At 39.2% G+C, this 144179-nt stretch overlaps 8 protein-coding genes across 11 annotated transcripts in view; 4 read left to right on the forward strand and 4 right to left on the reverse strand.

Annotated features, from left to right (window-relative positions):
* Positions 1 to 2179: 2179 nt before the first annotated feature.
* Positions 2180 to 20100, reverse strand: LOC143280760 (putative flavin-containing monoamine oxidase A). The gene is made up of 11 exons (XM_076585437.1): positions 19930 to 20100; positions 18517 to 18604; positions 17507 to 17681; positions 16305 to 16419; positions 14787 to 14944; positions 13718 to 13807; positions 12473 to 12560; positions 10933 to 11033; positions 9095 to 9274; positions 7304 to 7491; positions 2180 to 3926 (listed from the first exon to the last, which is right to left on the reverse strand). Exons 1-11 carry the CDS (start codon positions 20042 to 20044, stop codon positions 3602 to 3604), a joined length of 1623 nt encoding a protein of 540 aa, XP_076441552.1. The 5' UTR covers positions 20045 to 20100; the 3' UTR covers positions 2180 to 3601.
* A 1576-nt stretch (positions 20101 to 21676) lies between these two features.
* LOC143280788 (something about silencing protein 10-like) lies at positions 21677 to 39511 on the forward strand. Its single transcript, XM_076585471.1, has 16 exons — positions 21677 to 21795; positions 23514 to 23607; positions 24501 to 24548; positions 25163 to 25298; positions 25765 to 25961; positions 26814 to 26873; positions 27368 to 27400; positions 27979 to 28041; positions 28739 to 28813; positions 29166 to 29222; positions 31766 to 31875; positions 32987 to 33086; positions 34390 to 34598; positions 36440 to 36563; positions 37819 to 37926; positions 39158 to 39511. The coding sequence occupies exons 1-16, from the start codon at positions 21788 to 21790 to the stop codon at positions 39245 to 39247; spliced, it is 1512 nt and encodes a 503-aa protein (XP_076441586.1). The 5' UTR covers positions 21677 to 21787; the 3' UTR covers positions 39248 to 39511.
* Positions 39512 to 42965: 3454 nt separating this feature from the next.
* LOC143280780 (putative flavin-containing monoamine oxidase A) lies at positions 42966 to 63149 on the forward strand. The gene is made up of 12 exons (XM_076585459.1): positions 42966 to 43163; positions 44939 to 45029; positions 46458 to 46602; positions 48641 to 48755; positions 49820 to 49977; positions 51877 to 51966; positions 52920 to 53007; positions 53906 to 54006; positions 56240 to 56401; positions 57360 to 57547; positions 59330 to 59417; positions 60360 to 63149. The coding sequence occupies exons 1-12, from the start codon at positions 43046 to 43048 to the stop codon at positions 60597 to 60599; spliced, it is 1584 nt and encodes a 527-aa protein (XP_076441574.1). The 5' UTR covers positions 42966 to 43045; the 3' UTR covers positions 60600 to 63149.
* A 196-nt stretch (positions 63150 to 63345) lies between these two features.
* On the reverse strand, positions 63346 to 89793 carry LOC143280812 (ADP-ribosylation factor-like protein 6-interacting protein 1). Of its 2 annotated transcripts, XM_076585509.1 has the most exons (7): positions 89654 to 89793; positions 84113 to 84258; positions 81037 to 81153; positions 80492 to 80609; positions 78546 to 78642; positions 70266 to 70350; positions 63346 to 69150 (listed from the first exon to the last, which is right to left on the reverse strand). In XM_076585509.1, the coding sequence occupies exons 1-7, from the start codon at positions 89696 to 89698 to the stop codon at positions 69069 to 69071; spliced, it is 690 nt and encodes a 229-aa protein (XP_076441624.1). In that variant the 5' UTR covers positions 89699 to 89793; the 3' UTR covers positions 63346 to 69068. The 2 variants fall into 2 exon arrangements, with proteins under 2 accessions (XP_076441624.1, XP_076441633.1); XM_076585518.1 differs by lacking the exon at positions 78546 to 78642 and having other exon boundaries at positions 89654 to 89783.
* Positions 89794 to 92745: 2952 nt separating this feature from the next.
* Positions 92746 to 104387, forward strand: LOC143280826 (ubiquitin-conjugating enzyme E2 S-like). Its single transcript, XM_076585531.1, has 5 exons — positions 92746 to 92879; positions 97429 to 97576; positions 99480 to 99670; positions 100903 to 101039; positions 102288 to 104387. Exons 1-5 carry the CDS (start codon positions 92871 to 92873, stop codon positions 102418 to 102420), a joined length of 618 nt encoding a protein of 205 aa, XP_076441646.1. The 5' UTR covers positions 92746 to 92870; the 3' UTR covers positions 102421 to 104387.
* Positions 104388 to 106097: 1710 nt separating this feature from the next.
* Positions 106098 to 115894, reverse strand: LOC143280804 (uncharacterized). Its single transcript, XM_076585496.1, has 6 exons — positions 115756 to 115894; positions 114930 to 115082; positions 111643 to 111798; positions 110800 to 111044; positions 109117 to 109255; positions 106098 to 106732 (listed from the first exon to the last, which is right to left on the reverse strand). The coding sequence occupies exons 1-6, from the start codon at positions 115764 to 115766 to the stop codon at positions 106627 to 106629; spliced, it is 810 nt and encodes a 269-aa protein (XP_076441611.1). The 5' UTR covers positions 115767 to 115894; the 3' UTR covers positions 106098 to 106626.
* A 54-nt stretch (positions 115895 to 115948) lies between these two features.
* LOC143280796 (protein-lysine N-methyltransferase EEF2KMT-like) lies at positions 115949 to 126404 on the forward strand. Its single transcript, XM_076585483.1, has 8 exons — positions 115949 to 116089; positions 116490 to 116630; positions 117482 to 117592; positions 118039 to 118116; positions 118474 to 118529; positions 119287 to 119888; positions 120266 to 120418; positions 121426 to 126404. Exons 1-8 carry the CDS (start codon positions 115967 to 115969, stop codon positions 121533 to 121535), a joined length of 1374 nt encoding a protein of 457 aa, XP_076441598.1. The 5' UTR covers positions 115949 to 115966; the 3' UTR covers positions 121536 to 126404.
* A 9456-nt stretch (positions 126405 to 135860) lies between these two features.
* LOC143280710 (regulator of G-protein signaling 7-like) overlaps positions 135861 to 144179 on the reverse strand; it is a 59676-nt gene continuing 51357 nt past the window's right edge. For 2 of the 3 annotated variants that reach the window (XM_076585429.1, XM_076585427.1), the window contains exon 15: positions 135861 to 143487. In XM_076585429.1, the coding sequence (XP_076441544.1) occupies positions 143280 to 143487 (208 nt within the window). In that variant the 3' untranslated portion in view covers positions 135861 to 143279. The remainder of the gene's footprint in view (positions 143488 to 144179) is intronic. The other variant, XM_076585430.1, reaches the window with a different exon arrangement.

Below are 144179 nucleotides of genomic sequence, written 5' to 3' on the forward strand. Positions count from 1 at the left end.
GGGAAGGCAGAAAAAGAACACAACAGTGAAGATAGAAAGAAGGCAGAAACAAAGAGAGTGACAGAAAAGAGGAAATTTCTTGCACAGAATTTCCAGAAGGCGGGGATGCTATTTATACTAAAGAGCCCCAGCATCCCCGGCATCCCCAAGGGGGGAAGGTCCCAAGCATGAACTTGACACACTGAAAAAGAACCCATGGCAGTGTTATTCACTGGCAAAATTCTGTAGAAGAAATCCACTGCGATAGGTACACAAATATACATCCATGCACTCAAGGCCTGACTAAGCGTGATGGGTTACACTGCTGGTCAGGCATCTACCCAGCAGAGTGTAATGCGGTGTGACATAAAGAGATAAGTCCAAACAGTACCACTTCCTTGAGAAACTGAAACTGAAACCCCTCCCTTGGGGGTTCCACGTCAGAGTCTGGCTGATGATGATTGACGCTGGTTTTCACAGCGTGTGCCAAATTCATCCCCACCTTCCAATTTCACTTTCAGCTAACGTTTGAACACAGAGCAAAGTTCCAGGAAAAGAGGTGGTGTAGTTGGTTGAGAGATGACATCACTATATACATGAGAAATTTCTTCAGCGTTCGATATTGTTGGGATGCATCAGACTTGAAGCTTTGTCGCCCTGACTCACTAGCTAGACTCACGTTGTTTACACGAAAGTCAACAAGTGTGGGAGAAGAGGCTGGAAGAATGCAGGGCAAGTTTTCAGGAAAAGACAAGAGTATTGTGACAGAGACAAGACAGAGTATTGTGACAGAGATAAGAGATAAGACAGAGTATTGTGACAGAGACAAGACAGAGTATTGTGACAGAGACAAGACAGAGTATTGTGACAGAGATAAGAGATAAGACAGAGTATTGTGACAGATAAGACAGAGTATTGTGAAAGAGATAAGACAGAATATTGTGACAGAGATAAGCTGTTGTTTCTCCTTCGCAAGCCAAGATAAGAATGACCTACACACTGGGTGGTTACGTGAAGTCAGCTGATCAACCCAGTCCAGGTACTGTGGACAGGGGTGTAGCTGGTGCTGCCCAGGTGTAGGTGGATTAAGTGCATTCTTGTGCCAGTGGTGTTTCAGAAAGGAAATTTTCTATCTAAAATTACGTTTAAATAACATACCATGAGAATATTGTCAATGGCACCACTGACCTGAGTATGGGGTAACAAACCCCTAGAAGGCGGCGGAGGAGACGTCGGAGGCAGTGGGGGCCTGGAGTCGACCGGAGGTAGAGGAGGAAGTGGAGGCTGCAGGCCGGTGTTGTTGTTTACCGGGCCCAAAGTAGAGGGCCCAGAGTGTCCGCGAATCGATTGCGATCGTGCCTTAATTTTAGCCCGATCGCCCAATCGAGCTACATAATCATGTGACCTGTTGGAAGGCATAATTAGACAAACAACAAGGACGCCAAGGAGTCGACAGACAGAAAGAAATACAAAAAAACTTAGCCGTATGCGAAGCACAGGAACAGGTGTCGAGATGGCTGCCAGAAAAAGAGGGTGCTAGCTAGCGGGACAAAGGGGAGGTTACCTACTTCCGGGAGGTTATCGGCTGTAGTTGCTCTCTTTTTCTCCGCATAGGCGGATAGTAGTTTGCACAGGACAGGAATGTCAGACCCCTGCCGGAGTCTGCACTAGTTGGGTCACGGTTAAGTATGTGTAATTAAACAGCATTTCCGATCCTCTCCTCCTCCTAAGCAGCGACACCAAACCGAACCCATCTGCGCCATGCCAAGCAATCAGACACTAGAACTTCTAATGTGTTTTGGTCAGTGCAGTGTTTGTCAGATAAAAGCACTATACAAATAAATATGCATAAAATGTTAGATGGTATATATATATTTTATACAAATATATGTACAATTTTTTTGCTTCTATAAAACAAAATCAACATACTTGATGCATTGGCGTCATCAGCATGATTTTAGCATGTACTGCACGTACTGAAAAAAACAGAAAAAAACAAAGAAAGAAACAACCATGCATGATAAATACAAAAATGTGTTACCATTCAACTCCAAGTTGTCTATGACATTTGCTCCACTTACAGAATACACTGTCTGCAGGTATCAGATGTGAATATACTATTTTTTCAAACTGCAAAAAGACAAAACAGTTATTTCTCAAAATACAACTGATCAGGATTTTCCTTAATTTGTTCATTAGGCAAGACAGGTATAGACAGTTATGGAAAAAAAATACTTTGAAATTAAAGTTTTGACAGTAACAGCAACTTTATCAGTTTATAAAGAATGGAAAAAACTCTCTTAAAATCAATTCTTTTCAAAAGAACATTAAGCATATCACTCTGTGCACAATGTCACCAAGATACATTTTCAAAGATTCCATTAGTTCACAATAGTATTTTCTTAAAGTTATAGACTCTGAACATTCCTAAATAAGTATCAAACATTGAATGGCTGAAATGTATCCCTTGCACACATCCACATGCGTATGCATGCACATACACCCCTCCCCTCCCAACAACCCCCTCTAGCTCTACACACACCCATCCACACACACACCCACACACACAGGCACACACACACACACACACGCACAAAGACTGAAAGACAGACAATGACAGACCACATCAAGTAATATGTTAGCTTCACTGTCTTTACGCATTCAAGACAAAATCAATAGTATCCATTGCATTTCAAAAACCACAATTCCAAAGATCTACATACACATCTTTCACAGATTCAATTGATAACTTCACACACACACAAATCACTGAAAACAATGATTAACATATGATGACATACACAATTTAGAATTCTTAAAATCTTTGTTATATCAAATAGTTGTTTTTTTATGAAGTATTTTGTCATAAATTCCGCATGGATAACCAAAATCACAATAAAAGTAAAGATCATTCTCACACAGGCTTTGTCATGTAATTCATAAGATCTTTACACATTCACAATCACATTTCAGAAAACAAATTTAACAACAATAGAAAACGATATCCAAGATGTCACGTTATTTTTGCTGTACGTAAAATAAAAGTTAACACTGTGTGCACACATTATTTGCAAATCCACCTAATTCATTTGCATCATTTTCTTTACATCATAATACTTCATAAACTTCTCCAGCCCTACTTTCCAGCACCTCTTGAAATGAAAATGTTCACTGTATTTCAAAATTTGGACAGATATTTGGATAATCTAGATACTTTTAAAGTAACAGAAAATACACATTTATTCTTGCATTTATAAAGAACTGAACCCATCAAATATTTGACAAACACTGAAATATAGTCTCACACTTTTAAAAGAAGATAGTACTCTACCCAATGCAATTTGGAATGAAAATTTTCGTGAAATATATATGAATATTTTGTGTATGTTTTTTTTTTTTCCTGAAAGAATATCACACAATGACTTCTCTATCCCCACCTGATATCAATTTGGAATAGAAAATGTTCCAATGTTTTCAAACTCTGACAGATACCCAGACATTCTGGACTCCTCTTTACAGATAACATTTTTTCTACCACACCTCAGTTCTCTCAGCAGCATACGAAACAAAAGTAAAACATTATGTAGAATCACTTTGTCAGCAGAAGAGAGTCAAAAATTGTTCAGAACTTTGGGAAGTGCCTGGACAGTCTGGACTTCTTGGCCAGAAAAGCGAGGGTGACCAGACAACAGAAGCCGACGGTCCACTTGAGGAAGCTGGCGCCAGGCCCCCCTTTACGTGGGTGCAGCATCCAGCGGGGTCGGCTCAGACCCTGGGAAGGCTGGGTGGCGGGGCGTGACCCCTCCAGGGCCCCGTAGTCCTCGCTGCTCAATGCCTGGGGTCGGATCTTCTCCAGGATTTCGGCGGCCGCTCGGAGACCGGCCTGCACAGCCCCGTTCATGTAACCACACCAGGATGTGGCTGTTTCCGTGCCAGCAAAGTGAAGCCTGCAACACACAGTGACTGGTTAGGTTAAAGGTTAAAGGTCCTGTAGCCTTTTACAGCCTTTAGGGCAGTGAATTCATATCTATGCTGTCTACATCTCGGTATAAGGCGGGGCCTAATCCTCTCCTGCCGTTTTAACCTTCTCCAACCACCTTCTTCTTCTTATTGTTCGCCTCTTCACAGTGTCAGTCCAGTCTGTCTGATGAACGATGCTGTCCTCTCCGAGTCCTGTCAGGAGCCATGGAGCTTGGTGTGCAGTGAGGTTGGTGTCATCCTCTCCAAGTCCTGTCTGTAGCCATGGAGCTTGGTGTGCAGTGAGGTTGGTGTCGTCCTCTCCAAGTCCTGTCTGGAGCCATGGAGCTTGGTGTGCAGTGAGGTTGGTGTCATCCTCTCCAAGTCCTGTCTGGAGCCATGGAGCTTGGTGTGCAGTGAGGTTGGTGTCATCCTCTCCAAGTCCTGTCTGTTGCCATGGAGCTTGGTGTGCAGTGAGGTTGGTGTCGTCCTCTCCAAGTCCTGTCTGTAGCCATGGAGCTTGGTGTGCAGTGAGGTTGGTGTCGTCCTCTCCAAGTCCTGTCTGGAGCCATGAAGCTTGGTGTGCAGTGAGGTTGGTGTCATCCTCTCCAAGTCCTGTCTGGAGCCATGGAGCTTGGTGTGCAGTGAGGTTGGTGTCGTCCTCTCCAAGTCCTGTCTGGAGCCATGAAGCTTGGTGTGCAGTGAGGTTGGTGTCATCCTCTCCAAGTCCTGTCTGGAGCCATGGAGCTTGGTGTGCAGTGAGGTTGGTGTCGTCCTCTCCAAGTCCTGTCTGGAGCCACGGAGCTTGGTGTGCAGTGAGGTTGGTGTCGGCTTCACAGTATCAGGAGGGGACAGGTCTGAAGTAACCTTCCCCAACCAAGATCAGATAGCTGTTCATGCCAGGGTGGGGTGAGGAAAACTGGAATGAAGTGCTATTCCCCAAGGACACCGCACCAGAGGCTTTGAACCCTGACCACTGGTAAACACTGAGTCACAAGTCCAACACCTAACCAATCTTACCACACTCCTCCTTACACAGCAAGCTGGGCTGTATGTAAAGGCTTCTGAAGTGTTTAGGAGGAGAAGGAGTTTCGTTTGATGTCCCGTCACACACACTGGTGACTGAAGATGTCTACTTAATGTACTGATTTTCACATTTGATAGTTATCATTTGAAAACAAATTAAGAAAACAAGTAGGAGAGAAGGCAGATGTGTGGTGAGTTGGGAGAAATTGGATAGTTTGAAAGTGCAATCAAAGATGGATATCTGAAGTAAACAGGAATATAATTAAAGGAAATTACTTAATGGACTTTGTAAAATGGAAGTTGTTAATATGGAAAAGAACTGACAGTGCAAGTAAAAATGCATGAAGTGTTTATGTTTGCAAAATGATGGTGAAATGCATATTCAATTGCTATATCTGCAACATAATGGTGAAATTCCTGATACTTAAATGCTGTGCATAAAGCCTGCTGACACAAGCAATAATAGAATACAGTTGTGTTTCACAAGAAATTTTCTTAGCATATACTGATATAGAAAATATTTTTCACCTGTTGCTATTGTTGTTGTAGAATCAAAAAATAAATAAATAAATAAATAAAAACCAGCTTATTTCAAGCAACATATACTCTAAAATGATGATATGTATGATAAAGGAAGGGGGGGGGGGGCGGGGGAAGGGGGGGTGGGGGGGGGCAGTAAACATCCTGGTCTGTGTAGGAATCAAACCTGTGGACACCTGCTTCCAAGTAGGGTGCTTAACCACTAGACCATTGTTCCACCAGATGGATTTGTTTACTCAAATGAACGCAAGCACGCTAGCTGGAGCATCCACTCATGAACACACACACACAAACACACCAAAGCATGCACACACAGAATGACAGACACACAAACATGTATCAGGACCCACTACACCAAAGACAAAACAATGCCACCTTATGTGACAACACAAAACCCAGACATGCATCATCGTACACTTTGTGGACTTTCCCCCAGTGCCTTCAGTACAATATAACCTCATTTTCTGTTCAACAAATTACAGAAATATCTTTGTTAATAAGGCTGTTTTACGAAGGATGAACACCTTAACATTTTTTTCTCCATTCCAGACTTTCTCTTGTAAAGAAAGTGTTTACATCAAACACAAGAGAATACACAGAGACTGTCAAACACACACACTCACGCACACACAAATTATTCTCCCATTCCTTCCTTGTTCATGAGCACTCACAAACATGAGCTCGCCATTTCCCCATTCCCCCTTCACCATACCTTTTTTTTCTTTTTTCTTTTTAACTTGAAAATGCATAGATCATCAAACGCATGGAGATTATCTTTTTTTTTCCCTGTTAGTGGGCTGCCACTCACAAGTTCACCCATATCTACGAGTGGGCTTCTACTTGTATGGCAGTTTTTACCCCACCATTTAGGCAGCCATACTGCATTTTCGGATGTGCACATCTTTATGATGACAACTATCTTTTACCTTTTAAAGGACTGCCTGATAGCACTTTTGTGATGACACCTCTGTTTACTTGTCAAAGGGCTGCCTGATGACAACTATGTTTACCTGTCAAAGGGCTGCCCGATGTCACTTTTGTGATGACACCTATGTTTACCTGTCAAAGGGCTGCCTGTTAGCAACTTTGTGATGACACCTATGTTTACCTGTCAAAGGGCTGCCTGATGTCACTTTTGTGATGACACCTATGTTTACCTGTCAAAGGGCTGCCTGATAGCACCTTTGTGATGACACCTATGTTTACCTATCAAAGGGCTGCCTGATGACACCTCTGTTTACCTGTCAAAGGGCTGCCTGATGACACCTCTGTTTACCTGTCAAAGGGCTGCCTGATGACACCTCTGTTTACCTGTCAAAGGGCTGCCTGATGTCACCTTTGTGATGACACCTCTATTTACCTGTCAAAGGGCTGCCTGATGTCACCTTTGTGATGACACCTCTATTTACCTGTCAAAGGGCTGCCTGATGTCACTTTTGTGATGACACCTCTGTTTACCTGTCAAAGGGCTGCCTGATGTCACTTTTGTGATGACACCAATGTTTACCTGTCAAAGGGCTGCCTGATAGCACCTTTGTGATGACACCTATGTTTACCTGTCAAAGGGCTGCCTGATGTCACCTTTGTGATGACACCTATGTTTACCTGTCAAAGGGCTGCCTGATGTCACTTTTGTGATGACACCTCTGTTTACCTGTCAAAGGGCTGCCTGTTAGCAACTTTGTGATGACACCTATGTTTACCTGTCAAAGGGCTGCCTGATAGCACCTTTGCGATGACACCTATGTTTACCTGTCAAAGGGCTGCCTGATGTCACCTTTGAGATGACACCTATGTTTACCTGTCAAAGGGCTGCCTGATGGCCTTGGCAAAGTAGGGCATGGTTCCAGCGGGCATGGAGCAGACAGGGCCCCCCAAGGAGTAGGGTTCCTCATTCCAGTCCTTCTCCCTGTAGTCCAGGTAAGAGTACACACCTTTGCCAAAGTAGTCGGCCAGCTGGTCCAGCACTGCCCTTCGCCGGGCTTCTGCCTGTTAAATAATCATTATCATTATTATCATTATTACTGGTACTAATAGGCCACCCATTTTTAGTCACAGACCAAACTTTAAGCGCTTAACAATCATTTGCATAGCAGGCTGCCTACCTGGACAGAGCCGGCAAACAGCTGTCTAAGGGTGCTCATCATTTGTTTCCTGTGTCATTCAGTCAAGATTCAGCCACACGCACGCACACTCATTTATATCAGAGTGGACTGATTTTCAGAATTTTTGCCAAAGGCACCTCTTTTGTTGCCGTTGCTTGACGGGTGCAACAGCCGAGTGGTTAAAGCATTGGACTGTCAATCTGAGGGTCCCTGGTTCGAATCATGGTGACGGCACCTGGTGGGTAAAGGGTGGAGATTTTTACAATCTCCCAGGTCAACATATGTGCAGACCTGCTAGTGCCTGAACCCCCTTCATGTGTATATGCAAGCAGAAGATCAAATACGCACGTTAAAGATCCTGTAATCCATGTCAGCGTTCGGTGGGTTATGGAAACAAGAACATACCCAGCATGCACACCCCAGAAAACAGAGTATGGCTGCCTACATGGCGGGGTAAAAACGGTCATACACGTAAAAGCCCACTCGTGTGCATACGAGTGAACGCAGAAGAAGAAGAAGAAGTTGCTGTTGCTTTATTTTAGTGCGCTTGGTGCAAACAGACAGCAGCTTTCAACAAAAAAGCAGGTGGGTGACCCAAGCTGAAAGTGAACTTGTCAGAACAGTGTTTCTGTCTGGTACCAAGGAAGGGAAGAATAGTTAAGATGCTTATCTGCCAATACAGTGTACATGAGGGTTTGGGTTCAATTCCCCGTTTCACACTTTCTCCCAAGTTTGACTTAAAAATCAGACTGAGTGTCCAGTCATTCAGAAGAGACGATAAACAGAGTGACAAGTTGCATATTACACAAGCATGGTAATAATTAGCAAGGGTATTTTCACACACACACACACACACACACACACACACACACACACACACACACACACACACACACAAGAAAAAGAAAAAGAAAAGAAAAAAATTTAATTTTTAATTTTTTTTTAAATAAAATAAATAAATACATAAAAAATCCACTCATAATGTGACACCCTGATTCCCAGTAGCTGCATACATATGACAGTAAAATAACATAGTTCACATGAGACATCATAGAGCTACAACTGCCAAATTGTTACCACATTAACATATGGTGAGTGTTTTCTAATATTAGTAGACAGAATTCTTAACTAATTAATTATGTCAAGTTATCATGAAACAATAGTGCAAATACATATCATTTGTTGGGCACTGCTTCTTTTTGCTAAATAAAATATCCAAAAATAAACAGAGGTCCTGTGTGCAGCATACAACTGAAGCACTGAAAAAGAACCTGTGTCAACAAAAGTGTCATACTCAGGCAAAATTCTGTAGAAGAAATCCACTGTGATAAGTACACAAATATATATACATGCACTCAAGGCCCAACTAAGTGCGTTGGGTAATGCTGCTGGTAGAACATCTGCATAGCAGATGTGGCGTAGCATGTATAAGTAAGTCTGAATGCAGTGACGCCTCCTTGAGAAACTGAAACCATGTGAACACTTACAGACTGCTGCGACCATTCCACTTTGATGTCGCCAGCAACGAAGCCGAGGAGGGCAGGACTCCCGTTGTGCAGACAGGCATCATACACAATGCTCATTGGCCCTGCTGAACAGTTTGGCACCGCTGTCATCCCTCCGTTCGTCACTACCTCCCCCGAGTAGCCTTCCTCTCGCCAAAACGCCTGCATATGTGAACACGTTACAGTACTCTGACAGAGATTAAGAAATATTGTTTGCCTATTTACTGCTCGTTGTGCCCTCCCGCGACAGTGCAGCAAAAGAAATATCATACAAAGTCTATAATCAAATCATTCAAAGAAGATATTTAAGAGTGTATATTTCAGATATGTTTTATATGTCTAAAATAAAATCATTCAAGCAAGACATTTAGTAGTACATATTTCAGAAATAATATACAAAATATAAAACCATTCAGACAAAGCATTTTGGGGCACACATTTAAGGTATGTTATACAAGGTCTAAAATCAAATCATTCAGACAAGATATTTGAGACTAAATATAATAAGATGATAAATTCATTCTGGCTTGATGATTTTACAAGCATGGACTCGCACACTGTGAGAGAAACACAAAGCCTCAAACACAATGTATGCAGTGAAACAAGTATCCACAGACGATCTCTCCACACAGGGAGGATGGAGTTATGTTTTTCAAGGTGTGTGGCCTGAATTGTGGATTGGATGGAGTTTTGTTTTTCAAGGTGTGTAGCCTGAATTGTGGATTGGATTGAGTTTTGTTTTTCAAGGTGTGTAGCCTGAATTGTGGATTGGATGGAGTTTTGTTTTTCAAGGTGTGTAGCCTGAATTGTGGATTGGATTGAGTTATGTTTTTCAAGGTGTGTGGCCTGAATTGTGGATTGGATGGAGTTTTGTTTTTCAAGGTGTGTAGCCTGAATTGTGGATTGGATGGAGTTATGTTTTTCAAGGTGTGTAGCCTGAATTGTGGATTGGATTGAGTTTTGTTTTTCAAGGTGTGTAGCCTGAATTGTGGATTGGATTGAGTTATGTTTTTCAAATGTGTAGCCTGACAGGTGCGGTGAATGGAGTTTTGTTTTTCAAGGTGTGTAGCCTGACAGGTGAGATGGATGGAGTTGTTTTTCAAGGTGTGTGGCCTGACAGGTGGGGTGAATGGAGTTTTGTTTTTCAAGGTGTGTAGCCTGACAGGTGAGATGGATGGAGTTGTTTTTCAAGGTGTGTGGCCTGACAGGTGGGGTGAATGGAGTTTTTGTTTTTCAAGGTGTGTGGCCTCTCAGGCAGACTACGGTCTGCTGGTCTCCAAAAACTGTGGAAGTGGAAAAAGAAAAAAATCCCTACTGAAGGTGCCTGCATTCACACAATATGTCAATGCAGGGTCTGACTCACTTCCAGACAGCAGGACCTACCAGAGGAGCTACACCCTGCTGAACCAGGAAGCAGTGATATCTATCTACGTGCTTGACATTGGGGACTGAACATCAGACTCTCTGTATCCTAAATTCTTTACACTTGACATTTCTCCCAAGGACTATCCCGAAGCAGCAAAACAAATGTACTCTGGCTAAAAAAAATATGTGAACAGGAATGCAAAAATGTGCTGAGGCCAAGACTCACTACACTAAGCTTCTAGATTGTTTTTTCTGCTTTGAAGACAGGGAGATTTGAGAGATAGAGGGGAGAAGTACCAAGAGAAAGAGAGAGTGTGGAAAAAAAGGAAGATACAAAGAGAGAGAGAGAGAGAGAAGACAGACAGACAGAATATCTTTACATGATAGTCTTCTTCGTTAATATTGACCAATTCAGAGACAACAGACAAAGAGAGAGGAAGGGAAATAAATCTTACCTCCTGATAAGTCAAGATGATTTTGACGTAATTTCCAATGGCCATCCGCTTACACATCTGCTTCTTGGTCTCAGGCAGAGGGGGGCTGAAGGTGATCTTTTCTGAACAGCAGCGTTTGGGGAGGAACACAAAAGAAGAGAAAAGTATGGCTCAAAACACAGTACATCTTTGTCCAACACACATGTACCAAACTGAGCAGGGAAAGACCCCTTCCTGAGCCATGCTGGAGACTTCCAAAGAAGTTATACTTTTTAAATGACAGATCAAATAAGCTGCCACAACAGTTATTACAGATACCAAGCCCCAGCTTGTCTCAGTTTTTGCATGGTTGCCTTACTTTGATTGAAAAATTCTGTAAATAATATAAATAATCTATTTTTACAGACAGCCATGATGGCATGATAGCTTATGGCTTGATCACTGGATCTGATGGTCCTGGGTTTGAATCCTGGAGGGGGGGATTCTAATCATCCAAGTCAATATATGTGCAGAAATGCTTATGCCTAAACCCTTTTGTGTGTACACACATGCAGAGCATAAAAAAACCCACATTAATGATCACATGATCCATTCAGAATTTGGAAGTTTATGGAAACATTAATGTACCCAGCATGCACACCACCACAGGAGAAGTATGGCGCCTAAATTGGGGGGGGGTGGGGGGGGGGGGTCACACACGTAAAACTGTACTTGCAGATATGAGTGAATATGGAAGCTGACACCCTCGAATGCAGATGAAGAAAGGAAAACATAAAAAGATGAACATCATTCACAGTAAAACCCACTGACAGAAACAAGTGAATGCTCGACCTTTCTATCGAAAATGATATATGCATACTTCTGTATCATCTGTCCTTAGTCAGACACCAATCTCTCAGCACTTTACATGGAGTCATTTACACAACAACTGTCTACTTGAGTACAGCCGACAGAGAGCTACCTTTGGGCGCTCATCATTTGTTGCTTGTGTCATTCAGTCAGATTTCAGTCATGCACACACACAAACCCACACACACATACAACTTTTACATGTAAGACCATTTGTTTACTACCCCATCTAGTAGGCAGCCATACTCCATGTTCAGAGGAATGCATGCTGGGTATGTTCTTCTTTCCATAACCCACTTAACACTGACATGGATTACAGAATCTTTAACGTGCTATTTGATCTTCTGCGTGCATATATACATCAAGGGGGTTCAGGTGCTAGCAGGTCTGCACATATGCTGACCTGGGAGATTGGAAAAATCCCCACCCTTAACCTACCAGATGCACCAGGGGTCAAACCGGGGGAAACAGGCACTCTAACCATTCGACCACCATACCCATCCAAAGTTGAAGAAGGGAGAAAAAAAGAACTGACACTGAAAAACGTTCAACTGTGACTGGCCAGTGAAAAAGACAGAGACAGTCAGAAAGAGAGAACTGACAGATAAACACCATGAGTGAACAGTCAATGCCACAGCAGAAGTGTTCAGGAACAAGGCAGAGATCTCCACCACCACCACCACACAAGGCAGTGACCCGGGCAGACACTCACCGTACAGAGGAGGCGGCAGTGCCAGAACTGCAAAACCAGCTGTGTAGCTGTGACCCTTGGCTGTGGTCACCTTCACCCCTTTCTCGTCCTGGAAACACACACACACACACGCACACACACACATCCATACACACACACATACACACATCCATACACACACATCCATACACACACATACACACAAACACACACACATATAAAGACTACAAAAGAAACTTTCAGGAAGATGAGATGTCAAACATCACATAGAGTTTTAGCCCTTCTCGAAAAAACAACAACATTTTTTATTGTTCATTTACAAAATCACTTTGAAACAGCCAACTTTTGTATCAGAATAACAGATATCCTGAAAACACACAAATATGCATTCAGTGGTGTTGTAGAAATGTACAGGGATGGGAGTGGGACATGGTACAAAATCTGCCTGTTCTAACAGCGAGGCTCTCATTCAGTTTTCAGTGAACATCGGACTGTGCACCTGTATGCTTGATCACATGGAACCTGTTCAGTGTCGATAATCACCAACCGGTTATCAATAATGTTTGTCATCTAAATTCCAAAGGCTGGACCACATGATTATCTTTATATTTTCTTATCTCAAATAGACCAGTAATCATGGTGTGGTCCGAATGACTTCATTTATCTCCCTTACTCTCTCACCTAATTTCAACAACTGGACCTCATTGAACAAAAGTCAGAATGTCAGAGGAAACCAATAATTAATTACATCTGTGGAAACCATACACAGAGTAAGAGGAAGAAAAAGAAGGAAAAGGAGGAAGAAGGAGAGGACAAAAAACAGAAACAAACAAACAAAACAAAAAAACAAAAAAAGAAGAAATTTCAAGACCAAGAAGTAGTAGTTCATCAAGAAAAAAAATGTGAAACTCTTCCACATTATCTTTTCTTTTTCTTTTCTTTTAAAAAAAAAACAAACAACAAAATGAGTCAGTGAGATCTTCAACTGAAAGCCTTCCTTGGGAACCTGTTATATTCCTCAAAAGAAGACGAACACAATGATATCATTCTCTCCTCAATAGAAATCCTTTCTTTTTTTTCCCATGCGAACAGCAGCACAAACATGAATAATTGAAGAGAGAAGGGAGAGGGCAGATTCCTTAAAAACAGACAATCCAGTGAAGCAGTTGTGACATCAATATAAATGCCTGCCTGTTTGTAGCTACTTTGTCTGAGTGTGGAGTGGTTCTCTGTGCCAGATATCAACAATCCAATAACTGCTCCTACCTGCTCAATGGCAGCCACCGGCTCTGCCAGATGTACGTTATCTTCCCCAATGCTTTTCGCCATAAGCTGTGACACCTGCTGGGCTCCTCCCTGTTTTAACACCAGAGAAACTGTCTGTAGCATTGCACACACACACATTACAAAGAAAACTTACTTTATAAATTATTCAATTAAAATGGTTAATCATGCTCTCTTTCCTTTCCACACACATAAGAACCTGACAAAAAAATATGTGTGCAACACACACGCGAACACACACACACACTCTCTCTCTCTCTCTCTCTCTCTCACACACACACACATACACACATACACACACACAAAGCTCACATACACACACAGTGTTGCAATTATTCATATATCTACAGTGCACAAGTACTTCGCCCTCTTACACATTATTATTTTTCATGAGCAATAACTTCATAACTGGTCTACTTAGACAGCATTACAGTGCACAGAAAAAACATCTTCAGCAATAAACCAGAAAGATGCCGCAGAGTGAGAGCAATATCACTGCAAATGAAGTGACAAACATGCATTTGAATGCAAGCTGTCAGAAGCAGACAATAGGGAGGGTTTGCAGGCCCGCTTTTGTACGGGTCCTTTCGTCATTTGCAGAGCAAGAAGTAGGTCACATGACCGTGTCATGGGCAGCCCACCACCGTCACTCTCTTTTCTGACTTTGCACTGCTTTTGTTTGGACAACTTTTCGGTAGAGCATAGAAATGGATCAGTTTGAATGCGTAATGGCAGAGATGTGACAAGAAACATGCCCAATGTAAACACTGAAGACTACAGCAAATAATGTGTGTAATTACAAGACCAAATATATCTTATAAATTTGCATAAACAGCCACCAAAATTGTTCAATATCCTTTCATTAGGACAGCAATTTCCATGACGAAATTTTAGCTTTTCTGTGATCAAGAATAAACAGGATATGGAGATGTGCATGTGCACGCAGCTCTCACTAAAAAATAACTGGGGAATATCCATGAAAATCAGATGAAAGTGGGTCTTCAAACCCTCCCTAATATATGCTGACATTAACTAATACAATCATCAATACCTTGATGGTGCCCTCTTGTGCAGTGAACTCTTTGGCTTCAACAATTTTCAGAATGCCGTCAGCAGCACTAGCATAAGTCAGCCAGAACAGGAGAGATATCTGAGACGTTTCCACTCCATAGATCGTTCTGTTTGAAACCAAGATGGAATCAATAGCTCCTGGGACAAAGAAAATGACAGCAAAACTTCAGGCAACTTTTAATGTTGAGCACTGAAAAGTATGTAATGTGTGAAAATGTAAACAGCGTCATGAAAAAAAAGCAAAGGCATTGGAACACTGGAGAAAAATGTGTAAAATGATAGTATAATACCATCTAACATGTACATAATCTCATGGTAAATCCTAGAGTCACCAAACATTTCACTGAAAACATGATTAATTGCTTGAATAAGTTTGTTGAAAAGCACACAAGCCCAGTCCATCAACTAAAAATAAAACAAAAAAAAAGGTAATAAAAAAAAATAGACAGTGACTGAATTTTACTGAAAACGTACTAACTGACGTGTAACTGCTAACTTATACTTGCAGATTTGGAAAGCATACAAGTTGTACACTACACAGCATCTGACAAGACAAGCAATGTATCTTGCGTGCTTGTCAAATGAATAAAAAAGATATATGGTTGGTGAAGAAATCTGAATGGATTACTTATCATCTTAGCAACAACAATAAAACAATGAGAATAAAACCTCCATCAGTGATACTAAAAATGCCATTAACTGAACTTTGTCATATTGAATGGACTTACCATACCTCTTAAATAAATCAGAACAAACAATTCTGATGTAAGATATAAACATAATAATAATAACAATGATAAAAAAAAAATTGCTCTTCCACTACTTCAGTCCCACTCTTATACACAGAACACTGACACACATCTGCTCAAGTCATTTGATATAAACATATACTGTACTTATTGTACTGAACATATACACAATCACACATATGAACACAAACACACACACACACATACACACACACTCACTCACACACACACACACACAAGTAAACACACTAACAAGCAAACATTCAACACACCCAAGCAAACACACAACACACACTAACACACAAGCAAGCAAACACACAACACATTAACACATGCGCCAGCAAACACACAACACACACACGTACACACACACACACACACACACACACACGCACACACACACACAAGCAAACACACAACACCCACAAACGCACACACAAGCAAACACATGAGTAAACACACAACACACACTAACAACTAAAACACTTAACAGACAGGAAAGGCAGAAACAGGAGAAGAGCCAGGAGTGATACAGCAGAACAAGCGGGTAAAGAACATGAATGACAGGCAAGGCAAGACAAGACAAGACAAGACAAGGCAAGATGAGCCAAGACAAATTCTTTATTACCAACGATAATAGATAAGCAAAAGAGCATGCTATTCACATCCAGCCCTCGCCTTGAAAGGGACTGAATCACAATAAAGCCAACTGGAAACAAAAGGGAAAATATATCAGATATGAAACGTGCCTTGTGTGCTGCATGATTCCTGAACATACTGCTCAAATGTGATGGAATCCCATTCCTCGGCCTTTGAGCAAGCATAGGGATCAGCAGGGTTGACCTGTTTCCTCAAGCTTTCAACCTGCCCGGAAAATGTAGCAGAATTAGAATACATGACATGCCTACAAAATACTTCACAGAGGTCTTGAAGACTTGAAGACAAATATTTCCTTTAGCAAATACATGTATCTTAGTATACATAACTGACAAGTGCTGAGAATATTTTCATAATCTGTATGCGCATGTGGTGTGAGTAAGTGAGTGAGTGAGTGAGTGTGTGTGTGTGTGTGTGTGTGTTTGTGTGTTTGTGTGTATGGGTGGGTGTGCATGCATGTGTGTGCATACATGTGTGTTTTTGTGTGTATGTCAGTATATTTGGGAAAGAGAGAATAGAAGAGGGATAATATATGACTGCTAGTGAGAGAGAGTGTGCACATGTAGCTGTATGTATGTGTGTGTGTGTGTGGGGGGGGGGGGGTGTGCATATTCTTGAAAAGAGACAGATCACCATTCAGGATGTACTACAGTCAAGCCCGACGCAAAAACTTAGTTTCATTTTTTTTTTTTTTACATCATCTTCACCCTTCTTTATCTAATAACTCAGTACATGAAACTGCAGAAAACCTCCCTGCATTTTTCTAACCCTCCTTCCATCACCAACATTGGAACTATATGTGAGTGCAACAGTCAAGGGGTTAAACTTAAAGTGCTGGAATTTCAATCATGAGGTTCCTATGTTTTAATCCCAGTCGCAGTACCTGAAGGGTTAAGGGTGAAGATTTTTCCAGTCTCCCTGGACAACAGATGTGCAGACCTGCCTTTTTCTTAACACCCTTTGTGTGTAAATGCATAGTATCAAATATGCAGATCCTGTAATCCATCTCAGCTTTTGGTGGCTTATGGGAACAAGAACAAATCCAGCATCCAGCACGTCCCCTAAAACGAAGTATGACTGCTTACATGGCAGGGTTAAATATTGTCATACATGTCAAAGCCCACTCGTACACATACAAGTGAACATGGGACTTGCATCCCCACAAATGCAGAAGAAGCAGCAGCTGCACAAAAAACCTTTTTACACTTTACTGACACACCCCACCCCCCCCACCCCCCGCCCACTCTTCATCATGAACACTAAACCGACATGCAGTGCAGACGTACTGACCAACCTTGGTCAAGAAGCGGTGCAGATCGACGAGAGCGAAGGGCGACAGAGACGGGAGGTCACCAGTGTAGTGAGAAATGGCTGGCCCTGCCACCTGCTGCACTTTCTTCCCACTGGTGTACTGGGGGTGGGTCTCCAGTCCCAGCTCCAGAAGGAGCGACATGATGTGAGGCTGACATCTGGACAACAAAATATATTTGTACATGTAACAGTAATAACAACAATAAAAATAACAATTTAACAATAATGATAATTATTATCATAATGATGATAATGATTTTCAAAATAATATAAAATAATCTAAGAAAGATAAATGAAAAATCATCATCATCATAACAATGATGATGATGATTATAATGATAATAAAAATAACAATAATAATAATAAGAATAACTTTATTATTATTATCATTATTATTATCATTGTTGTTGTTGTTGTCATGTTATCAACAGTAGTAGTATCGTATTATTATTGATAAAATCAATAAATGAATTTTGATGGTCTAACTTTGCCTACACAAGCGAGCCAAAATCTCTGTGGCAGACTTTTAAAATATTCAGATATTTTCTGCATATCATTATTAAAAGCCTGTTCAGGTCTGTACTCAAGCTCTATGTTGCAATAATAAAGAAATAAAAAACAAACAAACAGGCAAACAAGCTAAATCATTTCTTTTTTTAAACAAAACACAAAATGTTTTTTGTTGTTTTTTTAAAGAGAAGACAACCATTATTTTTTCTAACTTTCAAAATTTGTCAACAAAAACTTATTTGATGTAAACCTACACCTTCGTTCACTTCCACCTGCCCTTTATCTCCCCCCTCCCCCTCCCACCTCCTTCCCGATAAAAGACAAAAACACAAATACACACACATACCCACATGGACTTACACACACACACACACACACACACACACACACACACAACCATGTACAACTCCATTCTTCACAGAGGTAAAAAAACCGACAAAAAACACATTCCTGCACAAACATACAGATGACTAAGAGCATCACCTTCCAACCCACTGTCCACCAACATCCCACAGGTCAGTTCCATTACAGGATTTCAGAGGCACAGTTTGTGTCCGTCCCCCAACACGGTCTGGAAATAATTCATAATATATATATATATATATAATGTGTGTGTGTGTGTGTGTGTGTGTATACATACATACATATGTAGTACATAACAATTAACGTGTTCTTAATACATATACACCTACCATACACAGACACAAAGTTAACTGTACCTCTTAGATTTGTTACTGATGGGGGCGGGGGGGGGGGGGGGGTGAATCAATTAATTATAATCAGTTCCACTGAGTTAAGAACCTGTCAAACATGTACCTTAGTAGACTTGAATACAGAGATAACCATCTGACCTTGTTTGATATGCCCCTTGTCCTTCAGGGCAACTGCCTGTCTTGAATACAGAGATAACCATCTGACCTTGTTTGATATGCCCCTTGTCCTTCAGGGCAACTGCCTGTCAAAGTGTCACAATGACTGGTTTGGCAGGTTCTAAACGACTAAAGTGATGTATGCACTACATAATGCCCAACACTAAAATCACTTAACCAATAAAAGGAATTAACTTCTGACTATACTGTGAGGGAGAAAATGAAACTGGATTAACCTGATTACTAGCAGGTTTTCATCTTTTTACGGGTCTGTTTATATTATAATGTCATTAATTAGTACTCACAATATACACTGCACTGCAGCACACTGTACTAAGTTACACAATGACACACTCCTCAACTTAACACTACACTGGCACTCTGGTCATTTTGTTTGTCTGTCTGCAGGTATATGCACACACACAAAAAAGTGTCAATGCAGGCAGTGGGCCCATCCACTGGATTTGGGTGGTAATCTGGATTGGTATATATAAATATATATCAGTATCCAGCGAGTTTTCATAATGATACAACTGTTTATCACAGTGCAAATTAGGTCATGCCCAACAATGGTTGAGGTGTGTGTGCACTGTGGAATATACCCCCCAATCTATTCATGCAATCATTGCCTGGGGTTTCTGATCCACAATGCACAACTGTGTCCGAGGACGATTTTTTGATGACCAAAATTATATGAATCAGTTCAAATCAGCACTCATTTCAAGTTTTATTTTTCTCAAAAACATTAAATATATTTCACATGAGCATGCCTGACATTTCTATCACTGACTATAAGGCACTTTACTTGACTTGTGGCACTCGTAACTGAAATAGAGTGTAATTCATCGCAAATTCTAGTTACAATATGATATGTACCACACAGCAGATCTACTGTGCAAACCCCACAATGGGCAGAGGTGGAGAGTTGTCAAAAATCTGACACTTGATCGAAGTACGTGACACTGTATATGTACACGGTCTCAGAATGGGGTCAAAACAGGAAATGCCTGTGCACATGGAACCAAACCTTTTGCTTCAAGAACAAGAACTCGAAGATTCTTGTCTCTTTTTTTCATGTGATAAGCTGTGGTGAGGCCCGAGATTCCGCCCCCAACAACCACTACATCATATTCTTCTGTCATTCTAAATTGTCTGTCTTGATTCTTGTGCAGGGTCTCAGCAGAAGTCCACCAGGGGAAGCTACTGTCAATCGGTTCCAACTAGAACATTAATTATTTCGTCCCCTGTAAGTTTCAGTTTCTTGTCTTTCTTGTCGTGTCTTGTCGATGTTCATGTGGTAATCCATGTACAGGGCAACGATCCACAACGGGGGTCAGTTCTAGTAGACTAATGCTGATGTACGGTCGTTAAGCACCCTAGTTCAGTCAGGGGAACCCGGGCCCCACTCAGCGGCATCGGTCCAAAAAAAAATTATTTTTTTTTAAGTTCTCTTGCAGCTACAGTGAGTTTCTGTTACAAGGAGGATAAAGACAGCATTGAGAGACTGTCCTAGGTTAAAAAAACAACAACAAATAAATAGCTGTAGATAAAATATTCAAAACATTTGCAGCACGAGCAGCAAATCGACTGTACAGAATGGTTTGTGTCTTGCCACTTGTATGAGACCCCCAATAAACCATTGTGACCATTTCAAATTAAGGCTGTTTGCCCTCGGCAATACCTTATGAAATCTATCCTTGAGTGTATTCAGGATTTTTTTTCCCGTCTTTTGTATAGATAAATAAATAGAATGAGGGGAACAAAGGAGAAATACTAGAGAACTTGAAAAAAGTGGAGAGAAAAAAAGGACTCGGAAAGAAAAAAAGGAGAGAAAGAAGAAATAACGAAAAATATGTGGAACATGGAGTTTGTCGACGGCTGAACAGTTGCAGCTACTAAAATGAAACAGATTTTTTCAACTGCTTTATCTTATAAGTTGATTTACTGCTTCCCTGTTGGAGTTTCAAAGGATACTTTCGGCAACAAAACTGACTGAAGACCTCCTTTTTGATTTTATATATCAGTATTGCCTCTGCACCGAACATTCAGATGAAATACATGAAGCTATTATCTTAGGTGGTCTGTCTACCATACTTCATATTTTATACGTACACGCTTTCAAGTGTGTGTGTGTGTGTGTGTGTGTGTGTGTGTGTGTGTGTGTGTGTGTCTGTGTGTGTGTGTCTGTGTGTGTGTGTGTGTTGTTGTGTTGTTGTTGTTGTTGTTGTTGTTGCTGTTGCTGTTGTTGTTGTTGTTATCAAAACTCTATAAATCGTGGCAGAATGGTTAAAACGCTCAACTGCCTCATTTTCTTCTTCTTCTTCTTTTTTCCAGTAGAGTCCGTGAGTCAGTGTTCGAATGCCACTCTCCGCGGCCCCCAGTTTCTCCGAAGTTTGACTGGACAATCAAACTGAGTGTCTAGTCATTCGGAGGAGACGATAAACCGAGGTCCCGTGTGCAGCACGCACTTGGCACACTGATAAAGAACCCATGACAACGAGAGTGTTGTCCTGTGGCAAAATTAGAATTCCACCGACTCTGATAGGTACATGCATGCACTCAAGGCCTGACGAAGCGCTGGGTTATGCTGCTGGTCAGGCATCTGCCTAGCTGATGTAGTGTAGCGTATATGGATTAGTCCGAACGCAGTGACGGCTTCTTGAGAAACTGAAACTGAAAGTATAAACTGTGGAAGAAAAACGGAATATTTTTTGTTAACTCTTATTATTTCGCAAGAATTTAGTTTGAAGTCGTAACATTTTCGTTGTTGGCAATTTCCGCTTCCGGTCAGCTTCGTTTGGTTTTCCAACACGTGTGTGAAAGTGAGGACAGTAAAAGAAAGTTTACTGATTTGTTTACGTTGGAACTGTATTTAACGAAAGAAAATGCCAAAGTAAGTGTTTTATATAGCATCTCAATTGAGCAATTTTCATTATTACACCCCACCCCCCTATTTTAGCATAGAAGACAGTGGGTCGAATATACATGGTGGATAGAGAACACAAGTGGGAGGAATGGAAAAGACGTTTCTCTGCCAGCCCAGTGTCAGTCAGGGTCTGGGTTGATTCCCGGTCTCTCCCTTTCTCACAAGTTTGACTGGAAAATCAATCACAGACGATAAACCAAAGTCCCGTCTGCAGCACGCACTTGGCGCACTGAAAAAGAACCCATGGCATGGCAACTAAAGTGTTGTCATCTGGTAAAATTTTGTGGAAGAAATCCACTCTGATCTAGGCATTCAAATAATTATATTATGCATGCACTCAGGGCCTGACTAGCGCATTGGATTATGCTGTTGTCAGGCATCATCCTTGCAGATATATGTAGCATATGTATGTTTGTCAGACAGCAAGGATACCTCTTTGAGAAACTGAAACATGTGAAAAATGTGAAAATCTTAAAACGAAAGTGCTGCCAGTACAAGAAGTCATCTATATCTAATAGTACAAAAATCAGAGCAACCACCTTTAAATTTGTTTTTCTGTAGTCATGGACATTTTCTTTGTCAGCTTAGGGTGTTTTTTGTTGTTGTTGTTTTCCTTCCTTCATTCTCTGGTTTGATGTTGTAGCATGCTGTAGTATCCTTTGCGAATGCATTTGCTGCTCTGTTTCTCTCTGTGTGTGTGTGTGTGTGTGTGTGTGTGTGTGTGACAGCATGTCTGTGTGAACATGTGTACAGATTTATATGGGTTTTTGTTGGTGGGGGTGGGGGGTAGTATAAAACTTAAAAGCAGTGTAAGTGCGCACAAATTCACTGAATGTGGCCCATTTTTATTCTCATTTTATTTCAATCATTTGCCTTCTTTGTATCTTTCATCTTGTTATGTTTTCGTATATTGACCAATTTGTTTTTTTGTTTTTTACTGTTTAGTGTTTCATTTCTTTATTTTTAAATGTTTAATACAAACCTTGGGTAGTCTGTCAAGACTGGACCAGCATGTTGGGTTTATGCCCCTCTCTCTCTCCATCTATCTATCTATCTTAAGCAGATCTGTGTCAGGTATTTGGTGGTGTAGTTAAATGATCAGTCTCCACACTCTTTGAAACTCTTTGAAACTGAAACAAACTGAAATTGCATTTCATTTTCACTTTGAGTGTTCAGTCTACTTCTACAAGTTCTGCTTTTCTTCTAGGGTGATCACATGCGCCCTTAACTCTATCTCTCCATGTTCATTTCTGACCCCTTCACTCTAGTCCATAACCCCTGTGTGTGGTAATTAATACAACTACAAGACTCGGAGATCTTTCTTCTTCTTTTTTTTCCTTTCTTTTTAACAATATTTTGTCTTGTAGTTTTACTTTAGTTTGAGGTTGTTTCTTTGACGTTGATTTTTGGGGTGGTTTTTGTGTGCGTGTGTGTGTATGTGTGCATGTACTTTGTGTGTGTGTGTGTACTTGTGTGTGTGTGTGAAGGAGTAATGGGGGTACTGTCTATATATGTATAGTTTTGATGGCCTATGCAACACTTTTGACAATAACTCATGATGCAAACTGTCAGTTTGAAAAATTGTACAGCATAACCACAGTAATGTTAGTGGTAAAATGTAAGTAAAAAAAAAAAATAATAATCATAAAGTTTTATGTTGTTTTTTTAAATATTTTTTCTTCCAGAAAAAAGTCCAAGCCAGCAACAAAGGTTGCTTATTCTGAATCAGATTCAGAATACGATGATGAGATCCAGACACATCACAAACAACGGGACAAGGTATGGAATAGATAATCATGTATGTAATACAGTTACTAGATAAACCGTAAAATGTGCAAATGGAAATGAGTCATTCAGTTTGTTACTAATGTGACTTTGTATTTTTGAAAATTGTTATACATTTTCATGATAATATCAAATATCAGAATAATTAACTAGAATAAGTACCTGGTGAATGTAACTGGTGTATTAGTTACATATTCTTGTTTTTTTTAAAAGGTTTAAATTTAAAGTTAAGCTTTACAGAACTGTACAAATTGTGTTATAATTGCATGACTTGCAAGCCACACCTAAACCCACCAGAACTGATGATGAGAGTTCTTTACAACCAGCCTTCACATCCTCAACGGGCCTTTTCCAATGTTATTGCATTTGTAAACATTAAACTTAATTTATTTTAAAGTTTATTGTCCTTATGGCTAGGTAATTATATTTTTACTGCTACAGTATTTTATGTTGATTGGTGATTGTAAATCAGGATATGATATATCAGATATATATAATATATACATGCACTGATCAAATGATGTATACATGAATTCATTGCCTTATTTGCAGTATACCAGTTATGGCATGTTTGTCCAGTTGATTTGCCATGCATATGTTATTTTGTTTAAATGTTTATGTAATATATCAAATATTGTGATAACAGACGCTTGATTAGAGGCTTTCACTTTGCAATGAATTATGAATCTGAAGTCTGAATATATTCATATTGCAATTCACTATCTGTCTTCCTTTTTCCCTCTTTCTTTCTCTCACCCTCTCTCCTTTTTTTTTTTTTTTTTTTTTTTTCTTTTTCTTTCTTTCTCAGATATGTGTACGTTTTTTCAAGATATTAGCTCAGTTTCTCATTATCAGATTCAATGCACCTTTTCTTTTTATAATCCCAGATCCTGTTGGACAGTGATCAGGAAGATGTAGACGATACCGAGGAAGAGGTGAGGCCTACAGAACTGTTCACTGTGTATAAATCAACTTGAAAAAAAGTTTGTTGTATGAATATCAAAAACTGTACAATCAAGTTATCCAACTAAAAATTAAAGAAATGTTTGTTGGAATTCTTTTTTTTTTTTAAATTAACTATATTATATACTTAGTTTTAGCAGAGAAAGCATTATTTGCAATGGAACTCTGATGGTTAGAAAATAGAATGTGTATATATGATAATTGCATGTATGTATAACTTTTATGGGCCTGTGACTATGTCTTTTAAAAGTTCTTTTTTTTTCTTCTTTTCTTTTAAAGATAATTTATTGATTGAGAATGTTTGTGCACATGTATCAGTATATCTTATTGTCTGTCTTGGATTTTGATTCTCACAAAATGAATCACTTTGGACTAAGATCACTTAATGAGGGATTGACATTTTAAATTCATTTCTTTTTTTTCCTTTTTTTTTTCTTCTTCAAATTATTGGGAGGATACAAAAATGAAAGAAGTCTGTTTCAATTTGTAATCAACAGTTTGTGACCTTGAAGTGTGCACTGGCATGTGTGAGTGTGACATTGCATAGATATGAAAAAATAATGAATTTGTGTGTTACTGTATTCAGGAGGTATATGGCATTGATGAGTCAGACAGCGAAGATGAAGAGATTGCTCAGATGCAGCAGCAGCTGCGTCAAATAAAACGCAACAAGATCAAAAAGAAACTTGGGAGTGACTTGGAGGATGACACAGAGGATGAAGGTAAGTTCCGAGTTGCTGTGTGTGTTTGTTGTGTGTTTGGGGAGGAGAAGGGATCTGTCTCCCTACCTCCCTCTCTCCCTGTATAGTGTATCTCCCTCTCTTCCTTTTTCGTCTTCTTCCCTGTTCTCCCCTGACCTCACCCCTACCCCCACCCCACTCCATCCCAGCCCTCATACTGTTGTTGTTTTTTGTTTGTAGGTGGTATTTTTCTTTTTTGTTTTTAACTTTTATTTTGGGGGGGGGTGTTGGGGGGGGGGGGTGGTAATGGATTGTAAACATTGTAAGGTAATATACTCAGGGAAGGCTACTAGTCCCAGCTGCTTTCACTTTCTCTGCTTACTACTGTTAAGTTCACTCGTGCAGCCAAACACAGGCACTTGTTTGACCTCAGTTTCATTTTCACTGTGAACAAATAGAGAAAGAAAACTTTATCACAATGCCTCATCATTACCATTTGGTTCTGTAGCGGTGCCGGACTCCAGAGCGTGGGGCAGCAAGAAGTCATGGTTCATGGGGGGCGACGTTAGGGACAACAAAATCATCCTCTCCGGGGACGAGGACGAGGCAGGGGCCGCCGCCTTGGAGGAGAAAGAGATGAGGGAAATCGAGAAGCGTCAGCTGGAGAGGATGACGGAAGAGGATTACCTGCCTCCATCCCTCATGGTGCGTGGGTTTGTTTTGTGATTATGTGTTTTGTGATTCTGTGTGGTTGCATTTGTGATTCTGTCTGGTCATATTTCATTAGAGAGGAAGAAAGAAGGACAGAGAATAAAAGAAGAGAATCAAAATTCTTTGAGAGGGTCAAAGAAGGTCAAAAGAGGGCGCTAGCCAGGGGGACAAAGGGGAGGTTACCTACTTCCAGGAGGTTATCGGCCGTAGTACTTTCGTTTTCTCTGCATAGGCGGATAGTAGTTTGCACAGGACAGGAATGTCAAACCCCTGCCGGAGTCTGCACAAGTTGGGTCACAGTAAGTATGTTATTTAAACGTAATTTTAGATAGAAAATTTCCTTTTGAGAGGGTCAAAGAAGGATATGATTATGAAATAAAAGAAGGGAATTGGAATCCCTCTTTCTCCCAGGGTTTGGGTTGTTTGTTGATGTTGTAGAGTTGTTTGATGCATGAATGAATACAAGCATACTCACATAAACACACATGCATGCAAATGTGCTCGTGCACACATGCACACACACACGCACACACACACACATGCATACATGCCCACACATACATACGCTATGAGCATCCACACACATATTCACCACACATTTTGGAAGTTTTCAGGTACAATGTCAGATGCATTGTTTTCTTTCAAAGGTGATAAAAGTCTTAAAAAAGGAGGGATCTTTTGTATAAAATTTAGATATGTGTGTTGGTGGATGGGGAAGATGGATGTTAAGTTAAAGAATCTAATAGCATGTGTGTCAAACGCTTGGGCAAACAAATGGTTAGATCAAATCTTTTTCTTTTTGCTGTGAAGTGCTGGTGTCAGCTGTGATTGTTGTTTCTCCTGCAGATGATGTTGAAAGGACAGGAGAAGAAGGAAAAGAACCAGGAGAAAAAGCAGCTGTCAGAGGTGAGTGAGTGAAGTCTGTTCTGTTGGGTTTTTTGTTTGATTGTTTTCCATCTGTGAAAAGAGATCTGAGGGTGGAAAGAAATCTAAGAAAGAATAAAAAATATTTAGAATTATGTCTGTTGTAAAGCATTGCATATTTGTTGTATGCTCAACTTGTAACCACTTGATGAAATTCCTTTGCTGCACTTTTGACCTTGGACATATTTTTATTTAGCTAAAAGGGCTTTAATTACTATATAAGTCTCTGATGAATGATCATCTGCTGCATGTATGCTAAGCTGGATAGATAAATTCTTTTGTGTACTCTGAATGTGCAATGGGTTAGTGTATATTCATCAGTTTTCCACAATGGCTTTGTATAAAAACTAATTTACTATCAAGAACTGTGATTGATTAATAATGTAATTGTGCAGAATAATCTATGAGTGTGATACTTGTCAATTTTCTTGTTTTATGGAGAACAGTCCAGCTTCATTCTTTTTCTTTTATTTCAGGGTTCAGATGCTGTTGAAGAAGAGCCTGAGGAGGTAATATTTCTGTTCCCAAGTAGTCTTGTGTTTTGGTGCTTGCACTGTGTTTTCCAAAAATGTATGAAATGAGTTATAACAGGAGATATGGTACTGAACACTGCCTGTTATTGAATTGAAGATGTAGGTCAGGGCATCTGCTCCTTTTCCAGAGAGTGGTTTTTTTTTCTGTTTGTTTGTTTTTTGTTGTTGTTTGTTTGTCAAAAGCAGTTGTGGTGTAGTGTATGTCTATAGATCAGGCCACATGCTTTCACCATTGAAATGTCTTTGAAACTGAAACTGCAGGATATATAAGCTGTTAGCATTTCAGATATGCAGGAGTCTCTAAAACAGAAGAAATATGGTGACAAAGAGTTGGTTTTTGTGACCTAGTTTTTTTCGGTATGTTTGTGTTCTAAGGAATAAGAATCTGTGACCCAGAGTCAGATCATTTTTATTGTTGTACTTGTTGGGTTTGTTTTGTTGGGGTTTTTTTTGCTGTAATATTGATGATTGTTGAAAGAAAAAGTTGTTTTGCTATTGTTATAAGAAGTATATGCTTGCATGGTTATTTGTTTTCATTGTATCTTTAATTTCAGACAAAGGGGAAGAAGAAGAAAGACAAGAAGAAAGAAACAAAGAAGAAAAAATCATCAGCTGAGGTGAGAAGATGATTATTAGAGACACAAAATTATTCTAATGATAATGCCTAATGATAATATAATACAGTGTTTCTTTTTTCTCTCTCATATACATCCACATGCACACACACGCACGCACACACACAGTGTTGGTGGGTTATGGAAACAAACATCCCGAAAATGGATAATGGCTGCCTCCATGATGGGAAATGAAATGGTCATACACGTTAATCTACATGATGGGAAATGAAATGGTCATACACGTTAATGCCCATTTATACATATGAGTGAACATGGGAGTTGCAGCCCATGAACACAGAAGAAGAAGCCATCATTATTGTGGACCCCATTATGACTTATTAATGCCAGAGTCCTGGTTTGATTCTTCATGACAACAGCATTGTTAGAAACAAGTCAGCCATTGCTGTGCTGCAGTTGGTTGATTACTTTAATTTGATAATGATAATGATGCTAATGCAGACTGACACGCATACCTCCCAGACAGGATGCCCATGGCATTTACAATTAAAATTATGCAAATGTATATGTGCATGCATACAAAAACAAAGGTTGATTGATATCTTACTTCATTTGGTCACTCAGGTTATTTGTGTGGGCTTCGCTTTTATATATATGTTTGTTTTTTATTTTTCCCATAGTCTGGTGGGTGAGCGGTTGTTTTTATAAATATAACGTGTTGCCTTTCTTTTGTCAATAGAGTGGAACTGATGAGCTTGAAAAGATCCAGATCCAGACTGATTTCTCCAAGCTTCCGAAAGAGGCTGAATTTGAGGTGAGGAAACTGGTCATTGGGTATGGTCATTAGAACCAGTAAACAGGATTTTTGTTTTTGATTTTCATGCAGAATGATTTTAGAACTCGATAACATTCCTTTTCTTTTCATGCCAGATATGCTGTTTTCTGTAAGCTGAACAATAATGATAATGGTCATAGTGAATAGAGGCACTTGTTAAAGTCACAAATCATTGTTATGATGACAGAATCAGACCTTATACTGAGTAGCAATTCATGTTCAAGAGGAATAAATATTGATTTGAAATTGATGTCCGTAAAGCAGCATATTTCTTGAATTTATGATAAAAGATGAAAAACCTCCCTGACATGGTGTTATTTTCATGTTGCAGAAAATAAAAGAAATGCATCCAGAGTTCATGCCCTTGTACATTGATTTTGGACAAAAGGTATGTAAAGCAGTGAGAAATGTTTGAAGGAATACTGAGTAAGGTATGTTTTAAATATTAATAAAAACAATTGTTTTGCACTAGCATGTATTGCAACGACACAATGTTTTTGAATGAATAGACAGCAGTTTTTGTTTGAAACATCCGTTTTATTTTAGTAATTATATCAAATATCATATAAATCATATTTATTTGTGTGTAGTACCATGAGTTTTCATTGTTGTGTTTTTTTATCAGCACCCCACAAATGAGACCACTATCTGAATCAGTGTTCTTTGGTAGTACCATCCTCCTTACAAACGTTTAGTTTATCCTCATGACTCAAGGGTTTGTTTTTGTTTTATTTTAATTTATTCTATTTTTTGTGTTGTCTGTGCATAGCCAGTAGGTCACTGGTCAGGTATCAGCTGCTCAATACCCCTTTTGTTTTGTTTTTTTTAATGTGTATATATGTGTGTGTGTGTGTTTTGGGTTTTTTTTCCCCCTAATACTTTAGCAACAGGCTTTTAGTTTGTATCATGTTCTTTCATGTAATGCATAATTATAATTTTCAAGCACAATGGCTCCCCCTTTCATTGTTACTTTTAAGTGATGTATAGCGTGTATTGATCAGTCCGCTCACTATGATGCCTCCTTGAAACTGAAATTGTTGGCGTTTATACCCACGGCATACAGGGCACGGTTTATTGACTGTTCTGTGGTCCTGCTGTGAGATGTACTTAGACGGCAGTCTGCAGACTGGATTAAGCAGAGAAAATATCAACTCGTTTTTTTGCACAAACTGTTGTGAAGGTGTAGAAAAGAAGAAGTAACAGACTTCAGACAGACAGGAACTCAAAAGTGTGAGTGTCATACCTGGTGTCAAAAGTATCTCACAAATTGAAAAAAAAAAAAAAAAAAAAAAAGTTTCTGTTTGTCAGTTATTGTGCGGTCTTCTGGTGGAAATAATCAATGTCAGAGGCATGTCCAAGGTTTACATGCATGAATGTAACTGCTTGTGGATGATTTTCTTTTCCAGGTGTTTTTGTTTTTTTGTTGTTGTTTTTATTGTTGTTTTGCTGTTCTTTTTTCTTGCTTCAAGTTATACAGGACCAATAGTATTACTGACATTGTTGTCAGCCCTATTATAGCCCTGTGTTGTCTGGTGGGCGATCGGCAACAATGATGATGATGATATGGATAGACAACAATGATGATGATGATGGTGATGATATGGACAGGCAACATTGATGATGATGATGATATGGACAGGCAACATTGATGATGATGATGATATGGATAGGCAACAATGATGATGATGATGATGATATGGATAGGCAGCAATGATGATGATGATGATGATGATATGGATAGGCAGCAATGATGATGATGATGATGATATGGATTGGCAACCATGATTATGATAATATAGATAGGCAACAATGATGATGATGATGATATGGATAGGCAACAATGATGATGATGATGATATGGATAGGCAACAATGATGATGATGATGGTGATGATATGGATAGGCAGCAATGATGATGATGATGATGATATGGATAGGCAACAATGATGATGATATGGATAGGCAACAATGATGATGATTATGATATGGATAGGCAACAATGATGATGATGATGGTGATGATATGGATAGGCAACAATGATGATGATGATGATGATATGGACAGGGAACATTGATGATGATGATGATATGGATAGGCAACAATGATGATGATGATGGTGATGATATGGATAGGCAGCAATGATGATGATGATGATGATATGGATAGGCAACAATGATGATGATGATGATATGGATAGGCAACAATGATGATGATGATGGTGATGATATGGATAGGCAGCAATGATGATGATGATGATGATATGGATAGGCAACAATGATGATGATGATGATATGGATAGACAACAATGATGATGATGATGGTGATGATATGGATAGGCAACAATGATGATAAGTGATAATATAGATAGGCAACAATGATGATGATGATGACATGGTTACCTATATAGCACCTATCCTCGGTCAGAGACCAAGCTCTAAGCGCTTTACAAACACAGTCATTTGCACAACAGGCTGCCTACCTGGGTAAAGCCGACTGACAGCTGCCATTAGGCATTCATCATTCAGTTTCAGTCACACACACTTGCACACTCATAGAGACATATAACATTTTACGTGTATGACAGTTTTGCTTATTTACCCCACCATGTAGGCAGCCATACTTCATTTTTGGGGATGTGCATGTTGGGAATGTTCTTGTTTCCATTACCCACAGACCCTTACATGGATTACAGGATCTTTAACATGTGTATTTGATCTTCTGCATGCATATACACACGAAGGGGGTTTAGGCTCTAACAGGTCTGCACATCTGTTGACCTTGGAATTCAGAAAAATCTCCACCCTGTACTCACCATTTGCTGTGACAGAGATTCGAACCTGCGGTGCCTGAGATTGAAAGTCCAACGCTATATCCACTCAGCTGTTGCAACGATATATGAATAGTTTGTGATGTGTTTTTTTGTTTGTTCCAGATGCGTGAGCTGCAGGACAGAATCATTCCGTTGATGGGGCTGGTGAAGAAGGGCAAGGTAGAGGGTCTGGGGGCGACCTACCTGAGGATGAAGTTCCACATCATCTGCAAGTGAGTCCAGCACACCCTCCTCTTGCTGTGGCATCAGACAGCAGCATTACCACGGGGATTTCTGGGTTCAAAGAAAATTTACTAATGAGAATAATACAGGGATCATGCCAAGTCATGGAAGTCTGGAAAAGTCTCAGGGAATAGGAAACAAGAGAACCATTTCCAGGGCTGGAAGAGTCTTGGGGAAAATGTTTTGCCCTGCAGCGTCTGGAAAAGTCTTGGAATTTTATTGAAACCCTTGAGCAGTACTATTCAACTAAGAGCTTAATGCATTTAAAAAAGTAAACAAAAAAAAGTTATGGAAATTGAACATAGATACTGGGATATCCACCGATCTCTTTCATCAGTGGTGAAACCGAAATTTTTCATTCAGTTTTTTGTTTGTTTGTTTGTTTGTTTGATGATATGGGAACTTTTATGTCTGATCTTGAAAGGTCTGGAACAAATATGGACTTTGTTGGGTCACATCTGTAGGAACTCTAATTATGATATTATCACTGGATTTTCTATGTCTACAAAAACATTGCCTGTGGGAATTCTGTTATCACTGAATTTTCTGTGTTCAAAGAAAATTTTTATATTGTACAGGAATAACGTACCTGAATTTTCTGTGTTTGATAAAATTGCATTGGAAGGATTATCAAAATTCTTTATAGAAAAATGTATTAGTTCTAATAGTGAAATCTGAATGTTTATTTTAAGATCTCTGTCCCCCTATGACCAGTGGGTTCTCTGTTTACTCTCACAGGAAGAACAGCAGTAAAACAAGACACAGTAATGGTTCATTAGTACCAATGGCTTTGGTCCGCCAGGACGTTTTGCTGAAAAGACACAAGCAGTTGATAATGATTAGAATGTTTCTGTGCATAAACAATCTTGGTCAGTCTATTTTAAAAAAAAAAAGAAAAAGAAAAAAAAATGATGATGAGCAGAATATCTCATTTGTTAGATGTTATTCAGAGGTCTCTTTCTTTCTTTTCTGTTGTCTGCTACTCAGTTATATGCAATTTTATTTCTTTTTAGTTTCCATCTACTTGATAATGTGCTTTTTGTCTCTGCTTTGTTTTTGGCTGCTTGATAACATGCTGTTTTGTTTCCATTCTGTTTTCAGCTACCTGATATGTGGAGGGTTCTACATGTACTTCATGTCCAAGAGAACTCCCCGGCTTCATCATCACCCTGTCATGAAGCGACTGCTGGAGCTGCAGCAGGTATGTTTTAGGGTTTGTACAAAGTCATGGAAGTCTGGGAAAGTCTTTGGGAAATGAGAGAACCATTTTCAGGGCTTGGAAAGTCTTGGAAAAACATGTTTTGCCCTTAAGGGTGTGAAGAAATCTTGGAATATTGATAAAAAAAAACCCTTCATCAGTACCATTCAACAAAAAGCTGAATGCACTCAGCCCGTGGAAATCAGAATGTTGATAAAACCCTTGACCAGCACCATTCAAGAAAGAGCTTAATACTTTTAAGAAAATAAAGAAACAAAATTAGATCAAAATTGAACATTGATACCAGGAGATCTGCCAGTCTTTTTCTGCATTGGTGTAAGCAGACAGATTTTTAATTCAGTTCAGCTTAATGATTGGCATAAAAAATGTTCAGTCTGATGTTGAAAAGGTCTGGAAAAAGTGTAGACAATTCATTGGTCATATTTATAGGAACTCTGTGCACAGTGGATGGTGGATATTGTGTCACAATTAGCCATACATAGCAGTGTGGTGTTGTGTGGGAGGTATTCATGCACCCATCATTGCATGCATGCCTATGGGATTCAGTTATGATTGTGCATGTGAACATTTCCATGCATGCAGTCGTTCATCCACACACAATTGAATATGCACACACATGCATGGGGATGTGTGTGTACACAGGCACCATTGTGCATGCACACACGCACACACACACACACACACACACACACACACAAACGTATGTGATTTCTCTGCACCAAACGATAAGTTACAGGTTAACCCTCTACTTTAAAAAAAGAAAAAAAGAAAATGAGATCCTAATATCTTTGAATCTTTTGAACTTGTTCCATGTATCTTCATGAATCTTCTGTACTGATTCTGCACAGAATCAAACATGTGTCATCATGTATGTGTATCATCAGAGAAATGTACACAAATGTTTCGCAATCTCTGTCACTGAAAATCGCACTCCCAAGAAAGCAAGCAGGGACTCAACTACATCTGTAAAATATGTATCGTACAGGTTCATAGTGCTTGTCTGATATTTTGTTTATCATGTGCATATCAGTATTAGTGCAGATTCATTTCAGTGTCATTTCCATCTTTTCCAAAATGGCTTTCCCCTTCTTCTTTCTGGTCAACAGTATCTCTAGCTTTATATTCACACGTCTTTTTTAAGTGTATTCTTTCATCCCTCTGAATCACAATTATGCATGCCTGTGAATGACAGGTTTGAAGGCTCTTTGATTTGTCTCTGGACAAGATTAAGTGCTGTATAAATACCTTTATTGTTATGATTTTTTTATCATTATTATTGTCTCAGTTTTACAACCGACTGGTGCCTCTGGACAAGAGAGTGAAGACCGACCTGGACAAAGTCCTGGACCTTGTGCAAAAAGGCAAAGACGTCGGGAAAGTGCTGTCCAGGGTGCCTGATGAAGGGGAGGCCACCCAGTCCACCAGCAAAAAGAAGGCTCGTAAAGCCAAGCAGGAGGACGGCCCTGCAGCCAAAAAAAGAAAAGTCCAGTTCAGGTAGGTGTTCTGCGTTAGTGGGCCGCAACTTCCTTGTTCATTTGTGTGTATCTTCTTATTCATCGCTGTGACTCCCACGCTCACTTGTACACACGAGTGGGCTTTCATGGGTATGATCACTTTTACTGCTGCCATGCAGGCAGTCATTGTTTTCAGGGAAGGGGGTGGGTGGGGATGCATGCTGGTTATGTTCTTGTTTCCATAAACCACTGAACACTGACATAGATTATGGGATCTTTAACATGTGTATTTGATCTTCTGCATGCGTATAAACATGATGGGGGTTCAGGCACCAGCAGGTCTGCTCATTTGTTGACCTGGGAGATGTGAAAAATCTCCACCCTTTACCCACCAGGTGCCTCGACCAGGATTTGAGCCTTAGACTCTCAGATTTAAAGTCCAACACTCTGACTACACAGCTGTTGTGCCCGTCATTCATATGTATGAGTGGGGTTGGTTTTTTTTGTTTGTTTTTTTAAGCATGTAGCTGTCATACTCTGTCTCCAGGGTTGTGCATGCTGGGTAAGTTTTTGTTTCCATACGCTGACATGTATCACATTTTATCATGTGCATGCTTATACACATGAGGGGATTCAGGCACTGGCAGGCCCACACATATGTGAACCTGAAAGATTGGAAAAATATCCACCCCTAACCCACCAGGTGCCGTTGAAAGGATTCAAACCCACGACCCTGAGTTTGTAAGTCCTGTGCTTTAACCACTCACTTGTTACGCCCAACGCGGTATGGTGCGTCTTTTGTGAGGAGGTATCAAGAAGCAATCAAAATTCACGTTAGTGTTGGAGTACTTAAGTACTCTTTGTATCTGTGTCTTCTCTGCTGCCCCACTCATTCATTTTGTTTCTGTTTGTTGTTTTATTTGTTTGATTGGTTGGTTTTTGCACATGTGTGAGGGTGCCAAAGTTTTCTTTGCAGGACTTGAAAGTTTCTGGAGGATTGACGTGTGAATTTTCATGAACACTACATGTTTTTAAGCTGAAGAGGCTCCCAAACAATAGTATTAATGCAGGCAGAAAATGAACAGTCTTCAGTCACCCTGGAAAACAGAGTATGGCTGCCTTTAACTGCGAGATAAAAACAGTCATATATATATAGAAGCCCACTCATACATGCAAGTGAATGTGGAAGTTGCAACCCAGGAACACAGAATGAAAGAAAGAAAAATCTTCAATCTTTATTCTCAAGAACTCACCGCTCTTCCTCTGACTGTTTCCTTCTGATAATTCCTTGTGTTAATACAAGAACATATGGTGAACGCTCTTCCTTCTTTGCTGCTCCTCATATCTGGAACAACCTTCCACATCATATCCGTTCATCTGACTCTGTCTGCCTTTTGCTCTTCACTAAAAACTCATCTTTTCAGAACTTATCTGTTAGCACTCTTGGTTTCCTGCTTCTCCAACACCACCCCATCCCACCAGCTCACTTTGCATACATGTATGAGTAATGAGAGAGTGGGGGAAGTGGGGAGGGGGTTGGGGGTGGGGGGGAGAGAGATCGAGAGAGTGGTCATGAGCGGTTCAAGTAATTTGTAACTTTATCTTTCACCCAAAGCACCCTGAGCTCTTAGAGAGAAAGGGCAGTATACAAATGTACATTATTATCATTACTATCATTACTATTGTTATCATTATTGTTATTATTCTTGTTCTTATTATTGTTCTTGTCATTGTCATTATGATTGTTTTGTTTTTTTACAATTATCACTATTATTATGATTATATAGTTTACCACTTTCAGGGGTTCATGTTTGGTTTGATTGGGCTGTGGTATACCTGTGCAAGCAGGCCTTCTTCAAGTCCAGTTCCATTGTGTTGCAGAGAGGAACCCGAAGTTGAAGAAGAGGAGGAGCTCGAGGAAGATGATACACAACTTGGAGATCTGGATGATGCTGATGATGACGACAATGAAGATGAGCAAGGGAGGAGAGCCATTACCTATGAGGTGAATGTTTGGATTGTCAGCACATGCATGTGTGCATGCCCACACACACACACACACACACACACATACAAACACACACACGCACGCACGCACACCAGAAACGCATGCAAGCAGCTTCAGAAAAGAGAGCTGTAAGACTTTAACCCTTTGAGCCCTGACCACCACTTTACCGGTGTTGGGGATGGGTGGCATAATGCCTGGCCACCGGTTGAGCGGTGCGTAAACACTTGTGTCATGTTTTGCTGTTGGTTGACTTATATTGAAGAGCCAATCAGAAAAACCGTAATATTCTGACGTCAGCGAACATAGTATCAACATTGCCGTGCCTTTTCACTGTGTTTTGTGCATGTGCTTTGGATAAAAAAGATCGATTTCTACCATGAAGCGTGCAGAGTCTCAACCTGACACGCCTCCTTTGATCAACTGATTCTGCATGCTCAGATTCATTTTCAACATCACTATCTGTATCAAAATCATCCGATTCGAATTCCACCTCACTGTCAGAGTAATCATTGTCATACTCTACTTACGATAAATCATCAAGCATATCAATTACTTGCTGCGTTGTGTACAGTTGTTTTCTCGCACGTTTTGTCCCTGATTTCTGCCCTGACGGGCCAGGTTGAGACTCTGCACGCTTTAAGTGTTTACTCACCGCTCAACTGGTGGCTGGGCATTATGTCATTTTTCTCTGCCACCGGTAAAGCAGTGGTCAGGGCTCAAAGGGTTTAATACCAATTATTTGCAAATTTTGGCTCAGGAGCTCAGGCAGAAGGGTTAAAATTGCTCAGGAACTCAGGGCTCAAAGGGTTAAACTGTGTAAAACAAATAGATTGGGATAAAACATGGGAGTACGGTGAATGCCCTATATTACATCATCAGCCATTTATCAGTCATTTATAGCTTTGGTGGCTATCTGTATATGCCTCCTATTACAACATATGGATCTTGACAATGCAATAAAACAAGGGTGATACAGTAATAAACGTAACTATGGTTTTGTAATTGAAGGATGCAGTATCACTAAAATAAATGTGTACATGGGATTCATATGGTATCACTAAGTTTTTCCATTTGTTTACCAACATGATTCAAGGTTGATACAGTAATAAACTTACGATGGTTTTGTATTTAAATGATGCAGTATTACTAAAATAAACATGTCTGTAGGATTCATGTGCCATCACTGTATTTTTCCCTTTGTTTATCAGCATGATTCAGATCCATGGCATTGCAATGAGGATGATGCTTTCAGATGGAGAAGAACAAGGGGCTGACAGCCCACAAGAAGAAGGAACTGAAGAACCCCCGTGTCAAACACCGCAAGAAGTACAGGCGTGCCCTCATTCGCCGAAAGGGGCAGGTAAGCTGGGAACTGGATGATGAGGCATTGTGTTGTTGGGGTGTGTGTGTGTGTGTGTTGTTTAATGTTTTCTGCTGAGGTTATTCATGGAGGCATGTATTTGTGTGTGTGTGTTGTTGAATGTGTTCTGCTGAGGTTATTGACTAATCAGGCCTATTTAGTTTCGTGCTACAAATGCACACAGTGAAATGCAATTTCATACTCAATTCTTGATCTCATATACAGTATTTATGTATCCATCAAGTGGTGAACACTGATATGAAATATGCTTGTTTAGGGTACTTACTTAGATTTAGATGCTCCCGCATGGTTGCACACATGAGGTAGTCAAGGCACTTTGTGGTCCTCAGTATTCAGCCAGTTAGCTGGTAGTGCATACAGAGTATGTGTACTTTGATCTCTGTATATCACTATATGTCTCAGCATAAAACAGGTAGATTCTACACACTCTGTATACATGTTGACCTGGGAGATACTCAATTCCCTTATCCCACCAGCTATGGCTCAGATTTAAACCTCAGACACTGGAAAGTGCAGCACATTAACCACTAAACTATCGCATGTGTCTTGACATTATATGACTGAATGTGTAATCAGTATTTGATCAGGTTATTGACTCTGTCTTCAAATCATTATGTTGGGTCATGTGGCTCTGTGTCAATCAGTTGATGCTTGCATTGTGGAGTTATACAAAAATATTTTATTTTGTTGTGTAACGATCATGATACCCTTTTAGAAAGTAACTTCAAGTGAAGATCTGATGTTACAAGGCTTCAGTTTAAACTCCCCAGTGCCTGAGGGATAGTTGTACTTTGTATTGCTGTCATTCATACCCTAAAAGTTTTATTCTGTTCAAACATAATTTCTGTTCAAATGTGTCACAATACAAATGTAATCTTGAATTTCATTTTGATAGACATGAAAGTCTCATATAAAGTCCTGTCATAACATGAATGCACAATCTAAATATGTGACTGGTGTCTTTTCGGATAGATGTTAATACAATGTATCATGATTTTTAATCAAAAGAAAAATAAGAACAATACAGTTAACAAATAGAAAATATTAATTTCTGAACATGTTCAGAGATATTGAAGTTGCTTTGTAGAGAGTTACATATATTACCAAACAGAACATTATGAACAGAGATCTGACTCAGTGGAAGGTTCTAGATGGTGTTTGTGGTGTTGAAATCCAGTTCAAATTAATCCATTTTTTCACTCTTTTACAGGTGCGAGACTTCAAACCCCCCAAGCAGGCGTACACTGGAGAAATGACCGGCATCCGTGCTGGCATCATCCGCAGTCGCAAGTTGAAATAAACTGAAGGACGATTCCACCTTCACAATGCTTTGCCAGGTGCCAGGTGTTTCTGTAGCTTCAGGACCGTTCACCTGGGTGGATGGACTCCTTCAGTGACTGAAATGGATGGGTGTGCGCCGTGAAAATGCTGAATTTGATTGATGTCTGCATGATTCTGTAGTGTGAGAAAGCTGAACTTGATTTCTTTGACCATGATGTGTGTGTGAGTGTGTGATGGCCTGTTTGCATAATGAACGTTTATGTGGAAAAACAATTATCTGTGAATAAACTATTACCAGATGACATGTTTTTTGAGTGGTGGTGCTTTCTTCATGTATGTTTTTTTCCTTTGCCCGTCATTGAAGTGAAAGCATGACAAGGACAGTGTTGATCTCTTGGTTTCTGCCATGGAACATTCGAAGCTTTGCACTCAAAAAATGAAAACAAGCACAAATATAAGTACCAGCCTTCTTCCTCCTGTATTCATCTCTTAATTCCCATGTTCACTAATTTCTTCTGGTGGGTTTCTTATCATTTTGCCTTACCATTTTCACAACCATCCTTTTTGCGGACAGAGTAAGCTTCGTGTGTAATGCAAAAACGGGCCATAATTTGATTGCCAGATCAGTGATGTTTCACACACAAACTGTGCTGCTGCTTTTTTTTTCTTTTTTTTTCATTGTATCAAAATTATGCAACACATTTTATTTCCACTGCAAATTGGACTGAGAACTCTTGGTCACTCTATTCACACAGACCTTGTTGAGCTTTCTACTGATCAGGTTTTCTGAATGACTACGACCATGGATCAGTATTGTTTGATAACCTGATGTCTTCTTTGTGAATTGCATTGATATAATCTCTTTCTTTTTTCTCCCCAATTGCATTGCCATGTTCACTGGTGTCTGTGAGTGAGACCATTTTACTCATCTTAACCCCCTGGCTGCTGCTGATGAGCATGCCCATCACCTCACTCAGATAAGACAGTTTACAAGTCTGTCACCTCACTCAGATAAGACAGTTTACAGGCCCATCACCTCACTCAGATAAGACAGTTTACAGGCCCATCACCTCACTCAGATAAGACAGTTTACAGGTCTGTCACCTCACTCAGATAAGACAGTTTACAGGCCCATCACCTCACTCAGATAAGACAGTTTACAGAACCGTCACCTCACTCGGATAAGACAGTTTACAGGCCCGTCACCTCACTCAGATAAGACAGTTTACAGGTCTGTCACCTCACTCAGATAAGACAGTTTACAGGTCTGTCACCTCACTCAGATAAGACACTTTACAGGCCCGTCACCTCACTCAGATAAGACTGTTTACAGGTGTGTCACCTCACTCAGATAAGACAGTTTACAGGTCCGTCACCTCACTCAGATAAGACAGTTTACAGGTCCATCACCTCACTCAGATAAAACAGTTTTCAGGCCTGTCGCCTCACTCAGATCAGGCTGTTTACAGGTGTGTCACCTCACTCAGATAAGACAGTTTACAGGTGTGTCACCTCACTCAGATAAGACAGTTTACAGGCCCGTCACCTCACTCAGATAAAACAGCTTACAGGCCTGTCACCTCACTCAGTTAAGACAGTTTACAGGTCCATCACCTCACTCAGATAAGACAGTTTACAGGTCTGTCACCTCACTCAGATAAGACAGTTTACAGGTCTGTCACCTCACTCAGATAAGACTGTTTACAGGTGTGCCACCTCACTCAGATAAGACACTTTACAGGTGTGTCACCATTCTAAACTTGGACTTTCTTCTCTTGGGGCTGCATAAGGTTTGGTCATCGAAGTCAGTGACACCATTGATAAGCACACACAGGTAGTAACAGCACTTCAGACTCATGTCACACTGATCTCATGTCACCAGGGTTCAGCAGTCAACCCCCAATCTCTGATTTTATGAGCCAGCTGTGATGAATTTGTCCATGTTTCCGTATCTCACCAGTGCTTGACTTGGGTAACATGATTTGTACGCATGTCATTGATCTTTTGCACTTGAATCAAGCTGCCAAGAGGTCACCACATGCATAATGGCCTGCAGGAGTGGAAATTTCATCCTATAATCAACCAGGCATCCCCAGAATTTGACTCACTCACTTTACTGCTGTACTTTTTTTTCTTTTTTTTTTTTATAATATATTTTCTTAAGGCCTGACTAAGCGCGTTGGGTTACGCTGCTGGTCCAGCATCTGCTTGGCAGATGTGGTGTAGCATATATGGATTTGTCCGAACGCAGTGACGCCTCCTTGAGCTACTGAAACTGCTGAAAGGAACTCACACAATTTTAGATAATTTCAATGCCCATTTTGAGATTTTAACTCTTTTGCCACCACAGGCGACTTTAGTCAACTAGATAGGTCACTGCCTCAAGGGGTCAAGTTAAACAGATTGTTTTTCACGTTGTAATAAAAGCTTGACAGCTGCAGCCAACTACCCTGTGTGTTGTTTTGCCACAAACTAATGGTATGACTGAGAGTGTCGAGTCTCAAATAATTGACACTGAGGAGTGTTTTTCACACAAAAACTTGGTGGCAAAAGAGTTAAAATGCCTGAATCCATTCAGTTTCAGAGGGTCTCATACAGACTCATACATTTTAATGTCATTCAAAGGTTCTGATATGCTACAGCCTCTTCAGTTTCTGACTGCCAGAACAGTCATTTTTTCCTTTTTTCTTTGGAGGTGTAGGGGGTCTAGATTTCATGCCTGTTCTCAGACCCTTGATATGGAAATCTACCACTTGCCACATAGTGATACATGTTTGGTTTTTCGAGACATGATGCTGAATCTGAATGGAAGGTTTGATTCAAACTGGTCAAATCATATCTGGAGAAGAAAAACACACTTTGTATATGAATTTGCTTCATTGTTATTTTATTAGTGACCTCAACTGAATCAAACTGGGAAGAAAACATGATCATTTCAAATGATTTTTCAGTATTTGTTAGTTTAAACAAAACAACACACAATAAAAATGAAATATGCAGTATGATCATAAAAAGAATTTAACTTGAAACATAGATGTATATAATAAGCATAAATGAAATGTGTAAAATAATCTCTTTTTTTTAAACTTGAAATACTGACTAATGAGCATGCAGTTGCAAATTACAAGTATCCAGTTAATCATTTGAGGCACCTGCTGCCAGTCACATATAAAATATAACTGATGGTTAGCAGGTTAAACTGGAGGCATGGGTAATTCGGTATAATGGATATATTATCTCCCAACTTTTAACCATTACCACCATCCATTACTATGATAATGAATAAACAGATTGATTAACCAACCAACCAAATGACGAAATAGTACACTAATATGCAGATACACAAGACACATTCTCACACCAGTGTGGGTGTCATCTTCAGTGGACTCCATCATTGTAAACACACACACACACAGAATGTGCACACAGATGGGTCTCCAATCGACTATAATAATTCACAATTTCTTAGCGAGATCTTAATGGAAATAGAAAGAAAGAAAAGAAAAAAGCCCAGTGGGAGGGGAGGGGGATCTTTGGGGTTAATGAATTACATCTATCACCCGAACCGAGACTTTTGTCGAGGTCGTTCAACTCGGCTCTGTAGTCCAGTACACCAAACTCGACTCAACAGAACAATGCCACAGCTTATTCGAGGGCCCACGTGCTGCCGAGCACACGACTTGGACAAGGTCATGTCGCCATGACGCAAAGGTCAACTCAATTTCACCCCGATGCAAGCGGAAGTCGGGAGATGACATCAATGCTACACGCTAAAAGATGAGGGCCGAGGCTTGATCGAGTGATCGTGCCACGCAGCATGGAGTCGTATGAAAGTGATGTGGTGGTTATCGGCGGAGGGCTTTCGGGCCTGTCTTGTGCTCATTATCTGGCCGAAAAGGACAAAGGGCTACGAGTGACGGTGTTAGAAGCGAAAGGTAAGTCTGCACTGACTGACCATTTATGGCCGGCACTTCGCTACTGTTCTACTTCCAGCGCCACATACTGTCCGAAGTTCGTGTGATTGGGCCGGGAGGAAGGTGGGTATTGTGTGGCATTGTTGTTACACTTCAAGTATAAAGCGAGCCATTTTAAAACCTTTTCTCTGTTACTTTTCTGTCAACGGCATTCCCAGCATTTACAGCATAGTTTTGGGTGATGAAATACCTGGTTTTTGATAGAAAACGAAAGTACATGATCACGCCGAGCTGAACGTTACGTAAGAAAGGAGAACAATGGTGTGTGGATTTAACCATAGACACTAGAGATATTAGTGTCTATGATGTAACACACAGGCCGTGTAATAATGTGTGCACTGGAGAACAACATCGACTGTTCTGTCTTAACTCTGCTGAGAACTGTATGAAATGAATGGTAAAACACAATTAAGCAGGAAGAAATTACCTATAGAAACCTATGTAGACTTAAACGTATCTTCCGCAGACCCCCCCCCCCCCCCCCCCAAAAAAAAAAAAATAAAAAAATTGTGTGCTATTATGTGTGTATGTGTATAAGAATGTTAGTTCTAGTGGCTAGGACCTCACGGTGTGTGTGTGTGTGTGTGTGTGTGTCTGTCTGTCTGTCTGTCTGTCTGTCTGCCTGTCTGTGCCAGCATTATGAGTGTGGCACCATCCTGACCTTCTAAAGAGGCAAGGCAAAATACTTCCCCCATCATGTTTTGAGTGATGACACTGACAGTGAAATCAGCCACATGGTTCTCAGATAATAATGGATACTTACACAGCACTCTCTCTAGAAAAAAAGCACTATGTAAATATACACAGATCAGACATTATAATTTGTGTATGTGTAATCTATCAAATGCATAGTTTGTTTACTGATATGAAATCCTTTTCTGAATCAAGCTTACTGACACACATATTTTATGCACATTTTGTAGGTGTTTTTTTTCCGCCATAAATGACAAACTCATTTATAAATCTTTTTCAACACCCTTTCCAACTGGTCCTCTGCGGGGATGCCAGGGGATTTTCATAGTTCTCGTGTTTTTGAAATTAGAAAAAAAAAATCTCTGAACACTTTTTTTTGCCATTCCGTTTTCTTTTTCATTGGGATGACAGCTTTATATTCGACAAATGTATTTTTCTGCTTTGTTTTCATTCAGTTTATCTCTTGTTTAGACTCTGTCTCTGTCTCTCTCTCTCTGTTTCTCTCTCTCTCTCTCTCTCTTATTATGTGTATACTTATATAGTGCCTATCTTCTGTCAGAAACCAAACTCAAAGCACTTTACAAACACAGTCATTTGCACAACAGGCTGCCTACCTTGGTTAAGCTGACTGACAGCTGCCATTGGGCACTCATCATTTGTTTCCTGTGTCATTCAGTCAGTTTCAGCCATGCACGCACACACAGTCACAGAGACACATAACATTTTTACATGTATGACCATTTTGTTTATTTACCCTGCCATGTAGGCAGCCATTCACTGTTTTGGGGGATGTGCATGCTGGGTATGTTCTTGTTTCCACAACCCTCCAAACACAGACATGGATTACATTTACAGTATCTTTTAATGTATATGTGTATAGGGTGTTGAACTCGGGAAACTTGGGCAAGAACCCAGCATTCTGACCATTTGACCACCGCTTTAGCCATTCACACACACACACACACACACACACACACACACACACACACACACACAACACAACACAACACTGTAAGTAATCACCATTTGCCACATTTGTGCAGGTAGACTAGGTGGACGCACTCTGACAGAGCAGCTGACTGCAGCAGATGGCACCAAGGACTTCTGGGACCTTGGAGGGGAATGGATCGGCAGGTGTGTATTGTGTGTATCTCAGGTAGAGGGTTCTAAGTAATTTTACCTTGTGCACATTCCCTCTGTTGGATGTGAAGGAGACTAAAACAAAAGACTGGAAATAAACTTTTCAGCAGAGACATGTCGTGAAAGGGGGTCAGAAATAAAAAGGCATGTCTTCCATAACAGGGGTCACCATGGCAGAATTGGTTTGTCATTGGACTTAAGATCCAGTGTGAACCATTGGACTTATGATCCAGTGTGAACCATTGTGAACCATTGGACTTACGATCCATTGTGAATCATTGGACTTACGATCTATTGTGAACCATTGGACTTATGATCCAGTGTGAACCATTGTGAACCATTGGACTTACGATCCAGTGTGAACCATTGGACTTATGATCTGTTGTGAACCATTGGACTTACGATCCAGTGTGAACCATTGGACTTACGATCCAGTGTGAACCATTGGACTCGTGAACCATTGGACTTACGATCCAGTGTGAACCATTGGACTTACGATCCAGTGTGAACCATTGGACTTACGTTCCAGTGTTCACTTCAACACAAGTGATCAGGGTTCAAGCCCCTATATCGGCATAGTGTTGTGTCCTTTGGAAAGGCATTTTCCTCTGATTTTCCTCACTCTGTTCAGGTGTGAATGGATACCTGGCTTTGGCTGGGGAAGGTTAAAATGGCAGAAAGCAAGGACAGGTCCTCGCTTCCTGTGCTGAGCCCCAGACACAGTGGGTGTCAGTTCATTGCTCCGATAATCATAAAAGGCTGTGGGACTTAATCTTTAACTTTCTTTTAAAATTGTTATTCTCCTTCGAGCATCAGAACTATCTGTCTTTGCAGTTCATGTTTATATAACCCACAGATGGATTTTACAAGTCTTACTTTGTTATTTGTTTATTTTTCAACGTATTATTTACTAGGTATCTTAAAACAAGTGCAAAAGTTAGTGGCTAGAATTAGGCCATATGTGTATGGGGTTTCAAAAAAAAAAAAAGAAAAGAAAAGTTTTTCTTCTTTTTCCTTGCTTTAAAAAATATTGAATAGTTTTTAACCAATGTACAAAGTTCAAGATTTCTTGTATATTCTGTGTACCTGTGTATGACATTTGTATTTATTTATTTGTTGTTGTTTTTTTAAGTGAATGGTAAAAGTAATTTAAGATGGAAAAGAAACATGTATGGAATACAAATAATAATGATAATGAAAATAATAATAATGATGATGATAATAGAATAAATCAATAAATGAAATGTTTACAACACTTGTGATTTTAGGTGAAATGGAAGTAGTTGATCAAGATGTATCAGACTGTAAAGTTTTGTGTGATGTGTCGTGCGAACAAATGTGAGGATGTCTGTAGACACACCTGTGCCGTGTTTCCGTATGACTTATTGAAAACTTACGTTTTTGCACACCTGTGTGTGACAGACCCCAGCCTCACCTGCAGCACCTGTTGCACAAGTTTGGGATGGACACCTTCAATCCCGTCAAATCCCATGCCGGATCCCCCATGACCCAGTCTATGCAGCTGTCCATTCAGGCCCGGCTTGACATAGCTCAGTTCACATGGAAGGTGACCCACAGGATTTGTTGTTGTCGCTTTGTACATTGTGTGTGTGTGAATGATTGTATATTATTATATTGTAGTATTTGTCATTGTGTGTGTGTGTGAATGATTGTATATTATTATATTGTAGTATCTGTTGTCACAACATATTTCTCTGCAAGAAATTCTGGCTGCTTTCTCTGGGGAAAGTGCAGCGGCACAGTGCATCACCACCCCCTTTTTTTCCTTTCTTTTTTCTGTCTGCAAGTGTACCTGCTTTACTATGAAAGTGGATTTTTCCTACAGAATTTTGCTGTAGACAACTGTATTGTTGCCTTGGGTTCTTTAGCAGGCGCTGAGTGCATGCTGTGCTTAGGATATGACTTCGGTTGTTGGGATTTTTTTGTTTGTTTGTTGTTGTTTTTTATTTTTACAGAGGACCTCAGTTTATTGTCATGGCTAGTACCCAGACCACCACTCAGCATCTAGTGGAGGAGAGAGTATAAATCCCGGTCCATATTGGACTTGAACAAGCGCACACTTCCATTACCACCCAGCCACCATCCACTCACATGGACTGGAGATAAGAGAGCAGTGGACCTGTATAGTGCTGTTTGCGTATATGGATTTGTCCGAACGCAGTGACGCCTCCTTGAGCTACTGAAACTGAAACTGAAGTTCTGTTTTCATATTTGATGCATGGCAGTAGACCGCTGGAGAGTTCTGCACTCACAAGACATATAGAGACGCATCACATGATCCGTGCTCTCGAAGTTGGTTGGCTCCCAGAATTACAAGCAACAAAGGCGATCAAGAGAGGCAGAATGTGCGAAACAGCAGGCTTCTGTTTTTTTGACTTTTTGCTTCTTTTTTTTTTTAATTGTGCATATGGTGATAGCTCATTATACTGAGTTTGGTTGTAACAATGGTGGCTATCAGTTGAAGAAATGGAGGACAGCTCATGTTTGCTGCTTTTACTTATGTCAGTTGCCCTTGGTATTGCTCGTGATTTTGAGTAAAAGTTTGGTGCACATGCACAAGGTCCAAGATAGCCATGGAATTCTCCAGAGGTCTGTTGATGTATGATTTATAAATTATGCATTGTGAACATCTTTACAAAGTTTATGCAAATGATTTATAAATTATGCATTGTGAACGTCTTTGCAAAGTTTATGTCCCACACATTTTAATTTTTTTTTTTATAAATCTGCATGGTGTTGAGTCTTATCACAACATTGTTTTTATGTGAAATATTTTCAATTGTTCCCCTGCTGTGCACATTTATGTGAGTATTCGTAGACTTAATTTTTTTTAATGAGGTGTGCAGAAATTCAAGAGCATAGTTTACTCACTGTTTGTGTGTGTGTGTGTGTGTGTGTGATTGCAGATGGCTGTTATTTGTTGAAAACTGAACCGTTTATATTGTCACATCACATAAATCAGTATCTTTACAAAATGGAATTGCATTTTTAAATATCATAAGCAAATTACATTTATGTATTTTATTTCATGGTTTTTTGGGTCTTTTTCAAAGAAGCAACAAATTATCTGCAATGATGTATTCAGTCTGCCAATCAGAGAGCCACTCTTTTTGTTTATAGACTTCCGACCATGCAGAGATAAACAAAACCAAAAAAAAAAAAATTGATGGCTTCAGTCTATCAGTGTCAATTCATGTTCATTATATGGGTCATTTCGCTTCTTTTTAGTCTGATTCTTGATAGGTGGATTACACTTTATGTCATTTCTCACATGACTACATTGCAGAGCGCACATTTTTGCTTGAATAGGTCCCAAAATAGTCAATTAATATACATATACACCAGAGAGATGACTTCTCCTTGACATTGACTGACCAATCTCTGTCTGTTAAGAATTCCGTCTGTCAAACTTGTCAACCAGTCTTTACGTTCCTGACTAGCTTCCCTTTTGACTGTGTTTGCACCATTTAACTCCCTTGATTCACCCGTAATAATCGAACCCCCTGTCAGGACTGACACCATGAAAATTTTTATCACAGTTTTACACATTAGCCCTTTATCACTGTGTTCCTGTATTTGTGCAGCTTCATCGGATGAGACGCAAACTTGCAGAATCAGACATACGCAGTTCCGTTGAGGCTGTCACATGGGATGGGGTTACGTTTGAGTCGTTTTGCGAAGAAAATCTTTGGACACAAGGTCAGTAGATAGATTCCTGTATTGTGCATTTCTGTTTTTTGTTTTGGTGGTTTTTGTTTTGTTTTTTCAGCCAGTAAAGAAAGCTTAGTGTTGAGTGCTTTCCAAATAAGGAGAGAAATGAAAGAAATGGAGTGATGGCCTAGAGGTAACGCATCCGCCTAGGAAGCGAGAGAATCTGAGTGCGCTGGTTTGAATCACGGCTCAGCCGCCGATATTTTCTCCCACTCCACAAGACCTTGAGTGATGGTCTGGACGCTAGTCATTCAGATGAGACAATGCATGGCAGCATGCACTTAGCTCACGTAAAAGAACCCATGGCAACAAAAGGGTTGTTCCTGGCAAAATTCTGTAGGAAAATCCACTTCAATAGGAAAAACAAATCAAAAAAAAAACTGCATGCAGGAAAAAATACAAAACAATGGGTGGTGCTGTAGTGTAGTGACGCGCTCTCCCTGGGGAGAGCAGCCCGAATTTCACACAGAGAAATCTGTTGTGATAAAAAGAAATACAAATAGAAAAGAAGAGAGAAACAACCTATGAGCTCTATGGACTTGCATGCAACTAAAGCAGCAACAACATTAACAAAAAATGTGTGTGTGTGTGTGTGTGTGTGTGTCTTGTTGTTTTTCCATCGTAGACCCACATAGATTCCCACAGTCTGCAATCTTTCCCTGTCCTGACTCAGTAGTACAGAACAAACTGCCATTCAGTAAATCACATGGATTCCACAGTTAGGTTTAAAAAGTCTCATAGAATTCACCTCTTTCATTTTGCCAACCACCTTATTGACTACTATGCTTCTTGAACTTCTGCTGGCTGTGTGTGTTCATGTATGTGTTTTGCTTGTTTGCGTGTGCACACACTTGTTCATGTATGGTATGTAGTACTTGAATGCATGTATACAAGTTTATGTGTGCATTACTTTTATTGAAAATGCAATTAGCTCCTTGACTAGGAGGTGTGAGTGTAAGTTTGCATTATTATTGTGATTTTTTTTTTTTCCGGTGTAGCTTTCTTTTCTGTCATGAAAAATACAGTGTGTTCTACTGATGTTGATGTTCCAGATGCAAAAGACCTGATCGAAGGAGCGTGTCGGTGCATGTTTGGTCTGACGACAGGGGAGATGACTCTGTTGTACTTTCTGATGTATGTGAAGTCGGCAGGAGGCGTGGAGATCTTCAGCCGACCTGAGGAGTTTAGCGGCAGGGAGTGCAGAGTGAAGGTAGTGTTTTTGCTGCTGGAAGGTTATTTTAGTTTTGTTTCAGTTTCTCAAGGAGGCGTCACTGTGTTTGGATATTTGTTCATATAAGCAACAGCACATCTGCTACTCAGATACCTGACCAGCAGCACAACCCGAACTGCTTACTGAAGCCTTAAGTGCATGCATACATTTTGTGTACCTGTCATAGTGGATTTCCTCTACAGAATTTTTCCAGAGGATAACACTTCTGTTGCTAGGGTATTAATTCAGTGTGCCAAGTGCATGCTGCACACGGGGCCTCAGTTTTTCATCTCATCTAAATGATTAGATGCTCATACTCTGTATTGGTGTCTTAACCATTATGTCACCTTTCTCCAAAATGTTTATGCTTTGAAATATATTGATTGTGAATGTGCTAACTGTGAAATGTTGGCAACATTGTGAACGTGCTTACTGTAAAATGTTGGCAACACCTTTAAGCAACTTTACAGCAGTTTTCTTGCTTCTAGTTTTAGTTTTGTACCAAAAATTTGTACCGTGTGTGACAAGATTGTGTTTTTGTGAAAGCTATCTTGTTGTGCACAGGGCAGTTTTCCTCATATTTTTATGAGAACATTAAAGTTATTTGATTTATTGATTAATTAATTAACAATGAACTGTACTGGGACCTCCTGTACAGAGAGTTGACTCAGGGAAAGCACCCTCCCAGGCAGACCTCAACTACGGTACAAAGATGTCTGCAAGAGTCCTGAAGACCATAGGCAACAGCCCAGACCTGTGGGAAGTTAAAGCCTCCAAACGATTATCCTGGAGGCAGGAAGTCAGTGCAGAAAGGCCTCACCAAGTTCGAAGAGACACTGGCCCAACAGTCAGAGGCAAAAGAGTCCTGAAGACAATAGGCAACAACCCAGACCTGTGGGAAGTTAAAGCCTCCAAACGATTATCCTGGAGGCAGGAAGTCAGTGCAGAAAAGCCTCACCAAGTTCGAAGAGACACTGGCCCAACAGTCAGAAAGTTCGAAGAGACACTGGCCCAACAGTCAGAGGCAAAAGAGTCCTGAAGACCATAGGCAACAACCCAGACCTGTGGGAAGTTAAAGCCTCCAAACGATTATCCTGGAGGCAGGAAGTCAGTGCAGAAAGGCCTCACCAAGTTCGAAGAGACACTGGCCCAACAGTCAGAGGCAAAAGAGCAAAGGAGGAAGGCTCAAAGTCTGACAGACAGACCAGCATCAGTGTGCAAAGTGTGGGAGAGGCTGCCATTCCTGAATAGGCCTGTCGAGCATCAGCCGATGCTGTGCCAGAAACATCACCCAGAGCATAACTCCACAGTCATCTGAGACTGAAGGATGCCTGCTGAAATGTTTTGATTAAATGATTGATTGATTGATTGATCAGTTAATCGATTGATTGTTCAATCAATCGATTGATTGATTGATTGATTCAGTGATGCCAACTGTTACAATTTTGCTGTTAAACTCTGTCACAGTTTGCTCCGACGTTACGCCAATGGAAAAATTGTTCCGACGAGTTCATTTTCAGCTACATATCATGGTCACATGCTTTCCTGTCGTAACCTTAGAATCTCTATTCCTATTCATCATGAGGCCAGGGCAGTCACTACTAAGCTTGGTTTCACATGATGATGCTCAGTTAATCGCGTGCGTGTTTACATTGAAACAGCATTGAGTGGACCAGGCATCTTAATCGTAGCAGTTACAGTAGAGTTACACCATGTTGCAGGTTGGCTCAAGTGTTTGTATGCCTTGTAGATCAAAAGTACGTTTGCTGATGTGGCGTGGAGCCCGAGATGTTCCTACCAAATTCAAAATGTTACTACCAAATGTCCTGATTGTTCCTACAAACATTTGACAGGGATTGGCATCTCGGTTGATTGATTGATTGGTGTGTGTGGTGACAGGGAGGTGTACAGCAACTGGCCTCTCACATGGCACAGGTGATCGGCAGGAAGAACATCAAGCTGAACCAGGTGGTCACTCATGTCATACAGGTGAGACAGGTGCACTGTGTTTGTCCACACTGGTTGATAGTACGTTTGACTGACAGCTAAAAGGTGTGGCCAGGGGGGGGGTGTGCATGTGTGTGTGTGCGTGTGTGTGTGAGTTGAAGCATGAAACTTAATTTCTGTTTGTGAATTTCCTCTTGATCCAAAGGTAGTGTGTGTGTGTGCGTGCATGCGTGCGTGCGTGCGTGTTCTTTGATTTAACATCATTTCACAATACATGATATAAAACGAGGAGAAGGTTGAATAAACTGCTGAGGAGGGAACACAAAATCTTAGCGAGTGAGTTTGTATATGCATTGCTGGAGTGCACAGGAATGGACCTTTGCATATCAGTTTGATATTAAACGCTTTATTGTGAAAGGAAGGCAGTGGAACAGAGTGCATAGACACATTCCTGGGCCAGCCTCTGTTTTTACGTATGAGAATATTGTACGTGTGCATGTGTGTGCACGCATGCAGAATTGCACCTAAGCATATAATTAAAACTAGTGATTGTTTGATTTCAGTATCTTTTGAAATTATTTTGGATATTTGGAATCATTTCAGTGTGATGTGCGGCCACGGTTACATTACATTTCTAAAGGAAAAAAAAAAGTAAACCGGAAACAAAATGAAGCCAGTTTATAAGAACGAAAGAAGCTTAACAACATTTGTCAGTAATGAAATCAATAAAATGAAATCATATTTCAACAGTGAACACAATTGCTGATGGTAATAAGCTGAATTAACCTATTCAGTGATGCTAATGGGCTTGATGAACATAAGTTTTGACACTTGTGAGCTCAGTGAATGTAACTGTTTAGTTCATTGAACATAATTGTTGATATTAATAAGTTCATTGAACATGATTTTTATATTAATGAGCACAGTAAATAAACTAATTTACATCAACAAGCTGAGTGGAGACAAATACTGATGAACTCCTGAAATCTGTGCAGACCACAGAAACAGTCAGGGTGATCACATCCAGTCGTATTCAGATCAACTGCCAGCGGGTTGTCATGGCAATACCACCTCATCATGCAGGTTGGTGGCTGACTCTGTCTGTCTGTCTGTCTGTCTGGCTGTCTTTTGTGTCTCTTCCGTTTTCTTTCTTCTCTCGTCTCTGTTTTTCTACATTTCTTTCCCTCTCTTGTATTCCTCTCTCTCTCTCTCTCTCTCTCTCTCTCTCTCTCTCTCTCTCTCTCTTCTTTTGTTATGTTTCCTTTCTCCTTTTGTGTGTTTTTCCACTCTCTCTTTTTTTCCTTTTTTTGTGTTTCTTTCTCTCCCTTGTATACCTTTCCGTCTCTCTGTGTTTTTTGTTGGTTTTTTTTTCCCCATCTTTGTTAAGTTGATTTCCGTTTTGTCTTCGTCTCTCTTTGTCCTCTTTTCCCTTTGATTTGTCTGTATTTACAGTGCCAATAGCATTTGATTGCAAATCTTTATTTTTGTTTTGATCACAAGTAGTCATGGCATGGGTTTATGTCCAGTTCTTATCGAGTGCTGTGTGTATATTTATAATTGTATGTTTTGAAGACCACATGATATAATCTGTGATGATGAGGTTTATATTGTAGCCTATATTTGTATAATTGTGTATGTATGTATATTTCAGTAAGTTTGCATGTTTTGCAAAGCAACACATCATTTTTGCTGTTATTTATTAATGTGTTTTTTTGTTGACTGTTCATTTCGTTATTTGAATGCAAACATTTCATCGCAATCCGTTCATTTTTTTCTTTTGTGAATGCACACAGCATATTCTAATATACATCGTTGTTAACTGTTCCTTTTGTTCTTAGTTCTTAGAATGCACATGTTATATCACATTATGCCCATTTTCTTTGCTGATGACCATCAATATATCCTAATAAGCAATGCATTATTTTGTGTGTGTGTGTGTTTGTGTGTGTGTGCTTTTTTTTTTTTCTTTTCCTTTCTTCAGCAAGTATTAACGTCTCTCCACCCTTGCCATCAACCAAGCTGGCTTTGCTGAAAAGTGTTCCCCTGGCTTTTCTGGTCAAGTTTGCTGTGACATTTGAAGAGGTGATTGTGTGTCACTTGTAATGTGTGCAACTTGCTTTTAAGTCTTGATTGTTGAGTTTTAAAACCATTTTTTCCCTTGTATCAGTGCTTTTTGTGCTGTATGCCCTTGCGCTTAGTAGGAAGAGCACATACCCGTTGTTAACAAATCCAGTAGTTACGATAGTATTGTGATTGCCAATGTTATCATTTATAAAACGCTCTGTGTAAAACCTCTTTTGATATTTTGAGCACAGGATACAGACTGAGCATAATTTTTTAGGACAGTGTTGATTGAGCACAGAGTGACAGCCTGAATTAAGTGCAGTGTTGATTGAGCACAGCGTGACAGCCTGAATTGAGTGCAGTGTTGATTGAGCACAGAGTGACAGCCTGAATTGAGTGCAGTGTTGATTGAGCACAGAGTGACAGCCTGAATTGAGTGCAGTGTTGATTGAGCACAGAGTGACAGCCTGAATTGAGCGCAGTTTTAATTGGCCTTGGTTAAAAATGATTGTAGAATATCATGATAATTATGTAGGATATAGATAGAATATTATAATGGCCTAGATTGAGTGCAGTTCCAGAGAGTTGACTTAGATTCAGTACAGTTGTGTAAGGATGACATAGATTCAGTACAGTTGTGTAAGGATGACATAGATTCTGTACAGTTGCATGAGGATGACATTGATTATCTACAGTTGTGTAAGGATGACATAGATTCAGTACAGTTGTGTGATGATGACATTGATTATCTACAGTTGTGTGAGGATGACTTAGATTCAGTATAGTTGTGTGAGGATGACATAGATTCAGTACAGTTGTGTAAGGATGACATAGATTCAGTACAGTTGTGTGAGAATGACCTAGATTCAGTACAGTTGTGTGATGATGACATTGATTATCTACAGTTGTGTAAGGATGACATAGATTCAGTACAGTTGTGTGAGGATGACTTTGATTCAGTACAGTTGTGTAAGGATGACATAGATTCTGTACAGTTGTGTGAAGATGACATAGATTCAGTACAGTTGTGTGAGGATGACATAGATTCAGTACAGTTGTGTGAGGATGACATTGATTATCTACAGTTGTGTGAGGATGACTTAGATTCAGTATAGTTGTGTAAGGATGACTTAGATTCAGTACAATTGTGTGAGGATGACATAGATTCAGTACAGTTGTGTAAGGATGACTTAGATTCAGTACAGTTGTGTAAGGATGACATAGATTCAGTACAGTTGTGTGAGGATGACTTAGATTCAGTACAGTTGTGTAAGGATGACATAGATTCAGTACAGTTGTGTGAGGATGACTTAGATTCAGTACAGTTGTGTAAGGATGACATAGATTCAGTACAGTTGTGTAAGGATGACATAGATTCTGTACAGTTGTGTGAAGATGACATAGATTCAGTGCAGTTGTGTGAGGATGACATAGATTCAGTACAGTTGTGTAAGGATGACTTTGATTCAGTACAGTTGTGTAAGGATGACTTAGATTCAGTACAGTTGTGTAAGGATGACTTAGATTCAGTACAGTTGTGTAAGGATGACATAGATTCAGTACAGTTGTGTAAGGATGACCTAGATTCAGTACAGTCGTGTAAGGATGACTTAGATTCAGTACAGTTGTGTAAGGATGACTTTGATTCAGTACAGTTGTGTAAGGATGACTTAGATTCAGTACAGTTGTGTAAGGATGACTTAGATTCAGTACAGTTGTGTAAGGATGACATAGATTCAGTACAGTTGTGTAAGGATGACTTAGATTCAGTACAGTTGTGTAAGGATGACTTAGATTCAGTACGGTTGTGTGATGATGACATAGATCCAGATCAGCTGTGGAAGGATGTCCCAGATTTGTTGTAGGATGACCTAGATCAGCTGAATTCAAGGCTTGAACAGAATAAGATTTTTTATCCCCTTTTGAAAGTTCTTGAGTGGTGGTCAAGGTCAGAAAATGATGTGTTTTCTTTTTTTGTTTTTGTTGGGGTTTTTTGTGGTTCTACATAATTCTTTTTGCATATAATCCACTCATGTAAGTTTTCTTGAGTCAGTGTTGTCTTAACAAAAAGTGCAGTATAAACAAACTGCCATTGTTATTACTGTTATCTGTAATGTTAACACATTTCATATAATAATCTATATCTTGTGTTGTTAACATGGCTTTTGTTCTCCCCACAAATTATGGGCACATGGCCTGATCCAGTGAATCAAATTGTTATTGTCGTCGTGATTCCATGTGATGTTGGCAGGCCTTCTGGATCAGCGAGACAAGCGACAAGTGCTACGGCTTTCAGTCGGTTCTGCACGACCCGGAGAGGGGACCAGTGGGCATCGTGTATGATGCCACGTCAGCCAGAGGCAACCCTGCACTGGCTGGCTTCATTTCTTCACCTGAAGGCTTTGAGGACGAGGTATGATAGTCAATGGCACCCATCACTCAGATCGACCCAGGTTGGAAGCCTATTGTGCAAATGACCTCTTGTTTTTAAAGCGCTTTGAGCTTGGTCTCTGACCGAGGATAGGCGGTATATAAGTATCCATGTCATCATCAGTCATGTCTGACTATGACCATCAAAACAGCTGTAGAGGCAGCTGGTGACCCGATTATCTGGAGAGCCTCTCGCGCCTGTTAAATCCCCACTTTCTCAGCCAAGAGGGCATTAGAACAGTTAGTGTTTGGATGGCTCCCAAAGGCCAACCAGCCCCCAAGGCTGCTGCACAAAGAGCCAGTGCAATATTGCCTCTTAATTTGAGAGTCATAGTCCTTCCCCAAACTCTGAAGCTGTAAATGAATTCCCATTGCAGTGGAGAAACCATTGATCATACAGCTCTCACTTAGCTCTGGGCCCAACTGTCAGCCTATGTCAGTCTGTGATATAAACAGTTGCAGACAGAGCCTAGAAGATGAAGTAAAGCCTGATTGTCTAACAGTGCAGAGACAAGGCAAAGCAAGACAAAGACAAAAAAACAAAAAAGCTTGCTGAACTGGGCCATCTGCCCTTGTCAAAGGGAACAGTTGGATGACGTATATAAGAAAAGAGTGTTAATTCACATTACATGTCATCAGTTTTTAAAGTTAATAGTGCATGCAGGGATAGAGAGAAGAGAAATAGAGAAGAAAAGGAAGAAAGGAGAAGAGGTGGAGGGAAAAAAAAGTTGGGTTTTTTTTTGTTGTTGTTATAAAGAAGGCACATAAAGCACACACACACACACACACACACACACACAAAAAAAAAAAACCAAAAAAACACACACTCACACACATGCATGTTTCAGAGCCTAGAGAGTGTGGAATGCTGTTGTTTTTTTTTTTTCCTTTTTCATTTTATTACCATCATAAACTGATTGCTAATCCCCTGGATGTTCCAGCCAAAGCGCCGACAGGTAGCCATCATTGACCTGCTGGAGGACGTAGTGGGGCCAGGTGTGCAGAACTTTGTGGACTTCAGGCAGCGTGACTGGAGCCGTGAGCCCTACAACGGGGGCTGCTTCCTCAAGTCCCTCATGCCCGGCACCACCAAGTACTTCAACAGCGTGCTCAGGGAAACTGAGGACAGGTGCTCAGCTCAGTTCAGCTCAACTCAGTTCAGTTCAGCTCAACTCAGTTCAGTTCAGCTCAGCTCAGTTCATCTCAGTTAAGTTCAGTTACTCAAGGAGGCATCACTGCACTCAGGCAAATCCATATACACTACATCACATCTGCTGAGCAGATGCCTGACCAGCTGAGTATCCCAACGTGCTTAGGTAGGCCTTGAGGGAAAATAAAAAGAAATGAAATGAAATAAGCGCTCAGCATGAAAACAGCTCGGTTGTAACTTTATGTTATATTTCATTAGCTATGAAATTTGGTTAATACTTGCTGTGACCCACTCAAAGACCCTTCCTGGATGTTTGTCCAAGTCGGAGGTCGGTCTGCTGTTCCAAGGGGGAGTCCTGGCTGTCAGAAGGGGACTGAATTCCTGGCGCTGCATGTAAAAGTATGCAGGGATGTAAAATACTAAGCCAATATCGGTACCTCCTTTCATTTTCTATCATCTTATATGGACTGGTATTTTGCACAGGACAAGAACCATACCCATGCTGTGGTCTGCACCAGTGTGTCATGGTATAGTACATTATATTGAATGTAATGTTGGGGAAAACAGTTCCTTTAAACTGAGAAAACATTTTAAGTCTGGTTCATTCAAAAAACAAATGTCATAATGGTGTTCCACCTTTCAAAATTGTGTTTGCTTTAAATGTTGTGTGAGCTGAAACTTTTACTGAAATAATGGTCTTTCAAACAGTGTTATTTCTGTGGCTTCACAATTCTGTTTTAGGGCTCTTGAAGATAATGATTACTGTACGATATTAGATTGGTTTTCGTGTGTGTATGTCTCGTGTGAGACTTCACTGCACATTTGCTTTTGGAATTCAATCTTGAGAGCTTGTATTTATGTAGACTGAAACAGATGTGGATGAATTTGTCATTTTACTTGTACATTACTTTCACTGTATATTTAAACTTGATTTAAAGTATAAATGGACTAAGGAAAATGTGAGTAATTTTTGTAACATTGTTTGATTGACCATTCAACATTACTTTGTGTTCACTTCAACTGGTTTTAAGAACTGAGGGGTGTTAGCCCTGAAATAACCTCAAGTGACTAAGTCCTTCAGTCAAAGATCTTCCACATTCAACGCCCCCGTCCAGTGGAACTCCTTGCCATTTAAATTAAGGCACTTCCAGTCCATTTCCACTTTCAAAACCAACCTCTAGACTCATATGTTGAAAACTGCCTTTGACTGATCACCTGGTATCTGCGATAGTGATGGTGTGTGCTTGTTTCTGATTTCAGTGTGTGTTGTTGAGGTGTTGTGTGGAGGGGAGGGAGGGGAGTGGGTCTGGTTTGGAGGTGTTGTAGTTGGGTTTGGCATTGTTTGGGCATTGTGATGTACTTGATTGGTTTTGGATTTTCGAACTGGTTTTGGGGTGTTTACTGTGGACATTGAGTTTAGTATGTACTTTTGTTGCAATGTCCTCCATAATTCGTCATGTTTACCTCCAAACTTGGACCAACCTGCATGTTTTGATAGATTATATGTGTGTGTGTGTGTGTGTGTGTGTGTGTGTATTTTTTATAATTCAAATTGGAACTATTGTAATTGTAAAGCACTCAGAGCAAAGTCATTTTGATTAGGCACTATGTAAATAGACTTATTTTTATTATAAATGTTGAAAGCAAAATAATTTGATTAGGCACTATGTATCTAAACATGATTATTATTATTGTTGTGATCACTTGGGCTGTAAGCAACATGATTTACTTTGAGAGCCAATGTGACTTTCTGTTTCCCAGGATCCACTTTGCAGGCACAGAAACAGCAACGGTGTGGTGTGGTTTTATGAATGGAGCTATCCAGTCAGGATACAGAGCAGCTACTGAGGTAAGTAGTTGTTATGATAGTAGTATAAATAGTTGTAATAATAATGATGATATGAATACTACTACATTTATATAGCACTTTCAGATCTCTCAGAGTGCTTTACATTAACACAGTCTTAAAGCACAAAAGAATGCACAACGAGTGTACACACACACACACACACGCATGCACGCACGCATACCACACACACATAGAAAAAAACAGTTGGAAAAATAAACCCTCACCAGTGTAGTAATGTGGAGTGATTGTCGCTTTTCTGAGCAATTGTCAGTATTCTGTGCAGATCATTGTGGGTACATATGTGATTGTGAAAGAAATAATTATTGATAATGATAATAATGATATATGAATACGTTTATGGTGCGAAACTCCCCAGACAGTGGGCTCTTAGCGCCTCCCATGAAGCAATACAGGTACACAAGCACAAAATGGCAGACTACAGGTGTTCTGAAGCCTAGTATTCTTTGTATGATTTCAGGTGTAAATTATTTCAGTTGTTGTAAAGATAAATGTTATTCCAGGTGTTGTAAAGATGAATAGGATTTCAGGCCCTGTTAAGATGAATGCAATTTCAGGTGCTGTAAAGATGGATATGATTACAGGTGCTGTAAAGATGATAATGACTTCAGTTCCTGTTGAGATGAATATGGTTTCAGGTGCTGTAAAGATGGCTAATTTCAGGTGCTGTGAAGACAAATATGATTTTAGGTGCTGTAAAGATAACAGTGATTCCAGGTGTTGTAAAAAATGAACATGATTCCAGTTGTTTCAAAGAAAGATATCATTTCACATGTTGTAAAGATGGATATGATTAGAGGTGTTGGAAAGATGAATACGATTCCAGGTGCTGTAAACATGAACATTTTTCAGGTGTTGTAAAGATGACTTTGATTTCGGTTGTTGTAAACGCAGATGTTTCAGATGTGATAACCATGATTTCAGGTGTTGTATCACCTGCGCCCACACATCATCTCCTCACCTGATCCGGAATGTGGCCGTGACTCAGAAGTGGCGCTCTTACCTTGTGAAGATCCGGGCTTCTCCGTCAGAAGAATGGGATACATCGCGTTAGGCGCGGGCATTGCCTCCATTGTCTACTTCCTGGTGTCGTCGGACCGCGTGCCCAGGGCACACATTGTGAACAACATACGCTTGGTGCTGGAGCAAATTAAGAGGGATTAGAAAGGTGGTCTGATCGTTTCCTTTTGGTTTGGGTGTGAACAAAGATAAAGGTGATTTTTGGAAATGAGTGAGTGCCAGTTCTGATAGCGTGTGATTTGATGTTGTACCACTTCAGGCTTAAGAGCCATGTCTCTTTATTTCTCCATTGGTTCTTGGTCATTTTGGGTGAAGGAAAATGTGTTATGTCCACTGTGCTGAAAGTCATTTTTCCTTTGGTATTAGTCATTTTGGGTGAATGAAAGCATGGTACGTCCATTGTACCTGTTTGTGTATGTGTTGAATCTTCCAGGAGTCATTTGTCAAGCTGGGTTATTATACCAGGTTAGCACAGTTATTTTGTGAAGAGTATATTCCACATGATATTCCTGTTATTTTCAGAGTATGTATTTTTGTAAACTGTTCGTTGTCAGGTATTCAGAAATCAAAAGGAAGGGCTACTGGGCATTTATTTTTCCTCTTTCATATAAATCCTGTTCAGGAACAGGGTCAAGTTTTCGCTTCACTTTGTATATTTGATGTGTAATGTATTGGTCTAGGCACTGTAAATTCTGCAGAAATGAATTGCTTTTGTGAAACCAAAATCAGTTGTTTGAGGTATGACGTATCAGCATGCCAGTTCAACATGTTATGACTGAGTCATAAAAGGGCATGTAAATATTTAAGTTATTTATGTATCAAAGAGGTGTGTCAGAAGTGTATAGTTGTTTTTTTGTCATTGTTTGTTGTTTTTAAGATTTTTGTGTTGCTTTCAGTATGTTTAAAGATACGATGAATGCATACATTTGTAGGATGATCCCTAAGGACTTCTTTTGTCTCACACTTGTATAAAAAGAGTGTTTCCAGATTTCTGAAGAAAATTTAGCAGTTCCAGAGATGTCCAACCTCGGGCTCAATAGCTGTGTGGTCACAATTTAAAGGACTGGGGTTCAAACATTGTTACAGACCTACTGGATCAACATATGTGTAGACTTGCCTTCATCCCTTCCATGTATATGCCCATACATATGATCGAATATGTGCATTGAATGTCTTGTGATCCGTATCTGCAAGTGGTGGGTTACAGAAACACAGTCTGTACCCAACATGCATGCCCTCTTAAACAGATTATAGCTGCCTAAATAGTGGAACAAAACTAGTCACATGTGAAAATTCACCCCGAGGTGAAAGTAAGCCAAAGACTTGTTAGTTGCTGCCCATGAATATAGCTGTCCAAAGGATTTTACAAAAATGGTAAAAACATTAAATTTCATCCTGAACCCAAGAAGATAGCTGTCCAAAGGATTTTACTAAAATGGTAAAAACATTAAATTTCATCCTGAATCCAAGAAGATAGCTGTCCAAAGGATTTTACAAAAATGGTAAAAACATAAAACTTCATCCTGAATCCTAGAAGATAGCTGTCCAAAGGCTTTTACAAAAATGGTAAAAACATAAAATTTCATCCTGAATCCAAGAAGATAGCTGTCCAAAGGCTTTTATAAAAATGATAAGAACATAAGATTTCATCCTGAATCCAAGTTTTCTGGAAGAGATACCTTTTTCAGCAGATGTCATTTAGGAACTGTTTGATTTTACAGCTGTTGCCATTGTTTAGTCTGACAGCAATATTTTAAAGTCAGAAAGTATATTGTTGCTTAAATAAAATTAAAGAAAAAACAAACCAAGTTAGACTGGTTAGATCAACAGGATTGATTTTTCTTTTGTCAAATTTTGCAGTCGACATTATTATCAAATGAACTAAAAATTTACTTCAGTCAATAATTTTTAAGTGTTTCAGTGCAGTGTCTTGTAAAAGGCCTTTTGTTTTAATCAGCAGTGGAATATGTCCATCTATAATTCAGCATTAGTGTCATGTATAATTGTTATTGATACTTATATAGCTCCTGTCTTTGGTCACATACCAAGCGCTTTGCAAACACTGTCACTTATCAACAGGTTGCTGACCTGAACAGAGCTGACTGACAACTGCCTTAAGGTGCTCATCATTCATTTCCTCTTTCAGTGTCAGGTTTCAGTCATAAACACACACGCATATGTGTGAGCCAGACATGCCGAGTGCTTCACAATTCTGAAGGAATCCTCCACGTACTAAAAGGTCTGCAGCATGATGTGCCTTACGTCAGAAACTACAAAAGTAAAAACAGTGCCATTGCTAATAAAGCCAAAAGCATTCTGGTTCGTCATTAGTTGTGTACAGTATTGAAACTGTTGGCCCTGTTCACACAAGGTTCATAGATTTTTTTTTCTATAACTTACCTCCTTGTTGATTATTTATTATAAGAACCATGCAAGTGAAATAAAACCTGTTTAAAATGTTAAACGTTTTTGTTTTTAATACTATCTTTTAAATGATTTTTGTTTGTAAAAAAAACTTGGAAAGCAGTCAACATGTTATTATGCAGTACACTAATTGTGAAACAAATCAATTTCATGCTTTGAACTATTTATTTGATTTGTTTTTCCATTGTTGTTTTTGTGTATATTTTAAGTGTTGAGAAAGAAAGGATTAGTGTTAACTGGAGTGGAAGTGGTTGTAATAAAATGTCTTTTAAAATACTTTGTGTATGCATTATTCAAATAATTAGATATTTGCGTCGGCAGTGTAAGGTTTACCGAAATATCCATGAAAGTGGACATTTTGCTGTTAATTGTGAGCTAAAAATGGTCATATATCTAAAAGTCCATTGAAAGATGCAAGTACGTGTGAGAATTAACATCCACACAGGCAGAAGAATGCCCCAAAATGTTGAACATGAAGCCATTTTTATTTAGCAAATTGTACAACATCATGTCACAAGCCTTCACACACATCTGATTTGCAAAATGTTAAAACAGTGGTTCTGTTCTCACATAAACAAAAAGCATGCAACAGAACAATAAAAATAACATCATATTAATATTACTGGAAGTGACAACGTCTCAATTTAAAAAAAAAGAATGGCAAGTCTATGGTTGGTGAAAAAAGTGCAATGAAAAGTAAATCTACTGCTATTCACAACTCCAAATATAACTATCAACTCTTGTAAACTAATATACTTTCGTTGATAATGTACCATGATATGGTATTCATCAGTTCGGTTGGCTGACTGCATTGAATGTGATATTGCATTGACTGATTTACCTTACTGCTGCATAACACAGAAGTACACAAACTGTTCAGGGAGGGAGAGACAAAGATGCAGCTATGAACAGTGGAAGCTCCAACTTGATAATTCAACATGTCAACAAAATCCTGAAAGACCAGGTACACAGACATTATACTGACACTGCATGTTTCACCAACTATAAAACCCAGACTGCTCCATTCTGCAACGCTGATTCTTTTCACAAAACTCTTGGTTTCTTGAATGTTCAATTTATTCTAAAACCACATACATACAAGGTGAAAAAAACAATGCTATCCAGTTTAGCCAGTTTCAACAGCAATTTATTTGGCCATACTATTATATAATGCTGTCTAATCGTGTAGTGAGAAGCCATAAAACAACTTTGTGTAATGTAGTGCACTGCTTTTTATATGCGCCTTTTGCAAACTAAGGAAGAAAGACACACAAACTGGGTTTTCTTAAATGGGAGCAACACAAACCTGAAAGCATGCTGCATGTCAGTGACAGTTTGTACCACGAGAAAAAGGCCAACAATGGGGAAGCAAAGGATTTACACAATGGCACTACATAACTGCTCGCTTGGATAAACATTTTCATGACACATTTTCAACTTTGTGATAAAACTGTCTAGCGTGTACTGCATTAACTCACTCATGACACTTTGATAAATCACCTGTTCACAACATTTACTTTTTATATAAACAAAGCAACCACAACAAATCTGAATCAGTTCAGAGAACAACAGTTAACAGTAAGAAAGCTTTTGATGCAGCACAAAATGAGGTAGAGTGAAAAATGAAGACAGGATATCTGACACCATGTGTTACCTCTTGACTGCTACTGACTAATGCATACATCAGTGGAGGGCTGTTGCCCCCGAGACACGATTGATGTAACAGGTCAGGATGCTGGTCACCATTCTTTATTTGGACTTGTTGCTACTGGGACTGCATTACTTCTGCTCAGCAAAATCAGTGATGTCATTTAAAGTCCATTGGAAGTAGTTCTTGCATTTCAAATTCACACATTTAGTTCATGTCATGGTTTAGCAGTCAAGGGGTTAATGTATCAAAATCTTCACCATCCCAGGGTTTATCAATAAGCAGACAAGTCTCAGTGCTGGGTTGAAATAAGACTATACTAAATAGTACAAGTTCCACATATGAATAACAAGTCAAAGGTCCCATACCCTTATAATGCCACCGAGGAAGTGAATTCATATTCAATGTGTCTAGGGCTTGGCTTCGGAAGACAGGGTCCAATCCTCTTCTTCTGCTGTTGTACCCCACAACCGTATTCAGGTACCCATTCATTCTTGGGTGGAGTGAGGAAAATCAGAGTAAACTGCCTTTCCCATGGACATAACATCACGGCAAAAGAAGAGCCTCAAACCCTGATCATTTCTCAACATTGGATCAGAAGTCCAACGCCTGAATCTGCTATGGCAGCGAAGAATAACAGTAGGAACTGAAAACAGTGAACAATGCGGGAAATGGGACAAATGTCGCACAAATAACTGGTGTGGTTGAAAAACAACTGTTCAACTGCTAATGTCCATATGGCAAATTGGATTCGATGTGCTGTTACGAACTGGTAAATATCCCACTCCCCACAATACATTCAAATGGTAATAAGGTGTGGGAGAACAAAAGATATGATCACACAAATCAAGAATTGAAAAGCGGCCAACCAACGCATACACTCCTACCCACACCGTGTCCCAAATGGCAACAGTACACCAGTACATTTTAGCAGGCAAGCAACCGTCATCATATGTTTGGAAGCTGTCAGAAGTCGAAGATTCAATGCAGAAATAACCATCTTTTGCAGACCTGATGATTTTCTAGACTTGTCTTTTCATCTCCTTTTGTTCTTTGTGCATCAGTTTGATGTATAATTTTGAAATGCACAGAAACAAGCAGTTCCTTTTGTACTCATTTTCATTTTATTTTGATACATCTGTCTCTATTTTTTTCCTCATGTTCATTTTGATACAGCCATCTCACAACAAAAAATTGATACATTAGTTTGATTGTTTCTCTCTTTTTTTTTCAGATTACCTCAAAATGTAAAGCAGCTGTTTTGTATTCTCAGCTGAACTTGTTTGCTTTCACTATAACTCAATGGTTGAAAAGTCTTGACTGCCATGTTATTTCAGTTACAAGAAGAAAGTGAGGGTATGAATCAAACAGCCCTGCATGCATATGCAACAGTTTTTAGTTTCAGTTTCAAGCAGGTGCCAAAACACATGACTGATCGGAGTGATCCAGATACACTACACCATATCAGCTGTGAAGAAAGAAAATGAACAGCAGATGCATGATCTTCACATAAACCCATCATGCTGATCAGGCCTTGAGAACATACCCTAGGTTAGTGTAAAACATTAACACAGAAAGGAAAAAAGTCAAGAGACTAAGTGTGTGGGGTAGATTCCTTGCAATGTTTTCTAGTAAAAAGAGAGCACCAACACAGTCCAACAAAACCCTTTTTTTTCACATTTTCCTTTTTGAATCTTCACGTCTACATGTCAATTTGTTTATCAAAAGTCATGCTGAGATACAATCCAAAATGCTTATTTTCAGGAAGCCCATGTACATTAAGGTTTTTTAAACCTCACAACCCACACTCCCTCAATCACTCTTTCATACACAATTGCATGTTATTTCAAAATATACAAAGACGTATATCCTTTGTGAAAAATTAACAGCAAAGAATAAATAGAAGCTTGAGATTTTACAAGACTTTAAATCACAAGGATGCAGTTCAAAATGCACAGTGGTTTCAGATACAATATTGAAATTCACAATCCATTTTCGACCAGTCTGTTCAGATCTGAAACTCTGGGAGTATGCTGAGTAAAAGTTCCCAACTTTATGTTATTTAACTTTCTAAATGGCGTCTGTTTCACAGTAGAAAAATCATGTCAGATCATGCCCATGGAGAAACTCTCCCTTCAGACCTTGTCCAATCATGTTCTATAAAGAAAACATTTGCAGTATCCAAATGCCAGCATCTACTGAATGTCACCTGCATGCAGTATCACACAGAGATGGTCCCAGTACAGAAAACTAAAGGGATGCTTGCTCAACAACTATCCACAACACATTGCAAACAAAACCACTTCCTAAAAATGTTGCGACAAAGCACCAACACACTTTTGCCAATAAATTAACATAATAAAACTGTTAACAATTATCACCACATGAACTAAGACAGTGCTGGAGTATAAATACTACACTGGGCCAGCAGAAGCTGTCATAACCACCACTGAACATGAACTGAAAGTTCCCAAAAGGAATACTGCTTGGTGCCAACAGTACATTAAACCTGAAAGCTCTCTGCAAAACATCACACCATGGATCCAGAAACTATACACTGTGGAAGAATGAATCATCCGTGCCAGAATATACAAACAGTTTTTGTGAGTGTTTTTTTTGTGTTGTTTTTTTCAGCATTTTCAGCTTCTTTTTTCTTCTTTTTTTTTGGAAACCAAGGTGCTGAGCATATTGACAAATGTGACAATTTTACTTCCTGATGCATGAAAAGTAGACCTCAAAATGAGTGTGTTTAAAATAAAATGTTTTTGCCAAAGTCATAAAACAAGACTTCATTAATCTTTTTAAAGTATCAGGCTAAAATAATTTATAATTAATGACAAAAATATGCTGATCTACCCGAACCCAGGAAGCACCCTTTATCACCAGCATAAACTCACAGATTACAATCTCTATAATAAAAAGTGTTCATCATATCATATTTGATCACTTTGGGGGGGGGGGGCAGGGGGGGGGGAAGCAACTGTGCAAACTGAGGTTGACATCATGGTCACAGTTACTCTATCTCTATCTGCACAAATTGTAAACCACTGAAGCAATACAGTCTCAATCAATGGACATGCAGTTTTTAACTCCACCAAAAAGCTTTCATCTTTCCCCAGCCCAAGGTCACAGGACCCAAAACCTATGGTTTGTGTACATTTGTCAACATATGTTTAAAAGATTTTGTGATGAGTTTGATCTCAGACGTCTTGTTTCAATCCTGTAACTGAATCAAAAGTGTTCTTATCTATGAGACATTTCTCACCCATCAATGTTTTATTGATTTAAAGTTAAGGTTAAAAATAGTTACAGAACTCAAGGTGCGCATCAGTTTGTCTGTGTACTTAGAGATTTCTTGCAAATCACTGCATAAAACGAGGCTTGGACCGGTACATGTAAAATTTAAAAATCATTAATGTATCTTAGTGTAACTTTTTCTTGAGAGATGGTGAAATACACCAAAACCATTTCATGAGATAAAAGCAGAAAACATTTACAGCTTAAATATCATGTCCAACTTGCAAAATTTATGCCTCAGTCTCAGAGATTCTGTTCATCCCCACTGCATATGAAATAAACAATTATCAGTTACAGCAGTCAAAATAATCAACCACAAAAAACAGCAAATATTAAAAACAGAAGGCACAAAATCTCAGGAAATAACAAGAATACTGCTGAATGCTTTAGAGAAAGTAATATTTAAAAATTCTGTCAACAGAAGAAACAATTAGAGGCAGCAAATGTGATTCCAACTTCTCTTCTTATGTCAGGCTCTAGTCTGCAATGCATGTCAGCATTCCACAAATAACTGAGAAAAGCTTGCTCACATGTATAAGCTTGTGACCAGGTAAATTCCACACACCCTGTAAGCTACAATGAGTTCCTTTCTCCCTTTAATTGAAATAATTTGTTTTCATGTGCAATAGTATGACAAAACAATCTTTCAAATACACAACAATATACATGAAACAGAACTAAAAAGAACTGCTGGGGTATCTCAATACTAACCCCAAGAGAACATTGCTTTTTTTTTTTTAGGCAGATCACTGATACTCACTGGAAAAATAAAAATTCTAATTTGTGTACAGGGTGCTGCTATTCATAGACACTTATAATCACAGCCAACAAAAGTTTGTTTTCACAACAAATACTTTAACAGATCACCTTTTGGATCTTCTCACAACTTCTGCATTCACTAACAACTGTACCCCAGCCTTGTTCAGTTCCAGTGTTACTCATCAGGTACATGTCAACTTCAATCACAGCATCAATAAAGCTCGTGCCACTTCTTTTCTATTTCTTTCCCTTCAGACAATTTCCCCCTTTCTTTTTCTTTCTATTAACAACATTATCGTTAAAAATCAGCATAACTTTAACAAGTACACATCAACTTTACATCAGTAAGCAAATTCAATGTGGCTGTTAATAAATAATTTTTCAAATTATATCAAGCCGTTCAAATCAGTGGTGTACTGGAAAGAAAAGTACATATTCAATGTACTTTCCTTTTGATGACTTCCAGACGTCCAAAGACTACGTGTTTAATCTTGTCCAAGAGCTTCTGTGCATTGCGTTGCATCACCCTTGTCTGTAGCATGCCAGGCATCATCAGGGTGGTCAGCACTGAAAAAAAAAATATCACCCGTGACTTATCTCTCATATTTTCCATCTACAAATGTGCCAATATACATTGTAAAACATACTAATTTTAAACAATTTTTAAAAAATTAATACTTGCGCATAAATTGAAGGAAGAACTGCATGAAAAAAACAACAGCTAAACAAAAAATCAACTGAAAGAAGTCAAGAACAGGAAATTTGTTTCCCAAAAAATGTTGTTCACAGTACAGTGTCAGTTACTACACAAAGTTGTCATTATATCGGGATGAATCCCACATAATATGTTTGCTATGGTATGGAATTTATGCAAGGAACTGAAAAGTGGGGTACAAACTAAGTAACAAAGTTACTCCTAACATTCAAGAATTCTTCAGAATGCAAGATTTAATCAACAAAACAGGCAGGTGCAATATTTTGTGAAACTGCCTTTCTCAACAATTTCATGCATATGACACTACGATAAACTTACACTAAAATAAAAACTAAAAAAATTTATATATTTTGTTGTTGTTGTTGTTGAAAACTTACACTAAAATAAAAAGTAAAATATATATATATATATATATTTTTTTTTTCTGTTGCTGTTGTTGCTGTCCCATCATCTGCTTCATTTAAGTGGCATTACTGCCACGCTGCTCATTCTGAGTTCCCTACACATAGCCACATCTGGGGTCATCTATCGCAGTCAAAGTGTTAGCAATCCACACGGAACCATCCATATTAGATCATCAGGATGCCACGCACCAGAGGAGACCCTGCACAGCTGCTGAGTCACTTCGGTGGTGTTTAGTAGTGCCTATCCTGATTTAACATACTTAAGACACCACCTACTAAGCCCCCTACTGACCAGAATAATAGCTTAGTTGCGGAGCCAGACTGAGTGGGCCCTAATAGACACCAGTACAAAATACTTTCACTCTGTTTGAGTAAGGAATGATTTCAAATTTGATCACACAACAAAGAAAAATGTAACTGAGTAACAAACACTGTAAATACTGGCATTAATGAAAATATTCATGAATTGTTTAGCAAATGTGCTTCAGACTGGCCTTCAACCGACAGTCCTCAAGACCAAATGGCTATGAAGTCTTGGTTCATCAACAGTGAAAGAAACTCACCAATGCAGTAAGAAAGATACAGGTTGTCCATCAGGTTTCCAATCCAGGCGAAAACTATTAATACTGCCATCACCAGAATGAAGTACTGCAACAAAGCATGACAAAGTCTGAATAACACACACCTGTAACATTGGAATGGGGGGAGATGGTTACCAGTATATGCAGATGCTTTTTTTTTTCAATGTATGAAAATCTTCCAGGGGTTGGTTTAAATTTCAATACCATTACAAGAAAAACAAAAACAACAAGAGAGGCAAGGCCTTCAAGACTCACTTGTGATAAATGATGTCCCCTAGCATTAATTACAGAGTAATTTCCCTTTTTTAGTATCTACACCAAAACGTTTGCAAAATAAATAAAAATTCCATGCTTAGCAAAAGAAGTTCCTGTTTGAACAAAAAATGATAATAATGACTCCTCTTGTTGTTGTGTTAGAATAAGAGGTCAAAGTGCCCAGTTTAGAGAATACAAAAAATATAAATATAACAGTAAATGCAGTTTGCATATAATTAGGCTTCTTTTTTTATTTTTTTGTGCCCATCCCAGAGGTGCAATATTGTTTTAAACAAGATGACTGGAAAGAACTGAATTTTTCCTATTTTAATGCCAAATTTGGTGTCAACTGACAAAGTATTTACAAAGAAAATGTCAATGTTAAAGTTTACCACGGACACAAAGGCACACGGACACACACACACACACACACACACACACACACACACAGACAACTGAACACCGGGTTAAAACATAGACTCACTTTGTTTACACAAGTGAGTCAAAAAAGTGTAACATCTATATTTTACCATTTTAATATCCAGACATTTTACCATGATAAATAACAAAGTAGTTTTCTGGAATGTTAACAGCATTTCAGTAAATAATATCCATACTGTTTAATATCCAAACATGTGTTTGTATCTGTTACCTTTCAACCTATTCCTGTCTTTACCATGACTTTACCGCACAGATACTGTATTACAAAAGTTGCTATCAAATGGCAAATACTTCCCACGGAAAATGACTTTGAGGAAGATAGCAGATGACGATTGTAAATTATGTTGCTGACTCAAATATTCAGCAAAGTGATTCCAGTTAATTTAGTACCCATGTTTCATTATTTGCATTCAATTCTGGATAGTGGAGTTAACATTTCTAGACAATACTATTACTAGTCCAGTATTTTCTTTGGGTTTTTTTAAACCGTGGACAAATGGAAATGGAATGACACCGAACTGAACCTTTTCAGTGTCCCATGATGGAAATTTCAGTGAAGTTCTGAAGTGCCTGAAAGTGCCCCATAACAGATAAAGCCATGATCATTATAGTAGGAATTTTCTTACCTCTACATTTGTGTGTGTGTTCGTTCGTTCTTAAGTTTAACGTCTTTTCATTGTAAGTGATATTAGATGAGGGTAGGAAAAAAATCGAGTGGAAGGAGGGGGGGCTGGGGGGGGGGTATTACTGTTACGCATGCGAGTAAGTGAAAGCGTGTGTGTGTGCGTGCGTGCGTGCGTGGGTGGGTGTGTGTGTGTGGGTGTGTGTGTGTGTTACATATAGAAAATGATTGATTTAAGTTTTGTTAAAAAAAAATTTAAAAAAAACAACAAAAAACATAGCAATATAACATATTTCTTTTTTTTTTTTTTTTTTTTTGAGGAGAAATCAGTGGATGCCTAAAAGTTCTGCAAGTGAGCAGGATAGTTTCAGCATCCCTGGAAGGTTCTTTCTTTCTTTTTTTTTTTCTTTTTTTGTCTTTCGTTGTCTTTTTTTTGTTGTTTTTCTTTTATATCTTTTTGTCTCTTTTTTTTTGTTCCTTCCATCATCATTTTTCTCCTTTCTGTTGTCTTTTCTTTTTTTTCTTTCCTCATGTCTTTAATCTGTCCTCTTCCCAATGGCATGTTCAATCACCTACAAGACATGCAACATATATTACACATACATGATGGCTTCACACAAAATCATATTCCCTGAAAGAGAGGCATGGTATACATACACACACACACCCTCTCACTCTCTCTGTGTCTCCTTTACTCACTCAATCCCCTCCCTCTCCACAAGCTCTACACCTAAGTACAATAATATGTATGTGCATACTGAATACTACCCTCAGGATTTTTTGTGGGCCTGACTCAGTGTTCTGGTATTTTAACGGATACTGATCATAGGTTACGTAGGCTGAGTTCTGATTCAAAGATAAGGTCAAGATTTTTGCACTTGCCGTATTTAAATTTGGAGATGGACAGTTTTGCTATTAACAATATCGTATTTATTTCCTTTCGTTTTTCATCAGTTGGAGTGTCCATTTTTGTTGTACCAAACAGAGCTACTTTTTCATCCATGGAAATCAGTGTATCGTAACGTGTGAGAATGAGTTGTTTCACATGTTTCCAAAAGGAGGAAAGTTTGGGGCAGGAGTTAAAGGCATGTTCAATGTAATCGGTTTCTTGGCACCAGTTACATCTGTTTGTGTCCGTTACACCCATTTTAGCAAGCAGAATATTCGTTGGGTAAATATTGTGTATGAATTTGAAGTGAAGTAACCTCAGTCGTGATTCTTTCGTACATTCGTATGCTAATTTGAAGTAGTCGCTTATATTGATGTCTAGCTTACGTTTCCAAAACTGAGCTGCACATATTTCATGGTTTTGTTTTCGGGCGAATGTTTTCCTTATTTGTTTATTTGACAAGGTAATGAGGTTCCCCTCTTTTGTTGCAATGTCGTTTGGATTTTCATCGTTGTGGACATCATTAGCTAGATGGAGTTTCCATGTTTGTGGGATTGAGTTTATTATGGCATTGTATTCAAAAAGAAGGCCAGGGTCAGCGCCTAATTTACGCACTATTTCTTCATACGTCATTATATTTCCGTGCTGCCAAAGGTCCTGCACGACACGGATGCCGCCTTTACTCCATTTAGGAAAGTGTAGCGCATTTCCTTTGTATTTTATATTTCTGTTATTCCATAACGGTTCTGTTTTTATGTTTTCTATCGGTCTGTCTTCGTTAAAGATGGCCACCGTTTTTATTACATCTCTCCAAAAGACTGACTGCACTTTTTCCAGTTTTTTAATTTCTTTGGGTGAAACGTTACACTTGAAACTGCTATGACTATCTTGAAAGGGGGACATGTTGTGTCTCGCCAGAATGCTCCAGTGAGATTTTGTCTCTTTGAGGAGTCTGGCTGCCAATTTACCAAGAACATTTGCTGCTGGTGTTCGATGTTGATCATGTTTAAACCACCATCTTCTTTGTCGAGGCTGAGAACGCCTCTTTTTATTCTTTCAAATGCTTTTTTATTATTAAACTTTTTTTTCCAAAGAAATCTGTACATTAATGTGTTAATGGTGTTCAGAACTTTAACTGGTACAGACGCTACCTGTAGGACGTGAGAGAATTGTGACAGTAGAAAAGTTTTTGCCAGAATAACTTTACCATATAGAGAGGGGTTTCTGCGTTCCCATTGTTTTATCACCTTAGTTATTTTTTCAACTTTGGATTTCCAGTTTTCTTCGATTTCCGAAATTTCCATTTCTGCTGAGAAATATATTCCCAGAAGTTTCAGTCTGTCAGATCCCATGGGAATGCCATTTATTTCACCTGTTTCATGTTTTCTTGACCCTAGCCACATGCCCTCAGATTTATTTTTATTTAACTTCAGACCTGAATACTCTTCGAACTGCGTTACAATATTTGTAGCTATTTGAATATCTTGTTCACTTTTAAGGGTTAGTGTTGTATCATCTGCAAACTGCTTTATTTTAGAGTTGTTGCTATGGTTGCACATATTGTCAAGCGGAGTTAGGTCAATCCCTTGAATATCTTTATTACTTCTAATTCGAATCGCCAGTATTTCTACTGCAAGTACAAAAAGAAGAGGGCTGAGGGGGCATCCCTGTCTGATCCCTCTTTCTGTTAGAAACCAATCAGACAACCATCCACCATTATGAACACAGCTTATTGTCTTGTTCATTATGGTCGAAACACAATTTGTGAATCTTGGGCCAAAGTTAAAAATATCTAAGGCTTCGATGATACATTTTTTTGATAATGTATCAAAAGCCTTGGAGAAATCAAGGGCAATGAGAGTCCCTGGTTGATTGTTTGTGTTCAGATATTTTGTGAGATCATCGAAAAATCTCAAATGGACTGCGATGTTTCTACCTTTTATAAAACCTACCTGATCTTCATTTACAACTGTTTTGATTACATTTTGGAGTCTCATGGCCAGCGCTTTCGTAAATATCTTGTAGTCTGTGTTTGTAAGAGTAATTGGTCTATAATTTGCGAGGTTATTTCTGTCCAAGTCATTGCCTTTGTGTATTAAAATTATGATTCCTTTTTTCATTGAAGAAGGTAGTTCTCCTTTCTTAAGTGCATCTGTAATACAACGATAGAATGGTATTTTTAATTTGTCCCAGAACGTTTTGTAGAATGCTGGTGTCAAGCCATCGCTACTGGGTGCAGAGTCTTTGTTTAAATTAGTAAGGGCTAGTGTCAGCTCGTCCAAAGTTATTTCTTTGTCACATTGGTCTTTTTCTTCTTCTGTAAGTACTGGATAATCTTCATTACTCAGGAAATGGTCTTTTATATGTCTTCCTCTTCCTATGGATATGTCCTTCTTGTATAGGTTTGTGTAAAATTTCTCGATCTGGTTCAATATTTTCTGTGAATTGTCTGTCATGTTTTCGTCTATGCGTAGAGATGTTATAATGTTCGCAGCTCCTTTGATCTTTTCAAGGCGGAGAAAATATTTTGTGTTTTTTTCACCATCTTCTATCCATTTGGCTCTTGAGCAGATCTGAGCACCTCTTGCTTCGTTTAATTCTTGTAGTTCTATTTCTTTTCTTAGCTGCCCAGCTTTCATTAACATATCTTTATCATGAATGTTCTGATGTAGTTTTTGTTCTATTTCGTTTAGCATTTTGATTTTGGCGTGTTTATTGGGAGATCGATTTTTGGCGGTTTTTGAATAGCTTATGCAAAATGACTTGTATCTAACCTTAAACATTTCCCAGGTCTTTTGTGGGTTTCCTTCTTGAGATTGTGAAAAATGCGAATCTATAAATGTGCTTGTTTCTTCTAGAAACCGTTCCTGAGATAGGAGTGAGTTGTTAAATTTCCAATATCCTGGGCTTCTTTGAAACTTGTTTGGACTAAATATCGCTTTCACAAGTTTATGGTCTGAGTGAGGGAATAATTCAATGTCTATTTCCTTCACAAGTGTAATGGAGGTAGTGTCGCTGAAAATATAATCAATTCTTCTAGCTGTAAAAGGAGCAGATCTTGACCAAGTGTATTCTTTGGCATCTGGATGGACAGACCTCCACGTATCTTCCAAGTCAAAAGAGGATAACATTTCTAGAAGGGCTTCTTTTTCTCGTTGTGAGTGAGGCTTGCCGGCTATGTTATCTAGAGCATGGATTGTTGTGTTAAAATCACCCAGAACCCACAGGTGGTTGTAATCTTGCTTATGTAACAAGTTGCCGAGTTGGTTAATGAATGATATTTTGTCAACGGTCGTATTGGGTGCGTAGCAATTAGCTATGATAGTTGATTTGTTGTCGTGTAAAATTCTTATTAACAATATTCTCTCTGTTGCTTCGATGAGTTCTGCATGAATCTGTTTATGGCTGGAAATTAGAATTACAAGTCCATTGCTTCTATTAGTACCTACGCTATAGAATACACTTCCAGACCACTGCACATTAATTTGAGGCAATATATCATCTGTCACGTATGTTTCCTGCAAACATGCAATGTCTAACTTTTGTTTTTTGAGGAAGTCAAATACTACTTTCCTTTTTAGGTTATTTCTAAGCCCTCAAACATTTAGAGTACCAATGCATATGTCATTATTCATATTTGAAAAGGTGGTATCAATTTTTCAACTTTCTGATGCGGAATTTATAATCGTCAATCGTTAATCAAAAGTCCGTTAATCATAGCCAAAGGTCGTGAGGGAGTGGTCAGGCTGGTTGGGAGAGAACACGTGTCAAGTGTTACCTCCCTCCTCCGACATGCTTTCCGCTTCTGCCTCTCCGTTGTGTTCTGGCTGCGTCAGGACAGCGGGCCTTTTGTTTTCTGGAAGAAGACTTGTGGTTGGGGGAGACTCGCTCCTTTCCCTCTTTTTTCCGGCGCTGCTCGCTGTGCCATGAGCAGGCTTCGCGTGGCTGGTTTTCTTTGCCGCATCGCTGGCGCGCGCTGGCGGCTGCACACGGTGTGTTGGTGTGGTGCTGCTCTGAGCACTGGGCATTTCCTCACCCACTTCTTTGTACTCGGTTTCTTCAGACTGCTCTGCTGCTGTTCCCTCCTCCTCTGGAGCTGGGGACACAACAGAGGGCAGTCACACATTTTGTGTCCCTGTTGCAGACATCCCCTGCACACCACCTCTCCCTCACAGTTTGCTGCCAGATGTCCGTCCTGTAAACACTTGCTACACTTGACTAATTTTTGTTGCTCCTTATGATAGAGAGCCGCGGTGAACACACCAAGTTTCAAGACTGGTCGCAGAGGTGTGCTCGGCACAGAGATGAACACAAACCTGCGGCCAGTCTCGAAACGTGTCAGCCGTCCATCGGGGTTTCTTGCAAGCTCATTTCGAAGTGAGGATCTGATCTCCACTCCTAGCTTCTGCAGTGCGGCTTCAATGTCTTTGTTGTCCACACTGAGAGGTACATTGTTTATCCACAGTTTGGTGGTTGGTTTTTCATCAGTCTGGTCTCTGATAACGAACGGATTTTTGTCCAGGAGAGAGACACGTGCTCCCCTGAACAAGAACCCCTCCAACAAGAGCTTGTCTCTGGTTTCATTTGTTTTCGGATAAATCCGCCACAGACCACGTACACGCTGAGCACCACGGATTGTCTCACGCCCACAAACCGCTTCCGCAGCTACACACACATCGTAGACTGTAGGCAGCGACTCACAGTCTGGCAGTGCACGCGCCGTAACATAAACTGGGGCTACTGGCGGGGCCGGCGTTCCCGCCGCCATGGTCGTTTAGGCACTGAAAAACTCCTTTCCAATGAAATTTTTTTTTGCGTTCTCCACACAGAAGATGTTATTTAGATAAACACAATACACACCACAATACCTCACTCACAGACTGTGCTGATGAACATTTAACTTATGTCTTAGGTATATTACTTTCACAGTTTTTTAGCAAAAATGTACGGAGCACTGATGATCGTGGTCTGCCGACATTGGAGACCGGGCCGGAAGTCCATATAACATATTTCTAATGAAGAACTAACAACTGTAACAGCGAACCAACTGGACTATTTAACAAGGAGTTGAAAAAGTCATACATTAGCAATGGACTGCTGAAGATCGTCAACACTGAAGATGATTTCAGTTCAGGGATTTGAGACTAACATATCGCAAGTTGGTATATGATCGGCTGTTATGTGAGCACCACAGATGCAAGAAACATTACTGACATATTTTGTCCTAAAACAATTCATTTTCCATCTGCAGATTAGAGAAATGATTTGCCTCTTATGAAAATCATTATGGTAATGTTTTCCCATGAAACCATACATTTTCTGTATGTTCTTATGATGTAACTCCAAGTTACCGGTGTGTTTTTCCTCAAACTGAAATTTTGACCATTGGACTTTTTCTACCATGGTGTAACATTCCTGTAATGAAAGCGAAATATTTAAATCTAACTCCTTTGTGGAGCTTCTAGCTCCTTTTTTTTAGCCAAAATGTCAACTTTTTCATTATAGTAAAAACCGCAATGAGAAGGAATCCAGCAAAAGGTTATGTGAGAGCCTCTTAATAAGAGCTTGTGAATCAAATGGTTAATTTCAATAATGAGTTCATACCTAACCGTTTCTTTTATAAGTGTGTGTGTGTGTGTGTGTGTGTGTGTGTGTGTGGCTTCCCAATACCCACCAGAGGGAAAAGCTTGACATGTCTGCTTTGATTATCTAAGAGGAACAAAACCTGACAAACTCTGTTACAACCTTTTCAAAAATTCAGACAACGCTCAACGCTTTCAAAATGGCAGACAACAATCAAAACCAAATCTTTGTGGTGTCAAACAGCTACTTGCTGAAAAAAAAAGAAGAGAATTTGTGACCCGATATAGCAGATACTTTACAAGTTAAATAACAAGCTCAGTGCTAGCTGTGACAAACTTGTCAGATGGTTATTTTGATGAGCGGAAGGCATAGGTCACAATCTGCATAGAGAGGAGGGGTAGTTGTAGAGTTAGATGTTGCAAACAAATGGGAGAAAGCAGTGAGGGAGACCAAGTGTAGTTCTGTGTCTGACCTGGAGTTGAACTCAGACAAACCATCCAATTATTCAGCCCAAGGAGGTGTGGAGAGTGATGAAGGGGGTGGAACAATTTCCTGTGATCTAGCGACACCTGGACAGCATGGTTTTAGCAATGCATGCACACATCAAAGAAGGGGATCAGCAATCACACAGTGAGGCATGAATAGTACTCACAACACTGCACTGTGTGGCTAATGGGTCACTGTTAACCTCTTCAGCATAACCGAAAAGTGAGCATGAAACAGGTGGGCACAGCACAGACAGGAGTGGTAGTTGAAAGACATGTGTGTGTGGGAGAGAGAGAGAGAGAGAGAGAGAGGGAGGATGGCATGTGATTGCATGTGTGTGTGTTTGTTTACGTGCATGTGTGACTGCTTGTGTGTGCACTGGCATGCATGTGCGTGAAAGAGTGCATATGAGAGAGTTTGCATAGATTGCCAGAAGTTTGGATAAACCTGGACTGATATTTATGGTATGGATACACATTTACTTTTTTTTCCATGTATTTTCTTGGTTTATCTGAGATGCTTTTACTGACAATCTACAAAATATAATAAAAAATTATCTAAATTTTGTTTACCTCATATTTAGTTCACTCATCCTTTGCTTACCAGGGTGTTAGATAAGTTCATACTATCAGAAATTCATCATCAGTTCATTTTCCTTTTTGAAATGTAGGGGTTATGTATACTTTCTTGCAGTAGTTAGCATGCTAGTATTTTTTGTTATTACTCTTCTAAATAAAATTAAAAAAACACCTGGCAAATATGAAGCATAACGGGCGCAATAGCCGAGTGGTTTAAGCGTTGGACTTTCAATCTGAGGGTCCTGGGTTCGAATCACGGTAACGGCGCCTGGTGGGTAAAGGGTGGATATTTTTCTGATCCCCCAGGTCAACATATGTGTAGACCTGCTTAGTGCCTGAACCCCCTTCGTGTGTATATGCACGCAGAAGATCACATACGCACGTTAAAGATCATGTAACCCATGTCAGTGTTCGGTGTGTTATGGAGACACGAAAATACCCAGCATGCATGAACCATGACAGAGTCATCAGCAAGTCGATGTTGGTCGTGTAACGGAAAGAAGAAGACGATAAATGTGTAGCACAAAAGGCATTAAAGCTAGGAAGTAGCTGGACATCAATCCTCGATGGATACAAAGCTCGGTGTTTTGCAGAGTTCCCAACGAAAATGTCACTGAACGACATCGGTAATTGTTACATACAAAGATTCTGATGGGAGTTTGTCGGTAAACAAAAAAATAGTGGGAGTTCGTTTGTAATTTTGGTGTGAGATAAGGCAAGTCAGGAATATGTGTTGAGGGTCACATGACCAATCTGTGGATCAAAAATTTGTTTTCTGGTTGGACTTTCTGTACACAGTTCTATTAGCCATTGGCGAAAAGTTCATGCAGGACAAACTCCAGTATCAAGAAAGGTCCGCACAGACTTTCACTGACCTGAAAACTACTCAGCAGCTTGGATTGAGATAACATCACAAATGAAGAAGTAAGAAACTGTGTTTGGCAAACCATAAGATTCTATGAAGAGCTAACCACAGTGAAGAGACACAAACTGAAGTAGTATATGCACATCTCACGGTCAGCAGAACTAGTCAATACAATCCTGCAAGGCACAGTGCAAGGAGGGAGAAGGAGAAGCAGACAAATTAAGAGATGGGAGAACAACAGCCCTGAATGGACAGGCCTGAAATGAGCGACATCCTGAGAAAGTCAAGGAACTGGGAGAAATGGAGAGAACAGGATGCCTGATCATCAGTGGTACCTCCACAGCTGGAGAATACAGGAGAGAAGAAGGGTGTGTACCTGTCGCTATCATGTAAATGTCTAATAGTGTTTACCTTGTAACAGAAAGATTAATGCTTTGCTAGCAATATTAATCAATACACAGAGGATGAAATACAATAGTGAACACTTACAATCTTTGGTTTCTCTTGCTTGAGGATGGACATCCCCTGAATGAACTCACTGATATGGGTACGAAGGAGGAGGATTTTCTCACATGCGTCATTGAACTGCTGTTCTCCTGCACCAGTGCTGTGTGAAAGAAAAGAAAAATCAACTTCGGTAACAGCTCAGAATTCAGATTTTATTCAGAAGAGTATCAAAACCTTCATTTCGGTGATGTTCCCCATTAATGAAGCGCAGCTCTATTCTAGAACTTTGAAACCCATACAAATGAATACAGGAATATAATTACCAACACAAAAAGAACATATATATGTATACATGTAAAATAGCATCTATTAATGATCAATAAATAGATACATGACATAACCTTTTCTTCAATTAAATATTCCTTATCATCAATTAAGCAAACAAAACTAAACACAGTTAAGATAATTCTTAAGATCAATAAATAGATACATGACATAACCTTTTCTTCAATTAAATATTCCTTATCATCAATTAAGCAAACAAAACTAAACACAGTTAAGATAATTCTTAAATAATGCAGACTTACCTTCCCCCTGAGAAGAGGTATGGACTCACATATGGCATAGCGAAATCAATACAAATCAACACCAGGAACAGCAATGAAAATGTTGTCAGGACAGATGGTTCTAGAAGCCAGATAATTCTGTGAAAGAGAAAAAAAAAGTGAATTATATCCATATATCAGTTGTTGTTTTTTCTCTTAATCTATCATCAAATTATTATTTCAGCAGTAACAATACTATTTTTTTCTGATTCAAACTTTATCTTGAACATTTTAGGATCTGCTCTATTTTACTAACACCACCAAATCCTCAGAATATATACTTCTATTTCATTTGCAAGCAGCACGCACATATGAATACTTCAAATATCATATGTCAATTCAACAAACCTAACCTGAAGACGTTTTTTTCCACTTCTGAAACAGTTTTTCCCAAAAGTGGCTGACAGGAACCTCTCTCTCTCTCTCTCTCTATATATATATATATATACATACATATTTATATACATACATACATACATATATATACACACACACATATGTGTGTGTGTGTGTGTGTGTGTACATAAATATATATATATATATATACACACACATACAAGTATGTCTATACATATATATATATATATATATATATATATTTATATATATAGAATATATGAGATATATATATATATATGAGACAGACAAACAGAGACACACAGAAAGAGCAGAGAGACAGAGAGAGAGGGAGAAAGACGCACAGAGAGAGAATGTTTGTTCATGTAGAGACAGAGACACAGTCAGTGTGTATGTATGTGTGAGAGTGTATATATGTGATGCTTGGTATGGTGGCACACAGTTAAATCCTTTATAGTACAAATATATAGATATACATACGCCATTCAGCTGATTTACATATGCTCAGAAGCACACAATCTCAGCTGCATCAAATATTCATGCGCCCACCATCAGTCTCTATTTCACACTCATTACAAGAAATTAGTAAAAACATGTAAAACGACCTTCAAATACAAACAAGTGGGTTACAATAATAAATCAAAACTCATCCAACTTAGTGGTGAGAAACATGAACAGAATCTTATTTGACTGACCTTACAACCATTATCAGCATGACACATTTTCTCTTCAATCAATGGTGCTCCAAATAACCTGAATACTTTTTCACAGTAATTACAAGTAAGAGTTACCACCTAGAAAAGAGTCCAACCAGTATTGCTAAACTGTGACTCAGCAATCAGAAACCCCTGTTCTAAAAATGTTGTCTTTGACAATTCATCAGATGCAGGAATTCATGGTGGGTGACTTAAGTCAAGTCCAAGTCCAACACAGACTAAAAGTCCAGCTTGTTTGTTTCTGTTAAGTAGTAAGCAGTCAACGGGAAAGAATATTTAACAACAGAATGCAGCCACTGAAAGTGTAAAACGATGATCAAGTTCTGAAAACAAATTCTGTTTCACATGACAGACCGTTCTAAATTTGACAGAAATTTGAGTATCTGCAAGACAGACAAGGTGCTTTGTCCCCTGTAATACTAATGCTATTAACATCAGGATAGTTTGCCATTGGTGCCTTTGAAAACATTACAGTGCCTCTGTTGGAGCTTGGCAGCCATGTGCAAGCCGCAAACATGCATGTGTTTATGACGCAATCCTAAGATTACCAAACCAGTGGATCTTCATACCAACACAGTGTCAGGCCGAACAAACCAAGTGCAAATTTCACTCTGTGTAGCAAGTGACTAACGTCCAAATACGCACAGGGAAGTTTATTCAGGAAAACCCTTTTTTTAAAATAAGAAAGAAGGCGATGTTGATAACTATTTGTGCGAGGTCCAGTCATTGGTTGTCAGACCATCCCACCTAGCCTATGAATACCGACATTGCTCACAGCACAACTACTGACATTCAAAGTTTAGACATTATTCTTTACACCTGACATACACAATCAGTCCCCATGAACTGGACCCCTAATCACAAGATCTGGACCATTCTGACATCTGTCTCTTCCCAAACTTTCACGAGATCATTGTCTTCCAAATATCTGGTATTGTTGAATGTGTACTAATGATTATTATGACCTGCATAAAGATAAGGTGGATAAAAAAAAAATCTAATGAGGTGATCCATACTTATTATCATGTTACCCCTCTCTTGCATAAAATTCACTGCTTACCCATCCAGTACAGAATTCAGTACAAAACTGCCATCTTAGCTTAACACTACTTTGAAGGTTCTCTCCCATCTTACTTATCTTCTGTCCATCACATTTATGCTCCATCCTGTCCTCTCAGGTCTTCTGGAGAAAAGTTCCTTCAAGTCCCCAAAGTCTCTTCAATAATTTGGTCAAAAAGGGCTTTTCAGTATCAAGTACCTTTTGTCTGGAATTTTCTTCCTCTGGAACTCCAGCACTCACCAACCCTGTTCTCTTTCAAAGAAAAAATTAAAACCTACCTGTTCAAAATGGCCTTTTGATGTGACGAGGCATAGTCCTTTGTCTGTCTCCTCCCATCCTGTACACCCCCTGTGTCCCCACTCTGTTGGTGTGTTCCTGTGGTGTGTGTGCTTGTAGGTCGATGTTTGCTCTGTGTGTGTGTGTGTGTGTGTGTGTGTGTGTGTGAGAGAGAGAGAGAGAGAGAGAGAGAGAGAGAGAGAGAGAGTGTGTGTAGGGTGTATTTTGTGCCTTTTTACTGCAATTATTTATACCTGCAATTTGTAGTATTGCATTGGTGTATATAGATTTTGTTTTTCCACTTCTATGTCCTCATGTGCTCTTGTAAGGTTTAATGCACTATTGTATGTATTGTCTCATGTTAGGCACTTAAGAGCCCATTATAGATTATATCGGGAGTTTTCACCATATAAGTACAATATATCATTATTATCATTACTTCAGGCTTAGGAACAGGACTAAGTAAAAGAATTAAGAGGACCAAGAAAAATCATTTTTACATCAAAGGAAAACTGCTGCAAAGGGAACAGCACTGACAAATAGTGACAAATGAGATAATCTTATTGGCATGAGATCATCATGTGAGTAAAAGTGACACTTTTTTAATATAACAACAGTAGCTAATTATAAAACACTTAAGCATACTGACACAAACACAAGGGTTGTGATGGCAAAGATGATTACAGGATGGTGTCGCCTTTCCCACATCAATACAGACATGATAGGCCCAAATGCTCCTCTCCATCCTTCCAGCTCCTTCTTCAGATCATCAAGCTCTTGTTGTCTTGATGCAGCCTGGTGTGCGAAATATTTAAAAAAAAACCACCCTCAGCATATGTGTGTGTGACACACACACACACAGACACACAGACACACACATACAAACAGAGGACGCATACACATGTATACACACAAAAACTATGTGATTATTGGTTGTCCGTGGATGAAAAAGGACTCTGTGAAGATTAATTCATTATCAACTTATGAAACTCAGCCATGTGCACATACTCAAACATGCGACACAGCAAAATCACGACTCCTTCAAATGCTATTTAAAAAAATCAACCATTTCAACACTATGTTTTTACTGCTGACAGATACTGCCAATGCCACACACAGCTGTAGCTGAAAATAAAGCTCAATGAAACTCAATGACAGAAAACTGATCAATGAGAAAATTAGCATAGAAATTATGCATCATCATACACTGGTTTTACTGTGGACCAGAAGGGCAAAATCTTCCATTGTGAAACTACCGCTTCTGATCTGACAGCTTCCAGCCTACTAAAACTTTCCGTCTAAAACAGTAAAACTAAATGACAAATCACAATACAGGTATTTTTTGGTTTTGTTTTTGTTTTGATTTTTTTCAGTTTTTGATGGGCGCACTTTTTTTTCCCCATGAAATGAATAGACCACCAGGGAAATAGGGAATGTGTGAAGAGTGAGTTACTTCCTGATTAAAATTTTTAATGGACTCAAGTGCTGGAGCAACAGAGGGAAAAAGAACATGCAATGGAAAGCACCAGACTGATGCGCATCTGATGCATATCTGTGACAGTTTTCAAAGGTCTATGTTTGTTGTTGCTGTTCAAATTATAGCTTGAATGTTACTTTGTATGGTTGTCACTTTTTACCCTGAATATTCTTCTGATTCTTTATCAGTTTATGTATCTGTTCTGTCAACCTATTTTCTGTACCTTCAATTGCGCGCGCGTGTGTGTGATCTCTGTCTCTCTCACTATGTGTATGTTGTATGTGTAGCGTGAGTTTCTGTAAACATTGTCCCAGACCAGGTGGACTCTATTAATTTCAGAGAGAAGACTGTGTTCCGTGCACTAGGCACGGGGTACTGCATGTTTGTGGATAGGATTAAGTTCCTAACAACTCGTACTGCACGACCCCGAGCTGCCCGGAGTGATGTTACAAGACAGAGACTTGTTCTTCTGTATTTAGTAGGCCTCCTACTCGCAAACTCCTACTCGCCAGAACCAAATCCTGGACCTAGCTTCAATGACCCAACCTCACAAAATGACTCTTTGAATATAGACCCAGACTCCCACTACCCATGTGGTGCCTGTGACCGCAGTGTAACATGGGACCAACGAGGGGTTGCATGCGAGTCTTGTGGACTATGGTTCCATGCAGAATGCCAACATATCGGCAGTGGATCCTACGACCTCCTTGGCAGAAGTGATGTCACCTGGCACTGCGTTGTTTGCACCAATGCCAACTACAGCACCATTGCCTTTGATCTGCACGGTGTAGGTGCCACCCATCTCAGTCAAGTCAGCGAAATTGACTCATCCAACAGCTCAAACATAAACAGCCCCTTCAATCCACTCCATACTTCCACGCCTTCTAGAGCAAGCAAGCAAGATAAACACAGCAGATGACCTCTCCGCTTCCTAAATGTAAACTGCTACTCTATTGTCGGCAAGGTAGCCGAGTTCAGCAACCTGGTCCAAGCCATAATACCAGACATCATTGTCGGTACAGAATCATGGCTGACCCAGTCCCACAAAAACGCTGAAATCTTCCCCAGGGGCTTCGCCAGATATCGCAGAGACAGACCACCAGGTGAATGGGGTAAAGAGAGTGGGGGAGGTGTCTTTATCCTCGTCTCAGAAGACCTGACTTCACACGAGATGCCTGAACTCTCTGCAGGTTACGAAAACCTCTGGGTGAAGATCAAAATGAAAGGACGGCGCACACTATTAGTCTGCTGTTTCTACCACCCCCACACAGAGTATGCTGAGAGCATGAACGCATTTGTGAAGTCTGCCCGACTTGCTTCCAACTCATACAGGAACGCCATCATTGTTGCCGGTTGCAATTTCAATCTACCAGGCTGGCACTGGCCCACCAAGACACTAAAAAAGGGATGCACCAAACCAGAAATTCATTGACAGTTCATGGACGCCATCAATGATGTAGGCTGGGAGCAGATGGTAATGGAACCAACAAAAGAGAGCAACACCCTGGACTTGTTCCTCACAAACCACCCCAACCTTGTCCCAAGAACCGAAACGCTCCCTGGTATTGCTGACCATGACACAGTGTACATGGAAATGCAGATCCATCCCCCAAAGAAACGCCAACCCCAGCGACTCATTCCCATCTACACTGAGGAATGCAAGGAACCACTAAGAGAGGCAGTGCAGAAGATGAATGATTACATCATGAGCACCTTTGACGAGAAGAGCAATGTTGAGGAAGTGTGGACTGAAATGCGCACTGGCCTGAGTCAAGCCCTCTCAGATCACGTCCCCCATAAGCAAACAAGATCCAAGCCAAGCCTCCCCTGGGTTGACTATGAGACCAAGAAACTCATATGCAGACGAGACAGAGTCCATAGACGCATGAAGAAAAACGGAGATGAGGCCCTCAAACAGGAATTTTAGGCACTCAAGCGCCTTATCCAGAAACGTCTATGTCGCGCCTACTGGAGACACGTAGAAGGCCTGATCTCTGATGAAGGAGAAAACCAGACCACCTCCAAGAAGAAGTTCTGGAGCTTCATCAAAGCAAGAAGAACAGAAGGAGTGGGCGTCTCCCCACTTAAAGAAGCCGGGAAACTCATCTCTGACCCCAAAGAGCGAGCCCAGATCTTAAATCTCCAGTTCCACTCAGTATTCAGCCCCAAACACACCATTACAGCTGAAGAGTTCGAACAGCAGTGCCCCCTTAGACCAAACCCTCTAGACTATCCATCATGTGCTGATATAAACATCACAGAAGATGGAGTTAGAAAACTCCTGCTCAACCTCAACCCCAATAAAGCCTGTGGCCCAGACGGCATTACACCCAGACTTTTGAAGACGGTTGCAGAGGAGATCACTCCAGCCTTCACCCTGCTCTACTGCATTTCATACTCCTCTGGCACCCTGCCACAGGACTGGAAACAGGCCAACATCACACCCGTCTTCAAAAAGGGAGAAAAATACAAAGCTGCAAACTACCGCCCCACCTCCCTCACCTGCATAGCCTGCAAGCTGATGGAACATATTATCACCAGCCACATCATGTCCCATCTTGAGAACAATGAGATTCTCTGTCCAGAGCAGCACGGCTTCCGACGCGGACGGTCACGTGAAACGCAACTCTTAGGGTATGTGGAAGAAGCGACTAGAGAGACAGAGAAGGGAAACCAGGAGGACACTATCATCCTCGACTTCTCAAAGGCGTTCGACAAAGTTAGCCATACCCTACTTGTCCACAAACTACGTCGTTACGGCATCAGAGGACGCACCAATGCCTGGATCAAGGACTTTCTCAAGGACAGACAGCAGGCTGTGGTAGTGGAAGGAACAAGATCCGACCTTCTACCCGTGGAATCTGGCGTCCCTCAAGGCTTGGTTCTAGGGCTGAGTCTCTTTCTTCTATACATAAATGACCTCCCTGATGGGATCAAGTCGAAGATCCGCCTATTTGCCGATGACACCCTGTGCAGCAAGACCATCATGAAGAAAAATGACGAGCAAGTGCTGCAAGAAGATCTACACTCCCTTACCACCTGGGAGGAGAAGTGGGCCATGGGGTTCCATCCACAGAAGTGCTCAACGCTGAGAGTTTCCCGGAAAAGGGACAAGACTGCCCCTGCGTATGAGCTACATGGTCAGAAGATTGAAAACGTCAGCACCACTAAGTACCTGGGAGTCAACATTCAGGAAAATATGCAGTGGGAATCCCACATTGACTCCATCACCAAGAAAGCCAGCAAGACCCTAGGCTTCGTCCGGCGCAACCTCAAGATCGGCAACAAGAAGACAAAGGAAACTGTGTACAAAGCCCTTGTTCGCCCACTTCTTGAGTATGCATAACCTCCCGGAAGTAGGTAACCTCCCCTTTGTCCCGCTGGTTATCGCCCTCTTTTGACGGCAATATGCCATCACCAGCGCAGCAAGCAGGGAGAACAGGAAGCGGGGAGGACGGGAGGGTCTTAAATTTGGGTCACAGTATGTATGTTATTTAAACGTAATTTTAGATAGAAAATTTCCTTTTAATTACACATACTTAACCGTGACCCAACTAGTGCAGACTCCGGCAGGGGTCTGACATTCCTGCGATGTTGCAGCCACCGTCTGGGATCCCTACACTGCAAACGAGGTTGAGGCCCCCGAGAAGATCCAATGAAGAGCAGCAAGATGGGTCTCAAATCACCACCGCCAAACATCATACGTGGACTCCATCCTCAATTCACTCAATTGGCCTCCCCTACAACAGTGCCACAAGAAAGCCCGCTTGGAGATGTTACAAATTCCACCATGGTATCATCTCCATCAACTCCAAGTACCTGCCCAAGCCATCTAAGAGCAGGCTGAGCTGTAGAACGAACAACAGACTGAGCTACGACATTCCCTCCTGCACAACACTGTACAGGCAGATGGCATTCTTCCCAAGGACCATACCAGAATGGAACAAGCTGCCTCAGGAAGTTGTGACAGCCAAGTCACTGGACTGCTTCAAGTCCAGACTGGCCTCTCATCTCTAAAAGTGAATCCCCCCCCCCTCCTCCTAACCACCCATACACCCCAAATCACCCCCCGCTCCCCCTCCCTCCCCCCGCTCACAGCTGATGCAGAGGCTTGGCATCATGTCAGTGCACGCTGAACGTACACTGACTGGCCAGGTCGCAAAAAAAAAAAGGAAAAGGGAAGGGAAATTTTTTTTTTTTTTCAATCCTCACAACAGCGCAATCCTCAGCAACCTCCCCAAACTACAACAGAAACCATCAATAAAATGATGTTGGCTGTACAAATGAAGAAGAAGACATTTTTATTTTTATTTTTTATTAGTATCGTCTATCATTTGACGGATATTTTTCCGAGTAGGCTACACATAAACGAAAAATAACACCAAAATAATGACACAACTAGCATGGTCAGCAAAGGCCCGCTATCTTGTGATACATTTATTCTGACTTACTCAGTGATAATATATGGATTTGTCCGAACGCAGTGACGCCTCCTTGAGCTACTGAAACTGAAACTGAAACTCAGTGATAATAGCAACATACACATAGCCAGATCTGTTAAAGAATGAATGTCAGTTTGTCCACAAATTATAATATTACCACTTACTGCACGATAATCTGGCTTTCCAAGTAAGGATAATTAAAAGAAACAACAAATAATTTCGAACAGAAAGATTACATAATGAAAGTGGAACAAGTAAAATATCTAATCACCTCTTCCGATTGGAGGCTACCGTGTGAAGAGTCAGAATCTGCCATTTTTATTTGTTTATATCTCGCGAGTTCACGTAGAAGTTCCCGGAAGAAGGTCAAGCTTGAAGCGAATCAAAGTAGGTTTTTTTCTGTTTGCGTATTTGTTTTTTCTCCCATATACACTCTGTCATTACATTTCTATTTCCAAAACGGAAACATGACAAAAAGCAAAGCATTCTTTCATGACAAAAAAAATTCAAAGTTTTTAACTTTCTTGTTTAACTTTTTGTTTTAAAAAAAGAGAAGAAAAGAATGCATTGATATATGAAAAGCATACTTTCTAAATCTAGTGTACAGACTGCTTGCCTGAAGAGTATTCAGTATCTTAGAGGAGAAAAAGGACCCAGATGTGGTATGGCTGGATCTGGCAAATGCGAGATCAGTTCCTCATGGGATGAGCCAACTGGCTCTCGAGATGCACCATGTACCAACGAACATCAGGGAAATGCTGTTTCAATGCAGTTCACCACCAAGGAATACACAACAGATTGGATCAATCTGGAAGTGGACATAGCCATGGGCTGTGCAATTTCTCCAATTCTGTTCGTGCTGGCAGTGGAAATGTTCTTGAAGGCCTCAATGAAGGGCACGGATCGAGCCGATCTCACACTGCAACGGATACCAGATACCACCTTTGAAAGCCTTCGTGGATGACACAACAGTCCTTTCAACAAAAGAGGATGACACTCGTGAAGTATTGAAGTAGTTGGACGAGCTAGTTGCCTCAGCCAGGATGAACTTCAAACCAAAGAAATCGCCGAGCCTTTCACTGCGTAAAGGAAAGGTAGTTCAGTGAAAGGTCACATTCTTTGTAGCCAACAAAGCCATTCAATGGTGTCAGATGAACCTGTCAAGAGTCTTGGAAGATGGTATGATGAGTCCCTGAAAGATACAAAAAGAGCAAAGGAAACCAAGCTAGCAGACAGCAGAAGAAGGCCTGGACAACATGGGAAAATGCACTCTAAAGGAGCCTCAGATGGATCAACGTGTGGAACATGGCCCCTCTGATGATCAGCTTCATCCTCAGATCTGTGTACGACCTCCTTCCCTCAAATACAAACTTGGTGAAATGGGGGAAAGCAGAGGACTCTGCATGCTCACTCTGCCATGGTAAACAAACAGTGGAACATGTCCTCAGTTCATTGAAAGCAATGTTAAGCCAAGGACGGTACATATGGAGGCACAACCAAGTGCTAAAAGAAATTGCACACATGGTGAGCACTGTCCAAGGAGTACCCACACCACCAGAAGTTCCAGTAGAGTTTCTCTCTGCAGAAGGCAATAAAGTCTGGCCAGGAACAGCTGTAACATCCAAAGCGCGGACACATGGACTGCTGGATGGTGCCGAATACAAGAGCATCCAGGAGTTGTGACCTGGGTGCGGCCCGGCCCCCTTCGAGTGTAAGGAGTTAAGGGCCGAAACAATAATTGACTGAGGGGGGCTTCTTCTCTGAACCTTGTGCTGTCCAGCTGTCCCTAGAGTTTCTTATCACAGTAATTCATAAGGTATGGCATGCATGGAGACATTCAGTGTCTGTTTTCAGCTGGCATGGAATATGGAACCCCCAAGAATGAGTTTACAATCTTTTTCCTTTTTCTTTTCTTTTCTTTCTGTCTTTTTCCTTAAAAAAAAATATATTAATGCCATTGACCAAAAGATCGATCTCCTCTTATTGGTACTCTGTTAGCGATTTGACATTGGTATTCACCATAATCTGTTAGTGATCTGATGTAGATAGGCTGTCACAGTATGAAGTTGTACATGTGTACCAACATTTGGATAGAGCAATAAGAAATGACGTGCAAATGTATGGGGTGGGGGGTTAACTTGTTGGGTTATAATCTAGGCTTCACGAAGATGATGTACAACCAGAATTTGAAACAAATGTCCCCCAGCAGCTATAGTTAAGCTTCAATCGAACTTGATTTCAAACCTTATTCAAGATTACATGCATTCAACTAGAAAGTGATTTGCAGTGACAAAATCGTCAAATCACGGATGGAAAAATCCGAGCAGTAAAAAGCAAGCAAACAAAAAAGACGATGTATTTAAAATGATTGATCAGCTCAGTCACAGTGTGTAGTATGCCAAGGCAAGAACAGGTGTTCAATGTTGAATGTAAGGCACGAATGGCTGTTAAAAAAAATTAACACCTGACGAACTGGAATCATAATATTAATGACCGAATTTACCGGTAATGTGCCTAGCAGCGATTTTGAGGCATTGACGAAGTCATTTGTAAAAGGATCTCTTGAGGTTACACTGGAATTACTGCTTGAAGTCCAGGAATTTCTTCATCATTTCTTCTCAGTTGCTCTTCTTCCGCTCATACAGTCTTTATTTAATCTTGGTGAGGCATAGGGATTTAGAGTAAGAGACATGCTGTTGAATCATATGATGAAACATTTCTTCAAGGTAGAAATGATCACTGAATTCTTTACTTTTTGATTCACTGTAAGTGTTGAAGATGGAGTTTGTTAGTTGCTGCAGTGAGCTGAAGAGTGTAGAGCGACCCAGTCTGTCTTGCTACATACAGAAATTGGGAGTTGAACAAGGCATCCAGTATTTTCTGAGTTGAGCAGAACTCTACAAATGTACGGCGTAAGATCGCCTTGTGACCCAGTAGCTTCAGGGACGTTCTCTATCCTTAGATTAAGTCCCGGAGAATTAGTAAAGAATTGGCCCAGAGTTTTCTCCCTCCTGGTCAAGAACGTGACCATCATTACTGAGTACACCAAGTCACCCAGGACATGGGACGCTCTCTCATCACTGGAATAAGACTTAGGGAGTAGGTCCAGGATGTTCTTCCACGACCTTGTTGGGACCGTGACCAGCTGTTCAAAGCCAAGTCACCCAGAACATCGAGAAAGGATCCGAGCTACGGAAGTTGTAATTAGTGGCATTGTCTTTGCAGACATTTTGTTGTGTCTAGACAACAAATTTGAATATATACAAAGAAAAATTGAAACGTACGCTGTTGTGTGCGCGCACAAAAATACCGCACATCTTATCTTTGTATAATCGATGCTCGTTTTCCAATTTCGTATTACACGTTTTCTGATTGGCTTAAATTCATTCTGCTTGAAACGCATCGTTTTTGCGTCCTGAGAAATCAAAGGGGGGCTTGTTGATGCAAGAAGATTCGGCGAACTTGTGACCACATCCTCGGTGAAAACGATGTCAAGTGTAAGTAAATCCTGGCCTAGAATATTACGCTATTCTAGATTTCGAGTTTTCGTTTTCAAAGATTTCTGTACAATTGTTTTTGTAGCCGAGAAATAATGTTTTGGGGGTGAAGTATGGTTCCATGGTAAAATCGACAAATGATTCGGGTTAATTTCTGAATCCTCGAACAGGCCTTCCAAAAGAACCATTCGCCACCTGGGTTTCATAACGAACAGTTTTAAGTACAAAGATTTAACACGCAACTAGATATTATTTTTGTGTGTCACTTTCCAGTGTAACTGTCTTTGAAATTTGAAGAGTATCATTTCAAAGGGAAATAAAAATCGTTAATCACGAGGGAATACTTCCAAAGCGCTAGATGAAAATTGAAATATGGGCAGGGTGATCAGATTTTGACATTTGATATAGTCAGTCGTACTAATCCATTTATCTATTTGTATACAGAAAAAGTTGGATTATGGAGATGTTACAGCTCAGTAAGTAGAGTAACGCATTCATTTGAAGACCCGAGATACACACTTTGGCAGCTCGAAATATCGCACAAAGATGTCATTTACAGCAGGGCAGTCTTCTTAATTTTCAGTTTTGATGTCTTTTAATGTCTGCTGTCATCACATAGATGATTCATTGTCTTTCGGCTCACCACAGCTCTTTTTTTTCACACCTGTTTGAGTGCTATTGCATGTGTGTTTGTTTTCACTATATAATTTCAGCTTCAAGGTGTCAAGGCATGCAGACTGATTCATGTGTATATGCTGTATGACATCTTTTGTTTAAAATACACCACATCATTTTTTTTTTTTTTTTTTTTAATAAAAAAGTGGGTCAGGCCTTGAGAGCCTAGTCAGCCTACCCTTGGTTTGTGTAAACCATTAACAATAACATATTACATGGAATGAAATAAAGCAAACAAAAAAACCCCAAACCCCCCCCTCCAAAAAAAAAACCCAACAAAAACACGTAAGTACATCAAGTGAAAGATATGTGTTCCAAAGGCAAATGAATTACATAAAACAAGAACAAAAATGGGCCATGTCAGTGAACGTGCACAGAGAGACTAAGGGTTAGCGCAAACAACTAAAGTTTAATGAATGACACAGGATATTCATGATGAGCTTCTGAAGGCAGCTCTCAAAAGAGCTTGGTTTCTGATTGGGATAGGCACTATATAAGTATCCATACCACACACACACACACACACACACACACACATTAGAATGAATATTTTACTTAAAACGTTTGCTTGGGACAGCTTGCTTATTGCTGTTGGTTCTTTTACTTGTGCTGAGTCAGAAAGTGCATGCTACAGGACGTTTGGTTTATCGTCCCATTCAAATAGGTAGCTGTGTGTGTGTGTGTGTGTGTAAACAGTTAAGCCTTAGGTATGTGAGGGCACCCATTTGTTTCTATGTATACGTGCCATGAGAAACTTCAGAAATAAAGAAAAGGCAATGATAGTTTGACACATTCAGACATGTGTGTGCATAAGTGAGCTTGCAAAAACATTTTGTCTTGAGCATGCTTGTGTGTGTGGAGAGCTAAACGGTATCACACAGATGTGTTCACATATATATCTATCTAGTATAGATCTATATCATAATCATAATGACTTATATGTGCCTCACATGAAACAATACATATAATAGTATATAACAGCATGCCTCTGGACGTGATAAAAAGCAACAACAAAATGTGTGTGTCTATAGATACACCAAGACAATACTTCAAGTTGCAGATATGAACAAACACTAAATATGCCTTAAACACACAAAGTGCGCACACATACAGATCACTCACGCACGCTTGCACACACACACACACAGTAAACAAGCACACACACACACACACACACACACACACTACATGATTTCAGTAGAGGGTAAAGTGGGGTGTGTAGGAGGAGGAAGACTGCAGACAAATGGCTATGCTTCTTCGCACCCAAAGGCCTGTTTGAACAGTTGGTTTTTCAAATTTGTTTTGAAAGCAGACAGTGTTGATAAGTGCCTGATATCCAAAGGAAGGAATTCCAGACAGAAGGTGCTTGATACTGAAAGGCCCTTTTGGCCAAATGTCTTTGAAGAGGTTATAGGAACTGGAAGGAGCTTTTCAACAGAAGACTTAAGAGAACGGGGAGGGGTGTAATTTATGTAAAGTAAACAGGACTGAAGTAAGATGGGAGAGATCCTTCAGAGTGGTGAAATGCATGTTTGGCAGTTTTGTACTGAATTCTGTACTGGGTGGGTAACCAATGAAGTTGACATAAGAGTGGGGTAATGGATCATGATTCTTACCTCATTGTTCAAAGTCATCTGAAGGTGGCAACAATCAGAAGGCAAACCAGTAAGCAGATAATTGCACTTAGTCAATGCAACATGGGATCAAGGAACAGACAAGTTGACTTGTTGTTTCAGTAGTTAGATTTGGTTGAATAGAATGGATTTTCCTCAGAAGTTTGCAGTTTTACATGATTTCACAGATGAATTACAGGGCTTCTGATAACACCTGACCAGGTTCAAGAAACATTCTAATCATTTCTAGAAGTAGGGGTGAAAAAAAAAAAATCAAAGAGTGAAATTATTGTGTCAGAGCTTTAGTCTAGTGCTGGGATCATCTGATAGAAAGAATTGTTTTCATTTTCCAATTTTTGACCCAGAAACATAGATGATTATGACAAGAAATTATGCTGGCTTATGTATTTTTGCAGAAAATGCGCATTTGATTAGATTTTGCAGCATTACTTTGACCCTCTTATGGGAGTCTGGGTCCCCAAAGAGTATAGAAATCACTAATGATAAGAGTCATTTGGATCCCCAACATATTGTAGCATGTCAAAAGCCCTGAATTAGTGTTAACTATGAGTGTTGTAAGTCAGTAAGGGCTTTTTCAAAGGAATGAGACTGTCCTGTTGTGAGAGAATGACAGCTTTTGTGAGAGAAAGACAACACATACACTTTCAGCAGCTGATAAAATTATTTCCATTCATTTTGTCTGTGTCAGCTTAATTAGCTGATCAGTTTTTGAAAAATCACAGTTTTATTACACATGTCGCTTATAGTTATACAATTACTTTTATTCTCTTTACATCTTGGTTGGACCTGGACTGGAGTGCTCCATTACCAAGTTCTATAAGCCTTGAATGCCAAAGTTCTGTAAGCCTTGAATGCCAGGACAAAAGCATTGGAAAGTGGTGTTTCAGGTCCTAAATTAAAATACAGAACAAGTACTAAATCAGCCAAAAACTAGGAAAATTGCCTGGAGATATACCACTCTTGAACAAATGTGTAAATTTTCAGCATTACAGGGTTATTTCCCTTCACTTTTGATAGTGTCATCGGTGATGTCACTATGTACATGTATGTAAAATGTACTGTGGTACTCATGGAGTTGAATATTTGATTTGTGGAGGACTCACTCTTTCTTTTTTTTATTTTTTAACTGTTTCATCATCAGCACCTGTTTTGTGGCATTATCCTACACTGCTCATTCAGAGTTCCCAATAAACGGCCCAATCCAGGCTCATCATCTGTGGTCCCAGCACAGGCTGCCCACAGGGAATTATCAGTCTTAGGTAGCCAAGAGGCCTTTAGGGTCACATTGGTGGTATTAACTGTCAGTGGTGTCTGTTATAATTTAGTATAATTTAGTATATACAGGACATCACCCCCTAAAGCCTGTACTGATGATAATTGTTGTGAAGTTTGACTGAATGAGTGTCCCCTCAACGCCAAAAGCTTTAGCAGGAGCTGATCACAGGGATGGAAATAGAGGGAAAATTGAAAGTGGGGTCACCATGAGAACAGGGCATGAAAGATCACAGGATTTGGGGCAGTATTTTTCATGATATTTTTTGTATTTCTGATGATGAATGATGATGATGCTGCTGCTATAGATATATTTGTCCATTTAGGTTTGGGACCATGTGACAAGGCTGTACTCTAAGCTGCTTTTCATAATATGAATGTATCCTGGCATCAATTGGGAGAAATACAGACACCTGCAATGTTGGTCAGGAAATTTGAGCAACACTCCCAAGATGCGTAGATTTAATGAAGTGGATGACCCTTGACTGAGGTACCAGTTTTCTCATTTGAGCCAGTATTACACTCAATCTCTAAGCAGGAGCCGGCCATGGGCCATAAAACCGCAAGAGGATTGAACCTGCATCCTCCTAGTCAGTACATTATTTTTAACCACTTCTTCATGGTGGCAAGTGCAAGTTTTATCTTTTCTTATGGAGATTCATACCATTGATATTTGCATTACACTTACACAGTGATTACCATAGATCTCTATGGCAGTCTGGTTTCAGACCTCATGATTTTAATTCCTGTGATCAGGTTTGTATGGGCCCTGTACTTCCTTTCATATTAAAAAAATATATCTGGACCAGAATGAGATGCTGACATTGTACATGCTGTATGCAGTGTTAGGAACAATTGAGCAACATTCAAAGATACATATTTTACATGTGTATGAAAATATACTTTGTCCTGCTCTCCATGAAGAGTGAATCGTTGTGCTACAATGATTTTCTTTAATTTCTTGACAGGTATCGAATGTGGAAAACCTTCCACCTCAGGTAATCCGGCAGGTGTCCAAGGAGATTTCCTCTCTTTGTCAGGATGCTCCGGAAGGAATAAAGATTTTCACAAATGATGAAGACATCACGGACATACAAGCTACAATAGAAGGTCCAGGTATGTTTGGTCCTTTTTATATTTCATGCATGCCACTTTCCACTCAGATTTGATCATTATAGTAGTGGTAGAATTTCTAATAAAAAGTTGTCCTTGTGAAAAATAAATAAATGAATCTATATTATTGATTACAATTCTGTGCTTGAAAATCCTAAGGATCAAACTTTGAAATTTGTACCAGCCGCCGTGGCGAAGTGGTTAGCACTGCAGACTGACGGCTGGGAGGATGTGGGTTTGAATCCCAGCGGAGGTGGGTTTTTCAGTCCGTGGCCGTCTCCTACCCAGAGTTGAGTGTGCTGTGGGCTTAAATGGGGAGACTGGGACCACACAGTCGAGTGTCATCCACTTCAAGGATGCGTCTTTTGGGTGTGTTGCTCTAATTACTTGACCAACACTGCAAGTGTCTGTATCTCTTGGGCCTGGTTAACGCCGGGATATCATTATGACAGGAAGCGTAGAGTACAGCCTTGTCACGCAGTCCCAAACCAAAATGGACCTCCATAGCAGCATCGTCATCGTCATCCTCCTCCTCCATCATCATCAGTATAAACAAAACAGTCTAAAAGTCTGTGGCCTTTCATGCCCTGCTCTCATGGTGATCTCAGTTTTGATACCCCTCCACTTCTGTGCATGGGGTGAGTCCTGTCAGTGTCTTCAGTGTCGGCAGATTCATGGGGGACTGTTGTTTAAGGGACGTGGTGGCAGTCTCCACTCAGGGAGGGACGCTCACTCTGCCTCGGCGACTAAGACATTATTATCATTAGTAGGGGCTTAGTAGGTGGTGTCCTAAGTACATTAAATCAGAACAGGCACCACTGAACACCACCAAAGTGACTCAGCAGCAGTGCTGGGTCTCCTCTGGTGTGTGGCTTCCTGGCAACCTAACATTGATGGTCCTCTGCCGACTGCCAGCGCTGGAACTGTGACGGACGAACCCAGGTGTGGCTGTGTATAGGGCAATCTAAATGAGAGGCGTGGGAGTAATGCCACTGAAATGGTGCAGATGATGGGGCAGCAAAAAAAAAAAAAAAAAAAGCTTTGAAATTTGTGATTCAAAGTGAATATGTGTAATGACTCTTGTTTAGGCTTCATATGCGTGTGTTTGGGTATTCTATAAGACTTTAAATCCCAGTGAACTTCTTAGAATAATAAAATTAAAAAGAACTGTGAATGTCAATGATAAATTAACTTGTTTATTATCTTGAGAAGAATACAGTGTAATACCACATATTTATAGAAAACTTTGTCCCTTTGAAGTCCTTCATAATATGAATAATATGTCTGCTTGGTTTTTGTTTATCATTTTCAGACCATTCACTGTAGATTAAGTTGGGTTTTTTTTTCAGAAAAGGTGCAGTTGAAAATCATTTTAGCATAATTGTATTTTATGTTATTAGTGTTGATAACTGTTACTTGCCAAACCAGTTGTATCATGTGTGTTAGAAAGTGTTTCTTGCCAAACCTCAAAGGTGCAAAAAATGCTGTATACATAATACTGATTTATTTAGTTAACTTGTTACAGTGTTATAGTTATGGGGTATCTTTGCTTTGAAAAAAATATTTAGATTATTTTATAAAGTTGATATATTTATATGTGTAATAAACACCAATGACAACCAGAAGTATTAAAAGTCAGTTTGAACTATGGTGATAAAATGAAAACAATACTGACGGTAAAGGAAGTTTTCCCTGTTCAGAACTTATGTTAACTTTTGTTGTCAAGTTGCATATTGACAGTAATTACATTATTATCAAAGTTTAAAAAAAGAAAAAAAGAAAAGTGTATACATGTATAAATAATTTATTGAATTAGAATCAAATTTTATTGATTTTCATCAGTGACACTAAAATTATAGTACAATCATCAAAATATAATTTTTATGGTTATTTCTGTGTGTTTCAGCGGGCACCCCTTACGCTGGTGGATTATTTAAAATGAAATTGGTTCTTGGTAAAACGTTTCCATCAGAGCCTCCAAAAGCCTTTTTTCTTACAAAGATATTCCATCCTAATGTTGCAACAAATGGAGAAATCTGTGTCAACACCTTAAAGAAAGACTGGAAACCAGAGCTTGGAATCAAACACATATTGTTGGTAAGAAACCGATCACTATGAAGACATGTTGTTTCTTTTCGGTTCTTGCATCTAGATTAATGTTATTTGAGAGGGATTTCATGTTTGCATGAGTGGTGTGCATGTCTTATTGTTAAGCTCCAGTAACCTTGGTTCAAGATCAGAGAACTTTGTGATTATTTAAGATAAAAAATTATAAAAACAAAACCAAAAAAAAACAACAAAAAAAACACAACCAATCATTGTTCATGTGTGCCAGCTGAATGTGACTTGAAGATGTAACTTAAAATTTTTTTTGATTTTTATTTTACAACTTTATTTAAACCTTGAGGTCAGCATCACAGCATGGATTATCTGTGTGCACAGTGATTTCACACTTGTAACAGCCTTATGTACTGTGAGTGAGAATTTCAAAACAAGGGGAAAATTGAAAAATGGTTGATCATTGCAAACCAGTTTGACATCAATCTAAGTTCATTCATATTGTGTATTGTATATCATGTGGCTTAGTTCAGGGTCACATGTCTTTACTGTGTCCCACCTGCACAGTATTTCTGACAAGAGATACCCTTTATGTTTCTTGAATTCTTGAAGTAAGGGAGAAGAATTTACATGCATTAAACTATTGAGTGTTACAGGATTCTAAAGTTAATCCATGGTATTTGCATCTGTTGGCCCTTTTGTAAGTTCACAGAGCAAGTGACTTGCTCTATGCACAATGTACTAATGTTTAATATGAAGTATTCTGCATTGTTGCAGTGTTTGATTTGGATTAATGAAAGCAGTTTCGGAGAGTTTCCATTGATATTAAGTAAACTAAGTTGGATAAGACTACAATTTACAAGACAAATTATAAAGATATATTTTGTTATGTGTTAACAGATCTTATATTTATTAAGTGAGGCTGAAAAATTGGAATCTAGGTCACATTTAGTTTTTGGAGTAGTTTTCTCATTTTTTCCACTAGAGTTCTTTATGTTGTCCTGACATTTGCATATTGTGGATGCAGAACAATGTTTACATTTTTGTTTGTGAAGAAAAGTGTCCAGTTCTATGATAGGTGCTTAAGACCAAAAAAAAAAAAGAAGCATATCTCAAGTTTCACAGTAGATACACCTAACACAGTAGATAGGAGAGCAAGATCAGTTGTTTAGTGTGTGTGAAACATTCTCAAATTACTTATTGTAGTTCTTTGCTCATCTGGAGAATCGAAAGAAAAAGCAACACTAACAGTTGCCCTTTTGTGTTTCCAGACTGTGAAATGCTTGCTGATAGTACCCAACCCAGAGTCTGCTCTGAACGAGGAAGCAGGGAAGATGCTGTTGGAGCAGTATGAAGACTACTCAATGAGGGCGAAAATGTACACAGAGATCCATGCCAAACCACTCAGGTGTGTATATGTGAATAATGAAGATGGTAAATTTAGCGCGACATTAAAGATCTTTCATTACTTAGACCTTTCAAGTCCACTGGAAACTACCAACTCAGGACTTTTTTGATGCTGTAACAAGGAGTGCAGACGTGTGAGACTTGCACTGTGGCATTTCATTTCTGTAAAACGGGATAAATTGTTACACACATAGACAGTGCAGTATAGTGTCATAGACACGCACACATTGTGTTGCACACACATAACATCTCGCTCTCAAAATGTCAGTTCTGACACCAACATCCCCGGTGACTAGACCCTGATTCAGAACCTCTAGTTGCTAAGCCCATACAGACAACATTTTGCACCACTATGGGAATTTGGGCTGAATGAATGGGTAAAGTCACTGTCAGTGCTGGATTCATGAAAACTGTTTAGTAGTGAGATTTTAGTTTACAGAGCTGTGTCTTACATTTGACAATCTGTATTACACCTATTTTTATGTGTGCATATGTAGCCCATTCAACCTCAAGGGCAATACTGCATTATACATATATGTGAATATATTCAGTTATTAATATTTACTATTGATTTGATTATTCCTGATATGGTTGAATGTTACCAGGACTGTTGAAGAATTTATTGAATTGTTTTTATTATGAACATCATTTAATATGCAAAGATCAAGAGATTTTAGAAGGGTACTATGAAGAAATCACAGAGATTTTTTTTGGTCTGAATAGTTGAATGGGAAAATTGACTCACTGATTGGAAAGAAATACTTCAGGTTTTGTCACACAAAACCATCTGATCTGTCAGTTTGTGATATACAACAGTTAAACATGCTTTTACAGTAGTTTTAGCATTACCTTTGTCAGTGGTGATTGACGGGCGCAATAGACAAATGGTTAAAGCGTTGGACTTTAAATCTGAGGGTCCCAGGTTCACAGGAAACAAGAACTTGCCCAGCATGCACCCCCCAAAAAAACAGAGTATGGCTGCCTACATGGCGGGGTAGATAAACAAAAACAATCATACACGTAAAATGTTACTTGTCAGTCTTGAGTGTGTATGTGTGCGTGCCTGAAATCTGATTGAATGGCACACGAAAACGAATGATGAGCGCCCAGTGGCAGCATCAGTCGGCTCTACCCAGGTACGCAGCCTGTTTTGCAAATGACCCTCGTGTTTATCAAGCATTTACAGCTTGGTCTCCGACCAAGGATAGGCGCAATATAAGTATCCATATTAACTATTGTTCTTTTGCAGGCCGACAGAAGAAAACGCATGCACATCAAGGGAACCCACAGATGGTCCAATGGCCAAGAAACACGCAGGCGACAAAAAAGTGCCCACAGACAAGAAGAAAAAAGACAAGAAAAAAGTGCTCAAGCGCTTGTGATGGCAGCCACTGAGGGACGTTACATCATCATTTTTACCCAGTGAACAAATCCCTGTTCATCAGTGCTGTGACTTTTGAGGGATTGCTATAAATTAACATCTTCATCTGACCACATCTCCTTTTTATGAATGACGTGCGATATTCAGGTGGCAGCAAACACTGACCAAAATGTGTAAGGTTTTAGAGGTAGCTGGGTCCGTGTGTTGTTGGGACTTGACGTCACTGCTGGATAGTTGACAAAGAGTTTTAATGAGAATGTGAAGGGACTGTTTTCTCACATCCTTTTAATTTTGATATTTATGTCCTTTTTTGTGATACTTTTCCTTTGCTTGGTTTTTCTCTACTGTCTTTGAGAAACAACTCCAGGTGTTTTCTGTGCTTCGTCTTGCTTTCTCTCTTGTCTTCTCTGCTCTGTGTTGTCGCTGTGTGATTGTTGGCATTTCTTATCTTTTCAATAAATATTTGAAATAAGTGCTTTTGAATTTATCACTATGTTGAGCATGTGCATGCTCCATTTGTAAATTGTAGTTATTATTTTATGAATGAACTGGTTTTGTGGTAGATTCTGTAGTTAGATTTTTATCAAATAGGAAGGACAATTCAGTACTGTACAAGTACATACATACTTAGGACTCGCTGTTTGGGTTCTGAAGATTTGATATTAATATAAAGCAAAATGTTCACACAAAGCATGATGAGGCTATATAATGATGAATCAGTGTTGGTATGATGCAAAACAATCATGTGACATGGATTATTTAAAATCAAGCAGAAGACTGCACAATCCTTGTTTGCATAGATCTTGTTTTCTTTGGTTCTCCTTCACCAGATCATTGAATCAGACATCTTTGTGCTATTACTGATATTCCTTGTTTGATTGCTTTTATTTGGGTTAAGAGGATTGGGAATTACTGTCAAGCTGTCTGGAAGATGCAGTTATACATAAACAGCAAAGGTGATAAGGGACAGCAATTGCTGAAGAGCAGTCATGCAAAGACCGTATTCAGGATGGTGTTTCCATCTCCAGTATCCTTTCACTTTATGAAGTCAGTATATTTCTAAATTGATGGAATGGTTTTAGTTACAGTTGAAGAAAAATAAGACATTAACTTAAAAAAATGTAGCATAATTTAACTGAAAACTAATAAATGAAATGCAACAGACTTAATTTATTTCATTATATTTTAATGTTATTGTGGCTATAGCAATGCTACATCCATTTGGCAGACAAAATCTGAAAGAATGGAGGAAAGGAAATCAGAACTACCTCAGCTGTTTCAGAATGACCCATTTTCAACAAATTCTTGCAAAACTCAAGTCAACTTGTCTTTTTTTCAGCATGTGATGTACCTGCAGTTGGTATGATGTGACCACAATTGCTCCTGTTGAAGAATGGAATGGAAACATTTGTAGGACAAAAGATGAAATTTAATTACACATACTTAACCAAATTATTGGAAGCATATGCTGATGCATAGGGGAAGAACAATGTTTTCACATTAATTGGTTGAAATGACTACTATTTAAACCCAAAAATTTTGTTTAAGTTAGGGAAAGAAAAAGAAATCTGGAATGGAAATTGGAACCATCTGAAGGGCAGCTGCTTTAGTCACTGGAATGATAGATTCAGTTAAACTAATATTTTGCAGTGCAAGTTAAAATGAGTGAATAATGTTAATGAAGGAACAGATTGTTTTAACTGTAGATAAGAGATTGTTGGAACAACAAAATGCTCTGTTTTGAATTGTAAAAACTGCAACTGCAACGTGGATGAGAATGAGGCTGTGGTCTGTGTTTGTACATGTATGTTTTTCAAAAGGATCTGACAGTGTCAACCCAACTGCCATGGTCAGATGTTTCACATGCTGATTGCTAGATCTGTTTATACGGCCCAGGAAGTCTTCTGAATATATGGGTGTGTGTGTATAAATGGTATGATCACCAGAATAAATTAATAGTACCATGTACTTGATTTAAAGATATTGTCATTTGAATGGGGGTTTTTTTGTTTGTTTTTTTGTCAGAATTGTCCACTTTGGGAGAGTTTATGAATCATTTGGAATTAGTCACAACAAAATCAACTGAACATTTCATTGTGTCGCAGAACCAAATCAGTTAGTTGGAACACTCCATATTGAATGATTAAATTGTTTACTGCAAGACATACTAAAAATGTGAATAAAATACTTGTGTTAATGTTTGGATAAAATAAAAACAGTGCACTCTAAATGTTAACATAATTCCAAATTGTGACAGGTAGCTGACACATACTTGAGCACAAACACATGAATTGGACAGAGTGAGTTCAAGCATCCTTCTTATACACTTTTGGGGGATGGGATTTTTATTATTATTTTATTATTTTTTTAATACTATTTATGGTTGTTCTCATCCCTAATGAAGAATTATTTTTAAAACACTGAGAGGAAGGTTTTGATGAAGTTGTGGCACTGAAATTGTCCAGTTCTTGGTGTGTGAAAGTTTGAAAATAAAACTTTGGCCATTTCAGCGGCATTATTTCAGGTTATGAGGTAAGGTAGCAGGTTGGAAATATTTGCTGTCTTCGAGTTCAGGTGGAATAATTTGCACAGGAACTTCATAATGGTGGTCTATTTCTAATTTTGGGCAGCCAGTGCTAGGAGCAGTCTTGCTTCCCACTGTGACTGGATCAGTTGTTCCTTTTTTATTGAACTATTCTTACCTCAAGAGTGTTCCTGATAAGGAAAGCCGGATTATAGCACCCCAGTCACAACTTTATACTGTGGCTCTTAAAGACTTGCAAAAAAACCCTACGTAAAAAGAGGTGTGTCTGCAGTTTTTCCTTTTCAGGTTCTCGTGGGAAAATGACAGTTCCACTTCAGTTTTTCATAACAGCAATAAATGTACCGGTAGGCTACAAACACAGCTATGAGTTTGCATAGCTAAACTTTTCACCTTGCCCCAACTTTTGAATAAAAAAAACTGCTACAAAATTTTTCATTTTAGTGAGTTTCAGAAAATAATTATGCGTTGTTCAATTTCTAGTTTGAAATTTGCGCTGTCAATCAAAGGTATGTAGGCGGACTAATCCAGTCCATATACGCTTAATGCCAATTTAAGTTTAGCAGCCATCGCCAGTCTGAAGTTAACACACTGACAACGAAAGTAACCGTGCTGGTCAGGTCATGGGGCATCCGGCTGCTGATGTCTGGAATTTCAGTTTTGCCTGTTCCAAGAAAGAATTGAGAGGGAGTGAGCGAACGAGCGAGCATGTATGTGTTCCAACTGCACTTTGGTGGTGTCAGGTAGTGTCTTATCTGATTCATCACATACTACACACCACTACTTATAAAACCCTACCTACCAATGGAACAGAATTGACCATCCAACACTGTAACAAGCTCCAAACACTTTGCTGTCTGAATTTCTGAAACCTCTATGTACAGTTAATACTCCATTCTTTTTTTCTGTCATATGCAACTTTTTGTGAAAAAGCCGTGGAAATGTCATTCATTTTCAGTTATCTTAAATGAGGAATAAGAAGAAAACAGGAGAGAAAAAAGTTCAGAACAAGATGGGAGATAAAACCACAGTGGACAAAAGTACAACAAATGTAGATGGAGGGGGAGAATTCTCTTAAAATGGGGACAACATCAGAACACACCAACAAGTCATGTCAGAGGAAGTGACAATGGAAATCAATTTTGTTCACAATATTTATTAACTTGTCACATTCAAACATTGAAACAAGTTTACACAAAATTCAAAGTCGTAGTAAGGTTGCACGCATTTGATGCCAATCATCCTGGAGTATATTATAGTAAGTTAAGAAATAAGGTTTTGAGAAAAACTTTTCACATTGGAATTGTACATATGGATAAAAAGTTTTCAATAAAAAAAAAATCTTTGCTGAATGTCTGCACACTGTGCCTTCTACCTTTTCAAAGTATTTCAGATAAGATAGTTTTCTTTCTTACACAGAAAACCTACTCAAAGCTAAAACGCATTTCTTATTTAACTTTTAAATGGTTGTGCTACTTTTTTATGCTGTCCAAATCATCATCAAAACTGAACCTTACTCCAGATCACATTCACTCAAAACGTACTCAACTATGAAAAAGAACTTCAGAAAGATCCTTGTTACAATACTCAATGTTTCCAGTTTCCAGATGCAGACCTCAACACAGCTGAAAACATAACCAGAAATAACTGGAGCCATGATGCAGATCACCTTGAAGAGCTAGAACTGGAGCGGCTGTAGCGACGTCTACGAGCAGGAGATCTGGATCGAGACCTTCGACGAGGTGGGCTGCGCCGTCTTGGAGGCGATGGCCTGTGGACATTTCTTAAATTTATAGGATTGACATCACATTCAAAGTATGCATGCATACATGTATATTCACTGCACCTGGACAAAATAATATAAATTAATTCCCCCAACCCCCTTCACAAGACTGACCAGGCTTTTAACCCGACTTATGTGGCTAAAATTTGAAACTGGAAATCCAAACCAACAGTGAGAAATGCAATAAACTAATATTTTTTTTTTTTTTTTAAATTTCTGGACTGCAGTACAATGGCAAACACTACTGCATCAGCATGAATGAAATAAGATCACTAATGATGTAAAATACACAACTGCTGCAGGAGACATGGTTTTATGACTGAGCAATTGTGAGCCATGCTGGTGTGTGGATAGATCATAAACAAAACAACTCGCAGACTACTGTGAAATTTTAAGAGGCAAACCTTAATAATTCCAGTTGTGCACTGAATCTGGCACCAAACAGTTAAGGCAAACCTTAATTCCAGTTGTGCACTGAATCTAGCACCAAACGGGTAAGCCGAGGCAAACCTTAACCAGTAGAGTGCCTGTAAGACATCAGCTGACGTCCTACAAAAAGTATTGCCATAGTGCCTATAAGACGTCCACTGACATCCTGCGTATGTTCTGATTTTTCCTTCATTGGAATTTAGTTCAATTCACAAAAAACACTCTGAACAATTAGTTTTATGTGTCTGGATTATAAAAATACTATTTAAATGAACATTCATCAGGTAAAAGACCTCTTTCTACTGGATAATAATTTGCTAATTGACCATGTGATATGTGCATGGAAAAGGGGGTTGCATCATGTGTAAAAAAATGTGTTGAAAACTGTGTCCAGTAAAGCAAATAGTCACAGTCAGCAGATTTACACAATTCTGAAAGCTCTGCTTGTGGTTATGGACACATTTCGCGATGGAGAAGGATCTCTCTTGTCTGATGATTGGTTTGAAAATGAAGGTAACTGACGATGATCATGACGAAACTGACAGCCCCATTTGATGGTAATTCAGTCCATCTATCCAATCAGACAGCTTTTTGAACAAGTGGCTATGACTGATAGAATACGAGCAGCGAGCATTGGAAGAATGGGAGGAGAGGGAGAGGAGTGATGTAAGACCATACGAATGTCAGCCCGAGTTCATGAAGGGGGCGTGGCTGTTAGGAATGAGTGTGTTCACATTTCAATGCAGATTGTGGGATTGACAACCGTCAATGCTCCACGATTTTCATGAAACGCAGGGTGGAACCTGTACTGGACGTGAAACATGTGCTTTTCGTATTTCATGCTTTTTCCCCCCGCTGAATCAGATGGCTGACTTGTTTGAAGAGGTGGCAAACTGGATGCACACTAGACACTTTAATTGGCCCACGTGCAACTTGAAAGGAGTGAATGTCATCAAAGAACTTCATCCTCTCACTCCCGAACACTCTTAGCTGTCAAAAAGCTTGCCAGCTCAGTTTCTGAGACTGTGACTGACCTTTTACGTTGACTTCACCCACCTTTGTCGTTGTTGGGACAGTGATTTACCTACATGTCTGCACGAGCTGTGATTTATTTTTATAAACTTATAGCCTGTTTTAATTTCTTCTACAGGTATAATCTGACAATAGGCATGCTATTTCTAGCTGTATTTTGTTTCTTTTCTTTATGGATGTTATTATGTATAGGTGGAAATAGACTTTTTTGTTGCACAAAAATCATTATTTTGACTTTACATAACTGAACAGTTATCTACAACGAACCTAATTGGGCAAAAGAGCCCAGAAGCAGACTCTACACTCATTTTTATTCACAAAAACGTTTACTTTCTTTCTGTATCACCCATAGCTTTTGTGCTAGAATTTTTTGTGATTTATTACCCCAGAATCCTCAAAATTCCCTGGCAAGGGGAGAGCACTTTTACATATATATATATATATTTTTTTTTTTTTTTTTTTTTTTTTCTCTGGCACTGAACTGGTTAATAATTCCAGTTGTGCACTGAATCTGGCACCAAACAGTTAAGTCCAGGCAAACCATAATAATTCCAGGTAAGCACTGAATCTGGCACCAGTTAAGTCTTGTACAGACATATTTCAACCAATTCATAACATGCAGTGTGCTACATTTCATTTCTAAATTATCCAACATTTTGAGATTCTGCTTGGTAAAGTCAATTATAAATTTAGCTGCATCCAGGAAAAGAAAAAAAAAGCAATTATTTAACCACACAATGTTTACATCAATTACTCTGAGGAGAGGACGGGAACACAAAATGACAAATGGTGGAAGCGCCTGAAATTGATAGGTGTGTTTCTTCCCAACAAACTGAAGTGTTAAAATTTTCAAGAATTGACCATGACAATGATATAATTCTCCTGCAAGGCTCCCAGTGACTACAACTTACCTTCTGCCGCCAAAGCGAGGAGGAGAGTTTCTCCAGCGGGGAGGTGGTCTGCGTGGGGGACTGCGCCTGGGGGGAGGCCGTGCTGGTGCACGGGGCATCAGCACGGGGAGAGCTGTGATCTCCTGTCCATCAATCTGGCCTGAGAAAACAGTGAAAGACTATAGTGAATAACTCAGTCACAGGTGTACTCTGGTTAAAAAAGATATTAGAAAAAAAAAGCGAAAAAAAAAAGCAACAACAACAAAAAGGAAAATGAATGCTATGGCCTGTTTTCTTGTCCAACAAATTCTCCCCACACCCTCAAGAAAAAAACAACAACAAAAAACAAACAAACAATGAAAGTAAGGATTAAATCATCACATACACAGCAATACATATAAAACTCAAAGGACAAAGAAGTTAATCTTGGTAGTTTCATACCATGGCTATGCCTTTTTATCTTGCCCATATAACCCCCTTAAAACAATGCCAACAGTTACAAACTTAATATCACCTGAGCTCTGGTATTAAGTAAAAAGATAATGCCATGGCTTGAGCTCTTGTCTATCAATCTGACCCAAGAAAAAATGAAACCATGGATCACCTCTCTAAAAACGTGTATGAGCTTATGTGATTATCTAGTCTGTGCATTAATATCTAATAACTTCAGCAGGTTGCCGGTGACTTGGTCCCAACTGCTGCTTATAAAGAAATCAAGGGAAAGTACCCACTTCCTTAATTACTAAGGGAAGTCAACTGTAGTCAAAGACTGCACATCGCGATCAATGTCATAAAGTGTTACAACCTCATCTTCACCTGTATTCTGGTACAAAACAGTGTTAATTACAACATGCACAGACAAGCATCTCTACTGCCCGATGTAATGGCTGTGCACATCATAAAAACCACCACTTTTTAACTCCCATACAAGATGCTACAGTATACTTCTCTGTTAACCCCTTCAGTGCCAAGCATTATTTTGACTTGTGCTTCCTATTTGCCAGGCAGTTTTGGGTTGTGGAGGGTAATAACAAACAATTCTAACATGTAAACCACGACAAGAAAGTATACATAACCTATACTTTTCCTAAAGGATATTGGACTATCAAATTCTGATAGAAGTTCGTTTAAAAGCTCCTGCAACAACTTCGATGGCAAAATCTTTTTTTCATAACTGTAAATTAACACACTGCTGTTTCAAGTTACTAGGGTAAGGTTGTGGTTTACTGTCCACCATTTTGAAAGAATCCTGAGGGGGATATTGATAATAACATCCAGAAATTATCATACATAGCATGACTGGTTGTTGCTCCTCACGGATAACTGAAGTAGACACATCAAGTTTTCTGACTAGTGTCTGCTGAGACACATCAACTTAAAATCTGAACTGTGAAAAATCCTGAAATGACACTGACACATATTAATAATACGTCATCTGGCAAATAGTGAAGCATTTTTTCCAGCGTATATATACATCATGGGGCACTTAAGAGGTTAAGATAAAACTTCAAATGAATATATATGCAAACTTAGTGCCATTTAGTGCAGAAAATGATATATTGCCACTCACTGCCATTTACATAAAATCATTGTATATTTATTTGAAAAATGTAAAAAATAAAAAAATAATTCACTGATATGTCCATGCAAACACGCACACACACTCACACACAGAGATCTCATTTATTTTCAAAGTAACATTACCTCCATCCATGTATTTGACTGCCTTTTCTGCATCATCTGCATTTTCATATTCAACATAAGCATGTCCTCGAGAGGTGTTGGGATGGATGCGATCGTTTGGCAAGTCGATGAACTTGATGGGTCCATACAGAGCAAAGATCTCTTGAATGTGATCTTTGTTGACATTGCGTGTCAAACGCCCAACGTGTACCTTGGTTGGTCTAGGTGTTGGACTGCGCTTCCTTTTCTTGTTCTTATCTTTATCCCTGTAAATCCAAGCAGGCTAATGGATCAAACTGAAATACATACATTCATTTTCAATTTTTTGGCTATCAGGTTATTTGTCATCTTTTTTGCTAAAGTTTTGATTCTGCTTTATTGCCTCAATCTCTGCCCCACATGTTTATTCAGTAGCAGGTTCACAGTACTTCTGGGAATGTTTTCCCTTCTTCTTTACAACATCTTCTGAACAGAACACATGAATTACTAACACTGTCAATACATTTTGAGCACAATGTGAATATGTGACAATGGAGGAAGGTGACAGTTTCAGTTTCAGTAGCTCAAGGAGGCGTCACTGCGTTCGGACAAATCCATATACGCTACACCACATCTGCCAAGCAGATGCCTGACCAGCAGCGTAACCCAACGCGCTTAGTCAGGCCTTGAGTCAGGAAGGTGACAGAATAGAAAGACGCTTATCTATCACTCAAACACTCAAGGCCAGACTAGTATGTTGGATTACGCTGGTGGTCAGGTATCTGCCTAGCAGATGTGCAGTGACATATATATTATATGGATCTGTCCAAGAGCACTGACGCCTCCTTGAGAAACTAAAACTATGTGATGTACTTAGTAACTTACCCATCTCTGCGGCGGTGGTCCCGTTCCCGACTGGAGTCACTGCTGGAGGAGGAGGATCGAGAACTGCTGGAACTACCAGACCGCGAGCTGCTGGACCCACTGCTGCTGCTTGAACTGCCAGATGATGATGACCTTGACCTACTACTTGATCCAGAGCTGGAATAAAACAATGCGTTAAATATCAAAGTGTTTTCCTATGTCCATTCCAAACACATGCAATTTTCGAACCCTCCCCCCCTCCCAAAGCCCCCATCTTTATCACAGAAAGTCACACAGCAATGTTGTCTGTCACTGTTAGTGTTACACACCATAAAGAAAACATCTCTTGTAAAGAGATTCGGTTAATCATTTACTAATATTAAAGTAGGTACCGGCAGCCTTTTTTGAAAAAAGAATGTCTCTTGAAACAACTCTACAACAAGCTTAAATTAAAACTGCAAGTCAAAACAAACACCCCACAGTAAAAATTATCATTCTATCTATATTAGAAACAACGTTACAGACAAGTGAAGTTCATTGAAATTGAGCCTTTTTACATGTCACTTTGAGATTTTGGACAATCTCTGATTTTACAGGATCATTGCATGTTTACTAAGCAACACAGTAGGCTAAAAACTGAGGAAAATAATATTTTGTATTAATTTATGCCTAATTTTTTTTTCCAGCTATACAAGCTGATAGTTTTCTTGATATTAACTAATTAAGCTGTAAAATCCTAACTTTTCTCAAATTCTCCAACAGCAAAATGTCAAAGGAAAATGGGCACAGTTTCATCATTTTAAAAGCTATTTTGGTGAAATAAAGTGATCTCTATTCAGCTGAGCAAGGTCTTTAAAATGAGAAACAGGAATAATGCTATGTGAAGAAAAAACTTTTTACACCCATAACCCCCATGACCCTCAGGGTCCCCCACTCTTCCTGGCTCATGTGGGTGTTCCTTCTGTGTTACTTGCATACCCTGGGACTGTAACATCATAAATATCATAGAGTATCTTCACTGAATGTCACATAAGCAAGTTCATTTCCGCTCCCAGCTTTGAGAAATATATCTTTCACTTTTTCAGGTCTTCATAATCATCTAGTATCTTCTGCAAAATGTTTCATGGAATAGTTAAGCAAAATTCCAGGATTGTTTTCAAGAAATTGATGGAGAACAATAGCAATGAAGATCAATGGATGTGTTTATAAAGTGTGTGTTTATCAAACATTTTTATGAGCCAGTTACTTACTAATAATAATAAAAAAAAAATCAAATGGTACTGCTCCAGACCTGATCATCTGATGAATACAGAATGCAATTTGTTGAGAGAGAGAGGGGAGTGGGATGCATGTGAGCACTGGCATGGGATATTTTTATTTTTTGTAAACAAGACTAAAGTGAAGGATAATGCTCAATGATAATGGTGGTGTATTATTCATATAACTGATTTACATGTATACAAATGCAATTATGCAATATGCACAGCATAAAAACAGTACTACGTATAAGACAAAGCAAAAGATCAAGTGAAACTGAAAGAGAAATAAACTAATGAAGGGGTGGGACATGGAAGAACAAATATATGTAGCAAAAAGATTGGGATTATCATTATAACTATGTTTTTTAATGGAAAATTCAAAATTAATGTCTGTTTGTTTGATTTTGTTCTGTTTTTAAATATTTTTTTTTTTATCTTACACATTTACACATATACAAATTTGCATACAGTCAGTGAGTCACACAAAATATTCAACACACATGCGCTAAAGTCAAGCGGATCTGTTGAATGTGATCTGTAATAAACAGTACATTTTTTTTTTAAACTGAACACACACACACACATTCATACACACAACAATAGCATTTTCTCTCTCTTTCTCCCTTTTTAAAAGTCACATCCAGCAAACATATTTTCCTGTGTATTTTCTTGTTATCAAGTTGCCGGCATGACAATGTTCTGGAAAATTTGAAAACAGTATTATGCAGATAAAAACAAAACCACTACCTTAAAGTGTGTCTGCTGAATAATCTTTTATTTCGACAACCAAAAACTTACAACTACAAATTACATACTTCATATTAGTTTCATTCTGAAAATAAGAGAAACGATCGTCATCTAAGTTGAACAGACATGTGGCCTGATTTTTTGCACTTCATAGGATATTCCTGGTGATCGAGTAGTTTTGTGCACTTATGAAAAATTCCCTTCTTAAAATGTTTATCTTTGATATCATCAACAGCATAATGGTAAAATAGCTCTATCTCAAAGGTTTCCCTTGCTTATCAGGTTCTGGATCAAGATCGATGTTGAAGTTAGGCGCGTGTCTTAGATCATGGGTAGCTGCCATTTTGGCATCTGAATGATGCACAGCCGCTCTTTCAACTTGGAGCTTGTCGGCACCATTAATGTCACGCAGTAGTTTCGTATACCATTCCAAAGGGAATTAAAAGAGCTTTTGTTTCATACCAGTCATTCATTCAAAACTTATTACCAGTTTTGAGAAATATATGTGTAAAAAAAAGCAAAAATATTTTTTCAAGCACTACATTCGTAAAAATAAGTTTATTATGCTAAAACAATAACCACTGAAAAGTGCAGGCTAAAAGTAAAACGAACACAGTAGTACTAAAAATAGCCCTGTAGGTCAAAAGAATCCAGGCAAACGAAGCAAAAGAAAGACCGACCCGCAAATTCGTTGATACAATCCATGTCAAGGTGGTCAGCCACAGCATGCAAAAAGCCCTCCGACTTACCATGATTTTTACTCATTTACTCAACAAAGACAAAACATAGAAGAAAAACAAGGACGGCACAGGAAAGAGGAGAAATTCAACTTAATTCATGTATAAAACATATCTTTATTTCTTAAATGTCACTCAAGTTACACTCAACTTACAGGCTTTGGGAAAATAGGAAAAATCGACATTTTTTAGTCTTAGCTTCAGTTTTGCAGTCGAGGCTGCCAGTAACTAACTAAAGTAGTATCAGTATTCTGCTGTTCACCATCTGTTTCTCTGAAAAAAGAAAAAAAAAGTAAAGAAAAAAAGGTGGCGCTCAAGTGTAGCGACACGCTCTCCCTGGGGAGAGAGCCCAAATTTCACACAGAGAAATCTGTTGTGACAATAAACTTAGAATGCTTAATACAATATACAATACAATACATTATATAAAAAAAAAAAAAGTACTGACTACACAAAATTGCCAACACTAAAGTAACAGCCCTGTATTATTTTTAACTGTGATCAGATAAAAAAACAAAACAAACCCACAAACATTTGCAAAACCATAGCTTTCAGAAATACTCACGAACTGCTATCTGATCCACTGCTGGTTGATCCACTGCGTCTCTGCTTGTCCCGCCCTCGTTCCTTTTTCTCCTCTTTGTCCTTTTTCTTCTCTGAACCTTTCTTTGGTTCTGCTTCTGCCTCTGCAGACTTCTTCTCTGGACTCTTGCTCTGCCTGTTGCCAGAATCACACCATAATCCATATGCAACTTTGCACATTTCACTTCCCACCAAAAATCAGTAAAATCTAATAGGGTGTAGAAGACTAGAACAAAGCGCACAACAAAATACAACCCTATACTCCCCCGCCCTCCACCTCCCCCCCCCAAAAAAAAAAGAAAAGAAGTTATACAGTGTACATCTAATGTATATGAAAATCTTAAGATAATTATTATCAATGAATACTCCTGCAGTGTTCATCTTAATGTTACACTTTCAACACTTTGCAGTGCCACCATCAAACAATGAACAATAAAAGAACAAGTACAGCATGAACACAACATCAAGTCATCTGGATTCAGGCAGACGGACCAGATCCAACACTACTAGTACTACTGTACTAGACGTCCTGTGCACCCTCCACCCCCACCCACCCACCCTCCCTGTGCAGTTATTGTCAATCTTTGGATTCAGCAACGTATCCACTGATATCCAGAACAGAACGTACTGTCAGAATGAAACCAGGCTTTCCACACTGATAAAGTTACACGTGTTGTAGAGTTTACAAAATGTGCAGACCCTCCGACCCTTGACTTCTCTACGTCCAAAGCAATGGTTCTAGTTCTGACGATGATCATAACAGCTGGTAGGTATGTGAATTACTAAATGCTTTCGAAAAATGTACATACGTTGCTGGCATCCTGAATCTTGATCAAATACAACCGGTGTCCTGCAGGAAGAACTATCCACTTGACTATGGTCACCTAACACCTTCCGTCGACGTTCACCATATGCACGCCATACATTTTTCAACGAACAGCTTTTGTTATCAAGTCTCTGATTTGTCGGCCGAAAGAGAGGCTTTATTTTTAACCAATCAAACAGTCGATTACATATGAGATGAAGATGGCGGCTTCCATTGATCCACAAATGGCTTGCCACAGGGAACAGATTGAAGAAATTTTGGATCTCCTCAGCACCCAGTTTTTAGAAATGGTACCGATAAGGAAAATGAAATGGAAGGTAATCAGAAAGCCACTTGATTACACATACTCACTCAATGCCTTCTCTGTCATCTCTGAGGCTAGAGACAAATGTAATCTGGTTTTGCTCATCTTCATGAAATTTTATAATTTAACCCTTTCACAGCTTCAGTTATATCGTTTGTTTTTGTTGTTGTTGTTGTTATTGTTTTTTTTGTTTTTTGTTTATTACTGTATAAAATATATAAGAAATAAAGAAATATGTTTTGTGCATATATTCTGGTTAGACTACAACAATAGTTGCAGTTATAGTCAGTCTTGGCTTCAGCAACATTGTCAACCAGATCAGCTTCACAATCAGTTACCCTGACTTTATTTTATGGCAAGGGTATACAAGTGTCTGAGAGGTCGGAAAGTGATGGGACCATGTGGGTTAACAGGATGCAGAGTCTGCAGCCTTGGTGGCCACTCCACAGTTGCAGCAGCGAGTTCTGCAGACAACAATCCTAAATCCTGTGTGTGGCCAACACCCCCCTGCACTTTCTTACCGCACTCACTTCATGAAGCAGCTGATTCAAAAGGTGAGACACTCAGGATAAGTGATAGAAATGAAAAGAAGTAGAAAGTAAGGAGCAGTCAGCAAATAGTAACACAAGCATTTATTTAGTACATGTATCATTGTAAAACATTGCACAGAACAACTTTGGTATACTCTGCCATCTTTTATCCAGTTTGAAAGTGGGCACTGCTTTGAAATACATTAGAATGTGATTGTTTATGGACATTCATGCATTACTGCAATATCACTTGCTTGTGAGCATCTGTGATAACATGAGATGTGGTCTGACACAGGAGGTCTGTGATAAACTAATGAATGGTTTGCAAAGCTGAGATCACACAAAGATGGAAGCAGCTATAAAAACTGAGCAGAATGCTATAAAAGACTCCAGGGTATTGTTATACAACTTGTACAAGCCATTTACTATTTAGTTGGGTCATTTTGATTAGAAATAGAAATGCAAACTCCATAACTGTTTAAGAGTGTCATCTCTTCTGAGGGTTTAAAGGTCTGCTTAATTTTAAGAGACCTATATACTGTGATCATGACCATGATTGTAGACCAAGTCACATCTGGATTTATATGTTCTCCATATTTGTCATATATTCATCTATTCACATATATTTTATATATTCTTTATAAAAGTTTATTGTGGGAAGGACATGGCAGCATGGATGGAGATAGCAAATCAAACAAAAGAAATTTCAGCTGTGTGTTTAGCTTTAGTTTATATTGGTCATTTGGTGTTGCACAGCAAAATGAGCGATGTAACCTATTGTTAAGTAGTTAGTAAATAGTCATAAAGTTATATGTTTGTCATGATATCCTTTTGATTTTTTACGAATTAGTGTTGTGTTTGTGCATGATTTTCAGCTGGAGCAGTTGGATGCTGAGATTTGCGATGAGGTGTATGAAACCTACACTGATCTTCTCACTCAGAAAGAGGATGATGATGACACTCTCTGCTACAAGACGTACACTCTGGTAAGCTTTTAAAAAGAAGAAAGTCATTCTCTGTCAGTTACTTACATAGATGATCGTAACATCTTATATTGATGATATTGTGTGCATCCAACTATTCTGAGGGAAAAAATTCAGTTTATAATAAAGCAAAAAAGAAGGGAGTATACTTACCCTGTTGACAGAAATCACTGTGCAGATCAGTTTGTGTTGTGCCTTGTGTTTGTGTTCCCCACTCACAAGGTGAGTACAGTACTTTCTTTTATTATTAGTATTATTATTATTATTATTTTGTTTTGATTTTTTTTAATTGTTGAAGGTTCTTTCACTCCTCACCTTTTCTGCTATAGTCAACAATTTTCATTTTCCTATTGAATGTGTGCGGTGTGTGTGTGTGTGTGTGTGTGTGTGTGTGTGTGTGTGTGTGAATACATTGTGTGTGTGTGTGTGTGTGTGTGTGTGTGTTACAGCCTGCTGGAGACAGAGTGTCCCTGCAGGAGTCTGTAAACCTGGTGTCACAAGGAACCACTGGTCTCAGCACATGGCAGGTACTAATTGCTTTGAAGCATTCAGTGTTGTTTTGAATACAGAACTTGAACTTCACTTATTTTAACTGGAAACTAACACTTAAGCTAACGATGTTGAATGTCTGGATAGCTGAAATGCCCATATTTTTGCTTTCACTGATCATGCCATTTTGCTTTTTGTTGGGATGCCTGTATGGCAATGGTTATGAAAGAGAGTAGATATCTGTTCTGCTGAAGAAAATTGAAAAAAAAAGTTGAGGCTTGCTCCACAGATTTTAGTTAATTGGGTCAGTGATATAAATGACTATGGCTGTATGAGTGTGACTTGGATTAGTTGTAAAATGATTAACCTGTCTTGGATTGTTTCTTTCATTTCAGGCTGCTCAGCACTTGGCTGAATGGATTGTTGAGAATCCAGATGTTCTCAGAGATAAGTGAGTATTGGCACAGAGTCTTGTTCTTATTTACTGTTATTTTTCTCTCATAGAGTTATACATAGTTTTGTTGATTACAGCTGCTGCTTATTCCCCAATTGTCTCATGTCTTTCTTGTGTATGTTTGGCCATTTCTTTGCTGTTTTTTGTTTTGTTTTTAGTTGTTGTTATTTCCAGTCTTTAATTTTTGCTTTCTCACTAGTCTCAGTTAACTGCTTTTCCCCTAGATCATTAATTAAGTCAATAGCATCAATCATGATCTCTGAAGAGTCTTTTTGCAGGACAGAGTTTGTATGAACTTTGTTGTATGAATTTATGACCCAACAGAATCAGAATACTGCACTCATTTTTGTTGAATTCTAATGATGAGTTTTGTTCAAAATGTTCTGGACAATGTGTTTATTATGTGAATTATATTCAATGGAAATGGTTTGTGCAACAACATTGAAAAGAAAAAGTGGAATGCCTCCAAGGAATTAAAGTTTGGTTTTTTTATGAGCATCAGTTTTCACTGAAATAGAAAATGATCTGTTAAAATGTTAAACTCTTTTCTTCTGTTGCCTTATCTCTTTCTAGCTTTGTTAACTTATAATTGGTTTAAAAAAACTTTTTTCTTTTATAAACAACAGTACCATAATTCTGTTTCTCCCAGATATGAAATGTTTGCCTCTTTTGTCTCATTCAAAGTATGTCGACTTTAAAAGACATTTTTTTCTTTAGAAATAACAGCGCCATAATTGTGTGTGTTTTTTTCCAGACGTGTTGTGGAGCTGGGGTGTGGGTTGGGTCTGACGGGACTCGTGGCATGCCGAGTGGGTGACGTCAAGAGCTACGTGTTCACCGACTGCCACACCCAGGTGCTGTTCCTCCTGGCCAAGAACATTGAGGACAACCTGGTGCACAACTCAGCCTCCCCCTCCAACCAGACAGACCCCCGGGACAGAAAGATGTTTCGCAAGATCAAGCGTCAGCTGAGCCTGACGACTGACAGACGGGACTTGCCATGCTCGGCGTCCGGGGATCGGGGCAGCGGGGTGGAAGAGGAGGTGGAGCTGGAGCTTGAAGTGATGCTGACATCAGACAATCCAGGCGACAGTGTGAGAGTGCAGACTGACAGCGAGAAGGACGAGGAAGAGGAGGAGGAGGACGAGATCTCCATCAATGAAGACGATGACAAGGAGGAGAGTTTGGCGGAGGAGGTGAAGCTGGAGCTGAATGAGGCCCTGTGGGAAACAGACAACAAGCAGCAGACGGGCACGCTGCGCAGCGACACCCGTGTCAAGCTGTGTCGGCTGGACTGGGAGGAGCCGTCACCTTCTGTGTTCAGTGTGCTGCAGGGTGACGTCATTCTTGGGGCTGGTGAGTGAGTGTATGTGTGTGCTCGGTGAAACATGCAGACACAGGCTTGCATGCATGGATGCAGATGTACACACAGACTCAGACACACAACACAGGCACATATATACACATGTACACAGCAACACACACCCACAGAGACAGTCACACACATGCATGTATGCATGCACACATACACACACACACACACACACACACACACACACACACACACACCACTACAACAACAAATAAATCAGTCACTGGTTTTTACAGATAATCAGTGGGGTCACTTGGAGTCATCAGGTTTTGTCTTCTTTAATGTGGTTCACATAGAAAGTAACCAAGGTGACTATGTCAATATTACTGTAAACATGTGTGTATGTATTATCTGTTTTCAGATGTTGTATATGATCCCAGCATAATCCCCAGTCTGGTGAGCCTGTTACGACGGCTCCTTGACCCAGGTACTGACGGTTCGTTACAGCGGAGGGCTTACATCGCTTCAACAGTCCGTAACGAGGACACACGGGATGCATTCCTCATCGCTCTCAGTCAGTTCTCCTTATTTCTTTTGCATTCTTGACATTAATAATGATAACAGTACTACTCTCCTCTTCTTCTTCTTCTCCCTCAACTCGTTCTTGATGACAAAAATGATAATAATAATCTCTTCTTCTTCTGCTCTTTCTTTGAAGAGTCATTGGGGTGCCGCACAAATGAACTGTTCACCAGATTCCGCCAGGTCTGTTGGTTGTGTGTCAAAACCTGGGTTTCCAGTAATAATAACAATAACGTGATTCCATACAGCTGTGATTCTTTGAATAGGGCTCTAGGTGCTTGCTTGCTTATTACTCAATTACTGTTTTAACGTATGAGGATTTTTTTTTAAGGAAGGAGGTTAGGAATGCAAAAGCAACTACACAAAAAGTAGAAACTCAACAAACAGCAATAATGATAAAAACAAACAAAAAACAAAACGAAACAACAAAGAGAACAAAAGACAGGACAGGTATATAGTGAGTGAATTAATGGGTTAGCAGAAGAAACCGGTGAGAGACACAAACATAATGGCAGATAGAAAACTGAAAAAGGACACAGTCTGAAATTTATTCAACCCAGGGGAGTTAACAGCCTTGGCAGGCTTCCATGCCATATTGATGTGGAAAAAAAAAAACACCCACAAAAAATGTACTGTTTTTCCTCCAAATTACATTTAGAACACATCCAAAAATACTGTAGAAGTTAGTTCCCTTTCCTGAAGGTTTATGCATATGTAGGAATGTGAAAACCGTCTTAATGAGAAGAATTTTGACACCAGAGCAATGCTGGGCGCAGGGCTAAATGAGTTAACTACTAGGCTGTTGTGCGCATCATTGTGTATGATAAAGAGGTTGTATTTTGCATGATGTGACTGGGGGATGACACTGACTGGTTTACTTGTACCAGTCGTGTGTAATACAGAGGGATGACACTGGTTTATTTGTACCAGTCGTGTGTAACACAGAGGTGATATCTTGCAAGATGACAACACTGGGTGGTGGTACTGTTTGTGTTGCAGGCTCAGAGGGGCTGTCCTACTCTGTTCTGGAGGGACCAAAGCAGACCTTGTTTCACTATGACCGCATGATTCCCATAGAGATCCTGCAGATCTCCTTTCAGTCTGCATAATGTCCTACCTGCCGTCTCCCCGCCAGACAAGACTCAAGATCCATAGCACTCCTTTCACTTCAACAATGTGGCATCGTTCAACATGCAGGAACTCACTTCAGTCAACATAGTGTGCAGTCTGCTGGCTTCTTGGGCAGGGCTGTTTATTTATTTGCTGTGTCCCGCTGGGGATTGTGTTCAGCTGCCTTTTGCCAGTGGATGAAGGGCGTCTGTCAGACCTGTACGTTTGATTTTACTTGCTCAGCCACCAGTTCACAGTGATTAGTTTTATGTTGAATTTGTTCGTTTTAATCCAGGTTGTGTTGTTGAACATGAGCAAGGCTGTGGAACTGCAATGCAGGATTGCTTCATCGGTAGGCTTCAGTGGCCTGTGATAATGTTGTGTTGTGAAGTTACAAGCGTCACATCGACAGAATATGAACAAAACATTGCTGCTTCCAGGTGTTGTGGACAGTGTGTGTTCTTTATTCACATGACTGAAGAATATATGAAGAAAGCTTCATCAGAATCATTTGAATAACCTTCAGGAGAACAGATGAAGATTTAATGCCCTCTTACAGTTTCAACATTGAGACAGAGACAAATTTCTTTTTCATTTTCTTTATATTGTGGCTACAGTGCTTGCCTCCAGGTTACATGCTTATAACAGTTTGTTTCAAACCACCTGAACTCGGATGTTACACATGTCGAGTGTTGGTGGTTGCATTTTGGATAATTTTTATGGGCACGAAGTAGCGAAGAGAGACAAATTGGATTTTGTTTCCCACCATTCTGTGAAGAGTCTGATCACGTGAGAATTTTGAATGCAACATAGGAATTTATGAACATGAGTTTCAGTGTGGGCATGGGAACACACAAGTATGAAAGTGCATGTAGCTGAAAGTTGTTATCTTTATTTGCACGAAATAGTCTGCATGTGGTTAAGAATCATCAGACAGTTACCTTTATTGCGGTATATTCATTCTCTTCATTCTCATCCATCAATCATGCAGATATATTAGTCTCCAAATTTCGACAGTCCTTTATGCCTGGTCTTTTTTCTTGTGAACTGTTCTGATTTGTCGTATTTTGTTTACAACCAGTTATAGTCCATTTCTATATTACACTGACATAAAAATAGTTCCAGCAAGTTAATTTTTGGCTTGTTGGGTTCACCTGGCTGCTTTCTTGTTGTAAGTTGCTGGGGAGTTTTGTGACGCACATGGTTTATGGAGCACCAAGAAGACACTGGAATGTGCAGTTTCAGTTTCACTGTCAGTTTCTGAAGATGTCACTACCTTCAGGTAAGTCCATATACGCCACACCTCATCTGCTAGGCAGATGCCTGACCAGCAGCATAACCCTGTGTGCTAGTCAGGCCTTAAGTGCATGCATGTGCGTACCTGAGTAGATTTCATCTACAGAATTTTTCCAGAGGACAACCATTTGTTACCATGGAATGATGGAATCTTTTTCAGTGCAGCAAGTGCATGCTGCACACAGGACCTTAGTTTACTGTCTGATATGAATGACTAGACGCTCAGTTTGATTTTCAAGTCAAACTTGGGATAAAGGATTCAAGCCCAGACCTTCACTGACACTGTGTGAAAGTGAGTCACTTTGCAAGCAGAGTTCTTCAAGGATGGACATGTGACTTCAGTGAGTGTTAAAGGTTTCTCTTTTAAAGGCTTGAATGTTGTCTTTTCTATTGTACTAGTTAATGATCCATTGTTCGCTTGGCTATTAGCAACATGATTTATTTACTCTTTGTTCTAAAGGCTTTCACACTCACAGTATCACTGAGTTTTTTTGTTTTTTTTCTTCAGTTGACCCATTTATCACTTTGTCAAGTTTAAATTATGAAATGTTTCATTAATGATGACAATCAACACACATACTTTTATGCACACTCTTTCTGTATACCTCCACCTTGCCCCCTCCAACACACACGCGCGCGCACTTAGAGCATATCAGTGCTCATATTTAAGATATGACTTTTTTTTTCTTATCAAGGTAGGGGCTTCTGAATGGTGCTTTTTATCAGTCAGCCAGCAAGAGAATCTGTAAACTTGCATGTCTAAATGCTGTACAAAATTTTAATCTTACTTGATTATTTATGTGTGAATATGAGTGTGTGTGTGTGTGTGTGTGTGTGAATTTATTGCATTTCATGTTCTTCATTCTGCATTATCATTGATTTGATTGTAAAGCTCATTAGCTCCCAGTATGCTAAAGGAATGTGCTGTAGAAATGTTTCAGATTATTATTAAAATGGTTCTTGTATGATTTATCGTTAATTCTGGTACTGAAGTATGTAATTTGAAGATGACACGGAATTTCATCCAGATAAATATGTTTTCATTGCTTGTGCTACTCATCTGTTGAGCTTTCAGCTGATGCTTCACAGCAGGCTTGATAGGGTATTGACTGTGTATTAGAAGCCATTTGTGTGTTCAGTTAGTTGTAAATATAATTGTGTCAATGTGTGTTGAAGAACAGTATCTAAAGAAACGAAATGATCACCCCTTGAAATGTCTCATCAATCAAGTATCAGATTGTAGCGGTGCAGATCATTGATCAGATAAACCCCTAGAGGAAGATGTTTTATTAGTGTCTGCTCCAAAGTTATTGCTATGTAGTGCCAGTTCTTGCTGACTTTGTAAATGCTTTGAACAGTATTGCTTTGCTTGCTCATTGATCATCAGATTGTCTCAGAAACGTGTTAAAGATATATATATTATTATTCACATTGCAGGTAAAGAAATGACAAAGAGCTGTGATGTTTCAGTTGTGAGTGTTTGTGTCTGTTGTTATTACTTGTGTAAAACTGTTATTGTTGTTAAGCGTTATCAGTGATTTTGTTTTATATTTCCAGTAGTTCACAGATTTGATTGAGGACACGAATAATGATTTAGCTCTTAGGGATTTGTTCTGAAGAATCTCTGTGGTATATTTCTTAAATATAGTGAAATAATAATTGCATGTGAAAGAAGAAATCACTGTGGTTGAATTGTAAAATGCATGTTCAGATCTAATACTGTGTAATACTAATAGTTAGTTGTTTATGCCTGTATTCCACAAAGTGACACAAATAAGTTTTCATGATTTTTAGGGTCAACTGAATTCTCACATGATCTTTTTGCCACTGTGAATTTTGAAATGTATAAGGGGACACTTAGTGAAATAGTATCATGCTCTTAAAACCTGGCAAACAGACACTTATTGAAACATGCATTAAAACTGAACAAAGCTGTGCATTAAAGCCATTATATTAATTTAGACTATCACTTGTATCAGCCTGGCGCAACACTGGCTGCAGCCATATTGGGCTTGGCATTCTAGAAAGGAAACAGAAAGCGGTCAGCTGTGATGTTACACTGACTGTGCTCAAAGCCAGCTTCTAGGATTGCTCAGTTTTGAACAGCTGTGGGAAATGGAGGATGTTCTGTGATTCAAACTGCAGGCCCATTAGATTCAACATTTTCAAAAACTGTGACATCAAAATCATTGTCTCTGCAACATGTGCTTTCTTCAGGCATGATTTAGTTGGCAAACAGTTTTCACATTGACACACACAACTTTGATCTGTCTTTGTTGATGTTTTAGCAGCTTGTTGTAACTCTTCTGCCATGAAATCAGGTTCAAAATTATAATTATTTTCTATGGAACTAAATCAGAGTCATTCCAACACAGACCTTGTACAGTTTTTTCTTTTCTTTTCTTTTGGAAAGTTCTTGCACAGTATTTGTAATGAATTCATTTCAGTCTGCTTTGCAAGTCATCCATGAGCGAAAGTGAGTCTACGAACTTGTGACATCATAACCTTATCCGAAAATGGTAGCCTCCATGACTACTCGAAGCATCACATTAAAAAAAAAATCTTATTTATTTGTCTTGAAAAAGTATTGCTTGAGCCATAAACTACCTAAAATCTGTTATCTAAGCCATGAAGTCAAATCACTTCATGTCCCCTTTTACTTTTCCAATCATTGTTTGGTATTCATGGATTCCAAGTACATCAGCTTGCTTTGCTGCTGTGTGGTACCACCATGGAAATAGCATTCAAGGGTTTGGGCCTGATGGACATTGGACTGAATGCATTGAACCAGATTAAACGGATTTGTTCATTGATCAGGCATCTGCTCCCTTTAAAGGCTGTTTTAAAGCAGATGTGGTGTTAGTGTATAAAGATCAGTCTGCACCCTGACACCTCTGAGAAATTGAAACCAAATATAATCTTGAAGAAGAGTGCAGACAGTTGTGAGTGCTGGTAATGGTGAGACAAAAAGATTGAAAAGGTCGAGTGCCACCTGCAGATGTTCTGTTCCAACAGCAGCCAGGGGAGTTCTTGTGTCGGCAGAGTTGGGAGGTGTTAGATACAGGTCATAAATACCAGGTGTTTTTTTTTTCCTCTATGTAATCTAATGTGATGGTTTATCATTTCGTTGATGGATCTGATAATTAAGTTGATAAAATTTAGTTATATTTTTTTTCCAGTAAAAAGAGCTGAAAATAATTACAGTAGAGGATTACATGTAAGTGTTCTGGTGTCTGTGTGTATACTGTGTGAGTGTACAGTTTTAGAGACCGGGGAATGTTATGCTACAGCTGACAACTCTGGGTGTACATGTGACTTTGGGATATTTGTACTTAATGACAATGCGTTGGTTTATTTACAATCTTGACATTCTGTTTTGTATGGATTGTATTTGATTTGGGAATGAGTTGGGTTGAAAGATTTTGCACTCTACAAAGCCATACAAGTATACTGTGCAATGCTGTTGTTTCACTGTGAGTACTTATCATATTCCATGATACCTTTGTTATATTTTTTATTTGTTGGGTTGAACTTTTGAACTTTATGTGCAGTAAACAGGACTGCTGTTTGAATATGTGAATGCATGCTTATCTCCACATTTGGTGTGCATGTGTGTGTGCATATGTGTGTGTGTGGGGGGGGGTAATTTAAAGTGTCATTTCTGGTATACTTTGAGCCCAGTAAGTAGTATTAATAAACTGTATCGACAATTTTTGACTCATTCCCAGACTAACCTTCAATTCAATCACACACACAGGTACACAAACAAACAAACCAGTAAGCCTTATTCCACTACTTTTATTTCAACTTTTCTGGAGCAGTGAACACTTGAAAAATGCAGCTAGCATGTAATACAGCATTTATAAGGCTAAGTCACTGTGACACGTGCAACATCAGAGAGAAAGAGACAGGGTGGAAAAAAAGTCGATCCAAACCCTTCATACACCCATTGTGTGTGTGTGTGTGTGTGACAGAGTAAAGGAAGGAGAAGGGGGCAGTGAATTACTTGCAGGTTTTAATCTCAATGCTGTATACACTGACATTATATTCTGTTGAGCAAATTTCGGTCTGGATTTACTCTGCTATTAATAGTGAATACAATGAAGTAGTTATATATATATATATATATATATATATATATATTAAAATACGAGTTATGTCTCCTCCCTCTTCATCTTCCCCAGCCTCAACTGTTGATTTTATAATCAGCATATTTTGCAATTAATACTACACTTAAGCCAACAAAATTTTAGATTATATATCAACACCAAAAACAGTTTCAAAGAGTAAATTTTATGTTACTACATTGCAACTCCCTTCCCTTCTGATACTGAAGTATTCTAAATTGATAGAAAAAGTACAGAAGAGAGGGAAAGGAGGTGAGGGGGTGCAAATCATTCTGCTACTTCTACTTTAAAAAAAAAAAAGTTTTTTGTTCTTAGCTATCAACTGGGTAAACCAATTCAAGCTTACACATTTTAAAAAAAGTTTGTCTTTTCAAAAGTAAAAACAAAACAGGATTATCCATTGCCCGCAACACACAATTTGCCTTCATATGACCCTTCATTTATCATGCCAGTGTACACACTGACAAAAGAAGTTATTCTTTCACATTGCAAGGACCATCTCATAACTGATGGTTCTCTGAGTAATGATGATGCTAGCTGATCAGATATAAATAATACATTCCCAATAGTTGATCAAACATCCCTCTTGGGAATTGATGCCAGCTGATCAGACATGTACATTCCTTCTTGAGAATGGAAGCTGCCAGTTGACTGGACACATGGATTCCCTCTTAAGAATTCATTATGCTACTCGATCAAATCTTGAGAAATGATAGTCCTTACAAACACAACATGTGTCATGCCTCCAAAGAAATAGTGACAGCAGTTCATAGACAGTATGCACATTCCCTCTTGATAATCTGACAATGCCACTGATCAGAAGTACACTCTCTCTTGAGAACTGATGATTCATGATGTACTCCAATAAGGATCCAAGTGAATAAAGACAACTTTATTTTCACTCAAAATTAGGTGGATCACTGGTGCACATTGGAAGGGATTTTAAAAATTAAATGCAGCCACTCTTCCCATCAAAAACTGGTTATGCAGTTTTGTTTTGTTTTGTTTTTTAAGCAGCCAATGAAAATGTATATTTGCAAGGTCCCCCACCCTCTCCATCTAGTGCTTTCAACAACAGACTCAACCGCCATGCCCCCTTTTATTTATCTATTTTATACAAAAAATAAATAGACAAGATAACAGTCATAATCAAACTGCAGTATCAGAAAACTGGCTGGCTGATTTACTTTTAATCTTTCACCACTTTCAGGAAGACTAAATGAGTTTTCAAACCCAGCATACAACTTTTAATGTTCAGCTTCCAATACGTTTTCCACTTCCAGCGTTGAAAGTTCCTGTCCTATACAATTTGCTGAAGTGCTGTCACCTCCCCCCTCCCCCCTTTCTCTTCCTTTTACCACCATATCAAATCATGTAGCTGCATTAAGCCCATTTCAGGGCTGAACACCATTCAGCTATTAAAACCAGTGGATGAAAACTGAAAGTAATGTTAAAATGTCAATTAAAGGCATGTATAAATACATAAAAAGACCACCCATGTTTCACTCAATCCATGTAAAAATTTGACCAAATTGTAAGTTAAAAAATACTGAAAATAGTGTAAAAAGACCAATTCATCCATGTCTGTTTCCAGTTCTGGTAAAAGTAGAACCCAGTTACAAACCAGTGAATGCCAGACTCATCAACTGCCTCCAGCTTTCTGGTCCAAGTCATTCTTCTGTCCTTGGAGCTTATCAACTTGGGTCATTTCTGGCCATATCCCTGCTCATATTGGTCCACCCAGTTTTCAGCACCCAGACTTTTTTTCCTGGTTTGTTTTAGGCAAGCAGACTGCTAGTTTCTAAGATTTTTTCTTTTAAATTATTGCCATTGATCCCTTGATAGTCTTTTACAATGGCTACATGTGCTTAAAAAAATCTTTTGTCTTACATTGTTTATTTGTGTAAATCTTTTTCTCTGATTTTGGTTTTGTTTTGACATTATATCTTGATATTCTTTAGTTTTACATTGTTTATACATGTTCAAAATCAGTAACTCTTTTTTGATTTGACACGAAAAGGGAAAGTCCTTGTAATATTTATTTGTCACACTGACAACCCTCATTTGTTGGCATTCTCAGCATTTATTAAGAACAATTGTGCTTTACCTGTTTCAAAACCCATAATACAAAGGTGCAAGCTTACACATGAACACATGGAACAAAAAGGGTGGATTTTTTTTTTCACTGTGTATGCACAAATTTTGGTGTATTGTAAGGCAGTGACAAAATACAGAAAAGAAGAAGAATCAAAACAATGTGTTACAATACTACAACGATAATTTCAGTCTTTTTAATCAGTCTTTAAATCTTGATGAGTACTAACTTGCCCACCTCACATGTTTTTCATCACCATTTCCATTATCACTCATGTTCAGACAAACCTTGATGAACATAATATACCTAATACCACAATAATTACTCATCTGCTAACTTAATCCTGAAATAAGGATTACATCTGTGTCCAGAATATAAAAAAAAACACACACAAAAAAGTATTCACTGTATCTATTAACTTGAATTTAGAAGCATGGGTACCTTCTATCTGAACCAACAATGGTGATTTGTGGTATCTAACTTGGATCACAGAATGACTTTTGAACAGGGAAAGAAAAACAGCAAAGAACTGGATTAGGCGATTTCATCTTTTACTTCCTGTGATATATTTTTGTTTTTGGTATTTTAAAACAAAGATTCATCTGCTCCTGACACTTCAAACACACTGCCAGCAGGCACTGCACAACCCAAAGGCATAAATTTCCTTGATATCAGTCTGCAGAAACAGGGCTCCCCCTTGGAGCCCAAGATGGACCCTCCCACCTGGACAGGCATCCAGGCCTAACCCCCTCAAATAACGCATCCGTCATCAAACCAAGACCCAAACCCTGAACAGCTTGACCATAAGGCCATCGGACAATAGGTTGTTTGACTCTACTGTCAGCATTTACCTACCATGTAACACCTCATCATTTTATTTTTTCTCTCTGTAAAGTATTTTAATGGTCTACCTCACTGAAGAAGGCTGTTCAGTGAATTTATATCTACTGTGTCTACGGTTCAGCATGGAAAGGTGAGCCCCAATACTCTCCATCCACCATTTTGAACATTCCCAAACCAAATTCAGGTACCCATTCACACCGGGGTGGAGTGAGACAAATTTGGTGTAAACATCTTTTCTCAAGGACACCATGCCAAAACAGGGCTCGAACCATGATCACTACAACTTCACTGTCTTGGCCAAAAGCACTGTTCTTCCCTCTACTGTTTGCCCATTTGCAGTATCTACCTGTGACGTGATACAAGTGGGAAAAGGGGGCACAGTCCCTTTTTAGGGTCACATCTTATTGTTTTGCGTATGAATTATCTTACTGTTTTGCATTGTGTGTGCATGTATGTGGTGGGGTAAGATTTCATTTACTGGCCTACATTGCAACAGTGAACACAACTCACACCATGATGGCCTTGCTACAAGGGTAACAAAAGTACCTGTTTCTGTTGATGTATCAATTCACAAAAATACCTATTTGCAATTATGAGTCAACAAATACCTATTTGCGTTAATATATGATTTTTTTCTTTTTCTTTTTAAATTACTCACTTAAGTAAGTACTTATTTTCTGGAAAATAGTTACAAACTTTCTGCAATAGCAGCAGGACAATTTTTAAATCCAGTTGATTTGAAAAAACACAAACAAGAAAGGCAAGGCCTTCAAGACTCACTTGTGATACACTTTAAGAAAAAAAGAAAGAAAAAAAAGGATGAAAAACTTTAAAAAATCAGTTTGTTGAAATGTGTTCTCTATTTGTTATTAGAATTATATAAAGATTCGCGTTGGGGGGAAAAAAGGCTTCCAAGCAGATTTGAACCTAGGATGTTCAAATCAAGAATGATTGGTTTTATCCATTTGGCTGACACGCGTTCAGCAATGACATTAAAAAAATTGTTATTCAAGCATGTTCTTTTAGCGGAATAAATCGACAGCGGCAATCGAAGTGTTGACACCATTCAAATCATGTTATTTTGGTATATCTCCAGCATTTGACAATTTCTTTCAAGTCTCAGGTAAAGGAGACGTTCCCACACACTGCAATCTGTTTCTGCTTCTTTACAGATCTGCAGAGATCCGTGTTGGACAACTCTTTGTGGCTGTCACTGAGAAACTATGACATGGTCCATTCAATTTCTCTTTTCTGTTCATTCTAGTTAATTCAGTATCCACTTTAAAATATTCATATGCAGTAAACTCATTGATTATTTAAGAAATTTGTTTAATTCGCCTGTAAAGGAGACGCTGCCATTGCGACAGACTTTGCAGTTTTGTCAATATCTGCACAGACCAGTGTAGAAAAGGACCTTAACTTACTGAAATGGTTGATTCCAATTTTCTTTTCTGTTCATTCTAGTTAATTCAGTGTCCACTTTAGAATATTCATATGCAGTAAACATGTCAATAATGTAGTCAGTGTCACTGTATGTGTTCTGTCCAGAATTTGTATTTCTTTGCTTTTAACTGCGAACAAGAAAAAAACGAGGTCATGGCGCCTTCTCACAAGAGATTGTCTTCATTAGAGCAGCTACAAAGGGGTAACAGCGTTTTCGGATTCCGGATCGAGTATCAACGAAATAAACCACTAATGATTTGGAAACACAGCTAAAAATTGGGAGACATACAACCTATTATTGGTATCACTGTGAAGATTTTTGTCCTACTATTTTAAAACCAAATTTGGTATTGGCAGACAAAGTATATCCAAAGAAAATGGCAGTGTTAAAGTTGACCACAGACAACCAAATACCGGGTTATAACACAGACTCACTTTGTTTATACAAGTGAGTCAAAAAGGAGAAGAAAACTTCAGATCTTGAAACAACTTTTAACTATGTTGAAAAGTACTGACAACTAAAATTACTGAAAATACCGAATCACACATATCTTTAAATCTTGTCTCAGAAACGTTTCTTTGAAAGGTGCTTGACAGCCTTGTTTTCACAGCTATAAATACATCTGCAGTTGTGACTTTTCATAGGTACAGGTGAAAAGAGCTTGAAAAAAATTGTTTCTTTAAAAAATAAAACAAACAAAAAAAAAGTCATCATTACAGAGCTTTCCCCCACCCTCTCACTCTGTCAATCTATATGTCTGTCACTGTAAAAAAGGAAAAAGAAAAAAAGGGAGAAAAAAATGATATGTTGAGACATATGTAATGTACGTTTGGTAATGCACAAAGTGCTCAGATTGCTGTAGTTGTTTTGTAACCATAAACCCGCATGCCTACACAAAACCAGCTTGCAAAAATCTGCCCAATAACAGCAAAACAATACTGCAACAGCATAATAACAAACTGTATCTAATTACACATACTTTAGAGAGAAAAAATAAAACACTTCTGTATGGGATCAAGATCACGGACTTTTTCTGGGAGATCTAATTACATGAATTTGTTGCAAACATTTGACATTTAAATTCATTTTGTACATGCAGATAGAATCAACCAGTGATTAACCCCCCCCCCCCACCCCCCCAAAAACAAGAAGCAGATTAAAAAAAACCTTCAAGCAACGCAGAGCATCTGGTCCTTGCAAAGAAGTGAGAATAAGTTCCCAATACAAAAGCATGTAACATTTTTTTTCTTCTAGCTTCTATTACAAACACAACAATACATGATAAAATGAGAATATTATCAAAAATATTATTGAAATAATTGCACAAACTTAATGTTGCAAGAAAATACATGTCATATGCAAGACAAGCCAAAAAACATGCAGAAAACATATCAAAAATGATTTTATAGCACTTTTAACAAATGGCAAAATATCTATGACATCTTTCTAGGATTTAAAAACAACAACAGAACAACAGCACAGACTTCTTGTGCTTGGTTTTCAAATCAGGAGTAAACATATGTACGTACATACCTGTCAGTGTGTCTGTGTGTTTGTGAATGCATATACATCTACATACTTGTCAAACTGTCTCTTGTCGGTACATACATACACACACTGATACGTACATCTGCAATAAAGCATAACAGATCAAGTTTAATCGTACAATAACATCATGAAGTTATCAAGATCAATCCTTGCTTTTCTTTTTATCGTCATTCAGTTACTCTAGTGTTTAGAAACTGTCAAAAAGCAGATTAAACTTAAAAAAAAAAAAAAAAAAAATTGAAGAAATTAAAACAAATCCATGATGCGATAATCTCAACCGACAGATTCTTTTCTGTTTTAATTCTGGCTTTGGTTTCAAATGCCCCCTTGGTGGTTCTAATAGTAGTGATATTATGCAGTTCTTATATTACCACTGATTTGGAATACCAAGCATTTGGATAAAAGAGCATGCTTTTAACTGATCTTTCATATACTGTGTGTGTGTGTGTATGCACATGCATGTGTATGTGTGCATATGTGTGCATGTGTGCACATGCAAACACCCACACACATATAATATATATGAGTACGCATGCCTCATCTGAAATGTTTATGCAGTTAAAAAATGTATATATACATATATATATTTATAAAATAAATACAAAAAAATTAATGACTAGCATATATGATGTGAAGAAATTTCCCCAAAATAACAAAAAATGTCAGATTAGTATCGTGTAACTACATCAGAAGTGCACTCACATGAATACTGACTGGTGGTAATTACAATAACAAACAAATAAAAATTACAAAATACAAAAACAAAAAGACAAAATATCTCAAAGAAACCCACTCAGCACCCGTACTAACATTACTTGGCAAATATGCAGAGGTAAATGTATATCTGAAGCCACATTATAAAAAAACAAACAAAAAAAAAACAAAACGGGAATCCTCTCCAAACAAGCTGTCTCATTATCCCTAAAGCCATGAAAAAAAAAGATTAAAAAAGAAAATCAAAGGAGACAACACTCCTAACCAGACATCTCTGGGGTTCCCACAGATGAGACCAAATGTAATTCCATACTTTATTCCAGACACTTTTCAGACCAGACTGAATATTTCCTATGCTGAACACAATGCCAAACTGAAAAAAAAAAAAAAAAAAAAAAAAACCCCCAAACCCCCCAAAAACACTTGAGTGCTTCACTGCTGATGACAGAGATCAGCCAAAAATCTTGGTGCCAATGCTGAATTTTCATCACTTTTTGCTCCTTTTTTTTTTCCCGATTGCTTGTTGTCTTTTTTCTAAATGTGGTACACTTTCTTGAATGATACTGGTTAACTCACTCAGTACGGCCAGTCCTCTCTTCTCCTCTACATAGACTCCTCGGATGTCCAGTGGGTGTCTGAATGACTCAACCTTTAGCTTCCGTCGTCAGAATTGTGGTATTCTTTGTCAACATTCACCTCTTCAGTATAAGAGCCTTTCGCTTGCAATATTTTGATGGTGGTAATTGGGGTGAAACGCTGTTAACGTCGTCCCTTTCGCTGTTCGTATGGAGAGAGTTAAGGGATTGATTAAAATTGCAAGATTTCTCCAGACCTTGAAGGGCAAGACATCTCCCCCCCCCCCCTTGACTTTACCAGCCCTGGAAATGGTTCTCTCATCCCCCCCCCCCCCCCTCCAAGACTTTTCAAGACTTCTATCACCCTGTACTTACCTTGTACCTCGCCAACACAATGACTAGAAAACACTGATTTACGACAAGTATATATGTGTGTCAGTACGACGACCGCATGTCACTGCAGATTATACAAAACAAGTTAAAACAACATTTGTGTGTGTGTGTGTGTGTGTGTATGCATATATATATATATATATATATATATATATATATATATATATATATATATATATATATATCAGTATACATATATGGATCCAGTCCTCAAATTTCAACCCTTTACCTTTAAGGATAGCTTGGGGAAATGAGCAGAGACAGGAAGAAAGAGTTCATCATCATGCAAAGTTGTACCCTTTGACGACAAAACTTGATGAGTAGAACCACAAGCAATCGATGGAACAGCTTACCCTGACTAACTGTGGTGCTCACTGTTGTGAAAGCACCCTTCTGCCTATATGCAGGAACAGGAGGTGGGCAGAGACCAGGGAGAGGGAACCACTGGGGAGAGAGTGGGGAGAGACCAGGGAGAGTGGGGACTATTTACTTGGAGGTGGGAGAGACCAGGGACAATGGGGAGCTATCTACTTGGAGGTGGGGAGAGTCCAGGGAGAGGGAACTACATACTGTCTCCTTCTGTCCTTAGCGCACGTGGAGAACAGAATAAAATTAAAACAAAAAAAACAACTGATTGTGGGACGCACACTTTTACTTCTGTGGTTTCTTTTTGCCTGTAGTAATTCTCACTGCTGCCTAAGCAAAGAAATTATTCCTAACAATCAAAGAATACCCCGTGATCACACTATGGAAGCAGACACTGTGATGAAACTAAAACAGTCCAAGCTGAACCGATGTGCAAACAGTGAGTGCAAAACATTGTACAGTGCAACGACATAATAATGTGAGTGTGTGCAGTCAGCTGTGTGTGTGTTGTATTTTGTTTTGTTTGTTTTTCTTTGACAGAACTGCAGTCACACCTCTGCTACAACACGATCATTTCAAGATGAGGGGATGAGATGAAAAAGATGAGCACTACACACACAAAGTTCTAGCCTTTTTTTTTTTTCCTAATCACCATATACTAGTCACATACACAAAACATTCAAAGCTGAAATCAACAGTACCATTTTCCCTTCCCCAATGCCCTGACTGTCAATGGAAACATGATCAGACAATGATGGAAACACTTTTGTGCCTAAACTACTAAATGCACTGTTAACAACAGGCTGAGCTTTTCATCCAAAAAATGCAGCTCCCGTTCTGAACACTGAACAATATCGGCTTTTCAGTCTGTTCTTACATCTCCTTGTCCTCACAAACATTCCAATTTTACTGGATGTGATGTGAAAGCAAATAAAAAAAAAAAATCCTGCAAGAACAAAAAAAAGGAAAAAGAAAAAAAAGTGTCATTTTCAGAAGGCTTTAATGAAAAAAAGCAGCTTATAAAATCCTTTTGGGTAGGTTTTGATGAAAAAGCAACTTAAAGTCTATCTCATTTAATCATAACCTGAAAGGCTTCAATTCAGTGTTCAATGAGTAACATGGATATGCCATGATTCCATGAAATGACCACAGTTCTGAATGTCAGTTTTCATTTCTCCTAACAATTTCCACGCTTTAAAAACAAAAACAAAACAAAAACAAAAATACTACTGCAGCAAAATAAAAGTAAAAAAACCAAAAAAGTTCCAGTTTGGACCAGCTGAACAGAATGACTGGGCAGTGAGGCGCAATAACGGTTAACACTCCTGCTCTGTCACAAAAACTGAAACCTCACTGGTGCACAGTTCTGGACATGGATAATTCCACTTGGAAAATGGACTGCTGGAATGCACCGACATGCAGGGAGGGACATACGGATCAAACAACAAAACAAAACAACCGTTACAATTTTTTTGTCTGGCTGGTATCCCAGTGTGTGTGTGTGTGTGTGTGTGTGCACGCACATGCATGTGTATGCTTTCACATGAACAGATACATGTATGAAGTAACATCACATAATGATGATCAGCCTAGTAAAATATGAACTGATGTATTGTACAAAGCAGGTATGTGTGCACGAGAGACAGGAGGACAGAAAGAATGTGAAAGAAAGGAAGAGGATGAGCAAGAAGAGTTGGTATGGTCTATACAGGATCCATACATTTTCAATTTTTTCTCCCCTAAATTACTCAGTCATATACATTTTCAATTTTTTCTCCCCTCAATTACTCAGTCAGATGATTAATATAACCAATTATACAATAATGTTAACCGCTTTTGTATTTTTATTTTTTTCAGTCAATATTCAGTACATGAATCATATAATTACTATGTATAAATTGCAAACAAAAACATATCAAAAGAAGATAAACACAAAACACCAAAATTTCTGTGCCCACAATTTACCCGCAACAGCTACCTATTCAATGGAATGCAATAACCTTGGATTTCATTTGATGTGATATCTCGAAACAAGAAATTGTACCGCCAAAAATGATATCTTTCCGTGTGTTTGATGAAATATGACCACAAATTCCCAAAACAGATTGCTATCAATTCATTTGTAAATACAAGTCTGTGTTTGTATGTCTGTGCATCTGTATATTTGAATGTGTATATGCAAATGCATGTGAGCACATGTGCATGCATGTGTGTGTATGTGTGTTTGTGTGTGTGTAATTAAACAACTGTTTAAAAATCACATTTCCATGATCATGAACAGTAATGGAAGAGTGCACATATAAACATGAACACAAAACAAGATACCCTCCAAAAAATCCAAAAAACCCCCCAAAACCACACACACCTGAAGTGTCACTTCTGATCAATTCAAACAAACAAAAAACATTGTAAAGCAACTGAACCAAATTATGCTTTGTTCTGACCAGAAAGAAACCTGGCAAATGTAAAAGAACATGGTGCGAAACAACAACAAAACAACTACGGATAAAAAGCAGAACTGAAGTCATGATGGACATTTTCAATTTTATTCATATGTAAGCAAACAAATGGATCAACTGAAGCTGCCATGACCAATCATGCCTAAAACAAAAAAATACTGCTGAAGTATTCTTTTTAAAGAAAAGGAAAATAAATAAATATATAATGATGACAAAAGTCTTTTGACGGAATGATAGCATACCCAAATACAGTGCATCAATCACGAAAACTCTACATGTGAACAACATGTCATAATATGGCAGCCAGATCTGCATCAATGGGGAAAATGCTGTGTCTGCTTCACACTCAGCTTGTAGGCAAGAGAAAGACCCCTTCACTGTTCACCTGCCCTGTTTCATCCCATACTCCACTCATCACAATAGCTTTTAGAACAAAAGGTTAGCAGTCCCACTGATCGCTGGTGAACAGTGGATCACAAGTACAACGAAGGATTCTATCACAGCGCCTCATTAAGACTAAAGCCATACACACTACAGCCTTCTACAGCCATCAGAGCAGTGAATTCATGTCTGCTGTGTCTATGGCTTGGTTTCAGAAGGCCAGGCCTTCTCCTACTTCTGCCTGTTTAACCTTCCCCAACCAAAGTATGGTACCTGAATAACACAACACCAATCCATGTTAAAGCATAGCCTTGAACCCTGATCACTGGTGAACACTGGATCAGAAGTGCGATGCCAAACTGATTCTGCCATGGTGGCCCCTACTCACCAAAACCCCACCCACTGAATCAATCAGCCTCAGGAAAAATCTTTGCAGAGACAGTGAAGTAACTGAATCTATTCTGATCAAAAACCATGTTTAAAAACTTCTTTTAAAAAGCACAAATACACATCACAAACCAATAAAAAGAAAGGAAAAAAAGTCTGTAAATCCAAACATGATGCACTCCTTGACTCTCAGGTCTTGGCTAAAGAATGGTCGCTCATCAAAGGTGCATATAATTATCTCGAAAACATGGCTGTATTCTGTCACAATGTACTTGAGTGTAGCCAGTACATCTTGGTCCTTCAACAAGAAGAATTTTTTCCCCCCTGAAATTATGTTTAACACCCTATACTGGTGCAAAACTTAAACATAAAGAAAAATAAAATAACTCCAAAATAAGCCACAAAATAAACATGTCTTTTTTCCAACTCCTGGCAGGAACAGTGCAGGGTGTTTCTGTTCCCTACAAGTTGTGCAGGACTCAGCTGTGTGAACATGGATCAATGCAACATGATTCACCTCAACGTCCACCAAACACAATAATCACATTCATCAAAAATACTCTGAGCAAACAGGTTACCCTCATGGAATTCCAACCACCCTTTTCTCCCAGCAAGGAATGCAATGAATATCAAAACAAGGATAAAATGATGAAAAAATTGAAAAGGGAAGAAAATGTATTGTATACATTCTTGGTCAGTTCTTGTGGAATGGCATAAACAACAGGAACAGAGAAATAAACGTAAAATAAGCAGAGCAAGGCAGAAAGGGAGCAGACCAAGATAAATCTCAAATGATAACTGAAATCACAATAATAACTTTACAGACAGATAACTAACGTCATGATGATGTAATGCCAGTTAAAGCTGTCAACTGCACTAACAAGATTCAATAATCATCAGTTCAGCACAGTTGCTGAAAAAACTTTTTAAAATGTATTAAGATCTAATCTGATTTCAAGTTAATTAAAAAAAAAAAAGAAGGAAATTTTAAAGCAAATCTACCACAAGTATTTATCACACAGTCTTTTAAGACAAGAGCATCACTGATCAATTAAAAAAAAAAAAAAAAAAAAAAAGAGAGAAAGACTAAGAAAGAGAAAGGTAGACATCACTGGCACCAAATATATCATCAAAATATCAAAAGAATTAAACATCATCATTGCTCAATGCAGAATAACAACAAAATGTAGTGAGTGCACAATGTAAAATGGAGTAGAGCATTAATCTAAAAACCACAGTATGAATAAGTATGAGAAAACAGCACAGCCTCAAAACAGTATCATGCAGGACTATCATTATGTACAGTATCTACACCTAAATCTGAAGTAGAAGAAACAAGACATGCATATGTATGAAACGTGTCCACACTTTCACAAAAAAAGGAAAGAAAAGAACTATACAAAACACAAAGCATGATATTGTTCAATATAATCAGAAATGGAAAACCAGGAAGCTGAACTGACTGTGCATAGAACACGTTTACTTGAAGCGTGTTCTTCAAGACGCCCACAAAAGAAAACAGATTTCATTAACTCTCCCTGCCAGCCCTAACACAATGTGCATCCTCTCCACGGGAAGTCTGGCTGTGTAGACATTCATCACAAACTAATCATCACTCCACCCCAGCTTTACTGGCAAAGAGGAGCAACAACAAGAACAACAACAAGAACAAGAAGAAGAACAAAAATAACAGTTAGAACCATAAATTTGCAACAACAAGAACAAAGTAACAGTATAACATTAAACGTGTATGAAACAAGCACTTTTTTTCCTCACCCCACCCCGCACCTCTTGTTTCAAAGTGCAATAAAAGTTGACGCCAGTCTTCACTCACAGTAAATGTTATCACATGCATGCTGAGCAACAACATCACATTACAGGCTGCAGGAAGCAGAGGGATGGGCCACTCACTTAAATTTGGAAATTTGTAACTGTTAGCGTAACCTCTTCCTCATACGAACAACCCAACTACAGAGGATACTGAAGCTTTCAGACAGAATCCTCTGAGACTGGCCTGCATGGACAAAGCCAGGAATCACACACCCCATGCCAGTCATGGATCCCTGACTGGCTCCACATGCACACCATTATTTACCTGTGGCCTGTCACTTTCAGCAACCCTTTGCATTGTACCGAGACTTCTTTACTGACAAACACAGACAGCTCACATCCATTATGACCAGAATTCGTTTGGGAATATCTAACTGCTCACGCTTAATGGTGCACATCCCATGCAGACCATGATTTTATGTGTCCACTACGTAAAGAAACCAAAGAAAATTAAATGCCTTTCCTTTTCTGCTGTCCATTCCTTGAGTTGGTTGGAAACAAGTATCTTTAGATACAGGTTACTGATGTTCTCTACAAATGCTGAAACTTGCAAGGCTGCGTTGTTCTCAGACTGGGGAGTGGGGGCAGAGGGAGAAGGGGTGTCTGACAGGGTGGATGGAGGTGGGAAGGGGGAAGAGAACCCTGTCCAGAGATGACAACTACTGACTGGCCACTTTCAAGAGTATACACTCTTCTCTCCATCTCGCTCCATACATGGGGAAACAACGCACAGACTTCTTTCTTTTATTGTCAAGTCTGGTTCTACCCAACCATTAAAGGCATCAATATCATCATTATTTGTATTTTCTTCCTGGTTCATCATCAAGAGACAGCTGCCAAGAACTGGCAGAGGACTGATGGTTCCCTCCACTTTCGTTGGTTACCTCCCTACAAGGGGCTGCCTGACAGGTATGAAAGCTATGGTCAGCTTGAGCAGTCAATGGCATGCAAATAGCCTTGAAGAAAAGACGGAATCACTTTACTTTGGTTTTACACTGTTTCCTGACATACCAGCAGTGCCTTTACACAAGATTTTGATTTATACAAGGAAATACAGTCCACACAAATATTACCCAACGTCATAATACCATTAAAAAAAAATCTAAAAAGAATCAACACACTAAACAGCATAAGGATCATTATGATGGCAGCATGTAAGTTTTGTGAAAGAACAATTATCAAGACTATATTCTCTTAACAAGAGCTTTACAACAGCACAAACAATATTCTCTCAGAGTGCTTAAAACAACATCAACAACAACAAAACAACACACACACAAACATACGGTACAATACAAATGACAGTACACTGAAGTCCCAAAACACACAGCCCTCACCTGCCCACTGACTGGAACACTGTTCACCTGTATGGCAGTGTTCAGGTGATCACTGGAGGCAAATGTACACAATCCTTCCAACAACGCCCAGGGTTCTTTTGTGTGTGTGTGCAACACATCAAACAGGTGTATAGCGGAACATCATCCTTCACACTTTCACTAGTAAGCAACAGGTCAGTCATGGAAATAATGTATGAAAAAAAACACCTGATGGAAGTAAAAAGAAGCAAACGCTACCAAATCATCTGAAAAAAAGATAGTCATTTTTCAGCAATTCACATGTGCACAAACACATGGGCACAATAAACAAACTAAACAAAGAGCAATCCCTAAACATTCAAACTCCCCAATCAAGACCATTCTCCACAAAATAAATTACAAGTTCATAATTGATTAGTTTTAAAATTTTAGATACTTTCTGACTTTTCCTTCTTTTCACATGAATGCTACAGGATCCATCTCTGAATAAATACATCTTCTAAAGAATTTCTTCTTTCACTGATCACAATCCTTCTGAAGATCAGAAACAGCAATCTGTCAAACAAGAGGAAAACACAATGAAAAATAGCGCTCTTCTGTGCCTCAAGTTTACATTTTGTTTTCATGTTACTTACACAAGCATGGGGCATATTACCACTAAATTTCCAAGAACAACTCACTGCTCAGAATGACATCAACTGCACCTCTTACAGTTCACTTCCACCATCACACAGAGGGAAGGGGGAGGGGAAGGAGTCTGTACATACCACAGACACCCTCTGGCGGAAAACATCTGACGTCCTACTTCATAACAGCGCTACCAACTTTTTGTTCAAGAGAGGACGCCAAACAAAGCAACTCACACAGCATTTTGTGTTATCATGGTTGACTGCAAAGGTTCATGAGTCAATGTCAATTTTCATGCGGTTACAATGAAATTAAACTTCACTACAGTCAGACATCTTTCTCAGACTACAAGAGACAGCTGCACTGCTTGCCACCCTTTACAGCATGAGTGCACTTCTGACAAACTGCAGTCCTGGTATTTACGCTACATACACACAAACACACACACACACACTGCACTGCGATGGCCATAACTGAGCTTGAACCAGGATCACGTCTGTTAGAAATCACCCTGTGACAAGCTTGAAAGTGTGCAACACACTGCCCCCCCCCTACCCCCCCATCCAGAGATTGTCAACATCAATGATGCCCCAGTCCCCCATTCCCTTCACTTTCCACTTGCATTCAATACTGCGGGTTCCAGTGTCAGCAGGCAAATGACAAACCATTCCAGTGTACAGTCAGCAAAGAACGCAACACAACCATCTGGTTTTAACTTCCTCAGAATAATTCATGTTATGCATATGCCACAGCCTCACAATGGCAGTATGCAGCATGCTGTGAGCAATATCAATGTAACACAAACATGACTTACTGTCCAGTTTTAAAACTTGTGTGCTGATGGGTTTCTCTAGGTACATGCAGCATCTGTCAGAAGAAATCCTGCGTCATTCTTTTTTTTGTTTTGCACTTTCCTGATGTGTGAGGAAATAGTGTGGAGATGATTATCTTGAAGAGATGACAAAACACACATGCAGCAGTGGAACGCTCTTTTAGCCCCGTCCTAAGCATCAGCAGTTGTCCCTAAATCAACAAGACCTGATAGAGGAGAGAACAACATGAACAACATGCACGACCCTGCTGACTTTAACCTAACCTGTTAGCAGATTCAACAACTCAACAACATAAACAAGTGCACCTACACACATCTCCACGGGCCACAAGATATGCAAACTGTTCTGTGTGTGTGTGTGTGTGTGTGTGTGAACACACTCTTTGATAACACAAGCTGTACAAAGGTGAGAAGAACTAAACGATCTAGGCAGGCAAGGCTGAACGAATGCGCAAGTGTGGCACCACTCCGTCCAGTGCTGCGCTCAAACCATACACCCCCCATCAGCCATCATTCCGACCCCTCCCAGGGGGCAACCACGTTGGTTTTGCTGGGCACGGCCAGGGCCAGACAAGAGGCCTCCCCGCGGGTGGAGCCATCCAGGTTGAGGGACATGTGTTTGGGGACCTCCAGCTGCTGCTGCTGGCTCTTCCGTGGACTGCCCCGCCGCGACGATGACGCTCGCTCATGTCGCCGCGACAGGTTGGGGGATGTGTCACTGAAAACCAGCCACACCACACCACTCAAACAAAGGTCTAACATGTCAGTAAGATCATTCACAGTCAAAGACCATTTAAACTAAAGGTCAAAGAATCTAAGATAGATATTGAATGACTGACTTCAAAAACTTTCAGACAAAAAGGTTTAGCAGTCAAAGCAAGATGCAGAATGACTGACTGCACAGACTTCCTGACAGAAAGGTTTAACAGTCAAAGTAAGATGCCGGATGATTCACAGCAAAAACGTTCATACAAAAGGTAAAAAAATCACAGCAAGATGTTGAATGATTGACCACATACTTTCCAACAAAAGGTCAAACAATCTAGGTAAAATGTTGAATGATTAACTGCAAAGATTCTCAAAGGTATACAAAAACAAACAAAAAAGAAGAGGGAAAAAAAAGAAGAGTAAGATGTTCAATGATTGGCATCAAAGGCCTTCAAATAGGTCAAACAATATAAGTAAGATGTTGAAAGCTTCTTATCTACGTCATAATTATTTACTGTAAATTTTTGGTTTGTTCTGAGCATACTGTTTTATCTTGGTTATCGTTATTATCAATTTCTGGTTTATTCTCAGCAGGAAGCTTTATCTTGATTATACGTACTGCAATCAATTCCTGATTTGTTCTGAGTAGGATGCTTTCACTGATTTAACTTGGTTATACTAATTGTACTATCTATTTCTGGT

Source organism: Babylonia areolata, chromosome 1 (assembly GCF_041734735.1).
Source record: "Babylonia areolata isolate BAREFJ2019XMU chromosome 1, ASM4173473v1, whole genome shotgun sequence".
NCBI classification, from domain to species: domain Eukaryota; kingdom Metazoa; phylum Mollusca; class Gastropoda; order Neogastropoda; family Buccinidae; genus Babylonia; species Babylonia areolata.

Coding starts and splice junctions, on each gene's coding strand:
- LOC143280760 (XM_076585437.1), bottom strand. CDS start 20,044: ATGACAGAAGAATATGATGTAGTGGTTGTTGGGGGCGGAATCTCGGGC. Junction 18,605..19,929: donor TCTTGTTCTTGAAGCAAAAG/GTTTGGTTCCAT, acceptor AATTATTTCCAG/ACCGTGTTGGGGGACGGACA. Junction 16,420..17,506: donor TGCACCGCTTCTTGACCAAG/GTTGGTCAGTAC, acceptor TTTTCCGGGCAG/GTTGAAAGCTTGAGGAAACA.
- LOC143280788 (XM_076585471.1), top strand. Junction 23,608..24,500: donor ATCACAAACAACGGGACAAG/GTATGGAATAGA, acceptor TTATAATCCCAG/ATCCTGTTGGACAGTGATCA. Junction 28,042..28,738: donor AGAAAAAATCATCAGCTGAG/GTGAGAAGATGA, acceptor TTTTGTCAATAG/AGTGGAACTGATGAGCTTGA.
- LOC143280780 (XM_076585459.1), top strand. CDS start 43,046: ATGGAGTCGTATGAAAGTGATGTGGTGGTTATCGGCGGAGGGCTTTCG. Junction 57,548..59,329: donor CTCAGGGAAACTGAGGACAG/GTGCTCAGCTCA, acceptor TCTGTTTCCCAG/GATCCACTTTGCAGGCACAG. Junction 59,418..60,359: donor GATACAGAGCAGCTACTGAG/GTAAGTAGTTGT, acceptor CCATGATTTCAG/GTGTTGTATCACCTGCGCCC.
- LOC143280812 (XM_076585509.1), bottom strand. CDS start 89,698: ATGGCAGATTCTGACTCTTCACACGGTAGCCTCCAATCGGAAGAG. Junction 70,351..78,545: donor TTGTCTGAGTTCAACTCCAG/GTCAGACACAGA, acceptor GCTTTGTTGCAG/TACTTCATTCTGGTGATGGC. Junction 69,151..70,265: donor GTATCTTTCTTACTGCATTG/GTGAGTTTCTTT, acceptor TTTTTTTTTCAG/TGCTGACCACCCTGATGATG.
- LOC143280826 (XM_076585531.1), top strand. Junction 97,577..99,479: donor AGCTACAATAGAAGGTCCAG/GTATGTTTGGTC, acceptor TGTGTGTTTCAG/CGGGCACCCCTTACGCTGGT. Junction 99,671..100,902: donor GAATCAAACACATATTGTTG/GTAAGAAACCGA, acceptor TTGTGTTTCCAG/ACTGTGAAATGCTTGCTGAT.
- LOC143280804 (XM_076585496.1), bottom strand. Junction 111,799..114,929: donor AGTGGATCAGATAGCAGTTC/GTGAGTATTTCT, acceptor GTTTTATTCCAG/CTCTGGATCAAGTAGTAGGT. Junction 109,256..110,799: donor AGTCAAATACATGGATGGAG/GTAATGTTACTT, acceptor CTGTTTTCTCAG/GCCAGATTGATGGACAGGAG.
- LOC143280796 (XM_076585483.1), top strand. CDS start 115,967: ATGAAGATGGCGGCTTCCATTGATCCACAAATGGCTTGCCACAGGGAA. Junction 117,593..118,038: donor GCTACAAGACGTACACTCTG/GTAAGCTTTTAA, acceptor TGTGTGTTACAG/CCTGCTGGAGACAGAGTGTC. Junction 119,889..120,265: donor TGACGTCATTCTTGGGGCTG/GTGAGTGAGTGT, acceptor ATCTGTTTTCAG/ATGTTGTATATGATCCCAGC.